Raw genomic sequence first — 132301 nt, forward strand, 5'->3', positions numbered from 1 at the left:
GCCTCCACCCCCCCTATATACCCCATGTCACCATGCCTCCACCCCCCCTATACACCCCGTGTCACCATGCCTCCACCCCCCCATATGCCCCATGTCACCATGCCTTCACCCCCCATACACCCCCTGTCACCATGCCTCCACCCCCTCCCCCATACACCCCGTGACACCATGCCTCGACCCCCACATATACCCCATGTCACCATGGCTCCACCTCCCCTTTATACCCCATGTCACCATGCCTCTCCCCCCCCCCACATCACCATGCCTCCACCCCCCACATACCCCCTCCCCTCATATACCCTTAGTCATCATGCCTGCACGGTATACACCCCATGTCGCCTAACCTGTATTGTGCACCCCCCATATCAACTTGCCTGTACTCCCCTTCATCCCCTCTAACCCCTCCCACCACCATTCTTACACACCCCACTCCATTTCATCCCGCTTCTGAAGCTCCCATATCTAATTCCTCCTCCTCTCCTATAGTGCCCCAGGTTACACAGTATGTAAGTGTCCACTCTCTTCCCGAAGTATCCCGTGCACTCCTGTAGAAGTGTCCTATCCTCCATTGGAAATGTCCCTTCTACCCTGGTGGTCCTCACCTCCAGTGGAAGGTCCTCTCGTCTCTTGGAAATGTCCTCTTCTTTGATGGAAGGGTGCCCTCTCCTCTGTTGGAAGGGTTGTCTCCTCTGGTGGAAATGTCCTCTTTCCTCTGGTGGGAGGGTCCCCTCTTTCAGTGGAAGTACCTTCTTCCCCTTTACCCCCCCCCCCCATATGCAGCCCTTGGGGCACTATACCTCCCACACACACATCAATGATGATGGGGCTTGGTCCTTCCACCGACACCAATAATGGAGCCCAATTTCTTCCTCTAAAACCATTATGGGGCACTATTCCACTGGCACAGCGATGGGGAACTAGTCCCTCCACTGATACCAATGGTAGGGCACTATTTCTCTTCCTATTGACATCAGGCACTATATAATTTGTTTTACTTCTATTGACCACCAAGCCTGAGACATTGTCTACTCCTATTGACACTGGGGCATTTTCTACTCCAACTGGCCCTCCTGAAAACTGAACCTTTGTTTAGAACGTTTGGAGACCCCTGCTTTAAAACATAAATGCACTTTAAAACAAAGTGCACTTACCCTTGTTTGCCCTTTTACTGGACCTAGCCTAAGCCACCCTCCCTCTTCATATATACATGTCTACTTCAATGAAATGGCATAAAGTGGACAGGAATTAATACAGCTGTTTTATTGCTGTCTGTGTGCACTGGTTCTGGTGACCATTATCTTCAAAAGGGAAATACGCCCCCCCACCACCACCACCAATGCACCTTGCTAATGACATAACTGACATAAAGCTGTCAATAAACAAAACAAAACCAGGTTTACCTGCAAAAGAACAAGGTAACATTAGGGGACAAAGCATAGTATTCTGACACTGGATTATACTACCACCTTCCGGAGAACTGGACAAAGCTGTAAGAAAAGCCCAGTATAAGCCCATCTACTGCCAGAATGCCTGCATGCTTTGCCAGTGCCCTTAGGAGAACACACATCTCTCCGCTCTGAGGGAAGCAAAACCTTTTCAGTTTTTTCAAGGCAGGTTTCTTTTATTTCTGGCAAGATTCTTCAGTTACTACAGAGCCACTAGGTCTCCTTTTTGCAGCTTCCGGATCAGTTACTCATTCGCTTTGGCAGAAAGAAGGCGTGAGGCCAGCTTATAATGTTGCCCTCCTGGCACTAGATCCTTCTTTTGGTGCACACGTAGTTAGGTGGTGTTACGCTTGATGGAACCGAGTCCCTATTGACTTTTTAGGGCCCACTGGGTGGGCAAGAACTACTGAAAGAGCCTTTCAATGGAAGCTCAGGTGTGCTGTTGTGGCCCCCTGGGGGACACCAGAGTAATTGTTCCTCCTCCTAATATTGGGGGCATTCATTTCTTTACTTCCACTGAGCAATAAGGCCAGGCATTTTTCTCCTACTGACACAGGGCAGTTTTTCACACTGATGGACAAAGCCAGGCACTTTACTCCCACTGATCACCATTAGTGGGTCAATGTGTTTTTCTCCTACTGAGCAATGACGCTGAGAATTTTTTCTACGACAATGGAATTGCAATGTTTGCCATGGGGGCACCCAAACAGGCTTCCTCCCAAGCTGCTGCTCTGTGGTTCTATTCACACACAGAGCCACGGCTTGTCCCCACCCCTCTCTCTTCTCAATGGCTCACTGGCTGTGATTGACAGCAGCAGGAGCCAAAGAGGAGGGAGAGTCTCTGCAAAGTTGAGCCTCTCATTCACATCACTGGATCGCGATGGGGGCCAGGTGAGTATTGGGGGGGGGGGGGGGGGGCTGCTGCACAAAGAAAGTTTTTTACCTTCATGCATAGAATGTATAAAGGTAAAAAACCTTGAGCCTTTACAACAACTTTAATAAAGCCCCCTCCTCCCTTCTCAAAGCAGCATAAAAGGGAAAAGAAAAAATTGGTGGAGAGCAAAATGATTAGATAACATACTCACCATTGCCCAACATCCATGGTGCAGGGGCTTACATCACCCTCCTTCCAGCCAGAACTTGGAGAATGTTCAGTAGTCTAAGGCCCCTTTCACACATACGGTCCGTTTGTCTGTTTTTCATCCATCTGTTGACGGATGAAAAACGGACATCAATGCATCTCTATGTAAAAATGGATGACAACGGATAATCATCAGTTAACATTCGTTTTCATCCACTTTCGTCAATGTCCGTTTTTTGGAACGGATGAATACCCTATTTTTCATCCATCAAAAAAACGGATCGGACGAAAAACGTATGTAAACGGACAAACGGTCCGTTTTTCATCCGTTTTTGCATTGGTAGTGGATGTAAAAAAAACGGATGAAAAACGGTTGAAAAACGAATACATTTTGACGTGACTGAACTGATGAACTGAACGGACTGTATGTGTGACAGGGGCCTTAATCTTGTGAGAAGGTGCTGCAGCCATAGGCATGTGCATAGGGTGTGCCTGGGAAATACCCCTGGTATTTCATCAAAACCCCCTAATGGGGGCTCTTAAAAAATAAAAAATACTGACACTGTTCAGAACTGCCCTACTGACACCAATCTCTGCTCTTCTGACACCATCCATTGCTCTGCTGATACCGTCAGTATACTGTATATACACATGCACACACATGCATATATGTTTGAGCTTTGGGGTGCACACCCTAATGCAATAGGCTGTGCACACCTATGGCTGCAGCACAAGTGAGGGACTGCCCTCTTGTGAGATATGGGCTACTCAACTATCTCCAAGATCTGGCCAGAAGATTGGATGAGGTCACCCTCAACTAGGTGCCACGGGAGGAAGCCAGCAAAAAATTCCCAAGGCTAAACGTTAGCCAACCAGGCAACAGGGGCTCAAGCAAAACAACTGGAGCCCACTTGAAAAAAACAATAAACCCTCAAAGAGGATCAGGTCCTCCTAAACAGCAGCCTGCAAAACTTTGCAGCCAAATCTCTGCTCTTCTGACACCATCCATTGCTCTGCTGATACCGTCAGTATACTGTATATACACATGCACACACACGCATATATGTTTGAGCTTTGGGGTGCACACCCTAATGCAATAGGCTGTGCACACCTATGGCTGCAGCACAAGTGAGGGATTGCCCTCTTGTGAGATATGGGCTACTCAACTATCTCCAAGATCTGGCCAGAAGATTGGATGAGGTCACCCTCAACTAGGTGCCACGGGAGGAAGCCAGGTAAAGATATGCAAGGTATCCAACTTCCTCTTCCCATTTCTTCCACTTTCATCCCACTGTCTATTTTTGGGGACATCTTGAATAGTTGTCACTGAGATCCATTTCAGTAATAAATTAGAGACATGTCATACAATATATATTTTTTAAATTTCAACCTTGAGTATTCCCTTAGAAATGTAAGTAAATTACATTAGAAATTGCAGCACCATTCACTGTTGTTTTCTACCGTAACAGAGAACAGAGCTAAACATAGATATTTGAGGTTTTTAAAAGCTTACTATAAATACAGCACATACTGTACCTGCTGGGAGGAAAGACTTGCACAAATGTGATTTTTTTACAAAATGCTCATGCATTCCTAAGATTGTCCTGAATGGTGAAACACTGCCCCCCTCTGTCTGATACTGGAAATGCAGTTTATGGTAAAATTGGTTAGAGAATTGCTATGTAATCAATTAATATTTGTCACCATGGACTCTGGAACAGGACACATTGTTCAACATTTTGAAAATGTTTTTTCACATTTCAATAATTTTTTTTTATTTTTTTTTACATTTCAATATATATTTTTATTTTTATTGCACTTTAAATAATTTAAAATATTGTTGTTCCTATTATTAGTTATAGTGTTACCACTTGAGGTCTATAAATCTCTGCGCATTAACCACTTAAGCCCCGGAAGATTTTACCCCCTTCCCGACCAGGGGGTATTTTGCGATTCGGCACTGCGTGACTTTAACAGACAATTGCGCGGTCGTGCGACGCTGTACCTAAACTAATTTGACGTCCTTTTTTTCCCACAAACAGAGCTTTCTTTTGGTGGCATTTGATCACCTGTGCGATTTTTTGATCATGCGCTATAAACAAAAAAAGAGCGTCAATTTTGCAAAAATAGCAATATTTTTCACATTTTTTTTATATGAAATTCCCCCCAAAAAAATGTAAAAATCAAAATTTAACATTTTCAGCCAATTTGTTTTATGCTACATATGTTTGGTAAAAAAAATCGCAAAAAGCGTATTTTGATTGGTTTGCGCAAAAGATATCGTGTTTACTAACAAAGGGAAAGATTTTTGTTGTTTTTTTTTAACGCGTAATGGCGGCGATCTGCGATTTTTTTGCGGGACTGCGACATTTGGGCGGACAGATCGGACCCTTGACTGACATTTTTGAAACTTTTGGAGTTACCCGTGACATTTCTACAGTAATCAGTGCTATACATATGCACTGTTACTGTAAAATTACACTGGCAGTGAAGGGGTTAACTTTTTTTGAGAGTGAGGGGCTGTGTGTGTCCCTAGGGGCGTGATTCTAACTGTGATTGGCTGTGGCTTGGGCTGTAGGAACAATGATCAACGGTCCTACATAGTAGAACCGTGTGATCATTGTTTCTACACAGGGGAGAATGACAGGTGGCTTGTTTACACTAGCCGCCTGACTTTCTCCCTCTGCAGCGGCGATCGCAGAGTGACCGGCGGACATCGGGTCCGCCGGTCACACGCACGGGGGGGTCCGTGACCACGCGGGAGCGCGCCTCCGGGGGCGCGCGCTCGCTCCCTAGACCCTCACAGGCTAGCGACGTAGATCTACGTCACTTTGCCTGTGAGGGGCTGACTGCCGAAGTAAATCGTCGTTAGGCAGTCGGCAAGTGGTTAAAAATAATTGTTTATTTTATTTTTTAAAATACTACTAAGCTATCATTGCTGTGTTTCTTATAGTTCACTTAAAAATAAATATTATTAAAAAATTGCATTTTTGACTTACCGTAAAATCAATTTCTCTGATGTTCATTGACGGACACAGCTCCTGTCATTCTTGACCATTGGGTTATACTTCTGACTACACCCATGGGCAGTCCTAGGTGGTATTCTCCCTCTCCCTGCTATAGTCACTCAGTTTTGTTACAAGCAGTGTCAGGACAATTATAACTCCACAGAGGGGTGAATTCTGTGTCTGTCAGTGAACATCAGAGACATGGATTTTATGGTAAGTCAAAAATCCCATTTTCTCTTTCATTCATTGACGGACACAGCTCCTGTCATTCTTGACTATTGGGACGTCCCAAAGCAGTATTAAACATGAGAGGTGGGCAACAGCAAAAAATTCCCAAGGCTAAACGTTAGCCAACCAGGCAACAGGGGCTCAAGCAAAACAACTGGAGCCCACTTGAAAAAAACAATAAACCCTCAAAGAGGATCAGGTCCTCCTAAACAGCAGCCTGCAAAACCTTGCAGCCAAAGAAAGCAGCATCTGCAGATGCCAACACATACACTTTATAAAACTTTGTAACAGTGTGTACCGACGACCAGGTGGCTGCCTTGCAAACCTGTCACTGACGCTTGATGACGGAAGGCCCAGGAGGCACTAAGCGCCCTAGTAGAGTGCGCCTTGACAGGGAAAGGAGGAACTTGACCCCTGATGGAATAGGCCTAAACATCCATCTGTCTGATCCATCTGGAAATAGTCCCAGAGGAAGCTGAGATCCCTTTGCAAGGTCTATCCGTGAGCACAAATGGAGAGTCTGACTTCCTGAAAGACTCCGTAGCTGCCAGGTACACCCTACTTGCCCAGACTACATCCAAGCCATGCAAGGAAATTTGCTTCGGATTTTTAGGCCTGGGACACAAGGAAGGCAACACAATGTCTTCATTCAAATGAAAGTCAGAAACCACCTTTGGAAGGAATGACGGAAAGGGGCGAAGCACCACCTTATCTCTGTGAACCAACAGGTAAGGTGAATGACAGGATAACGCCACGAGTTCCAACATCCTGCAGGCAGAGGTGATAGCCACCAAAAAAGGCCACCTTCTGGGACACCGTAAACAGGGAAATCTCCGAAATATTTTCAAAAGGAGGCTTCTGTAGAGCTGAAAGCACCAAATTAAGATCCCAAGATGGCATTGGAGCCCCCACTGGAGGAACCAAATATCAGACACCCTGAATAAAAGTATGGACCAGGTAGTGTGTGGCCAAAGGTCGTTGGAAAAAAAACCACCAAGGCCGATATCTGGCCCTTGATGGTACTCAAGGCCAATTTCTGTTCAAACCCCGTCGAAGGAAGGTTAAGACCTAAGGCACCGAGAAGGAGCGAGGATGAACCCCAAGCGACTCACACCACGCAGTGTACATCTTCTATGTTTGATGGTAGATCTTCCTAGAAGTAGATTTCCTAACTTTCAACAGTGTAGGAATCACCAATTCAGATACACCTCTATCCTTCAGCACCTGGCTTCAACAGCCAAGCTGTCAAAACCAGCGGCTGTAAACAGGATGGACGATAGGTTCTTGGGACAGCAGATCCTTCCTGAGAGGAAGCCTCCAAGGAACGTCCGCGACCAGCCGCACCAGATTGGTGTACCAAGCCTGGCAAGACCAGTCCGGGCCACTAAGATGACCAGAATCCCTTCTGCCTTGATCCTGTGTAGCAGTCTGGGCAGAAACGTGAGAGGAGGGAAGGCGTAGATCAGATGATACTGACCCCACGCGGCCACCAGCACGTCTGTGGCGTCTGCCAGTAGATCCCTTGACCGAGCCACAAACCTCTGTACCTTTCTCTTGAGCCGAGATGCCAACAGATCCACCTCTGGGATGCCCCACCGGAGACACAGGCGATGAAACACCTCCAGATGAAGGGTCCACTTACCGAGGTCCAACGCATGCCGACTGAGGTAATCGCCTGCCAGTTTTCCAGCCCGAGAATGTGTACGGCGGAGAAGGCTGGAACGAACGGTTCTGCCCAACCTAGAGTGCTGGCTATCTCCAGAGCCGCCAGGGCTCTTTTTGTGCCCCCTTGGTGATTGACATAAGCCACGGCTGTGGCATTGTGCGATTTAATGCGCACTGGGCATCCCTGAAGAGGATCCGTCCAATGATCCAGACACAGTCTGATTGCTCAGAGTTCCAGAACATTGATCGGTAGTCTGGACTCTTCCAGCATCCAGATCCCCTGAGCAGAATGCTTGCAGAGGGAACCTCTCTAGCTGGACAGGCTGGCATTCGTGGTGACCACTGTCCAATACAGGGGGAGGAAGGATTTTTCCCAGCTGAAGCGCCGGAGAGTGAAGCCACCATATCAGGGAGTCCTTTGTTCCCCGACTCAGCTGGATCTGACTGTCCAGAGACTGCAGAGTCATCTCCCTTTGCAGGGACCTTGTATGGATCTGTGCAAATGGAACCGCCTCAAAGGTAGATATCATCAGGCCCAGCACCCGCATGCAAATCTGCAGTGATGACCATTTGTTGGACAGCAGGAGGCAAATTGCAGTCTGCAATTTCTGGAGTTTGTCCAGAGGAAGGAGCACTCTGGCTACGGCCGAGTCCAGAGTCAGCCCCAAATAGTCCAGCTTTGTGGCCGGAACTTTCATAATCAAGCCAAACTCCCACAGAGTTCGTATTGTGATCTCCAGGTTCTCCACCAGAGCAGAGGGAGATCATCCAAGTAGCCCAGTACCACGATCCCCCGTTGGCATAGCAAGGCTAGCACCGGAGCCAACACTTTTGTGAACACCTGAGGAGCGGAGGCGAGACCAATGGGTAATGCCGCAAACTGATAATGGTCCTCTCCCACAGCAAAGCGGAGAAAATGCTGGTGACTGGCACATATTGGAATGTGAAGATGGGCACCCTTGATATCTATAAAGGTGAGGAAATCCCCCTGACGCAGGGATGCCACCACTGTTCGAATTGACTCCATTCCGAACTTCTGTACCCGCACAAAGTAGGTTAGTGCCTTGAGGTCCAGGATTAAACGCACTTTGCCTTCCTTCCTGGGGACTGTGAACAGGTTTGAGTATAAACCCTGAAAAAGCCCCAAACAGACGCTGTAACTGGTCTGGGGACAGGCGCAGGTTGAAAGGAAAAAAGTTGAAGGGGGACAAGAGGAAAACTCGATCTTGTAGCTGAACCAAATTACTTTGTGGACCCACTTGTCTTGTACCAGGGAAATCCACGGGTCCGGAAACCTGCGAAAACGTTCCCTCCACCCCCGATATAGGTGAGGGCGCACCTTAATGCAGAAGGAGCCTTGTCTGCGCGTCTGGAGAAGCCCGCTCTCGGCTTGCCAGACCAGGTTCATTTGGAACCACCAGAGGAGGCCCTGAAAGACTTTGAGTCTTTGTCAGTCGACCCTGAGGGACGAAAAAAAATGTATGACCTGAGAAGGAAGGTCCACATCAACAACGAGGTTCCTTACCCTTAGTATCCTGTGGAAGAAATGTACTCTCCCCCCCTGTGAGACCTTTAAGGATGTCATCCAGGGTAGCTCCAAACAGGTGATCTCCTTATAAGGGAACATCAGTCAAGGCCTTTTTTGAAGTCTGGTCCGCAGACCACCATTCGAGCCAAAAGACATGTTGAAGGATCACCGCCAAAACAGAGAGGCGAGCCATCAGAGGAGCCACAACCAAAGAGGCATCATAGATAAACTGCAGCCCCTGGATCAGCTGGTCCTCCAGCTCATCAAAGGCAGGGGGGAGCTGTTCCCTCTCCAGGTCACAGTGTAGGAGCTTTGCCCACTCAGTCAGTTTGCGACACCAGGGCAATGGTAAATACCGGCCTCATTGCCGAACCAGCTAAGGTGTACATAGTGCAGGCCACAGCCTCCGCCTTCTGGTCAGCTGGGTCCTTCAAGCCCAGGGACTCTTCAACCAGAATCATGGTTGCCTTGTTTAATCTGGAAATCGGAGGGTCCACCACTGGTGGAACAACCCACTTTTTAAGAAGGGACTCCTCCTCAATTCTGTCAAAATAAGCAGGGAAAGGAAACACCTTTGCCGCTCTGGATAGCTTGTGAGTACCAAAGGGTACCTGCTCCTCTGTCACAGCTTCAGCTGTGTCCTCCATCTTCAGGGTCTCACACACAGATACAAATCAGTGCATCCACCAGCGCCCTTTCATGCACGGTCACAGACGTGGAGGAATCATCCTCACAATCAGAGGATTCCAGGCATGTGGTCGCACATCCAGGCGGCCGATTTAGCTTCAGGATCTGATGAGGCAGGGGAAGGCGGGGGGGGGGGGGCGCTTTTTGCTAGCCCGTCGCCCACAAGCTGCCTCCACCTGGGGCACAAGGGACTCCAGGACTGGATCAGTGCATGGATGGTTGGTTGGAACCCGGAGAGCCCCGCAGCCTCAGAGAGGGGATCAGGTGGGGAAATGTGCTCCAAAGACTCCATAAGTCACAAGGGGAACCCCACAAAAATAGTGTAACACACTGCTAAGGGAAAACCCCCACCGCGCTGGCAGCACAACCCGGTCGCCAAGCACAGGGCACAGAGCAATCCTCAGCAGAGAGGGAGAAGACCCCACCAGACTCACCACCTGCCGACACAGGCACCTGCAACCACCAGGAGAATCCACACTACACGTGGGGCGATCAGGAAGCTAAATGATCCAGGAGTCAACATCAGGGGATAAGGAGGGGCTCCAATCGCCGAGATCGCTGCTCACAGGGCTCCACTGTCATGGCCATCGCTATTTGCAATGGCTAACCACAAGAAAATGGCCACCAGACTACACAAACATGGCTGCCGTTTATAGGAATACACAGGCTACAACAAAATGGCAGCTCCGCGCGGCACCACAAGGTACACAGAGACCCAGAATTGGGAGACCAGGCCTCATAGACAGACGCAGGCAGGACAGGAACCCCCACCAGATAACCCCCCCCCCCGCGCGCGCGCACTTTCGATTGTCTGGTTGCCGGTGGAGCATCTCCTCGGCCCCCATCGCCAGTTAGTACCCAGCCCCCTTCCCAGGCCAGTGAGCAGACCACCTAAACAGCCGCAGTGAATGTGGAGGAGGGGCAGGCTGAAGGACTCGGCAAAAACAGGGGGGTGCCTGCGGGAAGGAGGGGAACCGGGGGGGGGGGATTCCACCCCATAACAAAACTCTCCAGGGGCAGAAGGGGGACAGGTACTCACTATACCAGGAACCAGGTGGGCACCGCTCTAGACAGAGCCTCCTCTCCACCAAAATGGGAGGGCTGTCGGCCAGGAGAATTGCTACGACTCAGGCCGAGGTCAGATCGTATGCGACCTCCCGAGACGTTTAACTCAAAGGGCCAACCGCCGTCCATTGGGGCTTTGTTACGGTCAACTTAGCGCGGAGCTGAGGCCTGCGCACGCTCGCTGGCCAGACTGGGGTGACCACTGCATCTAGATTATCCAGCCCATCACCCAGTCAGACAGTTAATAGTAGATCTCACAGAAGAAATCCAGGAGGAAAAAATGTTCTATCTAAAAAATGTTGCCAGGACCAAAGATCCCAGCAATGAACTAGGTCCTTACTCCTGACTAGGCAGAAAAAAACTGGGTGATTATAGCAGAGAGAGTATGCCCATGGGTGTAGTCAGAAGTTTTTTCTGCCTAGTGTCCTACTCCTGTAGGGGCCAGTATAACCCAATGGTCAAGAATGACAGGAGCTGTATCCCTCAATGAACGACAGAGAAAAAAACGTTTAGCGAAAACAAGGGGGTATACCCAGAAAGATTGTCCGAAAAATATGGATGTTAGTGCAAATAAAAAAAGTATAATGGACAGTACTCAATTGTTTTTGTTGCAAGTGCCCTAATATGGCTACAATCACCTAAGGCAAGGGTATTCAACTTTTTGAAGAGCGAGGGCCACTTAAGTGATTTGGTAACTGGTCGCGGGCCACAATGAAAGGAAATGGTTCAGAATTTTAAAATTTTTATTTTGAATAGCATAATGAGGATTTTCATTTAGGATCATAATTTTCCCTATTGGATGTTTACCCACTATTACATCTTGTGGATGTAGCTAACCCGCAGGTAAACTGCGATGCACCCGCTGATTATTGTGAAAGTAGCCTTATAGTTGTTAACCCTTTTATAGATGTAAATACAGTGCATGCGGAAAGTATTCACAGCGCTTCACTTTTTACACATTTTATGTTACAGCCTTATTCCAAAATTGATTAAAGCGGAGTTCCACCCTGGATTTTTTTTTTTTTTTTTTTTTTAATACCCCCGGGACAGTCAGGGCTAGTGCATTCCACAATGGCTAGCCTCTGATCTGTCCCGGGTTGCACTTACCTGTTAGGACAAATACTTACCTTGCAAACGTCTTGTCCAGCGCTGCCATCTCAGATGTGGGCAGCTTGAAGCCAGCGCGTCCTCTTCGGCGTCTTCTTCCGCCTTCTTTGGTCCCACGATGCTCTGCGCCGGCCCCGACGTCACTTCCGGGTCGCGCGCGTCATCCCTCCACAGCTTCTGGGCATGCCCAGAAGCTGTTTAGAAGGGGATGACGCGCGCGACCCGGAACTGACGTCGGGGCCGGTGCAGGCGCAATGATTCCTGGGAGCTATGACGTCCAGCTCCCAGGAATCATTGCAGAGCCAGGAAGTGATGACAGGCCGCGGCCGAGGAAGGAGGAAGAAGGAAGTAAGGTAAGTATATTTTCTTCGCTACGAGGTAAGTAAAAAAAAAAAAAATATGCGATTATCCATTTCTTTTTCAGGTGACCCGGAGCGAGAAGATGGAGGTAAGTATAAAAATAGGGTGGAACTCTACTTTAAATTCAATATTTTCCTCAAAATTCTACAAACAATACCCGATAAAGACAACGTGAAAGAAGTTTGAAATCTTTGCAAATTAATTCGAAATAAAAAGTGAAAAAAAAAAAACAAAACATATACACAAGTATTCACAGGCTTTACTCAATACTTTGTTGAAGCACCTTTGGCACCAATTACAGCCTCAAGTTTTCATTTTTCAATGTCCATTTAGTGGTATATATATTTCTCAGTGGAAATATATATATCACTGAATCGGTGGAAAGAGAAGTGAGACACCCTTATTTTTCATTTTAATCCTTATCTATATACTCCAAGAGCCATCTCAGTTTCATCCATCCCGCCACCAACCCAGTCTATGATCTTTTTCTATTTTATCATTAAGGTGTGTATACTATGCTGTACAGGTCATTGTACCTGTCAACAATGTATTGGAATCTTCTATTATCAAGTATTATAATACATTGCATTATATTCAGCATTCATAGGGGTTCCCTGGATTTGCTCCCATGCTCGCCCAGGGACAGTAACCTTAGTGCTCCCTTTGGTCCTTTGAGTGGGTTGACTAGCCTTCTGAGGTAAATGCCCTGCTGTTTTTACTTTACAACAACTGTAGAAACAATGGTTTACTGTTATCAATGAAAAATACATCATATACATATGTTTCCTATTGTCATTTATAGTATGTGGTCCCCCTTTTTCATTGCCTTACTCTCCTGAAGAAGCAGACAACCGGGAAACATGTCGGGAGTTTGCACGTCTACACCTACAATCTTCTCTGAGGTTGTTCTTGGTTAGCACCCTCCTGGAAAGGTGTAAGGGACTACATAGAGGGACCCTTTTATATACTCTGAATGTGCTTCTGTGATTTTAAATTGGAAGTTTGTTTTTGTATATGTTCAATAAAATTATTTTTGGTTTTTTGTCTAAACTGTGTAATGGCTGACGACAGTACTGCAAAAATCCCTTTTGCTCCAACCGTCCAAACATTTTTTTGGGAGAAAAATTACCCGTTTTTTTTTTTTAATTTTATAACAAACTATGAAAAAAAGTCAATCTTTCAATCTTTATTCATTAATTTAGCAAAAAATAAAAAATCCAGCAGTGATCAAATATGATAAAAAATAATAACAATTTTGTTTGGGTACAGAGTTTCATGACGGCGCAATTGTCATTCAAATGTGTGACAGCGCTGGAAGCTGACGATTGGTCTGGTCAGGAAGGGTGTGAATGTGCCCAGTGGCCAATTGGTTAAAACCCATTCAATTAAATTCCAGCTTGGGCCTAAAAAAAAAAAAAGTAATGGATTCCAGGCAATGGCATTTTAAATTGAATGTCACCCAATGTCCTTCAACCCACTTTTTGTGTGCCTAGGGGTTCAAGCCTCCAGCCCCCGCTCTGGACTCACAGGAGACATTATCACATTTAAACACTCTCTGCAGAATTTAGGATCTACCTACTACCAGGAAGAAGTGGGCAAGGAGGACCTGTTACATCATCAGACCCGGCCAAAGACACCCACAAAAAATGAAATCACAACCTAGGCACACAGCAATAAAAACACGAGAAGTGTTCTAATCCACCTCTACTTCCCTAATACCCCTAATAACCTAATGACCAGGCCATTTTTTGCAATACGACACTGCCTTATTTTAACTGACAATTGCGCGGTCGTGCGACGCTATACCTAAATAAAATTGATGTCCTTTTTCCCACAAATAGAGCTTTCTTTTGGTGGTATTTGATCACCTGTGCGATTTTTATTATTTTGTACTTTAAACAAAAAAAGTGACAATTTTGAAAAAACTATATTTTTTCTTTCTGCTATAAAACACATCCAATAAAAAATGTAAAACATCAAATTTCTTCATCAATTTAGGCCAATATGTATTCTGCTACATATTTTTGGTAAAAAAAAAAAAAAATCCTAATAAGCATATATTGATTGGTTTGCGCAAAAGTTATAGCGTCTACAAACTATGGGATATTTTTATGTAATTTTTTTTTCACTAGTAGCGACGGCGATTAGCGAATTATAGCGAGACTGTGGCATTACAAACAGACACCTAACACTTTTTGGGGGACCAGTGACACCAACACAGTGATCAGTGCTAAAAAAAATGTGCAGTTACTGTACTAATGACACTGGTAGTTAAGGGGCTAACATCAGGGACGATTAAAGGGTTAAATGTGTCCCTAGGGGGTGCTTGCTAACTGTGGGGAGTTGCTCTGACTGGGGGAAGACAGAGATCCGTGTTCCTGCTTAGCAGAAACACAAGATCTCCATCTTCTCCCCTGTCAGAACAGCAATCTGCCTTGTTTACATAGGCAGACCGTAACAAGGCAGATTGCTGTTCTGACAGGGGAGAACTGGATTTTTGTCTTACTGTAAAACCTGAATTTTAACAGAGTAAGAGTTACCGAATCCGACAACCCTCTGTCTTTCAGTACCTGGCTTTCAATAGCCAAGCCGTTAAAGCCAGCGACCGTAAAGCAGGATGGAAAATCGGTCCTTGAGACAAAAGATCCTCCCTGAGAAGGAGTCGCCAAGGAGCATGGGCTACCAGCCTTACCAGGCCTGCGTACCAGGACCGTCGAGGCCAGTCTGGGGCCACCAGAATGAATGGAATCCCTTCTGCCCCTATTCTGCACAGAAGTTTCGGCAGAAGCTGAAGCAGGGGAAAGGCATATATTAGACGATACTGGCCCCCATGAGCCACCAGAGCGACCGCGGCATCTGCCAGAGGATCCCGAGACCTTGCAGCCAACCTCGGAACCTTCTGGTTGAGACAAAAGGCTACCAGGTCCACATCGGGGGTCCCCCACCGGAGACACAGCTGTTGAAACACCGCCGATTGAAGGGACCATTCGCCTGGACTCAGAGCCTGCCGGCGGAGGTAGTCCGCCTGCCAATTTTCCACCCCTGGAATATGCACAGCAAAGGGGGCTGGAACAAAGCATTCTGCTCACCTTAGAATGCTGGCCACTTTTTTGGCCGCTAGGGCACTCTTGGTGCCCCCTTGCTGATTGACATATGCCACAGCCATGGCATTGTCCGATTGAATACTTACCAGATACCCTGCAGATGATCCATCCCCTGGGACAGGCAAAGCCTGATTGCCCGAATTTCCAGGATATTTATCGGCAGGCTGGACTCCTCCTGAGACCAAACTCCCTGGGCTGATTCCGTGCCCAAGACATCTGCCAACCCGGACAGGCTGACGTCCATGGAAACCACTGTCCAGTACAGGGGAAGAAAAGATTTTCCCTGCCGGAGCGCCAGGGAATAGAACCACCATATCAGGGACCCCTTTTGTACCCCGGCTCACTGAGGATTCTTGTGCCATTTGGCCAAAACCTCCTTCTGCAGAGGTCTGGTATGGAACTGAGCAAACGGAACAGTCTCGAAAGTGGAGACCATGAGACCCAGCACTTGCATGCAAGTCATGAGAGATGACCGGCGATCAGACAACAGGAGCCGAATCGCATGCTGCAACTTCAACAATTTTGTTTCCGGAAGAAACACCCAAGCCGAGGCCAAATCCAGGGTCAGGCCAGCTAGTCCAATTTGTTGGATGGAGTCAGAGCTGATTTTTGAAAATTCAGCATACAGTCGAACTCTTGCAGAGTTCCCCCAATGATGTCCAAATCATTCCATAGGACAGATGGAGACTCTGCTCGCAGAAGGAGATCTTCCAGTTACCCCAGTACTTTAATCCCCCTCTGCCTGAACAAGGCTAACACCGGAGCCAACACTTTTGTGAACAGGAGCTGAGGCGCGACCAAAGGGTAATGCCACGAACTGATAATGCTCCTCACCCATGGCAAATCGAACAAAATGCTGATGCCTGACATATAATGACATATATTGGGATATGAAGGTAAGCTTCCTTGATATCGATAGATGCCAGAAAATCCCCTTGATGAACAGATGCCACTACCGTGCGAATGGACTCCATTCTGAATTTCTGAACCCGCACAAAGCAGTTCAGGGCCCTGAGGTCTGAGATAGGAAGAAAGGCAAGGTCCGTTAAGGGAACATTAAATAGGTTTGAATAAAACCCCTGAAAACATTCCGACTCTGGAACTGGTACAATGACTCTTTGTGAGAGCAAATTCTGAACCTCCCCGAGAAGGCCCTGTAGCCGATCCGGAGACAGGTGCAGGTTGGAAGGAAAGAACCTTGCGGGGGGGTAAGGACCAAAACTCGATCTTGTAACGGACCGAATCAACTCGTGGATCCATTTGTCTTGAACGAAAGAGGTCCACGGGTCCAGAAAGAAGCAAAGACGTCCCCCCATCCCATGTACTGGTGAGGGCGCCCTTTCAGGCAGAGGAGGGCTCGTCTGCGGGCCCAGCGGAGCCTGCTTTAGACTTACCAACCCATGGTCTCTTGGAACCTCCCGAGAAGGTATGGGATGAATTAGAAACCTTGACCTGCGACCCTGCGGGATGAAAGGTCCGCCTGTGGGCTGAGAAGACAGGACCACGTTTGCGGGGAGGCTCTCTGTTTTTAGTAACCTGCGGAAGCAGGGTGCTCTTACCTCCCGTGAGACCTTTAATGCTCTCCTCCATAGAAGCTCCGAACAATCGGTCCCCCATGAAGGGGGGATCCTTCAGCACCTTTCTGGAGGCATGGTCCGCAGACCAGCATTTCAACCAAATCATGCAGTGCAGAGTCACCGCTGTCACAGACACCCTGCAGACCAAAGGGGCCGCATCCAGAAAGGCACAGATATACTGTAACCCATGTATTAACTGATCCGCCAACTCTACCAGTTCAGGGGGGATGCTGACCCCCTTTCCAAATCCTGGCGCAGAAGCTTTGCCCATTCCGTTAAGGCCTGGGAGACCAAGGTTATGGCAAACACCGGCCTCAAAAGTGAAGCTGCTACGGTGAAAAGGTAGCGGACCAGAGACTCAGCCTTCCTGTTTACAAGGTCTTTAAAGGACGGGGGTCCTCAACAGGTAGCAATGTGACTTTATTCAACCTGGAGATCTGAAAATCCAACACCAGTGGAACTGTCAGTTTCTTTAAGAGGGACTCTTCTAAAGGATACCTCCTTAGGTATCCCAACCATGCGTTTCGGGGAACCCCACTGACTAGCGACAATCTCGTCGAAATAGGCAAGAAAGGGGAACTCCTTAGTCACTTTGGATGGTCTGCGGGTGCTAAATTGCACTGGCGCAGCTGACGCAGCATTTGCTGTGTCCTCCATTTTTAAAGTTTCCGGCACTGATACAATCAGTTCCTCCACAAGCACTTTTTCTTGTGCAGATGTGGTGGAAGAGGAATCATCCTCACTATCAGAGCACTTGAAGTGCGTGAACGTAGACCCCGTGGGGGTGACTCGCGTCCGCTGCAGCCAATTCAGCCTCAGAATCTGAGGAAGCAGGTGAAGATGGAGGGCGCTTTTTACTGGATCTCTTTTGAAAAGCTAAATTCACTTTTGACACCAGAGACTGCAGGACTACTGTCATGGCAGCCAGAGCGGACTGAGACCCAGAGGGTCCCGCAGCTTCTGAGAGTGGGTCCGGTGGTAACATGTGCTCTATGGGCTTCATGATATCCTGGGGACCGGCAGCAAGTTATGTACAAAAAAGACTGTAAAAATGCTGAAAACCCCCCCCCCGCTGCACCGATGACACCACAGGTCCCAGCGCCCAAGCAGCGCTGCTATAGCAGAAAGAGGGAGATATACTGTATACAGCCCCAGGAACTCACCACCGCCGATTTTAGGAGGGACAGAGAGTGCCAAGTTGCCAACGTATGTACCTGTCAGGATGGCAGGTGGAGCCTGACTAATAGAGAGAACTCTCACCTGATGAGAAGGCTGTGGTAGCAGAGCTGGATGCCGTATGGACACCAAGGTAAGTCCTCTGATAAGGACACAGGTTCACCTGAGGTGCGGAGTCTAAGTGTTAGCTGGTTTTCACCATGGCCCCTAATGGTGGGGTTGGACTACGCTGCAAGCTAGCACCAGGTCGCGGTCCCCAGGATCACCCAGCCAGGCAGAGCGCAGGTTCTGGTCCAGAAGCAGAGAAGCAGACAAGGGTTAACCAAGAGAGTAGTCAGACGAGCCAAAGGTCAGGGCGGGCAGCAAGTAGCAAAGACAAGAGGAAGCCGGGTCAAATAATCAGGAACAACAGGTACACAGGAACACGGATCACAAGGAAGAGCTGAAGATAACACAGCAACTTCCTGTAGTGACAGCTGTGTTTAAATAGGCCAATTTGGTAGCCTCGAACCACACTGAGGTAGCCTCGAACCACACTGAGGTAGCCTCTAGCTATACTGAGGTAGCCTCTAGCTATACAAGGCGCCTCTTCGTACACGAATGCGTATAGGCGTTTGCCGGTTTGCGGCACCAGTGCGCCTGTGTATAGCAGTGGATCCCTGACAGTACCGCCACTAGAGGCCTCCCACCAAACACAGCTCCTTTCGGCTACAGGAAAATGTTTGCCGCATTAACTGCATGTGAAACCACCAAAAACATGGCCGCCGAGTTTCCATACAGCAGACTATGGGAAACCGGCGGCGCCACTCCCGAGACCCACAGGGACCCATCAGGTACTAAAGTCCGGCAAGGGGGGCCTAAACAGAGCCCCCCCCAGGTCACTTACCACACACATTGTGCAAATGGAGCCGCCGCAGCACGCTGCCTTCCCCCCTCCAGTCACAGCTCACCTCACCCCACACCGAGTAATGGCACCGCCACCCGAGAAGGGGGAGGGGGGTTAGCACAGGGGGAACCATGCTAGTGGGGGGTTGCCATTAAGGTAGGAAGGACACATGGGGGCCTACCAACCTGAGGAGGGGCTCGCATCCACCCCAAAATTTCCCAGAGGAGAGGGGGGGATACTACTCACCACACCTTTGAAACCAGGCGGGCACCACTCCGGGCAGATCACCTCCCCATCTTGAAATGGGGGTTGCTGCGGGCCAGAGGTTTGCTGTGACTCAGGCCATGACCTGGTCGCATGCGTCCTTGTGAGGTATTTCACTCGCCGGCCAGCCCCCGTCCATTGGAGCTATGTCGCGGATACTTTAACTGGTGATTGCAACACTGTACACATATAAACTTTATATCATTTTTTCACACAAATAGAGCTTTCTTTTGGTGGTATTTGATCACTATTTGGATTTTGATTTTTTGCTATGTAAAACAGAAATGACCCCGAAAAAAAAAAGTTATTTTCTACTTTTTTATAAAACATATCCAATGAAATCAAATTTCTTCATAAATTTAGGCCACAATGTATTCTGCTGCATGTCTTTGGTAAAAAAAATCCCAATGAGTGTAAATCAATTTGTTTTTGTAAAAGTTATAGCATCTACAAACTATAGTATATATACTTGAGAAAGGACATCAGTACATCAGGATTGATCAATTTTCATTTCTTGAGGCCCTTAAAATGCCAGAACAGTACAAATACCTGCTAAATTACCCCATTTTGGAAAGTAGACAGTCTGAGGTATTTAGTAAGAGGCCTGGCAAGTTTTTGAAGTTGTACATTTTTGGAAAATGAAGAAATTAGGAACAAAAATGTTCAAAATTTTTGTTTTTCATACTGTCACCAGTGCAGTACAGCGTCAACATAGGAGTGGTGTGGTGGTGATTAGATATGCAGAGAAAGGCACTTCTAAGTGCAGTATTTCAACAATTTTATTAAAAGGCAAAGGTAAAAACACTTACAGTGGATACGGAAAGTATTCAGACCCCCTTAAATTTTTCACTCTTTGTTATATTGCAGCCATTTGCTAAAATCATTTAAGTTCATTCTTCTTCCTCATGAATGTACACATAGCACCCCATACTGACAGAAAAACACAGAATTGTTGACATTGTTGCAGATTTATTAAAAAAGAATAACTGAAATATCACATGGTCCTAAGTATTCAGACCCTTTGCTCAGTATTTAGTAGAAGCCCCCTTTTGATCTAATACAGCCAGGAGTCTTTTTGGGAAAGATGCAACAAGTCTTTCACACCTGGATTTGGGGATCCTCTGCCATTCCTCCTTGCAGATCCTCTCCAGTTCTGTCAGGTTGGATGGTAAACGTTGGTGGACAGCCATTTTTAGGTCTCTCCAGAGATGCTCAATTGGGTTTAAGTCAGGGCTCTGGCTGGGCCATTCAAGAACAGTCACGGAGTTGTTGTGAAGCCACTCCTTCGTTATTTTAGCTGTGTGCTTAGGGTCATTGTCTTGTGGAAGGTAAACCTTCGGCCCAGTCTGAGGTCCAGAGCACTCTGGAGAAGGTTTTTGTCCAGGATATCCCTGTACTTGGCCGCATTCATCTTTCCCTCGATTGCAACCAGTCGTCCTGTCCCTGCAGCTGAAAAACACCCCCACAGCATGATGCTGCCACCACTATGCTTCACTGTTGGGACTGTATTGGACAGGTGATGAGCAGTGCCTGGTTTTCTCCACACATACCGCTTAGAATTAAGGCCAAAAAGTTCTATTTTGGTCTCATCAGACCAGAGAATCTTATTTCTCACCATCTTGGAGTCCTTCAGGTAGTTTTTTAGCAAACTCCATGCGGGTTTTCATGTGTCTTACACTGAGGAGAGGCTTCTGTCGGGCCACTCTGCCATAAAGCCCCGACTGGTGGAGGGCTGCAGTGATGGTTGACTTTCTACAACTTTCTCCCATCTCCTGACTGCATTTCTGGAGCTAAGCCACAGTGATCTTTGGGTTCTTCTTTACCTCTCTCACCAAGGCTCTTCTCCCCCGATAGCTCAGTTTGGCCGGACGGCCAGCTCTAGGAAGGGTTCTGGTCGTCCCAAACGTCTTCCATTTGAGGATTATGGAGGCCACTGTGCTCTTAGGAACCTTAAGTGCAGCAGAAATCTTTTTGTAACCTTGGCCAGATCTGTGCCTTGCCACAATTCTGTCTCTGAGCTCTTCAGGCAGTTCCTTTGACCTCATGATTCTCATTTGCTCTGACATGCATTGTGATCTGGAAGGTCTTATATAGACAGGTGTGTGGCTTTCCTAATCAAGTCCAATCAGTATAATCAAACACAGCTGGACTCAAATGAAGGTGTAGAACCATCTCAAGGATGATCAGAAGAAATGGAAGGCACCTGAGTTAAATATATGAGTGTCACAGCAAAGGGTCTGAATACTTAGGACCATGTGATATTTCAGTTTTTCTTTTTTAATAAATCTACAACAATGTCAACAATTCTGTGTTTTTCTGTCAGTATGGGGTGCTATGTGTACATTCATGAGGAAGAAGAATGAACTTAAATGATTTTAGCAAATGGCTGCAATATAACAGAGTGAAAAATTTAAGGGGGTCTGAATACTTTCCGTACCCACTGTACATGGTTACACAGTAAACAGGCTCATCAATGTATGAAGTCCTCCTGAGATTGTCTTCCTCGTCACTGTACCAGCCAGCAGCTGCATGAACCGAGGGTCTGGAGGAGGAAGATGGCTGCCGCCATTCCTGAAACCACAGTGGAACACAGGTGGCGGAAGTGATGTCAGCAAGGGGAGGTGACTAGTTTCCGAGCATGCTGAAAGGCTCCTTCTTAAAAACCTAAATTCCAGAGTGGTGAACCAGCTATTAAAGGGAAAAAGGGTGGGAAAAAGATCACAACTGGCCAATGAGCTTCCAAGCTGGGCAGCCCTTCTAGCAGAAGCGCTCCTACTTACCATTCTCTGTGCCGGTGATCAGGGACACTGACTGCTGATAGTATGTTAAAAAATAAACAAATCATTTTTATAAATTTTCCTTTAACATTCTTTCAATACAGTAGTTTAGTGTCACCATAGTAACACTGTACTACTCAGGGGGAGGAGGGTGATAAGGGATTTATTTTTTTACACATTAATTGCTGTTACAATGATGATCACTGTAACAGTTTTGGTTTGAACTGTCATGAATGGGTTACATTCATAAGAGCTGTAATTGGTCCACAGCTATCACATGGTACAGGGTGCTGTGATTGGCCTAGGTACCATGTGATAGCTGTGGGCTAGTCAAAGCATCACTATAGGAATCACAGCTGTTGAAATGAAATGAATTCATAACAGCTTTGTTAACATTGTGATCATGTCATCGAATAGTGATGACTTACAGAAGCAAATCTTCTGTGTCTGGTGGACAAAGCGTTCACAGTGTACCCCTCAGCTGGATGATGTACATTTACATGATCCAACCTGCCCGTGACAGAGTAAATGTACTGCAGCCGGGTGGCAACTGATTAAAGTGGTAGTAAAGGCAGGGTTTTTTTTTTTTTTAATATATAAATTTTATTAATTTTCAATCCAAAATATAAAAACAATCGAAAATATTTAAACTATTTTCAAGTGTACAAAATTTCCATCCCTCCCCCCTCCAATGCCCAGCCCATAACCCACCCTCCCCCTTCCTTTTACCACTTATTCCTATTGTTGTGCTTTACTTCGCCTTCCTCTTCATTAGCGTATTCTGCACCTTATTTCACCCATTCTTCTAAATATTTGTTAGTCTTTCCTCCATTTATTTGTAAAGTTCTCAACCTGCTCTTCCTCTCTGCTGCTCAAATATTCCATATTATGTATATATTCAATTCTGTTAAACCAATCTCTAATAGAGGGGCATTCCACTTCTAACCACTTTTTTGTTTATATGGTTTTTCTATTTTTTGGAATAAAAACGTCCATGGATCATCTAGGATAATCTCTCCCGTGATTTCCTTAAAGTTGAGTTCCGGCCAATTTTGCAACTTTAGTGATTCCTGGAGTGCTCGCTATGCTGATCAACAATTGGGCATTTTGAATTTTTTTCGGGGGTCCCTTACTTTATTTTCAGGGCATTTTGATTGTACTTCCTCCTTCTCCCCCCTCTGTGGCCACAGCCACCGACATCACTTCCACCTTTGCATTGCATCCTGGGAGCTGTTTGTCATCACTCCCAGGAGGCTGGAATCAGGAAGAACTCACAGAACACTCCCTGGAATCAGGAAGGACACAGCAGATTACACTGCAGCTTCAGATGCCCACATCCAAGATGGCCGCACCCAGACAACCTTTTTAAAAGTAAGATTTTGACTAAAATCCAATACTGTACACCTTGTAAGTATGAGAATAGCAGTTTTGTAAAGGATTAGTATATGGATTAGTATTAAAGGGGTATTTTTAGTTAAAAAAGTAATTTGAGGCCGGAACTCCGCTTTAATATGTTTTTTAACCTTCTGCCAATAAATGCAAATCTTAGGGCATTCCCATCATATATGATACATTGTACCTCGTGTTTTACAGCCTCTCCAACATAATTCCGATTTCTCTGGGTAATATTTATGAGCTTTTCCTGGGCGTTATGTAACATCCTTATATACTTTTATAAGTCATTTCAATGGTATTCACATCTGTCGCATAACAGTACACGGCTCTCAGAACAACACTTACTTCGTGCTCATTTAACCACTTCCCGACCGCCCCATGCAGATTTACTGCAGCAGGGTGGCTCGGCTACGCATAATCACGTAGATTTATGTGATTATGTGCACGCAATTTCGGCGTGATTAGACACAGCGGGAGGCAGACCGCGGGAGGGGTGGGCTCGATCGCCGCCGGGCCTCCCGCGATCTTCGGCAATACTGACAGGAGAGCTGTCTGGAATGTAAACAATATAAGACTGCTCTCCTGTCAGAGATTCAGGGAAAGATTGTGTGATTCAGCTAAGCTGCATCACAGATCTTTCTCTGCCTCTGTTATATTCATCGCCCCCACAGTTAGTAAGCACAAATAGGTAACACATTTAACCCCTTGATCACCCCCAGTGTTAACCCCTTCCCTGCCAGTGTCATTTATACAGTAACAGTGCATATTATTTAGCACTGATTACTGTATCAATGTCACTGGTCCCCAAAAAGTGTCACTTAGTGTCAGATTTGTCCGCCGCAATGTCTCAGTCCCGATAAAAATCGCTGATCGCCGCCATTATCAATAAAAAATAAATAAATAAATAAAACGTCCATAAATCTATCCCGTAGTTTGTAAACGCTATAACTTTTGTGCAAACCAATTATTATACGCTTTTTGGGATTTTTTTTACCAAAAATATGTAGCAGAATACAAATTAGCCTAAACTGATAAAAAAATTTGATTTTTTAAATTTTTTTATAGCAAAAAGTAGAAAATATTGTGTTTTTTCAAAATTGTCGCTCTATTTTGGTTTAGAGCGCAAAAACAAAAAATCGCACAATTTCAATACAGAAATTGTATTTGGGTACATCATTGCACCACCGCGCAATTGTCAGTTAAAGCAACGCAGTGCCGAATCGAAAAAAATGGCCTGGTCATTAAGGGGGTAAAACCTTCCGGAGCTGAAATGGTTAAAGTCGATCTTATCTCTTTTTCCTAGGATCCTATGAATGGAGGTCTCCCCTAGATCTGTCACCTCTGTTATCTTGATTCTAGGGCAATATCCCCCCTGGACAACATCCCCCCAGACAATATCCCCCTAGACAATATCCCCCCTCTAACCCTATGTCCAGGGGGGATTATGTCCCGGGGGATAATGTCCGGGTGGATATGGTCCCCCTGGACATTATTGTCCTGATATGGGATATGGTCCTTATATGGTTATGTTATATATCTGAGATATTCCATGCTTTATTCTTATTAGTGGATTACATAATTTTTCCACCAAATACAAATTTTCCACAGATCGAATAGGTTGTGGCAGCGATAACACTGCCACGATCGTTAATTCATGTGTTTCTGTGTGTGTGTCCCTATACTTTGGGGTATCCATATATTCCTACTCAATTATGTTCAGTTTAGTGTATTTTCAATCTTAACCCATTTTTTGTCCTGTGTTTTTTATTGTCCACTCCAACATACGTGCAATTATAACTGCAGAGAAATATCTCTTAACCACGTTAGCCCCGGAGAATTTGGCTGCTCTATGACCAGGCCCTATTATGCGATTCGGCACTGCGTGACTTTAACGGACAATTGCGCAGTTGTGCGACGCTGTACCCAAATTAAATTGACGTCTTTTTTTTCCCACAAAAAGAGCTTTCTTTTGGTGGTATTTGATCACCTGTATGATTTTTATTGTTTGCGCTATAAACAAAAAAAGAGCGACAATTTTGAAAAGGTAACAATATTTTTCACATTCTGCTATAGGACATTCCCAAAAAAAAAAATTTAAAAATCTAAATATTTTAACATTTTAGGCAAATTTGTTTTCTGCTACATATGTTTGGTAAAAAAAATAACAATAAGCGTATTTTGATTGGGTTGCGCAAAAGTTATCGCGTCTACTAACTACGGGAAAGATTTATGTAATTTTTATTGTTTTTTTTTACTAGTAATGGCGGCGATCTGCGATTTTTAGAGGAACTGCGACATTGCGGATCGGAACCCTAACTTACATTTTTGGGGGTACCAGTGAGATTACTACAGTAATCAGTGCTAAAACTATGCACTGTTACTGCAATAATGCCATTGGCAGGGAAGGGGCTAACCCTGTGGATGATCAAAGGGGTTAATGCCTATGTGCTTACTAACCGCGTGTGGGGGTGGGTTCTGTGACAGGCACAGGCCTAGCTGAAACTGCTGATCCGTCCCTGCCCGCCTGCTTTGTTTCTATAAGCAGGCGGGTCTTCTCTCCGTTTCCCGGACGATCGCGGGAGGAAGGCGGCAATCGCCGCCTCTCCTCCCGATGTGTCTAAACACAGCGGGAGCGCGGCTCCAGCGGCAATCACATGCACTCCAGTCACGTACTACGTGACTGGACGCAGGGGAGCCGCACTGCCGCAGTAATATTACTGTGGGCGGTTGGCAAGCGGTTAAAATTCTTCATCACATAAGGGAGGGTTAATCTGGGATTATTAATGTAAAACAAAACGTCATCCGCATGTGCTGCTACTTTATGTTCCTCTTGTCCAAGTTTTACTCCTCCTATATCTACATTATTCCTTATTGTTGCCAACAATGGCTCCAAAGACATGACGAACAACAGTGGCGAAGGAGGACATCCCTGTCTTGTCTCATTGCTCATCTCAAGCTGGGGAGATAAACTGCCATTCACCTTTAGTAACACTGTTGGGTTCCTATATAATGCCCCAATCCACTGTATCATTCTCAGACCAATGCCCAAATCTTCTATTGTTTCCAGCATGAACTCCAAGTCTGCCCTGTCAAATGCTTTCTCAGCATCTATTGACAGCAGGAGGGGTGGGACATCCCACATTCTAGCGTTGTATAATAGCAATAATGTTCTTATCCCATTGTCTTTCCCCGCTCTGCCTGGTACAAATCCTGTCTGGTCTGGGTGTATCCAGTCTACCATTAGATCTTTTAACCGAGTAGCTAAAATTTGTGCATATAATTTAGTGTCGATATTTAGCAATGCTATTGGTGTATAATTAGAACAGAGGGTAAAAGCTTTTCCCTCTTTAGGTATTATTGTTATATAAGCCTGTAATGATTCTAATCTAATTTCTTCTCCCCCTCCTATCCTATTCATGTAATTGCATAATTTTGGTACTAATATTTCCTTAACCACTTAAGCCCCGGAAGATTTTACCCCCTTCCTGACCAGTGTCTATTTTGTGATTCGGCACTCCGTGAATCTAACGGATAATTGCGCGGTCGTGCGACGCTGTACCTAAACTAATTTGGCGTCCTTTTTTCCCCACAAACAGAGCTTTCTTTTGGTGGTATTTGATCACCTGTGCGATTTTTTGATCATGCGCTATAAACAAAAAAATTGCGTCAATTTTGCAAAAATAACAATATTTTTCACATTTTTTTTATATGAAATTCCCCCCCAAAAATGTAAAAATCAAAAATTTTTAACATTTTAGGCCAATTTTTTTTTTTTACCATATGTTTGGTAAAAAAAAAAAAAAAAAAAAAAAAAAATCGCAAAAAGCGTATTTTGATTGGTTTGCGCAAAAGTTATTGCGTTAACTAACAAAGGGAAAGATTTTTGTCATTTTTGTTGTTTTTTTTTTAACGCGTAATGGTGGCGATCTGCGATTTTTTTTGCGGGACTGCGACATTGGGGCGGACAGATCGGATCCTTGACTGACATTTTTGGGGTTACCAGTGACATTACTACAGTAATCAGTGCTATATATATGCACTGTTACTGTAAAAATGACACTGGCAGTGAAGGAGTTAACTGTATTGGAGAGGGAGGGGTTAAGTGTGTCCTAGAGGCGTGCTTCTAACTGCGATTGGCTGTGGCTGTGTGTGTAAGAACAGTGATTAACGGTCCTACATAGTAGAACCGTTTGATCATCATTCTTACACAGGGAGAACTGACAGGCGGCTTTGTTTAGACTAGCCGCCTGCCTTTCTCCCGCTGTCACGGACGATCGCGAGTGCCCGCCGGGCACACGCGCGTGGGGGGTCCGTAACCGCGCGAGAGAGGGAGCGCGCCTCCTTCGGCGCTCACTCGCTCCCCACACCCTTACAAGCTAGCGACGTAGCCCTACGTCGCTCTGCCTGTGAGGGGCTGACTGCCGATGTAAATAGTCGTGCGGCAGTTGGCAAGTGGTTAAATCTTCTATATCGGATAGTGGATCCATCTGGACCTGGGCTTTTCCCAATTGGTGTATTTTTTATTGCCTCAATTATGTCCAACTGTGTGATTGGTGTCTCTAGCGCCATTAATTTATCCACTGATAGTTTTGTTAATTTTGACTCTTATATATTTTTGTATCCTTTGTTTTCAATTTTGTTCTACTTATCTAGGTTCTTTCTGCCACATATTATATAAAGCATCATAGTAACTTTGAAAAGCGTTTGCCATATCTGCTGTCAAATGTACCATATTTCCCTTATGATCTTTTATTTTTTCTTTATAATTTTTTCACTTTTTATTTTTCAGCATTCTTGCTAGATGTTTCCCTGGTTTATTACCCTATTTGTATCTTTCCCTTGGCATTCTGTTAGAGTTGCGTCTCGTCTCTTCTTCTAATAATTCTTTTAGTTTATATCTTTTCAACATCAAAATTTGTAGTTGCCCAACCTCTAACCTCTTCTTATGTTTCTGTTCCAATTCATGGATCTCTGCTATTAATCTTCTTATATTGGAGGTTCTTTACTTTTTTCCCTAGAGCTTATTAAAATAAGTACTCCTTTAATAAAGGCTTTATGGGCCTCCCATACAGTGGCTACAGCTACATCTGGAGTTTCAATATCTGAAAAATATTACATAGTTACATAGTAGGTGAGGTTGAATAAAGACAATAGTCCATACAGTTAAACCTGTGTAGGTGTGTGTGGCTGTAATCACCTCCCATACCCCTGAATGTTTTGATCCTTGAGGTGTACATCCAAGTCTTTTAAAAGTAGCCATACTTCCCGCAGTAACTACCATTTGTGGTAGAGAGTTCCACAGTCTAATAGCCCTTACTGTAAAGAACCCACTGCGTAGTCTGAGGTTAAAATGCTTCTCCTTTAATTGCATTGTATGGCATCGTGTCCTCGTGCATTCCTTGCGACTAAATCGTTTTTATTTTATGTTGATATCACCATTGAGATATTTATAAATTGCTATCATGTCCCCTCTCAGGGAGAATAAATCAAGCGCTCGTAAGAGCTCTTCATAATTAAGGTCCTCCAATCCCCTAATTAGTTTAGTTGCCCTTCTCTGGACTCTTTCCAGCTCCAACACATCCATTCTGAGGACTGGCGACCAGAACTGGACAGAATACTCCAGATGCGGTCGGACCAGGGTTTTATAAAGTGGTAGGATTATAATTTTATCTCTGGAAAAAATCCCCTTCTTTATGCATGCTAATATTCTGCCGGCTTTGGCAGCTGCAGCTTGACATTGCATGCTATAACTAAGTCTATCTTCTACTAAGACTCCCAGATCTTTCTCCATTTTTGATTCCCCCAGAGGTTTCCCCCCTAAAGTGTATTGTGTTTTTAGGTTTTTTGCCCCCAAATGCAATATCTTATACTTCTCCACATTAAACCTCATTTGCCATGTAGTTGCCCACTCTGCGATTTTGTTCAAGTCATTCTGTAAGATTCCTGCCTCACAATGTGAAGGTTTTGCCCTGCTTAATTTTGTGTCATCTGCAAAAACTGAAATCGAGCTACTGATCCCACCCTCAATGCGATTTATGAATAAATTGAACAAGATTGGTCCCAGGACTGAGCCCTGGGGGACCCCACTTTCCACCCCAGACCAGTCTGAGTATGCGTTATTTATTGCCACCCTTTGGACACGCCCCTTTAACCAGTTCTGTATCCAAGACCAGACCTTGTGGTTGATGCCTGCAGACCTTATTTTATAAATTAAGCATTTGTGGGGAACTGTATCAAATGCCTTAGCAAAATCTAGGTACACCATATCCACTGGTCTCCCCCTATCTAGCTCACAGCTCACCTCCTCGTAGAATGTTAACAGATTGGTCTGACAAGAACGCGCTTTAGTAAACCCGTGCTGATTACGATGTGCTCTTTAGCAAACTCTTGGATATAGTCCCTTATCATCCCTTCCAGAAGTTTACATACTATTGACGTCAGGCTTACAGGCCTATTTCCCACGAAATGCCTCTGCCCTTTTTTGAATATCTGTATCACGTTAGCTTTCCTAAAATCAAAAAGGTACAGTTCCTGTCAAAATACTATCAGCAAAGATCAGGAACAGTGGTCTAGATATAACCTTACTGAGTTCTTTAAGTACTCTCGGATGTACGCCATCCAGCCCTGGTGATTTACTTATGTTAATTTTATCCAGCCTTTCCCTGATTTCACCCTCTGTTAGCCATAGCGGCATGTCCAGTGAAGTACTGCTAACAATATATTCATGGTCATTGTACCCCTCCTTTTCCTGTGTAAAGACTGAGGAGAAGAAAGCATTTAGCATGGTTGCCTTCTCTGTGTCCTCTGTAACCATCCTCCCCTCATCGTTAATTATGTGTGCAATATGCTCGTCTGCGTTCTTTTGCTGTTATATTTAAAGAATTTCTTAAGGTTCTTTTTACTATCCTCTGCTATTTGTCTCTCAAAGTTGATTTTAGCCATTCTGATTCTGTATTTACATTTCTTATTTGATTCCTTGTAATGCTGGAAAGCCGATATTGTACCCTCCGATTTATATTTCTTGAATCTTGAGCGATATATGTCTCCTGTAGAAATACAATGTTAGCAAAATTCTGTTTAAGCTCCTAATACCTTGTGTCTTTTAGATGGCGTAATCATTGCTCTGACATTATATGTCAATTTTAAAGAGTCCATGTCGTCTATCCCTCCCTTCTCACCCCGAGACATTATATCCTCTCGTTCTCCCACCCAGGCAAAGCCCGGTTGGAGAACAGAGGCCTCTATCCACAGCTTTATCCTAAACTACCATCACATAATTAGCACATTGTTTACTCTTAATTTCCCCTTTCCCCCCCACCCAATCTCATCTCCTCCTCCCTACCCTCCCATGTCCATTCAGATGTTATTCTGGTCAACTAATGATCTTATAGTAAGAAATTTGGGAAGAGCCACCCAAAGGCTCTTCCCACTCACTACTTTCCTCAGGGTAATGCTCAACTAGCCTATTCATGAGAGAATCCCATCCTTTATATATATATATATATATATATATATATATATATATATATATATGAGAAGGACTCTAAGCCTATCTGGGCAGCCAGACCAAGTCCAAATCCAGTCTCATCACATTTCACCAGCAGGGGTTTTTTTTTTTTTTTTTTTTTTTTTTAACCTTAATAAATTATCTGCATTAAAGTAGAACTTTAGGCAAAACCTTTTTTTTCCCCCATTTTAGACAGAGCAAGGGAGGGTTAGAACCTGTCAGATTTACCCCCCCCCCCCCTCATGTGTCCCATTTTGGAGGTTACCCTTCATTTCCTGTCCCATAGCCAAAAAGAGAAGTGAGAGGAAATGCCTGCATAGCATATTAAGGCAATCCCTTGGGGCCCCCCAGGTCACCAAAACTAGTGTCCGCATTGGAAAATGTCCCCCCTTACTTTTCTGGGAACAACCCAAAATTTGGGAATGTCCCTTCCTTTCAATGATAAACAGTAAACAGGACAAACAGAGAGGGTAAATCTCCTTAACAGGGACACAAATAAAAACTGACAGGGGTTCTAATGCCTCTCCACTCTACAAAACTAAAAAGAAAAAACTGCCTTAATTATAGTAAACCTTTTTTTTCTAATTTTATTTCTTTTATTCTGTGACAGTTTGTCTCTATGTCATTCTGTACTTGTAAATTTAAAAAAAAAAAACAAAAAAAAACAAAAAAAAAACAAAAAAAAAAACAAAAAAAAAAACTGGATTTTTGACTTACCGTAAAATCCTTTTCTCTTAAGTTCATTGACGGACGCAGTTCTCTCCGATTCATATCATTAGGGTAATACTGCCCCCTACAGGAGTAGGACAATAGGCAGAAAAAAGTTCTGGCTACGCCTATGGGCAGACCCGGAGGGTACACCCTCTCTCTCTTCCTACATAAGATGTCAGTTTTGCATCAAAGCAGTGTCAGAAAAGTAACACCAACCCAACTGAAAATAGAGGGGCATCCTCAATGAACTTGAGAAAAGGATTGTATGGTAAGTCAAAAATCCAGTTCTCTACCGTTCTTTGATGGACGCAATTCTGTCTGATTCATATCAGTAGAGACGTCCCAAAGCAGTGCCATAAAATGAGGGGTGGGAACAGCAGACAAGAACAAGTCCCCAAGGCCAAACATAGCCGACCAGAAAACATAGGACTCATCAGAACAAAAGATGAGGCCCACCTGAAACAAACAGTAAACACCCTCAAGGAAGGTCAAAAGCCCTCCAAACAGCAGGCAGCAAAAAACCTTGCAGCCGAAAAGAGGCATCTGCAGATGCCAGCACATCCACCTTATGTGGTAAAGGTGTGAACAGACTACCAGGTAGTCGTCCTGCAACCTGGAGCACAGATGCCTACAAGGCACAAAGCCCAGGAAGCACTAGGCGCCCGGGTCGAACATGCCAAAACAGGGAAAGGTAGGATCTGACCCTTAACTGAATAAACCTGCACCACCGTCTGTCCGATCTATCCGGGAATAGACGCAGCAGACGTAGGCAGTCCCGTTCACGGGCCATCCGTAAGTACAGAGAGCGAGACTGACTCACGAAAAGACTCAGTCACCAAGTACAGCTTGAGTGCCTGCGCTCTAAACAGAATAGGCAATGCACATTCCTTAGGATGTGAGGACTCTGTATTCCCATCTTGTGTCCAATGTCCCAGGGCAAGAGAAAACCAGAAACCACCTTCGGAGGGAAGGACGGATCCGGACGAAGTACCACTTGGCCCCATGATCAACATATAGGGAGGACGACAGGACAATGTCGCCAGTGCCGACCGCAACCAAGACAGTGACAGCAACCAAGAAGGCCAGGCCACCTTCTGTAATAAGGTAGGCAGGGGATACCCTTGAATACTCGCAAACAGAGGGTCTAAAAGAACCGACTGCACCAAATCAAGGTCCCCAGTGGGTGTACCAAGTGTCGCACCCCCTGGAAGAAGTCACGCACCAGGGCACAGGCGGCCAATGGCCTTTGGAAGAAATTTGCCATTCCGAAACCTGACCCTGGACAGTACTCAAGGCCAACTTGTGATCAACTCCCCCCCCTGACTAGGCAGATTAAAACTGACATCCTATGCAGGAAGAGGGTGTACCCTCTGGGACTGCCTGTAGGCGTAGCCAGAACTTTTTTCTGCCTAGTGTCCTACTCCTGTAGGGGGTAGTATTACCCTACTGATATGAATCAAGAGAGAACTGTGTCCGTCAATGAACGAGAGAAAAATCTTTAAATAAAATTTGATTTAAAAAAAAAAAGAATCTTCCACATTCAGCTTCTTTCTCCCAGCCCCCCTAAATACTTACCCAAGCCCAACCTTGAGCCAGTGCTGTGCCTGAACAGAACATGGAGGCAGCAGCGGGAGCAGTCAGAGACAGTTCTCGGTCCAGACTAACGATTGGTAGCCGACGTGACCAGCTTCTAATCATGTGATTTGATCACACGATTGCCGATCTTTCCTGACCCCCTCAGTCTTCAGAGTTTTTTAAAGGGACTTCAGGGAGGACAGAAAGGGGTCAAGTCTATCTTTTTATTCAGAAGTAAATAAATGAAAATACATGTTAGAAACCAGGCAAGGCAAGAAAAATAGAAGCACGCTAAAATTTAATTACTTGGAAGTTAACAAAAAAAAAATGCAATCTGTAATAGTACAGAAAGTAACATTTATAAATTTTTTTTTGCTTTTATTTTTTTTATTTAGAAGTAAACAAAAAAAAAAAAAAGTTACAGCTGTTATTTGAAATTGCCCTTTAAAACAGACAATAAAACATTTTCTTAAAAAAAAAAAAAAAAAAAAACGCTCCCCTAAATTATGGAAAGTATGATCACACACTTTAGTGCCCACAGATCATGTTGCCCAGAATATCCACTTTCTGATTTACAATATATTTAGTTTGAAGGATCTGCATATTCACCGAGAATTGCCGATACAGTAAACAAGTCTTTACCTCGAATCTTTTTCAGGAGATCTACGGACAAGTTACCTGCCCCTGCATCTAGAGGGCCACGTTCATCAGAATGGCGCTTCCTCCTCTTGCTTTCTGTTGGTATGCGATCGCCGTCCAGTCTAGTGCGCTTGCTGTAAGGCAGGTCACGCTCCCTTTCTGCCCATGCAGGATCACCAAATGACCTTGAACGCTGCCCACTATGGTTGGATCTGGTGTCCTGTGATCTGTATTCTCGTCTTAAGTCACGATCAAAACTGTTATCTCGAAACCTCTCACTTTCTTGTCTTTGTCTACTAGGGGACAGAGAGACCTTAGTATAAGGGGCTTGCTCAGCTGTAAAGTCATTGTACTGACCCATATTTCCAAAATTTCCTTCCATTGGTTCACCAAAGCCAAAACCTTCTCTGCCTTGGGGTATGTTGGCATATCCTGGCTGCTGTTCCATATACGGCTGCTGATAAGCACTCTTGCCCATTGGCATCATTGAACCGCCATCCATAGGAAAATATTCTTGGTTTTCAGGCAAAAATGATTTTGCATTCATCTTTCTGTTTTGAAGTAATGCTGCCAATTGCTCTAGTGAATTCTGATTTGCTGGTGCATTTTGTACCATGGAGGCCATCTCCATCATTTCATTTTGACTGAACTGACCTGCATTCGCAGTATGCTGATTCATAAATACGTTTTCGGTACGTGCCCAATCCTGCATCATAGAGGCACCTTGAAGTGGTAACTGGTTTGCCGGTGCATTCTGTAAACTTGTTCTCTTATCTGACAACAAGGTTTTTAACATCATTAATTTTGAATGCATCTGTTTATCATCTGGCATCTGTGTGGAATTTTGTGGCATGGCAGAAAGCAATGACTTCAATTTCTTAAAGAACCTGCTTTCCTCAGGAACCTGCTCAGCCTGTGGTCCTGAATTAAACTTTGCACCTGGAGGGTTTTCCATACCTTGTGACCTTTGTGGAAAACCAGGGTTGGGAGGCCAGTACTGGTTGTCATTTGTGGGTTGAAGAGGACCCCCTGCCATAGACCTATTCTGATTTGAATTGAAGTTTTCTGGTGGTCTTTTATTAAACTGTGGAGGTCCTTTACGCATTGGGTTTTTCTGGCCTTGATTCTGCGGTGCATTCCGCTGTCTAGGAGCCTTCTGCGTTATTGACATGGCTATATCCTTTGCCTTGGCCACTTTTCCCGGAAAAAGTGCCTCTTCTTTTAACTTGTCTGAATGATACTTCAGTTCAGCAATCAGCTTATCTGTGAGTCTAGTGACTGTAGAAGCTTCGTTGTCATTGTCAAGTTCAAACGATTCCAGATATTCTAGAGCCTTCTTCATCCTCTTTTGTCTATCTCCTTCATATCCCCACTTTGAATTTTGCTTGGATTGTTCGGTCTCTGACTTCATTGGTGCCTGGAATGTAGATCAGAAGTATTAGATTGTTGTGAAATCCACAACCAATAATACAGATCTGCTGCAAGCAAACTAATAAAAGGGGCAATGTGTAAATAAGTCACCTGCATAAACAATCAATGGAAGTCTGTGCTCGCATGGGGGGGGGGGGGGTCTTCTTACAACAGACAACCCAGGATTTGTTGTGCCTTGAACCGGGATATATTCCAGACACCTCAGGGGGGGATTTACTAAAACAGGACAGTGCAAAATCTGGTGCTGCTCTGCATAGAAACCAATCAGCTTCCAAGTTTTTTTTTTGCCAAAGCTTAATTGGACAAGCTGAAGTTAGAAGCGGATTGGCTACCATGCACAGCTGTACTAGATTTTGTACTCTCCAGTTTTTCGTAAATCAACCCCCTTGGCACCAGAACTTTAAGCTCAGGTCTCGGCTGACCTCGAGGCACAATTTAACAGACCTCTGCTAACGGAAAGGTTTGCTCCTGTGCAAGACCTGGAAGAACCTGAGGCTGTAGGGTCTTGATAGAGGGAAACCAGAACTGCTGGAACATATAGTTCTGCACCTGTGTATGATGTGTTTGGGACTTTTTATCCTTGTTAGCATATCTGGACACCAAAACTCTGCTTTTTCCCTCTCTGTGGACCATTTTCTACCTGCGACGACCCAAGGCCTAGAATGTAGCAGGGCTGCATAGGACTTCCCCTTCACTCCAAGACCCAGGAAATGCATCAACTGCTCCACTGGCCTTCCCGGCAAGGACCCCGCCAACAGAGCTAGCTCACTCTGGACCAACAGAAGCACCCCACGTGAGCGGAGCAGGGTCAAGGACTGCTTTTCATGCAGCAGATTGCGTTTTGCTTGTAATTTACTTCAATCAACCTGCACCAAGAATGCAAGTGTTGACTTTTTCGTGTGTTTTTAAATGCATTTTGCATTTTTGTTTCTCTCTCTAACAAAAAAAGTATAGCTGGTTGTTGAGGAGTGAGCCGGTGTAACGTTAAAAAACCATACCCCGTGAAGAAACCATACCCTCGTCACTTCCTGTGAGAAACAGCTGAGCAGCAAAGGAGTGCGCATGCTCAGAGAGCCGGAAACATCATGGAAGAGCAGAGAAGATGACAAGTGCGCATGCTCAGAAGGTATGAAATAATTACGGTAGTGAAAGTAATGTTAAACTTGCGGCGGTTACATAAAACAGCGCGGCTGCACTATGAGACATCTCCGCTCCTATCCTTGTAACTTTCCTGATGTGGGCTAATAAATATGAAAGCGGCGGCGGGTGTATGAGATGTAAATGTCGGCTCCGTGATCCGCTTTTATATTTATTACCCCAGATCAGGGAAGTGACAGGGAGAGGAGCGGAGATCACTCATAGTGCAGAGGAGCTGTTTTAATGTAACGGCGGCAAGTATAACGTTAAACACACTGCCGTGAGAAATCCATACCCTCCGGAAGTGACGAGGGTATGGTTTTCTCACGGGTATGGTTTTTTCACGGAACACCGGGAAGCCAGCCGCGTCCTTAACAGATGACTCATCAGCTGTCAGCAGGCCAATGACAGCTGATCACAAGATGTAAACATAAGCTGGTTATCGGCTTTTCTCTCCTCGCGCTGACAGGGATAGCCGGCTTCTGTTACAGGGACATTGGTCCCACCAGTGCCGCCTCATCAGTGAAGGAGAAAAACTACCCGTTTGTAAAATTTTATAACTAAAATGTTTTGTTCCATTTTTTTTTTTTTCAAAATTCTTGGTCTTTTTTGGTTTGTTTAGCAAAAAATAAACCCAGTGATTATTAAATACCACCAAAATAAAGCTTTATTTGTGGGATAAAAAATTGTGGGTACAGTGTTGCATGACCATGCAATTTTCATTCAAAGTGTCACAGCGCTGAAAGCTAAAAATTGGCCTGGGCAGGAAGGGGGTAAAAGTGCTCAGTAGGCAAGTGGTTAAAACTCCTTTAACCTTACCCTTTACCCACAGCAGTATAGTTTCTCTGCGAGCTGAACCAAAGTAAACCCCCATCCCAAAAAAAAGAAAATGGCCCCCATATCCCCAGAGGTTTTAGCCATATTGTGCTTGTATGCAAAGCATACACATTATGGCTAAACGCTCCCATCACATTATGACAGACCTACAGACTAAGGCGATTCACTCCAGCACTGCAATGTATTGCCAGCACCACCATCTTCTCCCAGCCTTCCTTCTGGGTTTGGAGTCCTCAGCCACTTTACTGGCTGAGATTAGAAGATGTAACTCTTGTGCCTACAACCTCATTGTGCTCCCCACATACCACATGCTGCAGCCCTTCTTCCCTACCTACTTTATGTCTCCCCCATGCCCGTCCACTCGCTGATGCCCGCACCAACCAACCCACATACCCTCTTTCTTCATCATGCCTACATGACCCCCCCTCAAAATCCCTTCTTGCCCCTATTCCTACACTCCATTATAGAATGGACAAACAGTCCCTGCTATTTGAAAATCAGGCTTCATCTTTGAGAGGCCATACAACAAACTGCAGGCGTATTTCTACGCCCTGCAGACACCACTGTGCAGTAATGACCAGCTGTATGCAGGCAGAAGGCATACTACAGTAAACACACACATGGGCATAAACAAATGAGACCATTCAAGATTAAACCAGACCTCCCCCTTAACCACTTAAGCCCCGGAAGATTTTACCCCCTTCCTGACCAGGGGGTATTTTGCGATTCGGCACTGCGTGACTAACGGACAATTGCGCGGTCGTGCGACACTGTACCTAAACTAATTTGGCGTCCTTTTTTCCCCACAAACAGCTTTCTTTTGGTGGTATTTGATCACCTGTGCGATTTTTTGATCATGTGCTATAAACAAAATAAGAGCGTCAATTTTGCAAAAATAACAATATTTTTCACATTTTTTTATATGAAATTCCCCCCCCAAAAAAAATGTAAAAATCAAAATTTAACATTTTCGGCCAATTTGTTTTATGCTACATATGTTTGGTAAGAAAAAAAAAAAAAAAAGCGTATTTTGATTGGTTTGCCCAAAAGTTATCGCGTTTACTAACAAAGGGAAAGATTTTTGTCCTTTGTTTTTTTTAACGCGTAATGGCGGCGATCTGCGATTTTTTTGCGGGACTGCGACATTGCAGCGGACAGATCGGACCCTTGACTGACATTTTTGACACTTTTAGTTTTAGGGTTACCAGTGACATTACTACAGTAATCAGTGCTAGACATATGCACTGTTACTGTAAAAATACACTGGTAGTGAAGGGATTAACTTTATTTGAGAGGGAGGGGCTGTGTGTGTCCCTAGGGGCGTGATTCTAACTAATAAACAAGCAAAAAATTGGGGGAGCAAACCCTGAACATGTATATCTAAAGCCAGTGCAGCTATGGACCAAGCAACATGTATATTAAAAAAGAATAGCGCACACATGCAAAAGAAATGACTATCAAATATGGAGACAATCCATAAATAAAAATGGGGATTTAGTCCCACCATATGGCCATATCGTGCTCAAGCCCACCACTGCGTCAAAGTACCCCATTATCAGTGGGTCCTACACTATCCATAAAAAAGGGGGTGAATCCAGCCTCTTACCCTTGGAGACAACACTCCTTGCTGGGAAGGTGTGCTAATGCACTACAGGGGACTCTAACTGTGATTGGCTGTGGCTTGTGCTGTAGGAACAATGATCAATAGTCCTACATAGTAGAACCGTATGATCAGTGTTTTTACACAGGGGAGAATGACAGGCGGCTTGTTTACACTAGCCGCCTGACTTTGTCCCTCTGCAGCGGCGATCGCAGAGTGACCGGCGGACATCGGGTCCACCGGTCACACGCGCGGGGGGGGGGGGGGTCCGTATCTCGCTCCCCAGAGCCTCACAGGCTAGTGACGTTTATTTACGTCACTTTGCCTGTGAGGGGCTGACCGCCGCAGTATATCTACTTGTGGCGGTCGGCAAGTGGTTAAGGACTGCCCCACGTACATTTACTGTGGCAGGGCAGCCCCTTAAGTGCAAAAATCACATACCTGCACGTGGTTCTCGTCAGCTATGGGGCATGCATGCGCCACCAGAGCAACGCTCACGCTGTGACTGGACACAGCAGGAGCCGATCAGTGGGTTCGGCAGTTGCCGGGACCGCCGATCGTTTGTAGGAGAGACAGAAAGGCGGTCTGCCTAATCTAAACAAGGCAGACTGATGTTCTGTCACAGAGGGAGAAAGACAGACAGATGTCTCCCTTCCTCCAGTCAGTCCATCCCCCACAAAAAGAAAGCACACCCAAGAACAGTTAACCCCCTTCCCAGCCAGTGTCATTTATACAGTGATAGTGCATTTTTTAGCATTGATTACTGTATTGGTAGCACTGGTCTCCAAAAAGTTTTACTTAATGCCAGATTTGTCCGCCGCAATGTCGCAGTCATTACTAGTAAAGACAAACAAAAAAAAAAAGTCCATAAATCTATCCCATAGTTTGTAGAGGTTATAACAAACGCAAACCAATCAATATGCTTTTTGGCAAGGGGCGTGCTCCTCTCGGCAGCTCTGGCATCTACTCTGCATAATCCTTAACAATCCTGCTCACCTGATCCCCTGCTTCGGCTGATTTTTCTGCAGGCCCCTTGGAGTGGGACAGGTCATTCTCGGTGTGTGGTTGTGAATGGGAAGGCAAGAGAAACAGCCTCCGGCCAAGATGAGTATCACCACGCGCACTCCTGCCAAGATGGCCCCCGCTCCACTGTGCCTCAGTCTTCTCTGGCATCCACTGCAGATCTGTTTGGGGAGACGCCCGAATCATCTCCACTACCATCCCCGGGGGCATCAGTGCCACCAGAGCTACTTTCCCAAACCTCTCTGGGCTGGAGGATGACCCAGGGCCAGAACCTACGCTGCTTCATCTCCTCAGAACCATCAAGGTAAACCACTCAGATCTCATGGGTAAAGTGGAGGAACTTAAACTGGACATTACTATAATGCACCAGGACATAAAATTAGGGACCATGTTTCTGATACTGAGCGGCACATCAGTGATCTAGAGGACACGGTCCTCCCTATCCTCCCAGAAATAAAAACCTGTGGCACCAAAATTAAAACATTGGAGGACAAATTGGATGACTGAGAACCGCCTGAGAAAATCTCAGGATTGGTGGGTCTGCCTGAACGGGTTGAGGGATCTGATCTGGTGTCCTTAGTGAGCAGGCTAACGCAACAATATGGCCGGGACTGCCTGTCTGCATGCTTTGTGATATTATAGCAGAAAGCAAAAAATATTGTTTTTCTTCAAACATTTTTTTGGTTAATAGCGCAAAAAATAAAAACCGCAGAGGCGATTAAATACCATCAAAAGAAAGCTCCATTTGTGGGGGGAAAAAAGGACATCAATATTTTTTGGTACAGCGTTGCACGATCGCGCAATTGTCAGTTAAAGCAATGCAGTGCCGTATCGTAAAAAATGGCCTGGTCAGGAAGGGGGTAAAGTGATTGTAAATTAAATTAAGATAAAAAAAAAACAGGGTTATACTTATCTGCTCTGTGCAGTTGGTTTTGTACAGAACAGCCCTGATCCTCCTCCTCCTCCACTCTGGTCCCTCGCTAGTGCTCCTAGCTCCACCTCCCCAGCAAGTGCCCCCATAGGAAGCCTATGTTCTATAGGCAGACAGCAAAACTTGGCTCTTTGTCACTGGCTTTGACTGGCAGCAGCCAACGGCTCCCTCTACCTCAGCAAAACCAGCGAGGCCAGGAAGTGAAGAGCTGCAGAAGTGCACATTGCTGGATCGAATGAGGTCTCAGGTAAGAGGGGAGCGAGGGGGGATACGGACGCCTAAACATTTTTTTCCTTCATGCAGGAAGGTAAAGAACGCTTAGGCTTTAGAACCACTTTAAGCAAGACGTTCTCTCTGCGCCTTTTCCAGACGTGCTGTAGCCCTCTGGTTCATGAGAGCCATGTGGCATATCTGCACGTGCCAGTTTCCCCAGCACTATGCACGCGCACAGGGTTTCCCTCCCACGCACGAGGACTGATCGAAAGTCTTAACTTTTTTGCTGCTGGGGCCGCTTTTTCCTTTTCTGCACACATTTAAAAAATAACTTTAGGCCTTGATTAGATAAAACCCCCAAACATTATATATTTTCTGAAAGCAGACACCCTAGAGAATAAAATAGTGCAAATGCTCCGATACTAGAATAGATACCTTTTTTTGCAATTCCATTGACTTGCCTTGAGTTCTGTTAACCACTTACCGACCGCCTAACGACTATATACGTCGGCCATCTAAAGCCAAATACCGGGGTTATGGCAGCCCGGGTATTTTTTTTTTAAACGGCGGGCGGCTTTCAGATAAGGCTGGTCCCAGCTGCAAATTTTCCACTAAATCACCCTTACGATGCAGAAAAGGTGCCCCCCATCCTGCCGCGTCCCGGCCGTTTTCCCTGCTCAGCGGGGAAAACGATCCGGTGTTCCGTGAAAAAACCATACCCTCGTCACTTCCGGTGCACCTACGGAGGGTATGGATTTATCACAGTAGTGTGTGTAATGTTATACTTGCCGCCGTTACATTAAAACGGCTCCTCTGCAACATCTGTCATCTCCGTTGCTATCCCTGTCACTTCCCTCAGCTCGGCTAATAAATATAAAAGCGGATCACGGAGCAGAGATCGCCGTCACTTACATTTCATACACCCGCCGCCGCTTTTATATTTATTAGCCGAGATCCGGGAAGTGTCAGGGATAGGAGAGGAGATGCCCCATGTTGCCGCCGAACTGTTTTAATGAAACCGCCGCAAGTATAATATTACACACACTCCGTAATAATTTCATTCCCTCCGAGCATGCGTACTTGTGAACTTCTCTGCTGTGCAATGACGTATCGGGGCTCTGAGCATGCGCACTGCTGCGCCGCTCAGCTGTTTCACACCGGAAGTGACGAGGGTATGGAATTCTAACGAGGTATGGTTTTTTTAACGTTACACTGGTCCCAGATCCTCTGAGACAGGAAGTCGACTGAGGGCAAGCTGTTCACTCGATTCTATGGTCTTGGAGGACCTTTTTTAGTGTACTTGTGAGGTCTGAGGTCTTTTTGATCCTAGATCTCGCAATAAACAGGTCCTGTCATGCCTATTTCTATTTCAAGAAGTGTTTACATTCCTTGTAATAGGAATAAAAATGATAATTTTTTTTTTTTAACTGTAAAAATAAAAAATAATAAAATAGGAAAAAAAAAATTAAAGCGCCCTGTCCCCGTTAGCAAACGCATACGGAAGCCCCGCCCACATATGTAAACGGTGTTCAAACCACACATGTGAGGTATCGCCACGATCGTTAGATCGAGAGCAATATTTTACGCTCTATACCTCCTCTAACTCTAAGCTGGTAACCTGCAGAAATTTTTAAAAAGTTTAGCCTATGGGGATTTTTAAGTACCAAAGTTTGTCGCCGTTCCGCGAGCGTGCAAAATTTTGAAGCATGACATGTTGGGTATCTATTTACTCGGCGTAACATTATCTTTCACATTATGGGAAAAAATGTGGCTACCTTTGCTGTTTTCTTATTTTTTAATTAAAATTTTTTTTTTTGTTTTTTAAATTGCGTTTGGAAGACCGATGCGCAAATACGTTGTGATAAAAAATAGAACGATCTTTATTATATATATATATATATATATATATATATATATATATATATATATATATATATATATATATATATATATATACACATATATACATATATACATATATACATATATACATATATACACACACACACACACACACACACACACACACACACAATTTGGGGGTTTTGAGTAGTTTTGTAGCAAAAAAAAAAAAAAAACTGCAAAGAAATCAGAGTTCCAAATCCCACTGATCTCCAGCTTTGAAATCACGCTGAAGTAGCGCAATTTCAAAGCCACAAAAGAACGGTTATTCATAATTATAAAAAGGTAATAATTTTATTAGTCTAAAAAAAAAAAAAAAAAAAAAAGAAGAAAACTGTCACGACATAAAAAATAGGTATCAGTAATTGATATCGGGGAGTACTTGAGAAAAGGTATCAGTACTTGTACTTCCTCTTCTGGGGTGCCCTGTCGGTGCCTTTTGCTCCTCCTGCCTAAAGTGGGGTACACACTAGGAAAATCGAACGATCGTTCGTTCGCCCGATTTTTCTTATAGTTGTTTCACAGCAGATCGGAACCAATGAATGAAAATTCTCGTACATGGCTTTTTTTTTTTTTGTTTATTTTTTCTGATCACGCGCAGTCTTTCTGATTTTTCCTTGTACAAAAATCGTACGCAAACGGTACACATTAAACGAAAGTTGTTATTTTTTTTTCACATACGAGAAACATTTTGGAGTTTGCCCTTTGAGAGTTTTCGTACGAAAATTCTGAATCGGCTGTAGAAAGTTGTGTACACACTATACGAAAAACGTACGAAAATTCTTTAGACTAAAACGTTCGCCCGGTTTTCTTATAGTGTGTACGAGCCTTAAGAGTGCCCCTATAGCAAGCCATGAAGTAGAATATTGAGTTCCCCTATAGCAAGGAAAAAAAAAAAAAAAAATCTGTCTTTATAATCACTTTAAATCACTTCCTTCTCCTTGCCAGGACTACATGTCCCATGTGGCATTGTGCCTCACACATTCACAAGCTTACCGACATGTATGGAGGGTGTACTGAGCTGTATGTGTGCTGCACCGTGTATACTGAGCTGTATGTGTGCTGCACCGTGTATACTGAGCTGTATGTGTGCTGCACCGTGTATACTGACATGAATGGAGGGTGTGCTGAGCTGTATGTGTGCTGCACCGTGTATATTAACGTGTATGGAGGGTGTACTGAGTTGTATGTGTGCTGCACCATGTATACTGACATGTATAGTGGGTGTGCTGAGCTGTATGTGTGCTGCACCGTGTATACTGACATGTATAGTGGGTGTGCTGAGCTGTATGTGTGCTGCACCGTGTATAATGACATGTATAGTGGGTGTGCTGAGCTGTATGTGTGCTGCACCGTGTATACTGACATGTATAGTGGGTGTGCTGAGCTGTATGTGTGCTGCACCGTGTATACTGACATGTATAGTGGGTGTGCTGAGCTGTATGTGTGCTGCACCCTGTATACTGACATGTATGGTGGGGAGGAATGGGCTTGAGCGTGTTCAGGATCCCGCAACACTAAGATAGGCAGTGGGACAGACCCTGATCTGCCACTGCACAGATTGAGAAATGTCTGTGTCTGATTAGCCATGTGCAGTATCGGCTTCCTGGCGGGATAGTGCACGTGGAATCCCGAACACGCCCGAACCCATCACTGATTGAGGGTGTACTGAGCTGTATGTGTGCTGCACTGTGTATACTGACATATATGGAGGGTGTACTGAGCTGTAGGTGTGCTGCACTGTGTATACTGACATATATGGAAGGTGTACTGAGCTGTATGTGTGCTGCATTGTATTTCCTGATATATTAACAAATAACGCATTCTGTATGCAGGCCAACTAATTGATTATGAAAATAGTTTTCAACTATATTCATAATCAACTAGTTGTCGATCGATTGTTTCAGCCCTAAAGTTTAGGACAAACAAAAGCAGTACAACTACCCAACTTTTTTGGTAAAATAAAAAGACGAGGTTTCACCGAGTAAATAGATACCCAACATATCAAACCTTAAAAAGATAGTAATCCGCAGGTGAAAGAAAAAAAAAAAAAAAAATGCCAGACCTTCAGAACACATGTGACATCATCGGCTGGATGCACTCTGAATATCTCCTAAACAGTGCAAGTTTAGGAGATATTGACAGTACCTACAGGTAAGCCTTACTATAACTGGTGTAACAGTTTACTACAACTAAAATTTGTATGCACCTGTAAAATAGTGACAAAGTTCAGTACTATATATTTTCTATAGGTGACACTTCAAAAGACCCCCATTAATTTATCAGTTTAGTGTTACGGAGGGGATCTGGGGCTAGAATTATTGCTCATTCTGGCGTGTGCAGCGGCATGTAAGGTCTATTGCAATCTGTGTTTTCACGCATGAGCGCCCCTGATGCGTGCGTTTACATTTGTATGTGGGGGGGGGGGGGGGGGATTTTGTGTGTTTGGATATAACTATTGCAAACTATATATATATATATATATATATATATATATATATATATATATATATATATATATATATATATATATATATATATATATATATATTTTTTTTGATCACCTAGGAGACAAAGTTTCATATGTGATGATTTTTAGGAGACAGGTTTTCTTTGAGGTTCCTCTGAATGCAATACAGTGCAAATCGCATTGCAACACAGCCCTTACCAGCTAAGCTAGGCAGGGAAAGTGACCGGGTGACATACACGTCGCTTTCCCAGTCACAGCAAGATAGGGGGGGGGGGAGAGTGTCTGCTCTTCTCCCTCCTCTTCACCCACCGTGCTGGTCCTGGGCCCGCAGACGGGCTAGCAGAGCCCGGAATACATGGTGAGGGATGGGATGCCGGTAACCGGAGGGGTGTGGAAGCAATTGCAGACGCCTGAATGCTATTTTCACCTGACAGGCAGGAGTCCTGATGGGAGCGGAGCCTGGAATTCCTTGGGTGGGGGGGGGGGTTGCTGGTATCAGGGGAGAAGCAATAGCAGCTGCCCACTGTCTCCACCTGACAGGCAGGAGGCTGCAGCCACCTGATTGTGTTTGACCCCCCCACTGTCAGGTCCATAAGGACCTGGCAGCAAAAGGAGTAAGACTTTCCCTGGATGTGTGTGCACACAGAAAATCACCTGTGTGTATGCAATTTTGCCTACAGGCTCTGCCAGGACCTGAAAGCCGTGGGCACATCTATAAATGCACAATATTGGTGCCTGAGAGGGCAGATGCACCTGGTAAGAGAATTGATGTATCACTTGAATTTTAGACTGCATAGTAATGAATGGGAAAACGCCATACTTGCATAAATCCCTGGACACACGCACAAGGAATTTACATAAGTACGGCATATACCTGCATACAACCAGACATTACTATACAGCTGTGTCTCCAAGGCACAGAATTCATGGCTGTATGCGGGTAAATGTTCCACTTACGCAAATCCCTGGAAGGAATTTACACAAGTATAGCGTATACCCGCACACAGCCATTCGTTATTACACTGCCATGTCTCCTGGATGTGGAGTGTTTGTACAATCTCATATGCCTAGTAAAGAACCAGGGACTGGGAGGGTCCTGAACCATCCCTGATCTCTGTGTTCTGCTCACATTACCGTTCTGATGGTGGGGTCGCTCTTGTACATCTTGGTCCCCTCTTCTTGCTCGATCTCCATGGCCATCCTCCTGATGAATTGTGCCCGGTCCTCCTTGACCCTGGACGGGGCCTTTAGAACGTAGGGGAAGGCCTTCATCAGGTACAGCTTGCGGTGTCTATGGCAGTTGAGGTGTTCCATCATGGTGATCAGGTCGCTGTCCATCTCGCAGAGATTACAGAAGTATCTGATTTCGATACTCCCAGGCCGGACCTCCAGCTTGTATTCCAGGACGTACTCCAGTCCAATGACGGGCTCCCGGTCCGAGCGGTGGATGTAATCCTTCAGGAAGAAGACAGATCTGCGGATGTGCTCGGGGATGGTTTCGGGGATTTTGTTCGGCATGGGATCGAAGTCCCTCTGGTTGGCTCTGGCATTCTGCGACCTCCCGTCATCCAGCGGTTTATGGTTGGTCTGCTGGAAGTGGATTCTAAGGTTCTGCATAGAGGAACATGTGAAGTCACAGCTGGGGCAGGTTAGCGGGGCTTTTCCGGCGTTGGGGCTCTGGTTTTGCTTCATTGGTGCATTTTGAAACGTGCCTCCGCCACCACGACCAGCGCCACCTCCACGACCAGCGCCACCTCCACGACCAGCACCTCCGCGACCACCGCCACCTCCACGACCAGCACCTCCGCGACCACCGCCACGACTAACACCTCCGCGACCACCGCCACCTCCACGACCACCACCACCTCTCTTCGCTCCACCTTGCTGAAAACCACCCTGACTGCTCATTATTCCGTCAGGCGACTCTCTGGCACCTTTAGAGATCTCCTCACAGATAGAAAATGGCTTCCCTGACCCCCTCCCTCCCTTACTGACGCCTCGCTCTGGATACGGAGCTAAAACGTGATGACAGATGAATACAAAGAAGAGATAATGGGGCTCTCCATACAAAAAGAGTCGATATTTACGACGAAATAGCAGGCCCCAGATAGGTGCTGCGCAGATTCCGTAAGAATGGCGCCTACAGCGGACTGCAGGAAATAAAAATGGCCGCCAGTTCGCACGTGCGCAGAAGGCGCATTCACTGGTGACCTCCGGTTTCCGCGTCAGGCCCCGCCCTCATTCTCAGCATCTTGAGCTGCCCGCGAAAGAGAAGGCGGGGCTATTTGCATGCTTTGGGGGCTATTATAGGCTGGTCTGATGGGTTTGGGCGGGGCAAAGTTTTAGCGGTAAAGAGCTGAGCTGGGCGAACAAGTAGATGATTCCGCCCATGTGCCCGCCCCTCCAGCCCTCTCCCCCGCCTTCATTTCCTCCCACTGATCCACTCCTATATTCCTTCATATAATTGTCACTGCGATATAACTCCCAGCTCTGGCAGCCCCTGCCATCCCCTCTTTTAATTCACGCAGGGCCCCTTTATTAGGCAAGTGACAAAGTGTAGTGTAAACCAACAAGTATTTAACAGACAATCCACCAATCGGTGCAAACAATTGTGGTCAAGCCCCGCCCCTGGCAGCAAAGTGACATCATAGGGTCACCAAGTCTCCCCCATGCTAGCACTCCCTCTCCCCAAGTCACCACTTTACCTTCCACCTTCCCAAAATCATCACTATGCCCTCTCAAGTCACCACCATGTCCCTCCCCTTCCCCAAATCAGCACCAAGCCTGCACCCCCCTTCCCCAAATCACCACCATGCCTGCACCCCCCCCCCCCCTCTTCCCCAAATCAGCACCATGCCTCCTCTTCCCCAAATCAACACCATGCCTCCAACCCCCTCCCCCCAAGTCACCCCACCATGCCTCCACCCTTCCCTAAGTCAGGCTTTAACCCCCCCCCCCTTTTCCAACACCCCAAGTCACCATGCCTGCACCCACACCCCCCCCCCCTTGTCACCATTCTTGCAACCCTCTCCTCTGGTGGTGTAAGTGTCTCCTCTCCTGCAGAAGTGTCCCCTCTTCTCTTGCAGAAGTGTCCCCTCTCCTCCTGTAGAAGTGTCCCCTCTCCTCCTTTAGAGGTATCCCCTCTCCTCCAGTGGTAGAAGTGTCATCTCTCCTCTTGTAGAAGTGTCCTCTCTCCTCTTGTAGAAGTGTCCCCTCTCCTCCGGTGGTGGAAGTGTCCCCTCTCCTCCTGTAGAAGTATCCCTCTCCAGTGGTGGAAGTGTCCCCTCTCCCCCAGTGGTGGAAATGTTCCCTCTCTTCCAGTGGTGGAAGTGTCCTCTCTCTTCCAGTGGTGGAAGTGTCCTCTCTCTTCCTCTATTCTGGTGGTGGAAATGTTCTCCTGTAGAAGTGACCCCTCTACTCCAGGAGTGGAAGTGTCCCCACTCCTCTGGTGGTGGAAGTGTCCCCTCTCCTCCAGGGGTGGAAGTGTCCCCTCTCCTCCAGTGGTGGAAGTGTCCCCTCTCCCCCGGTGGTGGAAGTGTCCCCTCTCCTCCTGTGGTGGAAGTGTCCCCTCTCCTCCGGTGGTGGAAGTGTCCCCTCTCCTCTGGTGGTGGAAGTGTCCCCTCTCTTCCAGGGTGGAAATTTCCACACTCTTCTGGTGGTGGAAATGTCCGCTCTCTTCTGGTTGTGGAAATGTCCCCTCTCCTCTGTGGTGGAAGTGTCCCCTCTCCTCCTGTAGTGGAAGTGTCCCCTCTCCTGCTGTGATCGAAGTGTCCCCTCTCCATCTATAGAAGTGTCCCCTCTCCCCCGGTGGTGGATGTGTCCCCTCTCTTCCTGTGGAATTGTCCCCTCTCCTCCGATGCTGAAATTGTCCCCTCTCCTCCGATAGAGGTGTCCCCTCCCTGCCATTGGAGGAAGTGTCCTCTCTCCTCCGGTAGAAGTGTCTTCTCTCCTCCAGTAGTTGGAAATTCCCCCTCTCTTCCGGTGGTGGAAGTGTCCCCTCTCCTCCGGTGGTGGAAGTGTCCCCTCTCTTCAGGTGGTGGAAATGTCCCCTCTCTTCTGGTAGTGGAAATGTTCCCTCTCCTCTGGTGGTGGAAATGTTCCCTCGCCTCTGGTGGGGGAAGTGTCCCCTCTCCTGCTGTGGTGGAAGTGTCTCCTCTCCTCCAGTGGTGGAAGTGTCCCCTCTCCTCCAGTGGTGGAAGTGTCCCCTCTCCTCCTGTGGTGTAAGTCTCCACTCTCCTTCTGTGGTGGAAGTTTCCCCTCTCCTTCTGTGGTGGAAGTGTCTGGCTGTGGAAGTGTACTCTCTCCTCCGGTGGTGGAAGTGTCCTCTCTCCTTTGGTGGTGGAAGTGTCCCTTCCCCTTCTGTAGAAGTGTCCCCTCTTCTTCTATACAGGTTTCCCTTCTCCGATGGTGGAAGTGTCCCTTCTCCTCCTGTAGAAGTGTCCCCTTTCCTCCAGTGGTGGAAGTGTCTCCTCTCCTCCAGGAGTGAAAATGTCCTCTCTCTTCCGGTGGTGGATATGTACCCTCTCTTCCGGTGTTGGAAATTTCCCCTCTTCCTTGGTGGTGAAAGTATCCCCTCTCCTCCTGTGGTGGAAGTGTTCCCTCTCCTCCATTGGTGAAAATGTCTCCTCCCCTCCGATGGTGGAAGTGTCCCCTCTTCTCCTGTAGAAGTGTCCCCTCTCCTCCAGGGGTGGAAATGTCCCCTCTCCTCCTGTGGTGGAAGTGTCCCCTCTCCTCCTGTGGTGGAAGTGTCCTCTCTCCTTCTGTGGTGGAAGTGTCCCCTCTCCCCCTGTAGAAGTGTCCCCTCTTCTTCTATAGAGGTTTCAATTCTCCTCCGATGGTGGAAATGTCCCCTCTCCTCCTGTAGAAGTGTCCCCTCTCCACCAGTGATGGAAGTGTCCCCTCTCCTCCTGTAGAAGTTTCCCCTCCCCTCGGGTGGTGCAAGTGTCCCCTGTCTTCCGGTGGTGGAAGTATCCCCTCTCTTCCAGTGGTGGAAGTGTCCCCTCTCTTCCAGTGGTGGAAGTGTCCCCTCTCTTCCAGTGGTGGAAATGTCCCCTCTATTCTGGTGGTGGAAATGTTCCCTCTCTTCCGGCGGTGGAAGTGTCCCCTCTCCTCCAGTGGTGGAAATGTCCCCTCTCCTCCTGTGGTGGAAGTGTTGTAATGGTTATGGAACCTCAATCAGGTTCAAAATAGATTTCTTGCTGCTGGATCTGATTAAATAGGTAATTAGAGTGCATGCACGAGGATATCATAGACTGACGCATTGTTCAGGTAAATGATACTACTTTTATTTCGAATGGACAGTATATTATATAGTTAGTAGGCGGTGTCATATGTTAGTACGTCACAAGCATAATATTAGCATAATACTGATTATTTGCAGCTTTCTGATTAGTCAGGTCAGTTATAAGGTGGTCCCTTTCGAGTTCAGGAATGTTATCTTCTTTTGAAGGCACTGTGCCAAGGCTCCATCTTTCTTTTCACGTTCCATCTCGGTGGTGGGGGGTGGGAGGTATCTAGTAACGGCCATTTTGAGTAAGGACGACAGAGGAAAAATATATATATACATGTAGAGAAGAATACACATAGAAAAATAGACATTTTGCTTAATTCACAAGTGTTCATCACATTCCTTCACAAGCCCCCCTAAAATGGCTATTTTTCTTCTTTCCCTCATACTAAAGTGCCTACTCACCTGGCCCAAACTCCTCCGGAACTTTTTTAGGGCTGTACATAGAGAAGAGCAGTAACTAGTTCACTACCCCCCTCGATACAGCCTGGAGAGGGCAGTCAGGTGCTATCTATCCCAATAACCCTATAGAACTGTGAAATGATGAACAGGGAGTGACTGTAGAGGGGTAAAGGGTTTGTCCTCTTCCATCATAAGGCAGTCCTCTTCTTCTTGGTGGAGAAATGTAGGTGTGCTATTGTCTACAGCTTTGCTCATTAGCTCCTTTACAAATGGTAGCATACAGTATACAATCAGGGTTAAAAGAACTAGGATTATTAGTACTGTTACTCCTATCTGGGCGAGCGCCTTCTGCCATCCACTCATCCAGCTAAAATATTGATCCCAAGGGTGTGTAATACCTGAGTTCTTCTTCAACTCAAATGACAGATCTTCCAATTTCTTTATAGCTAGAGTAACCTTACCATTTGGACCAGTGTTGTCAGGAAGGTTATTATGGGGAGCAAAGACTCAAAATCAGCTTTTACCTGATCCCTAGCTTGGAATTCATCTGGGACCCCCCTTGGGACCCCTATGGCATCTATGTACACATGAGGATCAAAGCTTCCAGAGGGAGCTGCTCGCTTCCTCCTGTGGTTGGGTGCTGAGTCAGTGTATTTATCAGGGATATTATACTACAAAGATCAAAAATAAATAAACGTAACCACTTATGTGCTGGATGAATTGTACCAAAATGTAGCGACACCATTTGTCTTAGTGATGGCCGCCTGTTTGAGTACCTGTTTTGGTGATGATCACCTGCTGAGCTTTTATCAAACTTATAAGGAAAAAAAAGGATATACAGCACAATCATTGTGCTGCCAGCAGGATCTTGTCTTCAGGAGATTGGGCTTTCTTGCAGTGAAAGGCGTGTATCCAGGTGCTTCGTATCGGGGATCAAGTGAATTTTTCCTTGTGTATTTCTTCACTAACACCCAATCTCCTGACTGAAGACTGTGGGTTCCCGAGTTTGTTTCTGGATCTGGAATGGAGGAAAATACTCGAGAATGGATATTAGTTAAAGCGGAGTTCCGGGCACAAAAACGATTTTTTTTTTTTGTGCCCCTCCGCTAGGTAGACCTGACCTGAAAAGGAATTGGATAGTTATTTTTATTTTTTTTGTTTACTCACCTTTTTATTGAAGATCGTAAATACTCACCTCTGACTGCTTCCTCCCTCGGAGCCACGGCTCACCCCGTCACTTCCTGCGCTGCGATGATTCCTGGGAGCTAAACGTCATCGCTCCCAGGAATCAATGCGCCGCACCGGCCCCGCTCGTCACTTCCGGGCGACGCCGCATTCCCCTGCTAAACAGCTTCTGGGCATGCCCAGAAGCTGTTTAGGAATGCGGCGCCGCGCCGGAAGTGACGAGAGGGGACGGTGCGGCGCATTCTGGGAGAAGAAGACGCGGAAGAAGACGCAGAAGAGGACTGCGCCGGCTTCAGCTGCCCACAAGAGAGATGGAAACGCTGTGGAAGAAATTTTCTAAGTTAGTATTTCTTCTAAAAGGTAAGTGCGAATCGGGACAGATCAGAGGCTAGCCATTGTGGAATGTGCTAGCCCTGACTGTCCCGGGGGTATGTTCATCAAAAAATGACATCTGTGCCCGGAACTCCGCTTTAAGGCTTTAGACAAATATGTAACATAACAAGTTAATATATCAGATTGTAACTGTGACTGCTGTGGGGAGTAACAGCCAAGTCTGGGGACTGAACCAAACAAAATTTCATAGGGATACAGGGCATGTTTCCCCCCCCCGGGGGTGTGTCTGACACTGAACAGGGCAATAGGCAAACTGTCTGGTCAACTCATGTTAGTCTCTTGGGCCATCTTTAACATCCTGTTCTTTAGAATCCCATTTATCCTTTCTACCTTCCCACTACTTTGAGGGTGGTATGGGGTGCGTAAAGCCAACTGAACTCCCAGTGCTGCCCAAATCTCTTTTGTTAGGGTGGCTGTGAAAGCTGGGCCCTGATCGCTCTCTATCACCTCTGGGACCCCAAATCTACGTACTATCTCACTAAGTAGTTTTTTCTTTTTAGCCGTGGTTTTAGTTGTCATGTTTGTGACTGCGTAAGGGTTTTTCCAAATCTTTCTGCGGTGTCTTTTCTGTCCTCCTTGTCTTTCGTATTCTTCTCCTTTGTCGATCCATTCCAGCTTTTCATCTGTGTGAGACGCCCTTGCATAGAGGCTAGGTATAGTTTGTCAGATGGCACATGCACTGCCAAAGGCATCTGCACTGGGGATTCACTCTGCTCTTTAGCCGCTTCGGCCGTTTTTCGTTGGTTTGGCCGCTTTATCCGCCAAGTGGTTTACCCTGGCTTCTTGAGAATTCAGCTTGCCATGTGTTTTAACCTTCAAGACAGCCACTTGTTCCGGTAGAAGTAGTGCATCCATTAAATCTTTGATGGCAGGACCATGTTTCACCGGTGTTCCGGCCGCAGTCAGGAACCCTCTAGCTCTCTAGATGATACCAAAATCATGAGCTACTCCAAGGGCGTATCTTGAGTCTGTGTAAATGTTGGCTCTATTGCCTTCTGCTATCTTGCACGCTGCAGTGAGGGCTTGAAGCTCTGCTACTTGGGCAATTACAGTTGGTGATAATGCTTCTGCTTGTAGGATTTCAAATTCAGAAGTCACAGCATAACCTGTGTGGTACTTGCCTCCTTCATCTGCATATCTAGAGCCACCCACAAAGCATGTAGTCAGGGTTTTCCAGAGGAATTTCACTCACTGTAGGGAGATATGAGGTTTCCAAGCGCATAATTTCAAGGCAGTCATGTGGAGTGTCATAGGGGCCTCCTTCTTCACCTTCTCCTTCTCCCCCCTCGAAAAACGGCAGAAGGGTGGCCGGGTTGAGAGTGAGACAGCTTTGGAGGGTTAAGTTGTCCGAAGTAGGAGGGAGATTTGCAGCCGTAGATGTCTGGCCGTGGACAGGTGTCGGAGTTGCACCTGATTTAAGATGGCAGAAATGTCATGTGGTGCCAGAAGAAGCAGGGGGTGTGCTAACACAAGGTCTGAAGTTTTGTCTAAGAGTGCTTGGGCAGCAAAGACAGCCCTTAGACAGGAAGGACCACCTCTAGCCACGGGGTCTAGACGGCAAGAGTAGTAACCAATGGGTCTAGTCCGTCCTCCATGTTCCTGAGCCAGGACCCCTGTGGCGTGGCCATTCTTCTCCGACACAAACAGTTTGAAGAGTTTCTCATAATCTGGAAGGCCCAAAGCATGAGCTGTGTCCAGGGCCTCGTTTGACAGGGTAAATGGCACGGACTTGAGAGCATCATAGAGTGGTTGCATGAGAATGGATGCATCAGGGATCCATGCCCTGCAGTAAGATATAAGTCCAAGAAAGGCATGCAGTTGTTTAGCTGCTTTTGGTTTAAGAATATCCTGGATTGCAGCTACTCGTTCTAATGTAATATGTCTTGTGCCTTTAGAAATGCAGTGTCCTAAAAAGGTGACAGTCTTGGAACACCACTGTATTTTCTCTTTGGAGGCCTTACAGCCTTGTTCTGCAAGGTAGCATAGAAGACTTCTGAATTTTCTTCAGCAGCAGGGTAGTCATCTGCATAGAGGAGAAGAGTCACTGTAGGTTGTTCCTGTTGCCAGGTATCAGGAACAGAGGTTATGGCTTTGGCAAATTGGCTTGGAAATCTTGGACCATTCTGTATTTCTCTGGTTCACCTTTTGGGATCCGTTTCTTCACTGAGAACAAAGGTGTGTTTCATTCAGAAGTACAGGGTATCAAAGCACCATTAGACACAAAGGTGTCAACCTGTTTTGAGATAGCTTCGGATTGAGCTAGCTTCTACGGGCCAGTCTCTCTGGAGGCGTGGTTTTCTAGGTAGGAGTGCCCCAGGTTTTAGTTGCACCATGACTGGCGGTACTTTAAAGTGATCGATGTCTTCCGGTTCAGTGGACCATAGGCATGCAGGGATCCTGCCAAGTACTTCAGTGGTACTGAACTTGGAGTTGTCGCTTCACGGAGTGTCTTCATGAGAGGCAGAGAACACAAGGCAGATGAGTCTTCTAAGGATAGGGGAGTATGTAGCTTCACTCCTCCTTCGGGCATAAAAAATAATTGAGGCCTGTAGTCCGGACAGCGAATCAGCTCCTAGCAGATGCAAGGGGCATGTAGAAGACACCACAAATCTGGCAAGCAAATCAGGAAATGTCCCCACTTGGATTGGCTCAGTAAGAGGACTTGGTACATTTCTTATAGCTGTACTATCCTGTGGTATAGGGGCATTGGCTGTGTTTCTGGGTCAGGCAGACTTGTCATTAAGTTCGCTGTTTGTGATGGGGTTAGATCATCGGGTGCGCTTGTCACCTGCGGTTGGTCGTCCCAGTCGGATGTGTCTTCATCACTAGTATATTGGACCTGTAATCCAGGGAGGATGGGAGTGTTAGAACAGGGAGAATTGGATATAGACCTTTGTTAGGCCTTCCGGGTATACCAAGATGGCCGTCTGCAGGAATTGTACTGGGCGGGGCAGGAAGTGAAGACTTGACTGCACCAAGATGGCTGTTTGCAGGAACTGTACTGGGCGGGGCAGGAAGTGAAGACTTGACTGCACCAAGATGGCTGTTTGCAGGAACTGTACTGGGCGGGGCAGGAAGTGAAGACTTGGCTGCACCAAGATGGCCGTTTGCAGGAACTGTACTGGGCGGGGCAGGAAGTGAAGACTTGGCTGCACCAAGATGGCCGTTTGCAGGAACTGTCCCTGTGGGTTGCGTTTGAGTAGGAGTGGTGTGAAGATAATGGGCGGCAGGCGGAGAGTAAGGACCCTCCCCTTTATTTCTCCAGACGCCATTATAGGGCTGGGGCTTATTGTCTTTACGATCTACTTTATGATATACATACATCATAGAGTTTCCAACCTTGATTGTCTCTTCAAGCCATCCTTCAGAATGCAAAGCTTTTGCGGTTTTATACCAGGCTGTTGCCACGGTCAACAAGCCCTTATCACACAAAATTCCTTTTTAATCCCTGATTAGTACACGCCAGAATTCTGGTTGAAGCCTTTCCACGGGATCTTCTAATTTGCAGTCTTTTGCAATCTTGGATAACGTTTAGAGGTTTCACTTCTCCTCCGATGGTGGAAATGTCCCCTCTCCTCCTGTAGAAGTGTCTCCTCTCCTCCTGTAGAAGTTTCCCCTCCCCTCCGGTGGTGGAAGTGTCCCCTCTCCTCCTGTGATGGAAGTATCCCCTCTCTTCCAGTGGTGGAAGTATCCCCTCTCTTCCAGTGGTGGAAGTGTCCCCTCTCTTCCAGTGGTGGAAATGTCCCCTCTCTTCTGGTGGTGAAAATGTTCCCTCTCTTCCAGCGGTGGAAATGTCCCCTCTCCTTCTGTGGTGGAAGTGTCCCCACTCCTCCAGTGGTGCAAGTGTTCCCACTCCTCCGGTGGTGGAAGTGTTCCCTCTCCTCCGTGGGTGGAAGTGTCCCCTCCCATCCGGTGGTGGAAGGGTCCCCTCTCCTCCTGTAGAAAAGTCCCCTCTTCTCCTATAGAGGTGTCCTCTCTTTGCCATTGGTGGAAGTGTCCCCTCTCTCCTCCAGTGGTGGAAGTGTCCCTTCTCTTTCGGTGTGTCGGAAGTGTCTTCTCTCTTCCAAGGGTGGAAATGTCCTCTCTCTTCCAGTGGTGAAAGTGTCCTCCCTCCTTTGGTGGTGGAAATGTCCCCTCTCCTCCTGTGGTGGAAGTGTCCCCACTCCTCCAGTAGTGGAAGTGTTCCCTCTCCTCTATTGGTGTAAGTGTCCCCTCTCCTCATATAGAAGAGTCCCCTCTCCTCCAGTGGTGGAAGTGTACCCTCTCCTCCTGTAGAAGTGTTTCCTCTCCTCCGGTGGTGTAAGTGTCCCCTTTCCTCCGGTGGTGGAAGTGTACCCTCTCCTCCTGTAGAAGTGTTTCCTCTCCTCCGGTGGTGTAAGTGTCCCCTTTCCTCCGGTGGTGGAAGTGTCCCCTCTCTTCCGGTGGTGGAAAGTGTCCCCTGTCTTCTGGTGGGGGAAAGTGTCCCCTGTCTTCCTGTGGTGGAAATGTCCCATCTCTTCCGGAGGTGGAAATGTCCCCTCTCCTCCTGTGGTGGAAGTGTCCCCTCTCCTCGTGTAGAAGTGTCCCCTCTCCTCCAGTGGTGGAAGTGTCCCATCTCCTCCAATGGTGGAAGTGTCCCCTCTCCTCCAGTGGTGGAAGTGCCCCCTCTCCTCATGTAGAAGTGTCCCCTCTTCTCCTGTAGAAGTGTTTCCTCTCCTCCGGTGGTGGAAGTGTAGAACTGTCCCCTCTCATCTTGTAAAAGTGTCCCCTCTCCTCCTGTGGTGGAAGTGTCCCCCCTCCTCCAGTGGTGGAAGTGTCCCCTCTCCTCCTGTGGTGGAAGTCTCCCCTCTCCTCCTGTGGTGGAAGTCTCCCCTCTCCTTCTGTGGTGGAAGTTTCCCCTCTCCTTCTGTGGTGCAAATGTCTGGCTGTAGAAGTGTACTCTCTCCTCTGGTGGTGGAAGTGCCCCCTCTCCTCTGGTGGTGGAAGTGTTCCTTCTGTAGAAGTGTCCCCTCTTCTTCTATACAGGTTTCCCTTCTCCGATGGTGGAAGTGTCCCCTCTCCTCCTGTAGAAGTGTCCCCTTTTCTCCTGTAGAAGTGTCCCCTTTCCTCCAGTGGTGGAAGTGTCCCCTCTCCTTCTGTAGAAGTGTCCCCTCTCCTCCAGTGGTGGAATTGTCCCCTCTCCTCCTATGGCGGAAGTCTCTCCTCTCCTTCTGTGGTGGAAGTTTCCTTTCTCCTCCTGTGGTGGAAGTGTCCCCTCTCCTCCTGTGGTGGAAGTGTCCCCTCTCCTCCTGTGGTGGAAGTCTCCCCTCTCCTTCTGTGGTGGAAGTGTCTGGCTGTGAAAGTGTACTCTCTCCTCCAGTGGTGGAAGTGTCCCCTCTCCTCTGGTGGTGGAAGTGTTCCTTCTCTAGGAGTGTCCCCTCTTCTTCTATACAGGTTTCCCTTCTCCGATGGTGGAAGTGTCCCCTCTCCTCCTGTAGAAGTGTCCCCTTTCCTCCAGTGGTGGAAGTGTCCCCTCTCCTTCTGTAGAAGTGTCCCCTCTCCTCCAGTGGTGGAATTGTCCCCTCTCCTCCTATGGCGGAAGTCTCCCCTCTCCTACTGTGGTGGAAGTTTCCTTTCTCCTCCTGTGGTGGAAGTGTCCCCTCTCCTCCTGTGGTGGAAGTCTCCCCTCTCCTTCTGTGGTGGAAGTTTCCCCTCTCCTTCTGTGGTGCAAATGTCTGGCTGTAGAAGTGTACTCTCTCCTCTGGTGGTGGAAGTGCCCCCTCTCCTCTGGTGGTGGAAGTGTTCCTTCTGTAGAAGTGTCCCCTCTTCTTCTATACAGGTTTTCCTTCTTCGATGGTGAAAGTGTCCCCTCTCCTCCTGTAGAAGTGTCCCCTTTCCTCCAGTAGTGGAGGTGTCCCCTCTCCTTCTGTAGAAGTGTCCCCTCTCCTCCAGTGGTGGAAGTGTCTCCTCTCCTCCGGTGGTGGAAATGTCCTCACTCTTCCGGTGGTGGAAATGTCCCCTCTCCTTTGCTGGTGGAAGTGTCCCCTTTCCTCCTGTGGTAAAAATGTTCCCTCTCCACCGTGGTGGAAGTGTTCCCTCTCCTCCATTGGTGAAAATGTCCCCTCCCCTCCTATGGTGGAAGTGTCCCCTTTCCTCCTGTAAAAGTGTCCCCTCTCCAGTTGTGAAAGTCTCCCCTCTCCTCAGGTGGTGGAAGTGCCCCCTCTCCTCCGGTGGTGGAAATGTCCCTCTCTTCCGGTGGTGGAAGTGTCCCCTCTGTTCCAGGGGTGGAAATGTCCCTTCTCTTCCAGGGGTGGAAATGTCCCCTCTCTTCCAGGGGTGGAAATGTTTCCTCTCTTATGGTGGTGGAAATGTCCCCTCTCCTCTGATGGTGGAAGTGTCCCCTCTCCTTCTGTGGTGGAAGTGTCCCCTCTCCCCCTGTAGAAGTGTCCCCTCTTCTTCTATGGAGCTTTCACTTCTCCTCCGATGGTGGAAATGTCCCCTCTCCTCCTGTAGAAGTGTCCCCTCTACTTCTGTAGAAGTTTCCCCTCTCCTCCGGTGGTGGAAGTGTCCTCTCTCCCCCGGTGGTGGAAGTGTCCCCTCTCCTCCTGTGGTGGAAGTGTCCCCTCTCCTCTGGTGGTGGAAGTGTCCCCTCTCTTCCAGGGTGGAAATTTCCACACTCTTCTGGTGGTGGAAATGTCCGCTCTCTTCTGGTTGTGGAAATGTCCCCTCTCCTCTGTGGTGGAAGTGTCCCGTCTCCTCCTGTAGTGGAAGTGTCCCCTCTCCTGCTGTGGTGGAAGTGTCCCGTCTCCTCCGATGGTGGAAATGTCCCCTCTCCTCCTGTAGAAGTGTCCCCTCTACTTCTGTAGAAGTTTCCCCTCTCCTCCGGTGGTGGAAGTGTCCTCTCTCTTCCAGTGGTGGAAGTGTCCCCTCTCTTCCAGTGGTGGAAGTTTCCCTTCTCTTCCAGTGGTGGAAATGTCCCCTCTCTTCTGGTGGTGGAAATGTACCCTTTCCTCTGATGGTGGAAATGTCCCCTCTCCTCCTGTGGTGTAAGTGTCCCCTCTCCTCCGGTGGTGTAAGTGTCCCCTCTTCCCTTGTGGTGTAGGTGTCTCCTCTCCCCCTGTTGGGTAAGTGTCCCCTCTCCTCCTATAGAAATGTCACCTCTGCTCCGTTGGTGGAAGTTTTCACTCCCCTCCGTTGGTGGAAGTGTCCCCTCTCCTCCGGTGGTGGAAGTGTCCCCCTCCCTAAAGGGGAACTCTGGTAAAAAGTGGTCTCTGACCACCACAAAAGTGGTCTCAGACCACCTTCCTATGAGGGGGAACCTTTATATCAGTGCCCCCCCCCTGCTACGGCCAGGGAAGCAGCTGATCAAACTTAATATGTGTTTGATAAACTGCCTTGGAAGGCAGGGGAGACATCAGGGTAAAATAGACCCCTGATGTCTCCATAGAGAGGACCCGTCACTGCTCAAAGCTATCTTCTAGATTGTAAGCTCTAACTAGCAGGGCCCTCTGATTGCTCCTGTATTGAATTGTATTGTAACTGTACTGTCTGTCCTCATGTTGTTGTAAAGTGCTGTGCAAACTGTTGGCGCAATAAAAATCCTGTATTATAATAATAATCACAAGGGGGCTTTTTAAACTTCTTTTGATAATGTAGCACTGCCCCTTGGGAGCTGCTGAGATTGGATTCCCCTGGGTTACCCATAGCAACAGTCTGTAAAATGTATCACTTTAAGGGTGTTTTCACACTTGGTGCGACTGCCTGGTCCGAACTTGATTTCGATTGCTCCCCCCTCCCCTGCCCCCGATGGACTGTTTTCACATTTTATTTTTGTATCCGAACCACGGTACACTTGTGTCATCAAGCTTCAGCCGGCGCGTACTCATGTTGCTTGGCAACCGCTGTAAACAAGAAGGTGCCAAAATGGATAGAATTGCTCGCTTTGGTACGATTGCGTTCTCATCATCAGCGAACCGTACTGGAGATCACATGAACCGTACCCCAGACCACCCTTTTTAAGTGGACTCGGGTACGGTTCGCGGGTGCGCACCTGAGTTCAAAGACAGTGTTCACATCATCAAAAAGAACCGAATTCTGACGTCAATCGAACCCGGGTGCGCACCAAAAGTGCTAGTGTGAAAACACCCTAATGCCTCGTACACACGGTCAGATAATCGTACGAAAAAACTCGCTTTCGACCTGGTTGCACGATAATCTGATCGTTAGTACACAGCTTTCGACAGCCGATCACAACAGTTCGTCCAACAAAATCCGAAGGGACAAACAGGAAAACTTCTGTCGTACGATAGCCCCGCGAACGACAATCGTGTAATTAGTACACTATGCGTCCGCTAAAAATCGTTCGACAAACACCGCGCATGATCGGAAATAGCGAAATAACTATAAGCTTCCAAGACGTGGCTACGCATTCTGGTTGCTTTCACACAATCGTACGGCAGAAATCATATGGTTAGTACACATGGTTGCATTCGACATTTTGTAGCATGCTACTTTACTCGAACGATATGTCGTACGATTATCTGACCGTGTGTACGAGGCATTAGACTTGGCTCAGACAATGAACAGTCCAGGGGATTTGGTTTTTTGTGTTTTATTTTGGAACTTGGATAGGAGAAGGGATGAGTGGGATACTCCAACTTGAACTATGCACAATATTGAGGACAACTAGCTGTAGTGTATGCAGCAAGGCCGCTGCTTTACCTTACCACAGAAGTGAAGATGTGTGAATATGTTTCCTTTAACCACTTAAGCCCCAGAAAATTTTACCCCCTTCCTAACCAGGGCCTATTTTGCGATTCGGCACTGCGTGACTTTAACGGACAATTGCGCGGTCGTGCGATGCTGTACCTAAACGAATTTGACATCCTTTTTTTCCCACAAACAGAGCTTTATTTTGGTGGTATTTGATCACCTGTGCGATTTTTTGATCATGCGCTATAAACAAAAAAAGAGCGTCAATTTTGCAAAAATAACAATATTTTTCACATTTTTTTATATGAAATTCCCCCCCCCAAAAAAAATGTAAAAATCAAAATTTTTTAACATTTTCGGCCAATTTGTTTTATGCTACATATGTTTGGTAAAAAAGAAATCGCAAAAAGCGTATTTTGATTGGTTTGCGCAAAAGTTATTGCGTTTACTAACAAAGGGAAAGATTTTTGTTGGTTTTTTTTTTAACCCGTGATGGCGGCGATCTGCGATTTTTTTTGCGGTACTGCGACATTGCGGCGGACAGATCGGACCCTTGACTGACATTTTTGGGGTTACCAGTGACATTTCTACAGTAATCAGTGCTATACATATGCACTGTTACTGTAAAATGACACTGGCAGTGAAGGGGTTAACTTTTTTTGAGAGGGAGGGGTTATGTGTGTCCCTAGGGGCGTGATTCTTACTGTGATTGACTGTGGTTTTAGGTGTAGGAACAGTGATCAACGGTCCTACATAGTAGAACCGTATGATCACCATTCCTACACAGGGGAGAATGACAATGACAGGGGAGATAAACAAGCCGCCTGCCTTTCTCCCTCTGCACCGACGATCGCCGAGTGACTGGCGGACATCGGGTCCGCCGGTCACACGCGCGCGCGGAGGGGGGGGGTCCGTGACCACGGGGGAGCAGGAGCGTGCCTCCGGGGGCACGTGCTCGCTCCCTAGACCCTCACAGGCTAGCGACGTATTACTACGTCGCTTTGCCTGTGAGGGGCTGACCGCGGCAGTAAATAGTCGCGTGGAGGTTGGCAAGTTAAAGTTGCTCTTCAGGGTCTCAACTTTGCACCCCCTTTCTCACTGTGTGTGCTAGCCCCTGTCCACTGACTCTCACTGGAGTGGTCCCCTTCCTGGGCAGACCCTTGGCAAGCTTCTCTGTACTCACGGACACTGTTTTTCCCAAGGTTGCTCTGCCTCCAACTCCACTGTCAGTATCCTGGACCTCCTGGCTCAGCACCACACTCTGGCTCACCAGGCCCGACTGCCTGTGACCACCTTTCTTGCTGACTGGAGGAGAGACAGCCACACCCTCCTCCTGGGACCTGGCTTCCCGCCCATAGACCCCCTGCCACATGTGCCCTTGGCTTTTATAGCCTATCCCAGGACGCACCACTGTTTGTGCCAACCCACTGGGACAGCTACAAAAGCCTGTGTGTCACTGGCTGGATTTCCTCCACTGTCCAACAGGCCTCCCTATTGGACACAGTGGGGACACTCGCTCAGACCAAATGAATCACACATGGACACATGCAACAGATATAACTAATAATCAGGCTCCACCGATAAGCACACAGAGGGTGCTACAATAACAGTAAGAGTCGGTTCACACTAGCGCGACTTGTCAGCCTGACAAGTCGCGCTCCCTCACGGTCCATTGACCGCTACAGGACCCGTTCTAATAGGAGCGACACAAGTCGCTCTGACTTAGAAAAAGGGTCCTGTACTACTTCGGGGCGACCTCGGAGCAACTTGCATAGACTTCCATTATGTGAAGTCCCTGCAAGTCGCTCCGAAGTCGTGGTGCATGGTAATACACAAGTCGCCCCCGAAGTAGTAAGGAGTCGTGTCGCCTCAGTGTGAACCGGCTCTAAATGAATAAAACAAACAAAAAAAGAAAAATTAATATAAATGATATAACAAAATACCAATAGCCACCATTTGATTCTCCAAGACCTCTGCTTTCAGAAGATATTTAATGTTTAGGAATTCTAAGTAATCGTCTGGCAAAACAAAGCTGATTTATCATGTGAAAAAAAAATGCCCTATACAATATGTGGTTAAATATTTTTTTTCTTAGTCATACATGTTGCATTATAAACCCGCACAGCCCTGCTACTGAAACAAACATGGAAGTCACAGCTGCCACATTCAACATGGCGCCCTCGTCCTGACATGATGTCATCATGGAGCGCCGCCGGAGCTGTCCAGCAGGGGTCGCTGGTGTGAACAAAGTTTCATAAGCAGCAGAGCAGGCAGAGAGGAGCAGGGAAGGTGAGTGGTGTGTGTGTTGTGGTCGTTGTTGGTGTGCTGGAAGTGTGTTGGTGTCACCTGTATAGAGCACACAGGACTGGTGACATGTTATAGAGACTCCCTGCTGGCCCTATGGCAGGCAGCTGCTGCTGTGTTACCTTCTAGTGGAGGGGCAGCTGTAGGCGAACAGTAAGTCCCAGCATGCCCCTGGATGTGCAGTAGTATGATGCTTTTACTTGCTGCATTCTGAGCAGAAATTTAAGGTCATTTATTAAAAGTTAAAGGGGACCTTCACCCAAAAAACAAGTAACATGGACTGTAATTCCTCTTTAAATCTGAACTCCAGTAAGATATTATAGACACCTATTAACCACTTCTGGACCGGATGATTTACCCCCTTAATGACCAGGCCATTTTTTGTGATTCAGCACTGCATTACTTTAACTGACAATTGCGCGGTTGTGCGACTCTGTACCCGAATAAAATTGATGTCCTTTCCCCCCCACAAATAGAGCTTTCTTTTGGTGGTATTTGATCCCTCTGTGCGATTTTTTTTATTTTTTTTTTTTTTTGCGCTACAAACAAAAAGCGATAATTATGGAAAAAAAAAATTCACTTTCTGCTATATAACATTCCCAATAAAATTAAAAATCTAAAATTTTCATCATTCTAGGCCAATTTGTATTCTGCTACATATTTTTGTTAAAAAAAATTCTTATAAGCGTATTTTGATTGGTGTGCGCAAAAGTTATAGCATCTACAAACTAGGGGAAAGATGTCATTTTTATTCTTTTTTTTTTTTTTTTAAAGTAATGGCGGTGACCAGCGATTTTTAGCGGGACTGCGACATTGCGGCGGACAGATCGGACCCCTAACTGTCATTTTTGACACTTTTGGGGGGACCAGTGACATTGCTACAGTAATCAGTGCTAAAAAATATGCACTGTTACTGTAATAATGACACTGGCAGGGAAGGGGTTAACACCAGGGGCGATCAGAGGGTTAAATGTGAGCCTAGGGGGTGTTTTCTAACTGTGAGAGGGATGGGCTTATGGAATCAACACAGGGACCTGTGATCCTAAATAGGAGGTACACAGGGGCTCTGTATTGATTCCTGAGAGAACAACGGTCTGCTGTGTTTACGGGGAGAGATTGCGGGTGCCCGGCAGCAATCGTGGCCGCCAGCCCGTGAATCAGCTTCCCCATTGGCGAATGGAGGCGGGCGCCACCAGGATCGCTCCCGTGAACCGCTGTACAGGTACGGCAGTTCGCAGGAACCGTCCAACCTGCAACCGTATATCGATGATGGCTGGTCGGCAAGTGATAATACAGCTGTATAATCATAAATCATTAAATAAATGTTTTAAACGCATCAACAGGGATGTATGACCAGCATCATTCATCCCACTTCCTCTGAGCCCTGGTCAACCTGGACCAGCCTCCAGCCTGTGACTGGGCAGAGAAAGAGTGTCAGGGACAGTCAAGCTGGGGAGGAGAGGTCTAGAAGATGCTGGATGTCCTCCAGCCAGGAAATGGGTCAACTGCATGTGACTTGCAAGAGATTTTAATGCACACTGTGAAAAGCTCACAATGTGCAGTGAAACCAGGGTAAGCAGTTTCAGTACAGGAGAGGAGCCTGTGCAGCTGTGCAAGCGAAGGCCAGAGCTCAGCTTTAACAGTGTGAGCAAACCCTCACCCTGCCAATCAAGGAACCCATTCCAGCTTTTACCACAGTTGTGTCTCAGATAGAATGACCTGAAACGGCTATAAGCAATGTGGAATAAATAGTTCTGTAATACCAGGCTGTATCTATAAACCAGCAGTTCTGGGTGCACAGATAGCCCAGGTGCATATAGCAACGATCTGAATGGGTCTACTTGCTGTATTAAAATGAGAGATAGCAGGCACGGCTCAGTGGTTAGTACTTCTGCCTTGCAGCACTGGGGTTCATGGTTTGAATCCTGGCCACAAGCCCTATCTGCATGGAGTTTGCATATTCTGCCTGTATTTACAGTATCTCACAAAAGTGAGTACACCTTTTACATCAGTCCATCCACCTATGATGTGTGTGTGTGTGTTTGCTGCTAACCGTACATTGTATACCCCTGTATGTTGTGGTCTTTAAGGCGCCCATCTAATAGTTTTTTAAAACTATCGATGCTCCCTGCTGATACCACTGCTTGTGGAAGAGAATTCCACATCCTTACTGCTCTTACAGTGAAGAACCCCTTGCGTATTTTAAGGTTAAACCGCCTTTCCTCTAGTTTTAGTGAGTGGCCCCGTGTCTTATTGTATTCCCTTTCTCTGAATAGTTTGTTCCTTATGCTAGGGTCACCAGTACAGTATTTGTACATTGATATCATATCCCCCCTCAATCGTCTCTTCTCCAGAGAGAATAGGTTCAGTGCTTGTAGTCTTTCCTCATAGCTGATGTCCTCCATTCCCCTAATTATTTTTGTTGCCCTTCTCTGGACTTTCTCCAGTTCCAGCACATCCTTCCTGAGGACCGGTGCCCAGAACTGTACAGCATACTCCAGATGTGGCCGGACCAGAGTCTTGTAGAGCGGGAGAATAATCTCTTTATTTCTGGAGTGAATCCCCTTTTTTGTACATCTCAGTATTCTGTTGGCTTTGCTTGCAGCGGCTTGGCATCTCATAAAATTAGAATATCATCAAAAAATGTATTTATTTCAGTAATTCAATTCAAAAAGTGAAACTCGACACGGTCGCCCAGACACCGCTGACATCTTCCCTCGGCCTCTCTTCCAAGTTCGGTGGCTCTGGCGCTGTGAGTAGCCGGAGCCGCGATGACGTCCCTCCCCACGCATGCGTGCGGGAGTTCACTTTCCGGCAAGGAGCTCTGAAGGTCTGCTGGACCATCAGAGCGCATGCGCCGCTGGTGTCAGCAGCTGCGTGCAAGGCGAATATCTCATAAACCATGCAGGTTTAGGAGATATTAATTTTACCTACAGGTAAGACTTATTATAGGCTTACCTGTAGGTAAAAGTTAAAAAGCGGAGTATACTACGGCTTTAATTTTGATGATTATGGCTTACAGCTAGTGAAAACCCAAAATTCAGTATCTCAGAAAATTTTAATATTATATAAAACCAATAAAGAAAAATACAGAAATGTTGTCTTACTGAATAGTATGTCAATGTACAGTATAGTATGCACTCAATACTTGGTCGGGGCTCCTTTGGCATGAATAATTGTATCAATGCGGCGTGGCATGGAGGTGATCAGCCTGTGGCACTGCTGAGGTGTTATGGAAGCCCAGGTTGCTTTGATAGCTGCCTTCAGCTCATCTGCATTGTTGGGTCTGGTGTCTCATCTTCCTCTTCACAATACCCCACAGATTCTCTATGGGGTTTAGGTCAGGCGAGTTTGCTGTCCAATCAAGCACAGTGATACCATGCATCATTAAACCAGGTAGTGGTACGTTTGGCAGTGTGGGCAGGTGCCAAGTCCTGCTGGAAAATGAAATCCACATCTCCATAAAGCTGATCAGCAGATGGAAGCATGAAGTGCTCTAGAGTTTCCTGGTAGAGGACTGCACTGACTTTGGACTTGATAAAACACAGTGGACCAACCCCAGCAGATGGCATGGCTCCCCAAATCATCACGGGCTGTAGAGTATTGTCAAGAGGAATATGAGAGACACCAGACCCATCAATGCAGATGAGTTGAAGGCTGCGATCAAAACAACCTGGGCTTCCATAACACCTCAGCAGTGCCACTGGCTGATCGCCTCCATGCCACGCCACATTAATGCAGTAATTCATTCAAAAGGAGCCCCGACCAAGTACTGAGTGCATACTATACTGTACATGGACATACTTTTCAGTAAGCCAACATTTCTGTATTAAAAAAATCCTTTTTTTTATTGGTCTAATGTAATATTCAAATTTTCTGAGATATCGAATTTTAGGTTTTCACTAGCTGTAAGTCATAATCATCAAAAATAAAAGAAAGAAATGCTTGAAATATCACTGTGTATAACGCTTCTATATAAAATATAAGTTTGCCTTTTTTAATTAAATTACTGAAATTAACTTTTTGACGATAGTCTAATTTTTTGAGATTCACCTGTATATGGGTCTAAAAATCCAAAGTGCAGCCTCCTAGTGGCAGACCCTGGTAACACTGTTGAGCGGCTAGTGAAAATCTGGTGCACATTTTAGAAAATAAAGCATTTTTTACCCTAAAAAAAAAAAAAGGATCCTGTTCCCTTAAAGCGGTAGTATCCCGCTTTTTGACACTTTTACCTACAGGTAAGCCTATAATAAGGCTTACCTGTAGGTACAAATAATATCTCCTAAACCGGCATGGTTTAGGAGATATTTACAGTGCATGCAGCCACTCGCGCGAGCGGTGCATGCGCTCTGAAGGTCCGGGGAGACCTTCAATTTATTTGCCGGGAGTTTGCCGGAAAATCACTCCCGCGCGCATGCGCGGGAGTGACGTCATCGCGGCTCTGGCCAATCACCGCGCCGGAGCCGTCTCTTCCGGCCAATCACCGCGCCGGAGCCACCGAACCCAGAAGAGACAGCGAGGGATCATGGCAGCGCCCGCAGCGATGTCCTGGGGTCCGTGTCGGGGCTTCGTTCTAAGGTTACACATAATGGGCTAGTATGCGATGCATACTAGCTCATTATGCCTTTGTCTTGCAGGTTTTTTTATTTTAGGGTTTACAACCGCTTTAAAGCATAAATAACAGCTCAGTGCTTGTGCTGTGTCATTTGTTCCCATGTATACCCTAAAAAACCTGGCTGATCCTGCCTGGTTCTGCCCTCCCCCCTGTAAACTGACCACAGTATATCATGGCTGCTGAGCCCTGACACCGCGGTCAGTTTAGGTGCCTCCGTATTCTGCAGCTCTCCTTTATGCTCTCAGACCTTCCTTGCCTGTCAGCTCTGTCCACTCCCCAGCCCTCTCCTCCTGCTGCTATCATAACTATAGTATAAGCATGCCATCTCCTCTGTTAAAAAACATTGTGTCCCAGTGTCTGTGCTACATAAAAAAAGATGCCGATTTCTACCTTGTATCAGAGCATCTCCTGGCGCTCACGTGACCGCTCGGCTCTCTCGCCTCCCTGACTGACATCAGCGGGAGTTCTCGGCCCCTCCCGCTTAAGCTGTCAGCCTGGGAGAGGAGAGAGCTGAGGAGGCACGTGAGCGCCGGGAGACGCTCTGATATAAGGTAGAAATCGGCATCTTTTTTTATACAGCACAGACACTGGGACACATAATGTATATTTTACAGAGGGGATTGTATGTGTATACTATAGTGGCTTAACAACCACTTTAAGCCATAAAAAAGTAAAGTTCCATGTGCACCAGAGATCACAATCCCATTGTTGGGATTCAATATGGAAATGAGACATTTATTTATTACAGGTACTTGTATAGCGCCGTCAACTTAGGCAAAGATTTACATATATATATTTTGTATATTTACTTCAGTCCCTGCCCTCAAAGAGCTTACAATCTAAGGTTCCTAACTCACATTCATGCATACACATATTAGGGCCATTTTAGACAGGAGCCAATTAACCTACCAGCATGTCTTAGGAGTATGGGAGGAAACCGGAGTACCCAGAAGAAACTCACACAAAAAGAACATGCAAACTCCAGGCAGGTAGTGTCATGGTTGGGATTCAAACGGCCAACCCCAGTGTTGCTAGGCAGAAGTGCTAACCACTTAGCCACTTCCCTGCCCCACGAAGCTGTCTTCTGTTATAAGGTGGCTCCTTGAGCTTCATCATAGACAAACTGGCCAATCTTTATGCTTCCTCTCGGGATGTCCTGCTTGCAACCTCTTATGATCAGCTGTTTTAAGGAAGCGGCTCTGATGATCGCAGTGTTTCAAGCTGTTTGACTTGTTTTTCAAGGAGCTTTCAGGGCTGGACTTCACCAGCCCACACAGGAAACCAATGGTTATTATCAGGGGAGGTGTAATGTCCGAAGAAACCATGGAGGTTTGCAGAGCACTCAAGACCTAGGAGATGCTCAATGAATGGCTGATCTATAAAGGTTGCAAGCTGGGCATATCTGCTGACCAGCAGTTAGCAGGGAGTTGAGGGGGTTCGTAGCACACAAGCCTAGTGGTCAGCATTTCTACCTTGCAGAACTGGGGTCCCCAGAACGGTGTGCTGGTCAGAACATTATCTGCGTGGAGTTTGCATGTTTTCTCTGTGCCTGGGTGGGTTTCCTCCGGATACTCTAGTTTCCTCCCACACACCAAAGACATGCTGGTAGGGTAAAGGATATGTAAACCCAACAATCCATATTCCTGATAGGTGCTAAATGTATTTGTATGAAAACGTATGCTGTTCTCTTTGTATTGCTTCCTTTGTGTGAAATTCCTGGTGTTCCTGCCAGTCCCTCTGCTTTCCTATTAAAAAAACTGACCACACTAAGCAGGAGAACACAGCATGGTCAGTTATCTAGTTCTAGCTGCTCTCCTCCAGTGGTCAGTCTTGTCCTGACACAACCTATCACTGGGAAGCATGCGCGCGGGAGCCGCCGTTCACGGCATAGGGCTCTGAAGGAACGGCACGGGTGGCCGTTCCTTCAGAGCGCATGCGCCGAGGACGTCATCGGCTGCATGCACTGTAAATATCTCCTAAACGGTGCAAGTTTAGGAGATATTTAAAGTCACCTATAGGTAAGCCTTAATATAGGCTTACCTATAGGTAAAAGACTTTAACCACTTTACCACCGGAGGAATTTGCTGTCTTACATCCAGGCCACTTTTTGCGATTCGGCACTGTGCGACTTTAACTGACAAATGCACGGTCATACAACGCCATACCCAAACGAAATTTACGTCCTTTTTTTTCCCACAAACAGAGCTTTCTTTTGGTGGTATTTGATCACCTCTGCGCTTTTCATTTTTTGCGATATTAATAAAAAAATGTGATAATTTTGAAAGAAATAACAATATTTTTCTACTTTGACAGTTAAAAAATATCCAATATATTACATTTTTGTCATATATTTAGGCCAAAATGTATTTAGCTAAATGTCTTTGACAAAAAAAATCTCAATGAGCGTATTTTTAACCGCTTTAAGACCGGAAGATTTTGCCCCCTTCCTAACCAGGCCATATTTTGCGATTCGGCACTGCGTTATTTTAACGGACAATTGCGCGGTCGTGCGACGCTGTACCCAAATTCAATTCATGTTCTTTTTTTCCCCACAAATAGAGCTTTCTTTTGGTGGTATTTGATCACCTGTGTGATTTTTACTTTTTGCGCTATATACAAAAAAAGAGCGACAATTTTGAAAAAATAACAACATTTTTCACATTTTTTATATGAAGTTCCCCAAAAAAAATGTAAAAATCAAAATTTTTTAACTTTTTTTGCCAATTTGTTTTCTGCTACATATTTTTGGTAAAAAAAAAATCGCAATAAGCGTATTTTGATTGGTTTGCGCAAAATCACAGCTTTTATTGGTTTATTGTTTTTTTTTTAACGAGTAATGGCGGCGATCTGCGATTTTTTTTTCTTTTTTGCGGGACTGCGACATTGCGGCGGACAGATCGGACCCTTGACTGACATTTTTGACACTTTTGGGGGTACCAGTGACATTACTACAGTAATCAGTGCTATAAATATTCACTGTTACTGTAAAGATGACACTGGCAGGGAAGGGGTTAATTTTTATTGGAGAGGAAGGGGTTAATGTATGCCTGGTGCTTACTGACGTGTGTGGGGGGAGGTGACTGAGTGACACAGGGACAGATCGCAGGTTCAGCTATGCTGAACCCTGCAATCTGACCTTGCCTGTCACTTAGGAGATCCGCCCGCTTTGTTTACACAAGCGGGCGGATCTCCACACTCGATCCCCGACGATCGGGGAAGAGCGGCGATGATCACCGCCGCTCCTCCCCTGGCCCGACTCCCGCTGTGACTGAATACAGCGGGAGCGAGCCTCCGGCGGCGCGCGCGCCGCCCACAAGGGGAGGAGTCCAGTGACGTAGGTCTACGTCGCTGGACGATAACGAGCCACATTGCCGCCGTAGCAGCAATGTGAGCAGAGGTAAAGTGGTTAAAGTGGGTTTACAACCACTTTAAAAAAAAAAAAAAAGTTTTTTTTCATGCATAAACAAAGCCTTTCATTTCCATTTTAAACTGAATGGGTTTTTTTACATGGTGACCATTTACAGTCACTGGAACAAGTGAAAATAAGGTGCTGGATTGACACCATTAGTAGATCAGATTGCAATAAGACACATTGCCCAGCCTATGGAGCGTCGCCTATAGAGATTTTTATGTACCGTCGTTTGTCGCCATTCCGTGTGTGTGCGCAATTTTAAACCATGGCATGTTAGGTATCTATTTACTCGGCGTGATGTCATCTTTCACATTATACAAAAAAAAATGGGCTAACTTTACTGTTTAGTTTTTTTTAAAATGCAGGGAAATGTATTTTTTTTCCCAAAAAAATGGCGTTTGAAAGACCGCTGAGCAAATACTGCGTGACAAAAAATATTGCAACGACCGCCATTTTATTTTCCAGAGTCTTTGCTAAAAAACATATATAATGTTAAGGTTTTCTAAGTAATTTTCTAGCTATAAATACAGATTTTAACTTGTAAACAACATGTGTCAGAAATGGGCTCGGTCCAGAAGTGGTTAAGGAAGCCCTCAACAAAAGCCAGGTATCCCAGCTGGGTATTGCTCAGACAGAACAGCCAACATTTTTCGGGGGGCACAAAGATCTCCCCCTTCATCAGGGCTACAAAACAGACATAAAAACATAGATTCATTTTTTTTTGTACTAGGTTACATTACATTTTTTAAATTTTACATAAATGCAACCCAGTACAAAAAAAAATAAAAACAAATTTGAGTCCTCGGGGAGAAAAGTGCTATAGAAATATAAATAATAAAATATAGAAGTTTTAGACTTTCCCGATGAAAGTGGAATGGTACAGTATAAAGAGCTGGTTATGTGCAAAGTTCCTAATAAATGATCTGGATTGTCTACAAACAATTCCCGAGTGAGTCTGGCAGTGCCGGGACCTTTGTACCCGCTCTAAAGTCACAGGACGGTATTGGGTGCACTGAAGGCCGACCTTCTGAGTTCAAGAATCAAAGGTGGTGGAAAGGAATGTGAATTTTGGAAGTTGTTTTTTATAGTGTGACAGGAAGTCAGGTAAATCTGGGAATGTAGTCACTGAGAGGAGACACATTCCCACCTGCTTTGAAAGTTCACTGATACTATAGGGTGTTGGCTGCAGAGAGAGCCAGCAGGAAGTTGAAAACCATTCAGCTGTTCAGAATGAGGAGATCAAGGACTCTATAATTTGTCCAGAGAAAATCTATTGAGTGCTGCCTCCTGTCGCTGTGTGAGCTGGGAAGAGGAGGACAGACATACGTGTACCTCCCGACGCCGTGTGGGCATGGGAGAAGGACTGCTGCCGCCTGTCGCCGTGTGGGCTGGGAGAGGGGGACAGTCGGATGTGTGCCTCCCGACAAGCTGGTGAGCATGGGAGAAGACCCCCTAAAGCGATGTGAAGCTAAGGAGGGTAACCACGAGTGAAGACGTCTCAAAGGTGAGAAGACAAAGTGTTCCATGTGAAGAGTGTGAAGAGTAAAGGGACCTGTTAAATGAACTGTGTTCAATATGAAGAATCTGAAGAGTAAAGGATCCTGTTATAAATGAACATGTGCTGTGTGAAAGAAAACAAAGGGACATGTTCAATGGACAATGTTTGTGCTGTGTGAAAAGCAAACAAATGGACATTTGAGTGTCTGCTGTAGGATCAGCAGTGTCGGCCCAACAGTAGGTTGGAAAGACTTCTTAGGTAGGTTCCAGCGTGAGAAGGTAGCCGCCCACAGAGGCAAGGATTTATTTTGTCTTTTATTTTATTTTGGCTGTTTTGATGCTTGCAATTGTGTTAAGTAAATTGCATGAATAAATCAGTCTTGTTTTCAACCTCTAATCGGCTATCTCTCTGTGAAAACGCACCCCCAAAGGGGTCATCCACGCCTACCACCGAGCTAATCTCTCACATATGGTGGAGGTATGCAGTGGGCATAAGCAGAGATCCCTGCAAGGAAGTGCAAATGTTTGATGAACTTTATCTGGTGCATGAGATTGCACAATCTATGTGTGCAGGAGAGAAGATCCTGACAGAAAAAAAAAAAAAAAAGTGTTTTAAAGAGACAGCGGTCTCAAAATTATTTGATGAACTTTGTGGTGTCTGGTGCAAGTGACTGCACAAACTGTGTGTGCAGGAAAAGAGATCTTGCAAGAGAGAGAGAAAAACTACATGTGTTAAAGAGACAGTGGTCTGAAAAATTTTTGCTGGACTGTGAAAAATTTGTTTGTGGAGTTATTGAAGATGGGGCGTTCAAAACGCCTGAAGAATGCAAAGATAGATGAAATGAGAGACCGGATTCTATGGATGGAGGGGATGTTGCCGTCTGAACCAGCCCCATCCATGCCTAAAGAGAGTCTACTAAAGAGGAAGGTTGTTGTCCCTAGCAACACTGATGAAACCGCTATGGAGACGCAGTGTGCTCAGATGAAAAGTAAACTCAAAATGGAGGAGATGTTGAAACATCTGATTATATCAAATGCAGCTCAACAGCAAGCAAATGCAGCTCAACAGCAGGCAAATGCGGATTTTCAGCAGAGCTTTGCAGCTCAACAAAAGGCTCATCAAGAGAGCATGGCAGGCTGGAAACAGAGACGCCAGCAGCCAATGGAGGCCATCGGTTTGGAGGAAACCGAGTATGTGTGCAGGGCTGAGTTGGATGCCTTGCAACGGAAAATGGAAGAAAAGGAACAAGCCTTGGAATTGCTTAAAATGGAGCATAGAAACTTGCAGGAAATGAATGAACTACTCAAGTCTCATGTGTTACAGTGGGAAGAATCCACTGCTCTTCTTTTGGTCGAGTTGCAAAAACGCAGAGAGACTATAATGGAGAAAGATACCATCCTCATGGAAAAGGAAAGTGAAATTCAGACTTTGCAGAAGCAAAGTATGGCTGATATGTTGGAGTTGCGTAATCAGCTGGAAAAAAGTCTTCAGTCTTTGGGAGCTACAAAAATAGACCTGCAGGAGTCGCAGGAACAGAATGTCGCTCTGAAAACGACATTGTCTCTCAGCGACAACGAGAAAAGTGAAAGAGAGGCTAAATTACTGAGTACTGTGTATGAGCTCACTACTTTGAGCAATGTGGTAAATGAATGGCGTGCGGACTGTGAAAGTTGGAAAGGGGAAGCCCAACGTGTCCAGCAGCAGTTAAAGGAGAAAGAAGCCTGTGTGGCAGAATTACATTCTTATTCCCAGATGCTAGCCAATGAGGTGAAGGCTCTTATGCAGGGAAAAGAAGATTGTGAACATAAGAGGGAAAAAGTAGAGGCACAGCTTCTGGAATCGCAAGTCAAGGTGTCAGAAGGTGACCGATTGTGTGCTAAGCTGTCAGAGAAGGCAAACCGACTGCAGGTTGAGTTGGACAATGTTACAAATCAGCTTTCTCAAGCAGACAGCAAATCTAGAGAAATTGCGGAAGATTTTTCTATCTTGGAATCGCAGCTGCAAGACACGCAGGAACTCTTACAGGAAGAGAGGTGTCAAAGGCTGAGTTTTAGCACAAAGCTCAAACAAATGGAAGATGAGAAAAATGGCTTCCTGGAACAATTAAAAGAGGAGGCGGAAGCAAAGAAAAACCTATCAGAGCAAGTCGCAACATTGCAAGCTCAGATAGCGGATATGAAAAAACGCATGGAAGAAAGCGTTGGTTCATTACAGTGTGTTGAAGATGTGAAAAAGAAGTTTGATCAGATGCTTGGTGAAGAGAAGACGGTGTCTGCAAAATATGCAGAAGAACGCGCCCGTGCAGAAACGGAGGTGCGTGATAACGAGAGCAAAGCCCTGTTCTCGGCTCGCTCTTTGGAGGAAGCTCTAGAGTGTAAGGCTGAACTAGAAAGTGTTAACAAACAGCTGCGTACAGAAATGGAAGAATTGGTCAGCTCCAAGGATGATGTTGTGAAAAGAGTTCAGGAGCTAGAAAAGTCTAAGCGAGCCTTAGAACAGCAAGTAGAAGAGATGAAGATTCCGTTGCAGGAACTGGAAGAGGAATTCCAGGCAACAGAGGATCTGTCCCAAAGAGGGGATAGTGTGCCTGATGCAGTTTTTAAAAGGATCAGTGTTTTGGGGTCTGTCCTGAGTGAGCCTCAGAAATGTGACGACATGTGGCTTGAATCACCCCTTTGGAATAAACCGTTCCTTCAAAAACTTCAAGCATTGGAAAATGTATCATTAGAGCTTCAGCAAACAAAGGAGCTGAGTAAGAAATGTGATGATTTCTCAGTTCAGGCTGAAAACCTAGTGGGGAAAACTAAGGCTGTTGGTGAAAACGTGAAGCAAATGAATAAGTGCCTTTCAGGGAGTGTTTCCAAAATGGAACTGGTGAAAGACGGGTGGCAGAAGTTTGATCGTGATCTTGAGATGCATTCCATGTGGAATTCAGATAGAGAAAAAGAACTAGGTGACCTTGAGCGGTCAAATAGTTCAGCAGAAAGTGCATTGAAGAAACCTGTAAAAGAATGTGTTGCAGTTCCATGCTTCTTCACTGATGCAGAGAGGAGGTCTATAATGGATACCACCCAGATCGCTGGGTTCAACTGTGTTGTTGCCTTTAACCCCTATGTTGGTGTAAGGAAAGTTGATGATGTTCTGGTTGACTACTTCTGTGAAGAGTTTGGCAAGAAATATAAACTGAATATCAAATCAAATAGTAGGCCTTTACTGCGACTCGCTCAGGAGGGCGAAAAGTTTAAGAAGTTGATGAGTGCAAATGCTTCCGATCTGCCTATGAATATGAAATGTTTGGTGAATGATATTGATATCTCTGGGAAAAGGAACAGGGGTCACTTTGAAGAAATGTGTGACAGCCTGTTGTCTCAATTGGAAAATCCTCTGCACAGCATCTTAGAGCAAGCAAAGCTCAAGAAGGAAGATCATTCCCTTTTACAACAAAAAGTCAATGATTGTGTACAGATGTATGGAGAGGCAACTCAAGTCACAGAGGGATGTCAAGAGTCCCTACTTGGAACAAAGCTTAGTGAAGCAAAGGTTCTCAAAGTTTTGTGGAAAACATTTATGGATTGCAGAGAGAGGCGTCTTAAGAATGTTGAAGACATTAAGACTAGCCCAATTGAGTTGCCTATGGATCACGGTCCTCCATGGTGGATTGGACAGACGGTTATGAGGGACAAGCTGTCTGACATTTATGAGAAAGCTGTCAATGAAGATGACAGAAACGAGAAGGAGCAAAATGATGCCAAAAATGCAGTTGAAGAATGTGTATATGAGATGAGAGACAAACTGTGTGGCAGTTATGAGAAATCTGTCAATGAAGATGACAAAACAGTTTCATCCGGAAGCTTGAGGATAATAGGAGGCTTATCAGTGAGTCAGCAGTGCCTGACACATGCGTGCCTGGAAATATGTGTCCCAACCCTAGGGTTGAAACAAGAGGGGGGGGTATGTGACAGGAAGTCAGGTAAATCTGGGAATGTAGTCACTGAGAGGAGACACATTCCCACCTGCTTTGAAAGTTCACTGATACTATAGGGTGTTGGCTGCAGAGAGAGCCAGCAGGAAGTTGAAAACCATTCAGCTGTTCAGAATGAGGAGATCAAGGACTCTATAATTTGTCCAGAGAAAATCTATTGAGTGCTGCCTCCTGTCGCTGTGTGAGCTGGGAAGAGGAGGACAGACATACGTGTACCTCCCGACGCCGTGTGGGCATGGGAGAAGGACTGCTGCCGCCTGTCGCCGTGTGGGCTGGGAGAGGGGGACAGTCGGATGTGTGCCTCCCGACAAGCTGGTGAGCATGGGAGAAGACCCCCTAAAGCGATGTGAAGCTAAGGAGGGTAACCACGAGTGAAGACGTCTCAAAGGTGAGAAGACAAAGTGTTCCATGTGAAGAGTGTGAAGAGTAAAGGGACCTGTTAAATGAACTGTGTTCAATATGAAGAATCTGAAGAGTAAAGGATCCTGTTATAAATGAACATGTGCTGTGTGAAAGAAAACAAAGGGACATGTTCAATGGACAATGTTTGTGCTGTGTGAAAAGCAAACAAATGGACATTTGAGTGTCTGCTGTAGGATCAGCAGTGTCGGCCCAACAGTAGGTTGGAAAGACTTCTTAGGTAGGTTCCAGCGTGAGAAGGTAGCCGCCCACAGAGGCAAGGATTTATTTTGTCTTTTATTTTATTTTGGCTGTTTTGATGCTTGCAATTGTGTTAAGTAAATTGCATGAATAAATCAGTCTTGTTTTCAACCTCTAATCGGCTATCTCTCTGTGAAAACGCACCCCCAAAGGGGTCATCCACGCCTACCACCGAGCTAATCTCTCACAATAGTTAAAAAAAAAAGGTTACCGGTTAACCCCATCATCTCTCCAGAAACTCCATCCAAAACTGTCAACTGGCTGGAGATGGAGCCCACTAAGAATGACCGAAATCCATAAAGCTGATCATCCTAATTTGACAAGCTGGTTTGGCTGTACTTCTCTTATGGATGACAGGAGTGCAGTTCATTCTGCACTCCTGTAACCTGTTTTCAGCAGACAGCGGGATGAAGCCTGCTGTCGGCTGACGTCACAGAGCTAGTCCAGGCTCAGGCAAGATTGCGACAATGAAGTCGGGATCCACCCACATGCCTTGACTGGCACCTGGCTCGCCTGAGTCAGCCGCTCCTGCCTGCTCCACTGCCCAGCACTCCATTGAGCTTGGGGTGGGGGGGCAGAGCAGAGAGTCGGTGACTGACAGGGAGCCCTGAGAAGTCCAGAATTTATACAAATTGTCTGAGCTGTCAGAAAAGGGGGCAGATAGCTGAAGTTGCACTCTGCAGAGCTCAGTGCGGAAAGCTAATTGGCGGGAAGGGACACACCCCCTTCACACAGGAACAAAGCTGAGGTTTTCAATTACAGGCTGTGAGCAGGAGCCATCGCCCCTGTCACCTTTTTTTCTCTTGGTGTCAGGAAAACTTGCCAGAAGTGATTCACGCAGATAGCAGAGGAAGGAAGCAGCAGACAGAAATGACACTTGTGCTCCTAATTGAGACAAGTATACACTATAGAGGGACATGCTTTGTACATATTTCATGTCTGAGGTTTACAACTGTTTTAAATAAAATTGGACCTTCACCCTTTTCTTTAGTGTTCCATTCTCCATCCTGCTCCCCCCACTCTATAACAAAGTTCAGGTCCTAGGTAGGAATGACGTACCCAGACCCCGAGCCTTTGCAGAAATGCTGTGGGTCATGCTAAGATCCGTTGCTGCATTTCTGCGCATGCGATTGGTCCTGCAAACTGGGATTTCTATTTCAATCATCTCACAAAGCTGCTTGCGAGATCTTGTGCATGTGCAGAATTGGTGCAAGGATCTCTGCCAGGGCCAGCGGCTTGTTTGCGCATGTGCCAGGGTTCTGACACTTACACAGGCACGCTGCTGGGATCTTCCAGGTCCCATAGATCTGACAAAGATCCTGGGGGGAGGGAGGGGTGTGCCTGCACATGCGCCTCCGGATATGAATTCAAGGTGATGGCGTAAGAGAAGAGCAGTGTAGGGAGGAGTTTCCCTTCAAGCAAAACAACACTGGACTCCATAGACTGGTAAATATGCTTTTCTTCCTTTTATACAGGGATGAGTCTTAGGATTTAAAAAACATTTTTTTTGGGGATTGTAAGGGTAGAGTTCTTCTTTAAAGAAAGTTTGAAATCCTTGTCAGCATTAAAAGCAATCTGAAATTATAAAAGCAATGGCTGATCACATCTGAAAAATAAATGCAGGATTGATGCCTCTGGTCGTTGTTACGTTGGATGTTGTAGTGTATTAGAAGACATGAATCCCGGTGGACTGTGTACTTTGTATAACAAGTACACAGCGTGTGTTGTGTACTATGTGTGTAGAACATGTGACATAAACCCGTCACCATACACAGACAAGTCTCCACCAGTCACCTGTCATTCCCACATCTCCAGCTGTTCCTTCAGTGTGCCTTTTAATATCACTCTGATCTCATTGGCTGGAGCAGGGGGTGAGGCTCTCTACAATCATCTGATTGGTGGAATCTCCAGTTACTCCCTTTAAAGTGACCTGAACTGTATTCTCTCTGAAACTTTCTTTGCACAGAAAATAGCTTGTAGTTCGAACGATGACAACTGAAATAGAATTTCACTGCTGTGGTTACATATTAAATAATACAAAGCTTCCCCAGCACTCAATGCAGTGCCGATTGTTTTTTTTTTTTTTTAACCACTTCTGGACCAGAAGATTTTCCCCCTAAGTCCTCGTTCACACTAAGGCGACCTGGTTTCTTTTGGTGGTATTTGATCACCTGTGCAATTTTTATTTTTTGCGAAATATAAACATAAAAAGAGCGACAATTCTGAAAAAAAAATTATATATATATATATATTTGTGTGTATGTATTTTTTTTTCACTTTCTGCTATATAACATTCCCACAAAAAAAAATGTAAAATTTATATTTTTTTATCCTTTTAGGCCAATTTGTATTCTGCTACATATTTTTGGTACAAAAACAATAAAAATCACAAAAAGGATATTTTGATTGGTTTGCGCAAAAGTTATCACGTCTACAAACTAGGTAAAAGATTTATGTAATTTTTATTTATTTATTCTGTACTAGTAATGGCGGTGATCTGCGATTTTTAGCGGGACTGTGACATTACGGTGGACAGATCGGACCCCTAACTGACATTTTTGACACTTTTGGGGGGACCAGTGACATTACTACAGTAATCAGTGATAAAAATATGCACTGTTACTGCAATAATGACATTAGCAGGGAAGGGGCTAACACAGTGGTGATCAAAGGGTTTAGTGTTAGCCTAGGGGAGTGTTTTCTAACTGTATGGGGGATGGGCTTGTGAAATAACCATAGAGACATGTGATCCTATATAGAAGGATCACAGGCGCTCTGTGATCATTTCAGAGAGGTGAAGGGTCGGCTGTGTTTACAACAGCTGACCGTCATTCTCTCTCAGAGGGGAACGCGGCCACCGGTGCCATGGATTGGCATCCCCGCTTCCTAGTGGGGGCGTAGCGCTCGCCCCCCAGCACCACGCACATAGGGCTACGTTGTTTCGCGCAGCTGAGACAGCCTGGCGGGCGGTCGGAAAGTGGTTAAATAATACTTTTTTTTTTTTAAAGTAGAAAAGTAGAACTATAGGCAAAACTTTTTTTTTCACTTTAGATAGAACAAGAGAGGGTTATAACCCCTGTCAGATTTTTTTTCACCATCTGTATCACACTGTGGAGATTTCCCTTCACTTCCTGTCCCATTGCCAAACAGAAAGTGAGGGAAAATCCCTGCAAATTAAGGGAATTCCTTGGGGACTCCCAGATTACCAGAACTAGTGTCTCCATTGGAAGATTTCCCCCCATTACATTTCTGGGGACAACCCAAAACTTGGGATTGTCTTTTACTTTCACTTTAAATGATAATGGTAAACGGGACAAATGAAGAGGGTGAATCTCCACAGACAGAAATAAAAATGTACAGGTGTTCTAATCCCTCTCTCCTCTATCCAACACTAAAAATAAAAATGTTTTGCCTTTAGTTATACTTTAATGCTTCTAGTATTTGTAGATTAACCCTTTTGCTGTGAGAGCCATTTTTTGCTCCATTTTTTTGCACACAGGACCGAAGATTAGTCAAAACCCCCACACATTATACATTTTCTACAAGCAGAGACCCTGGAGAATAAAATGGTGGTAGTTCCATTTTATGCCACGGTATTTTTTTTACATTAAGGGCTCTTTCACACAGGTGGTCCGATCAGATCCGCCTGTCAGTTTTTTAGGCGGATCCGATCGGATGCCCCATTCAGCCCTATGGAGCAGCGGATGTCAGCGGTGACATGTCCGCTGACACCCGCTGCCATCCACATCCGATCCTGTCCGTGAAATCCGGATGGATGGAAACCCTATTTTCCATCCGTCCTGGGGATTGGATCGGATGAGAGCGGACAGGTGGTCCGCTCTCATCCGATTCCCCCATAGAGAGCAGCGGGGGCTTTGACACCTCCCTCTCCGCACTGCAAGCGGAGACGGAGCTTTCATCCGCCGACTCAGCGGGGATCGCGGATCGATCCCCGCTGAGCAGCACGGATCCGCCTACGGAGGCGGACTGTGTGAAAGAGCCCTAATACAGTTGGGGCTGATAGTGTTTTGCCTTGCTGAGCATCTTCTTTCACTGAAAGTCTACCAGTCAGGATCTGAGTGAGATGGGGAAATGTAGGATTATAGTGGTGACCACCTGAAGCACCTTTTTGCTGCCAGCCAATATGATCTGCATAAAAGGATACACATCGGGGTCTGTTGATTTATTTACTGCACTTTCTTTCTTTCTTTTTTATCAGATACCATAATGTCACTAACTGGAAGTTCATTGCGCCTGTTAAGAAGTGTGAGACATGGCATCCAGGTGTGTGCGGTAAGGACGCAGGGCACTGCCGCCCAGCAGAAAGGTGAGGTTTGTCTTATTAGGGTACATCCATAGTAGAGCTGCACGATTCTGGCAAAAATGAGAATCAGGATTTTTTGACTTAGAATGAAGATCATGATTCTCTCATGATTCTCAAAATCCGCTGCTGGGACCACACTTATGTTAAAGTGGACAGCCCACCATTTAAAAAAATACCGGGGTTATGGCAGCTATCTACTGCCATAACCCCGATATTTAACGTCACAGTACCGACGTAAATACACGGTGGGCGGACCGTAACTGGCCTAATGCAATGGCACCCAGACCACAGTTATTTTCTGTGTGCCCAGGCCTGTACCCACCATAACATTGTGATGAGGTAGGTTGTGGTGCTTTGTGTAAAAAAAAAAAAAAAAAATAGATATGCTGCATTTAATGCAACACAGTGACCGCACACTTCACTGCATGTCATTGTACATTAACTTCATAGAAGCATCATGTGACACTTCAAAAAAAAAAAAGTGGGAGAAACTTGTGTTTGCGTGTATATGTGTTTGTATATATATATATATATATATATATATATAAATTAATTTAATAATAATTAATGAAATTATTATTTTCATTATATTATTTATTATATTAATTCAGCAGATCGCGGGTGCCATGCGGGACTCTGGCAGACTTGCAGTGTCAGCGGTCTGCTCGTACAAAGAGGAAGTTACACACTAACAGGAAGAATCAGGCTAGGTTCACACTGATACAAATTGGATGCAGGTTTGCCCTGATTGACTGCCTGCTCCACAGCCAGTTGTACCCACCCTCTCCCCAGCCCGTCACTCCAGTGAGTGCTGGAGCAGCAGAGCCGAGAGTGCTGACTCAGTCACTGCTCTCTGCTCTGAGCTGACCAAGGAATGAATGATCAGCAGTCACGTAATCGCTCAGTTCTCATGCTGAAGCCCTGGTTCACACCGGTGTGATTTGTCATGAGATTTGACCATTCAAAATTGCATGACAAGTTGCACCCCATTGCCGGCAATGGAACTATTCAAATTGTTGCATCTCAAGTCACAGCGACTTTGAAAAAAGTTCCTGCACTACTTTTTTGGAATTTTATTGCGACCTGCATGGGCTTCTTTTAAATGAATTTGCAAGCCTTAATGAAATCGGAGAAGTCGCAAGCCGCGACATGAAATTGGAGGTGCAAATAATAGCACTAATCTTTTTTTTTTTTTGTGTGGCTTTAGGTTAGCTTTAGGTTAGCCAAAAGCATGAATTTGATTGGCACAGTTCCCAGTATTACCACAAGGTGGCGGAAGAGTGCTTTATGCAGACTTTACACTCCAGTCTGGTGCAATAAGAAATAAAAGCAGACTTTTTGTGCCAGAATCTGCTCAATCCCTTATGTCTCCCAAAACAATACAATGTGAATCCTTAGCCCTAAAATCCAGATTAAAACTTTTCTCACATGTGATAGATATCAAGTCAGTGTTCTTTAGATGCCAAATTCTTGGCTTTTCCCCCCATACAGTCTTACTGGAGATGTCACTGTGGGCTCCCTAAAATCCAGAGACATCTTTGGGGCAGTGACATGTCCTGTTCACTTGGCAGGGGAGATTTCAGTTATCTATTTACTCATTGCAACCTCATCTTTTATATGTTAATTTTTTTTTTGCCGCATTGCGCTAATAATGCATGTCAAAAAAAAGAATTGGAACTATCAGTTTTTTTTCTCCAGGGTGTTTGCTTTTAGAAAATAAATAATGTTTTGGGGGTTTTAACTAATCTTCAGGACCAAAATGATTTCAAATGTGTAAAAAACACCTCTGTCAGCAAAAGTGTCATACAATCCTAAAATAAAAGTCTACTGCAGTTAAGGCAAGTTAACCACTTAAGCCCCGGAAGATTTTACCCCCTTCCTGACCAGGGGGTATTTTGCGATTCGGCACTGCGTGATTTTAACGGACAATTGCGCGGTCGTGCGACGCTGTACCTAAACAAATTTGACGTCCTTTTTTTCCCATAAACAGAGCTTTCTTTTGGTGGTATTTGATCACCTGTGCGATTTTTTGATCATGCGCTATAAACAAAAAAAGAGCGTAAATTTTGAAAAAATAACAATATTTTTCAAATTTTTTTTATATGAAATTCCCCCCCAAAAAAATGTAAAAATCAAAATTTTTTAACATTTTCGACCAATTTGTTTTATGCTACCTATGTTTTTGTAAAAAAAAATCGCAAAAAGCCTATTTTGATTGGTTTGCGCAAAAGTTATCGCGTTTACTAACAAAGGGAAAGATTTTTGTCATTTTTGTTGTTGTTTTTTTAACGAGTAATGGCGGCGATCTGCGATTTTTTATTTTTTTTATTTTTTTTTGCGGGACTGCGACATTGCGGCGGACAGATCGGACCCTTGACTGACATTTTTGACACTTTTGGGGTTACCAGTGACATTACTGCAGTAATCAGTGCTATACATATGCACTGTTACTGTAAAAATGACACTGGCAGGGAAGGGGTTAACTGTATTGGAGAGGGAGGGGTTAAGTGTGTCCTAGGGGCGTGTTTCTAACTGTGATGGGACATGGCTACTAGTGTAAAAACAGAGATCAGCGGTCCTAATTGGTAGAACCGTCTGATCTCCATTTTTACACAGGTGAGAATGACAGGCGGCTTTGTTTACATTAGCCGCCTGCCTTTCTCCCTTCCCAGCGAACGATCGCGAGTGACTGGCGGACATCGGGTCCGCCGGTCACACGCACTGACTTGTTAGGGAAAGAGCCGGGGCGGGCGCGCTCCTCAGCGGGCGCGCACTCGCCCGCTATTGGCTCACAAGCGAGTGACAGGCTAGTGACGTACCGGTACGTCACTTTGCCTGGCTGGGGCTGACCGCCACAGTATATGTACTTGCGGCGGTCGGCAAGTGGTTAAGTAGCTGCTTAAACCTGCTAATATAAACATTTCTACATTTGAATCCTTTGAGTCTGGCCAGCATTGTCTCAGTCAGCACATTTAGCCCTGATGAAGAAAGCTCTTCAGTACACCTGAAACGCGTTGGCTTGTCTTTTCGGCTTTATGTTATGAAATAAACACAGATTCTCAGCCAATGGTGTGGGTGCTCCTTTTCTGCTAGGAATTCTCTGTAACTAAATTACAGCATCTGTTGCTAAAAAATATTATTTATGTATTCAATCCTCCAGATGCCAGCCTACAGAATGAAAAGAAAAACGCAAAACGTGAGTCTCCTTATTTTCTAAACCTGTACTGTTTAAGTTTATGTGTTTGGATCAGAAGTGTAACTGCTCACAACCTAAACCCTTGAAGCAGGCAGCGACGTACGGGTATGTCACTTTACCTGTGCCACCCCCCACCCATCCGTAGTACATTGCAGATAGGTGGTATGACATTGGTTCAGCTTGGACCAGTGTAACTATGTACTGTATATACCATACCTGTCTGATACCCCCTGTAAACTGGAAATCAGTAAAGTAGACACCACTACTCCAGTGATTTCCAATTGCTTGCTTGGTCCAATGCCAAGTGGCTGCCCTGCTGCTTACAGAAAACAGGAGAATGACTGACATGGTCACCATTCAGAGAATGCTTTGCATTTTTTCAATGATTGCAAAGCCTTCTCTGATTGGATGAGGTGGAGAACCAGGGTGGTTGCATCAAGCTTTCCACAAATGCTCCATTTCTAGCATTTTCCAGCAAGTTCAGAGGCACATTGCAAGTGAACAAAAGTAATATAGGGAAAGGAAAACTCTACAAGTATGAATTTAACCATTTCCTTACCACTAGACGGTCATATAACATTCTTGGCTTTAAGTGGGGATATCTGAATGATGGGTGCAGCTGCAGGCATCATTCACATATTTTTTTTTAGCTGGTGATTCCCTGCACTGTAAGAAGAATCATAGCGACTGTTCAACCTCCCGCTGCCCTTCAGTGCTTCTGCCGGCTCGCCGGTGTGCCGGAGAAGGAATCCGCCGGCAACAGAAGTACACCATAGAGACTGCTGAGGACCAGATGGTCCCAGGCAGTCTCTATGACTTTCGGAGACCCGGGCGCGATGTTATGTTATCATGCACGGTCTCGCAGTTGTCATTACTGCCGTGATCTTTTTTTTATTTTTTTTATTTCAGACTTTCCAGCCTGTAGGAGAGATCTGAGGTCTTATTGACCCCAGATCTCTCTATAAAGAGGACCTGTCATTGACTATTCCTATTACAAGGCAGGGCCGGACTGGGAATAAAAACCAGCCCTGGAAATAATTTCATACCAGCCCCATAGCATTATTATACCGGCCCAACAGCATAACGCCATTATTTTCCTGTTCATAAAAGGGAAAACCATGCATTTTAAAGCACATGTTAAGCGTGTATTATATGTAGATAAGACAGATATGAAATCACATAGGGTTATATATATATATATATATATGTATATAGATAGATACATAAATACTGTATATAAGAGCAAATTCCAGTTAAAAGTGGAGCAATTATCAAGAACAGTCCACTTATTGTGATGGTGATATATTACCAGAATAAAAAACAATCAAAGTCTGGCAGCGGTGGTGGTGAGGGGGGTGGCTGCGGTGGTGGTGGTGGTGAGGGGGGTGGGATCGGTGGTGGTGAGGGGGGTAGGATCGGTGGCTGCGGTGGTGGTGATGAGGGGGGGTGAGATCGGTGGTGGTGAGGGGGGTGGCTGCGGTGGTGGTGAGGGGGGTGGGATCGGTGGTGGTGAGGGGGGTGGTTGCGGTGGTGGTGGTGGTGAGGGGGGTGGGATCGGTGGTGGTGAGGGGGGTAGGATCGGTGGCTGCGTTGGTGGTGATGAGGGGGGGTGAGATCGGTGGTGGTGAGGGGGTGGCTGCGGTGGTGGTGAGGGGGGTGGCTGCGGTGGTGGTGGTGGTGAGGGGGGTGGGATCGGTGGTGGTGAGGGGGGTGGGATCAGTGGTGGTGGTGGTGAGGGGGGTGGGATCGGTGATGGTGAGGGGGGTGGGATCGGTGGTGGTGAGGGGGGTGGCTGCGGTGGTGGTGGTGGTGAGGGGGGTGGGATCGGTGGTGGTGAGGGGGGTAGGATCGGTGGCTGCGGTGGTGGTGATGAGGGGGGGTGAGATCGGTGGTGGTGAGGGGGGTGGCTGCGGTGGTGGTGAGGGGGGTGGGATCGGTGGTGGTGAGGGGGGTGGCTGCGGTGGTGAGGGGGGTGGGATCGGTGGTGGTGAGGGGGGTGGTTGCGGTGGTGGTGGTGGTGAGGGGGGTGGGATCGGTGGTGGTGAGGGGGGGTGGCTGCGGTGGTGGTGGTGGTGAGGGGGGTGGGATCGGTGGTGGTGAGGGGGGTGGGATCAGTGGTGGTGGTGGTGAGGGGGGTGGGATCGGTGGTGGTGGTGGTGAGGGGGGTGGGATCGGTGGTGGTGAGGGGGGTGGGATCGGTGGTGGTGAGGGGGGTGGCTGCGGTGGTGGTGGTGAGGGGGGTGGCTGCGGTGGTGGTGGTGGTGAGGGGGGTGGGATCAGTGGTGGTGGTGGTGAGGGGGGTGGGATCGGTGGTGGTGAGGGGGGTGGCTGCGGTGGTGGTGGTGGTGAGGGGGGTGGGATCGGTGGTGGTGAGGGGGGTGGGATCAGTGGTGGTGGTGGTGAGGGGGGTGGGATCGGTGGTGGTGAGGGGGGTGGGATCGGTGGTGGTGAGGGGGGTGGCTGCGGTGGTGGTGGTGAGGGGGGTGGCTGCGGTGGTGGTGGTGGTGGTGAGGGGGGTGGGATCGGTGGTGGTGAGGGGGGTGGGATCGGTGGTGGTGAGGGGGGTGGCTGCGGTGGTGGTGGTGAGGGGGGTGACTGCGGTGGTGGTGGTGGTGGTGAGGGGGGTGGGATCGGTGGTGGTGAGGGGGGTGGGATCAGTGGTGGTGGTGGTGAGGGGGGTGGGATCGGTGGTGGTGAGGGGGGTGGGATCGGTGGTGGTGAGGGGGGTGGCTGCGGTGGTGGTGGTGGTGGTGAGGGGGGTGGGATCGGTGGTGGTGAGGGGGGTGGGATCAGTGGTGGTGGTGGTGAGGGGGGTGGGATCGGTGGTGGTGAGGGGGGTGGCTGCGGTGGTGGTGGTGAGGGGGGTGGCTGGGAGGGGGGCAGTATAGAGCAGTATAGGGGGACAGTATGGGGGAGCAGCATGATGGGAGGGGGACAATGGAGGACAGTATAGGGGGAGGGGGGCAGTATGGGGCGGTGGGAGCAGAGTGACAGTCAGTTGGACACCTGGAACGCTATACTTGCAGGCAGTGTATTTCCTGACACTCTGCTGTGGCAGAGATTGTGTTTGTACTGTGCTCTACTTGAGCGTCCTCGGGGCAGGGAGCATTTCTCCTACCTGACCCAGTGGCAGCTGGCAGGAACAGCTGTGAGACAACAAGAAGCGGGAGTTGAAGCCGGCCGGAGTCGGGGGGCGGAGCTGGGAGGCGGTCCTAGGAACAGATGACTAATTGTGAATACAGCTAGCGCCAGGCTGGATAGGAGGTCCGGTGGGGAGGCATATGGTAGAAATGATCCCGCCCCTGCAGCCACTGAAAGCCCTGCAGGAGCCAGGAGGAGATCGGTTCTCCTATATGTCGCCCCTCCTGCCCGCCTATACCCCCTCGTGCTAGCTGTATCCACAGTGTGAAGAAGTGACAAGCAGGTGTGCGTACCTAGGACCGCCCACTAGCTCCGCCCACAACTCCGGCTAAGGCAAGCTATCTATGCACAAACTTGACAGAGGACCTGTGCGGGCTCCCTGCAGGCTGCTATAATTACGCCTCTGTCATACACAAGGAGGGGAGGAGGGAGAAGAGGACTTTGACGCTCCTCCCCTCTGTCTCAGATCACGGAGCACCGTCCCGCTCTTCTGTGCACCCGGCCACCCCCCGCCGCCCGGGATTGGTCCTGGGCACCGCAGCAGCTGGCCACAGTCCAAAGCGGCCCCAGGGCAGGCAGCCTACCGGGAAATTTCCCGCTATCCCGGTACGCCAGTCCGGCCCTGTTACAAGGGATTATATTCCAAAGTCTCAGAATTTCAGTAAGGGTACCTATGTCCTAGTCTGTATACAGAAAAAAGATAGAAGGCATAATGGACTTTGATGGTACCATAAACACTGGACATACACTGAGGATACCAGTATTTTATACTGGTATCCTCAGTGTATGTCCAGTGTTTATGGTACCATCAAAGTCCATTATGCCTTCTATCTTTTTTCTGTTACAAGGGATGTTTACATTCCTTGTAATAGGAATGAAAGTGATCAAAAAAGGGAAAGTGTAAAAATAAAAAAATAAACAATAAAAAATTTAAAGTGCCCCCCATCCCCGGGTGCTCGCATTCAGAAGTAAACATATTCGCACATCACGGCCACATATGTAAACAGCATTCAATTCATACATGTGAGGTATCATCGCGAACGTTAGAGTGAGAGCAAGAATTCTAGCCCAAGACCTCCTCAGGAACTCTAAACTGGTAACCTGTAAACTTTTTTAAATCATTGCCTATGGAGATTTTTAAGTACCGAAGTTTGCCGTCATTCAACGAGTGTGCGAGTGTATTTATTTTATGTATTTATTAGCGCAACATCATCTTTCACATTATACAAACAAAATTGGGCTAACTTTAGTGGTTTTTTTTTTTTTTTAATTCATAAAACTGTTCCCCCCCAAAAAAAAGAGTTTGAAACATTTCTGCGCAAATGCCGTGTGAGATAAAAAGTTGCATTGACCGCCATTTTATTGCCTGGGGTCTCTGCTAAAAATAAATATAATGTTTGGGCGTTCTGAGTTATTTTCAAGCAAAAAAATGATGATTTGGCCCGGTATGGAAGTGGTTAAAATAATTGATTTTTATGTGCCATTTTTTAAGTTGGTGACAGGGTCACTTTAAAGCTAAACTCCCGTAATTTACTCTATAGCAGTAAGTAGTGTAGGGCAGCACCAGGAGCCAATCAGGGCTGTTATTCATTCACTGTCAGAAGGAATCCACAGTGCGAGGATGATATCTTCAGTGCTTTGTTGTTCCTTCATTGTTTAGTTAAAGGGATGGGGATGCGTTCTTATGTTTTTTGTTCTTAGTATGTAATCATACCTTTTATGCTATATACATAATTTGGGATGGTGTTTTTAACATAACTGTTGCTGGAATGGAGGTCTGGCTGGTCTGCTGACAGGCGAGGGGGGTATCTAGATCAAAAGACTGGCTGAACAGAATTATAATTCTTCTGGAAGCTACAACAGTTGATATGCAGAGGTCATACATGGTCACATGCGTTCCTTTTCTTCTCAGGCATATAATTTGTTATATTCATGTGTCACATATGTATTGTGATTCCTTTCAGCCCGGGCGCAGTTTGACTGGCGAGACGCTCTCTCCCTCGATTCCCAGCTGACAGAGGATGAGATCATGATTAGAGACAGCTTCCGAGCCTACTGCCAGGAGAAGCTGATGCCCAGAATCCTCATGGCTAACCGACTGGAAGGTGCGTTTCCTCATCTGCTCCTCGATGGGCTGCTGTCTACAGTCTACCTTGTTATTCCATTATTCTGGACCTACGCTGCACCATCTTTTATTTTGTATCTCATCGGTGCTCCTGTTATAGTGCTGGATTTACTTTAAAGGCATATTCCATTTTTGCAGAAAATTTATAATTACCCACTTCAGCCCCAGAAGGTATAACCCTCTTAATGACCAGGCCATTTTTTGCGATTCGGCACTGCATTATTTTAACGCAAAATTGCGCGGTCGTGCCACGCTGTACCCAAATACAATTGATGTCCCCACAAATAGAGCTTTCTTTTGGTGGTATTTGATCACCTCTGCAATTTTTAAAATTTACGCTATAAACAAAAAAAGCGAAAATTTTGAAAAAACGCCATATGTTTTACTTTCTGCTATAATACATTCCCAATAAAAAAAAACTTTAAAAATGTAATTTTTTTTTATCAGTTTAGGCCAATTTGTATTCTGCTACATATTTTTGGTAAAAACAAATCCCAAAAAAACATATTTTAATTGGTTTGCGCAAAAGTTATAGCGTTTACAAACTACGGGATAGATTTTTGGACTTTTTATTTATTTTTATTAGTAATGGCGGCGATCTGCGATTTTTAGCGGGACTGCGAAATTGCAGCAGACAGATCGGACCCCTAACTGACATTTTTGACACTTTTTGGGGACCAGTGACACTAATACAGCAATCAGTGCTAAATAATATGCACTGTTACTGTATAGATGACACTGGCAGGGAAGGGGTTAATACTGGGAGTGATCAAAGGGGTTAATGTATACCTAATATGCTTACTGACTGTTTTTGGGGGGGGGGGGGGGGTTCTGTGACAGGCACAGAGAGATCGCGGTTTCAGCTTAGCTGAAACTGCTGATCTGTCCCTGCTTGTCTGAGAGAAGATCCGCCTGGTTTGTTTACATAAGCAGACGGGTCTTTTCTTGGTTTCTCGGATGATCATGGGAGAGCAGCGGCAATCGCTGCCGTTCCTCCCGCGGCCCGCCTCCCGCTGTGTCTAAACACAGCAGGAGCACGGCTCTGGCGGCGTGCGCGTGACGCCGAAACCACATGCACTCCAGTCATGTAGTACTACGTGACTGGACGCAGCCGAGCTGCCCTGCCGCAATAATATTACGGTGGGCGGTCAGCAAGTGGTTAAACCAACATTGTGCATTTATGAATGTATTTAATATAAACCTGTAAAGCATTGCAGCTGTGATAAGTGGATGGCGAGTTTAATGTTCAGACTATTCCTCCAGCTCAGGTCTGTACTGAGGTATGGACCATTGGTTACAGGACTGGAGGAACTATGATAGGACTACAGGTCCAGTGATGTCACCGCACTTGTGCACCATTTAGAACTGTGGGTCTGCAGTGGAAATTGGGACTTGTAGTTTCTCCATTCAAAACTCTCAGTGAATGGATGATGTAGCTGTGTGTGTGGAACTACACCTAATTAAAGTGGTTGTAAACCCCCCCTATATACCCAATGAAGTGACTATCCTCAGGTGATACACAGAGGTAAAACAAATCGCCCTAAGTTTTATCTGTATATCTGTAGCCTTCTCTTCTCTGCATCTATTCAAAGTGCAGAATTTATAAAGCTTGTCTGAGCTGTCAGGAAAAAAAGGGGGTGGAGAGCTGAAATAACACATTGCAGAGCTCAGTGAGACCCGATTGGAGAGAAAGGACTAGGGATCGACCGATTATCGGCAACACCGATATGTCAGGTTACCGATATTGCCGATATTTCGGGAAAGTGCTTGTACCGGAGTAATGCCTGCAGCTAGAGGCATCACCCCGGTACCGGCGTCCATAGCCGACGGTTGGCTGACTTGTAATGACAACCGATGCGGCTGAGAAGCCGCTCGGCTGTTATTACAAGGAGCGAGGGGGGACGTCCCGCCGCCTTCCGCGGCTCGCCCGGGTCTCCCGTCCCACCGGGAGACCCAGGCATCCTACCTCCACCGCCACCGAAGAGAAGACCAGATCAAAGCCGCATTCGGCTCTCCATGTAAAAAACCCGGAAGTGATGTCATGACATCACTTCCGGGTACTTGGCGCCGAATTAAAAAAACTGACAGCATTCAAAACAGCCAAACTTGCTGTTTTGAATACTTTTCAGTGCCGAGCATGGGTTTGGGGTCTTTTAGACCCCCAGATCCCTCCACAAAGAGTACCTTTGTAAAAAAAAAAAAAAAAATTTTGGCCGATATCTGATGATCAAAATATCGTTATCGGCATTAAAAAACGATATCGGTCGATCACTAGAAAGGACACACCCCTTTCACACAGCACTCAGGATGAGAGCTGAGGCTGTCAATCAGCTGGAGATCCCTCCCCCATCTCCATGTTTCTCTTGGCATGAGGAAAATTTGTCAGAAGTGATAGCAGAGGAATGAGGCCGCAGACAGAAATGACAGTTGGTGCTTTTAGTTGAATTAGGTACAGACTAAAGAGGGATATGCTTTGCTCATATTTCATGTCTGAGGTTTATAACCACTTAAAATAAAATTACAGGAGCCTGCGGGAGAAGAAGAACCCTGTTTTTCAGTAAGGGGAATGGGTGACATGTAGTTTTGATGCAGATTCTGAACATGTTTCATGTTACAACCTAAATCTGGATGCAATATAAAACATAATCAAAAAGGAGGATTTCAATTGTAACCAGAACCAGCCATTTATCATAATCCCAAGTAATCAAGAGGATGCAATCTATTTGTATAATCCTGCGGTGCTCCATAAATCTTGCTTTGTTGCCTTGTAGCTCTGGCCCCGCTCCTTTCCATCACCTGGACTTACCTAGGGGCCATCATTGTCCCTCTTCAGATTGCTGGCCTATAGAAAGGCACAGGTGTTGGAAAGGGACAGAGCTTTTCCTGTCTCTGGACACTTTTGAGTAAATTAAGGAACTGAAAGAAAGAGGGGATTACAGACACTGAGGAGTCACAAGACTCTCCATAATCCCAGTAACCCGCAGCCATTTCCTGTTGACTCGTTTGATGGACTGTGGTTGTTATAATTAAAAAGTAGAAAGCTTACTGATTCCAGTGGTGTATCCTGGTTTTATTTTTCATAATACTGAAAATGTGATGGGTCTGGGATGGTGTGAATGCTTTATACAGCCCTATCATTCATTCAGGAAACCTGAAAATATTCACTCTAATCTGCTTTTTCTTCTTCCATCCAGCATTTGACCGGGAGATTATATCCGAGCTGGGAGAGCTAGGCGTCCTGGGATCTACTATTAAAGGTAATTATATTTCTAATGAATTCAAACACATAAAGGAAAGATAGAATCATACTGGATCCATTTTACCTTTTTTTTTGTTTAATTGTTCCGTTTCACTCTATGGAGTTGATTACCTAAAACTGTAGAAGGCAAAATCTGGTGCAGCTCTGCATTAAAACCAATCAGCTTCCAGGTTTTATTTAAAACCTGTTCCCCCTTATGATACGCTGTGATGTGAAACGCGTTGGTAGGGGCTTGCATTTGTGACGTCATTACGCCTGCCGAGGAGGCATCTGAGTTTTTTTGCATGCAATTTGCTTTTAACATGCAAGTACCTGTTCATTTTAAATAAGTGTTTGCCTAGCACTTTTTTACACGCTATGCAGCCTCTGTTCTTTCCCTCTAATGTGATTGATGCACACAGCCTGCCTGAGTTTGATATCTGGGAGTGGGTCAGCCTGACCATTGGAGGAGGACCCTTACAGGGCTTTTGGAGGCTCCTGCCTGGTTACATGCCATATTGATCTCTATCAACTAAGATCCATAATATTTGGTAACAGGCTCAGTTGTGGGGGAGGGTCACGTGATTGCTTGCAGTGTCTTTCACACCATCAAATATGCTGATGTGGATGAATTCAGGAATTTGCACCACGTTTCTTTGGTGGATGGACTTTTGAATTTTTAATTGCATTCTCTCACTATTAAATTATGTTGGACTGTTCACTTATTATATTAGCACTCACCTATTGATTTTTATTTTTTATTATTTCTTTCTTTTTTTTTTTTATATTTTATTTATTTTTATGATTTTATTGATTGAGTTGATAATGCACTTTCAGAATATTTTTTTTAGATTGCATTTAATCTTCTTTTCATCATATTATCTGGTAGCACACTTGTTCACTGTTTATATATTCCAGGTTTTAGTCCCGGTTCACACTATAGCGATGGCAGACATCGCATGTGATTCGCAGCACACTGCTCTGAAAATCACATGCAATGTGAATTCAGCCATACAGATTGTATGGCTGAATTTGCATGCGATTCGGACTGAGCACACACAGGACCCTTTTTTTGGTCCGCAGCAGAATCCGATCGCATGGTGGTTCACACCTATACGATCCAATTAATGTCCGAACTGTCAGTTCGCACTGCGATATGCAAACTGATTTGGGGGTGTCGTTAACTCTGTTTTGATACCCCCCAGCGATTCGCATATGGCAGTGTGAACTGCCTGCAATTTGAATGCGATGCGGGGACCCGCAGTGGATTCGCAGGGTTCCCGCATCGCATATATGTGAAACGGCACTTAGGCCCCTTTCACACAAGCGGACCGTTCAGATCCGCCTGTCTGTTTTTTTGGCAGATCTGAACGGTCCCCACATGCATTACTATGGGGCATCGGATGTCAGCGAAGACATGTCCGCTGACACCCGATCCGATCCGTCAAATCTGGACGGATGGAAACCCTATTTTCCATCCGTCCAGCGGATCGGAACGGATGAGAACGGACCGACGGTCCATTCCCATCCGATTTCCCCCATAGAGATGCATGGGGAACTGACAGCTGTGTCTCCGCACACAGCGCGGAGACACAGCTGTCATCCTCCTGCTCAGCGGGCGATCGGCGGCTCGATCCCCCGCTGAGAAAAACGGAATCCGTCCGATGGACGGATAGTGTGAAAGGAGCCTTATTGGCAAAGCTTAATTGAACAATCTGAAGTTAGAAACTGAATTGTTTCTATGCACAGCTGCACCAGATTTTGCACTCTCCAGGTTTAGTAAATTCACCTCTATATGTTTTTAAGTGATTTTTATGGCAGTTATTTTTACCATACAGTCTATGTTTTTACATATAAACAGTATATGATAGAAGTATGAGGCCTGATTCACACTAGTGCGATTTCAGACAAATCATGACAACGCAAATCGCATTGTTTTCAATGGTGCCTGTGCACATCAATCAGACGCAGCACAGAGCGGTTTTGGAAAGGGTTCCTGTGCTTCCTTATAGGATGTCTCCAATTTTTTTTTTAACTTGTAAACAAACGTTTATTGATTCATGTGCAGTACAGAGAACAGAAGCAATACATAAAGACAAATTGAAAAGTAATGTTCCAAATACATGAGAGAAAAATGAGGTGTATAAGGATCATAGGACAAGCAGGTAAATAGATGAACAGATATCAGCATCCCGTGCATATACGACACACGTAGGAGAAATCCACAAGGTCAAAACCATCAGTACTACAGAACAGCTAGGACGTGCATGTAACCGAGGCTTGAAGCCATCCATCCCAGATTTTGTTAAATCTCTGTGGACAACCCTTAATAATATAGATTACCTTTTTGTAAGGTAGAGTGTTATTAATGGCTGCCATCCAGGCAGCAAGGGTGGGAGGGGACGACTGGATCCATGTACGGGCTATTCATTTCCTAATGCTGAACAATGATTCATGTAGAAAACTAGCTGTGTATTTATCCATGTCCCCATTTAGGAATATCCCTAAGAGGCATATCTTAGGATCCAGTGACACCGGGGAACCCATCTGGTCATGGAGGAACTCAACCACCTGTGCCCAAAAGCCCCGGATATGGGGGCAATGCCATATAAGGTGTCCGAAAGTGCCAACGGATAGCAGACACTTGGGGCAAGTGGGATTATGGGAGGTATCAAACCTGGCCATTCTATCAGGGAAAAGGTATGCTCTGAGTGATGTACACCTGAGAATTTTGACGATACCAATGTGCATGTCTCCAGAGCATCACTCCATTCAGCATCTTCCAGCTCTCCAGCATCCCTCACCCAAGAGGCCCTAACAGGATGTCTCCAATTTACAAGCTGATCTCAATGCACTGTTTCGTTTGTCAACTATGTGGCAAATGAGGTTTAATGTTGATAAATGTAAAGTTATGCACTTGGGGGCTAAGAATATGCATGCATCATACATACTAGGGGAAGTGGAACTGGGGGAATCCATAGCAGAGAAGGATCTGGGTGTTCTGGTAGATCCTAAGCTTAATAATAGCATGCAATGCCAAGCTGCGGTTTCCAAATCAAGCAAAGTCCTTTCTTGTATTAACAGAGGCATGGACTCCAGAGAGAGAGATATAATTTTGCCCCTGTACAAATCATTAGTAAGACCTCATCTGGAATATGCAGTTCAGTTTTGGGTACCAGTTCTTAAAAACGATATCAGGGAACTGGAGAAAGTGCAGAGAAGGGCAACCAAACCTATAAGAGGCATGGAGGAGCTCAGCTATGAGAGAAGATTAGAGGAACTGAATTTATTCTCTCTTGAGAAGAGGAGATTAAGGGAGGATATGATCACCATGTATAAATACATAAGGGGTCCATATAGTGAACTTGGTGTTGAGTTATTCACTTTAAGGTCAACACAGAGGACAAGAGGGCACTCTTTATGTCTAGACGAAAAACAGATTTAGTCTCCAAATATGGAAAGGTTTCTTCACCGTAAGAGCGGTGAAAATGTGCAATAGACTCCCTCCAGAGGTGGTTCTGGCTCGCTCACTACATTGCTTTTAAAAGGGAATGGATTCTTTCCTGGGTGGACTTAATATGAATGGGTACTAATATCTATAGGTAAAGTTGATCCAGGGAATATCCGATTGCCTCTTGGGGGATCAGGAAGGAATTTTTTCCCCTGCTGTAGCAAATCGGATCATTTTTTCAAGGCAACTTTTTTCAGGCAAATTTTTCGCCTTCTTCTGGATCAACTGCAGGTATAGGATTGTGTATATGGGATTGTATGGTTGGGTTTTCTTTACTGTTTTTTGTTTTTTATTGGTTGAGCCAGATGAACTTGTGTCTTTTTTTCAACCTGACAAACTATGTAACTATGTGGTGGCTGCATTAGGTTTCTTTTTTAGGCTTTCTTCTTTTATTTTCACCTGGTGACTTTTGCCAGTAAGACTTTTGTTTTTCAACAGAACAAGCTGTCCTGCAGATGTAGCAGCTAGAGGTTTGAGGCAAACGATTTACTACTGACAGCGGTGCTTACAACGATCAGCTTTTAATTATCTATGTAAAACCTTTAGAGCCGGTTCACACTGGGGCGACTTGTCAGGCAACCTGGTCGCCTGACAAGTCGCCGTGGGTCGCCTGCCATAGATTAGCACAGGACCCGTTCTAATAGGAGCGACACAAGTCTCTCCGACTTAGAAAAAGGGTCCTGAGCTACTTTGGGGCGACCTGGAGCGACCTGCATTGACTTCAATGATATGAAGTCCATGCATGCCGCTCCGAGGTCGCGGTGCGAGCTGCGCACCGCGACTTCACAGGTCGCCCCGGCAAGTCGGGTCGCCTGTATGTGAACCGGCTCTTATTCCAAAATAAAAAACAATAAAAAAGTATTGGCTGGAGTTTGGGCTTCAATGTGTTAGTGCATCTAAATCTGCTAATACATTTAACATACCCCCCTCCTCCCTCCAGACTGATAATGCGCTGTCAATAGGTTCCCCCTGTACTCTTTCATCCAGAGTGGGGGCGCTCTAATACAGGAGGTATGCTACCGGCCAGATCACCAGGATTAATTTTCCTTATTAAATTGCAGTTTATGCTACAAAGCCTGTAGAAAACAAGGAATTTTATTACAGATAAGCAATCTGTCAAAGATGTAAAAGGCTGAAAGTGCAACCTGCTGGTAAGAAAATACAAAATTTTTATATTCAATGTTTCATATTTACTTAAAAGAAAAAGGAAATAGGTGACCATGAGAAGTTTCTTTTTATGATAAGGGTTCCTGCTGGTACCCAAATGTGTTTTCTGCTTTTAGGCTGCATTGTTCACAACATGAGACTGTATTAAACCAATAGCAAATCAATGTATAGTCACCTATGAAGAAGTGACAGATTCATCACGGTTCTTGTATTTCACCCCCTGCTCTCTCCAGGTTACGGTTGTGCCGGGACTTCCTATGTGGCATATGGGCTCTTGGCGAGAGAGGTGGAGAGGGTGGACAGCAGCTATCGCTCAGTGATGAGTGTTCAGTCTTCGTTGGTCATGCATCCGATCGCCGCCTATGGATCAGAGGAACAGAAACAGAAATATCTGCCCAGATTGGGTAAGGGCTCACAGATCATGGCTTTCAGTATACACATTTCAGTGTTGTAACATCCTCGCAGCATAGATGTCAGGATGTAATGGCCTCTGTGCTATGTTATGGCTCAACTCAATTAAGCCACCATACATGGATCGAAGTTCAGTTGGTTCAGCACGGACCAGCTGAATTTCGATCCATATATGGCCAGGCTGGTTGTACACAAGTCAATCAATATAGATCGGCTCATGTTAGGGTGACCAGACGTCCCCGGTTTCCAGGGACAGTCCCCGGACTGAGGACACTTTCCCCGGATCAAGTCTGTTCCCGGTTTTGTCCCCGGATTCAGGGCCAGAATAACGTTGACAGGGCACTCCATGCTGGCTGAGGAACAGCCTGGTGGCTCGGATGCCGATGTCTCTGTATATCATGCAGTCCTGTGCCCATCGCTCTGTGTATTATTCAGTCCTGTGCCCATCGCTCGGTGTATTATTCAGTCCTGTGCCCATCGCTCTGTGTATTATGCAGTCCTGTGCCCAGCGCTCTGTGTATTATGCAGTCCTGTGCCCAGCGCTCTGTGTATTATGCAGTCCTGTGCCCAGCGCTCTGTGTATTATGCAGTCCTGTGTCCAGCGCTCTGTGTATTATGCAGTCCTGTGCACAGCGATCGGTGTATTATGCAGTCCTGTGCCCATCGCTCTGTGTATTATGCAAGCCTGTGCCCAGCACTCTGTGCATTATGCAAGCCTGTGCCCAGCACTCTGTGCATTATGTAAGCCTGTGCCCAGCACTCTGTGCATTATGCAAGCCTGTGCTCAGCACTCTGTGCATTATGTAAGCCTGTGCCCAGCACTCTGTGCATTATGCAAGCCTGTGCACAGCACGCTGTGCAATATGCAAGCCTGTACCCAGCACTCTGTGTATTATGCAGTCCTGTGCCCAGCGCTCTGTGTATTATGTGAACCTGTGCTCCGCACTCTGTGCATTATGCAAGCCTGTGCCCAGCACTCTGTGCATTATGTAAGCCTGTGCCCAGCACTCTGTGCATTATGCAAGCCTGTGCACAGCACGCTGTGCAATATGCAAGCCTGTACCCAGCACTCTGTGTATTATGCAGTCCTGTGCCCAGCGCTGTGTATTATGCAGTCCTGTGCCCAGCGCTGTGTATTATGCAGTCCTCCTGTGCCCAGCGCTCTGTGTATTGCGCAAGCCTGTGCCCAGCACTCTGTGCATTATGCGGGCCTGTGCCCAGCACGCTGTGCAATATGCAAGCCTGTACCCAGCACGCTGTGTATTATGCAGTCCTGTGCCCAGCGATGTGTATTATGCAGTCCTATGCTCAGTGCTCTGTGCATTATGCAGTCCTGTGCCCAGCGCTCTGTGTATTAAGCAGTCCTGTGCCCAGCGCTCTGTGTTTTTAGCAGTCCTGGTCAAAAAAAAAAATCTGGTCACCTTAGCTTATGTACAACCAGCCGGACTGGTTTTACTGGAATGATCAGTGCCGCCGGCTATAGCCAGCAACACTCATCATTGTATGCCTTTCCCGCCAGCAGAATACATACAGCGGGAAGGATTCCCACATCCACATCAAATGCTATTCACGTAGAATGTGTGGATGGGGGAATTGGCTCATTTTTTTTGGTTCAACCTGCAGGTTGAAGGAAAAAAAAATAATCATGTATGGCCTCCCTTACCTCCACTGTTGCCTCTCCTTGCCTTACAGTAGTGAGCGTTCCCCTGTGTATTGGTTTCCTTTTAGTTCTTCAGCTTCATCGCAGATCCCAGTAAACATACGGATAGATTATAGCCCAGTGGAAGTTTCACTCTTTATTATCTCTTCATAGTTCAGTCCTCCCACATGTTATCATTTGCAACTAATCTAACTTGGAAATGGTTTAGAGTTAGAATATCTTTTTTCTTAAAGAGAATGTAAAGGCAGAAGGTTTTTTATCTAAATATGTTCTATGCATTAAGATCTGTGTTTAGCCGCCCCCCTAATACTTACCTGAGCCCATCTCTATCCAGCAATGTCTGGGACTCTCCCTCCTGATTTGGCTGAGACACAGCTGTGGCGCCATTGGCTCCTGCTACTATCAATCAAACTCAACCAATCATCAAGTGAGAGGGGGCGGGCCGAACCACGGCTCTGTGTCTGAATGGATATACAGAGCTGCAGCACAGGTGCCCCTATAGCAAGCTGCTTGCTGTGGGGGGCACTCAACAGCAGGGAGGGGATAGGAGCAGCGGGAGTGACCCGGTAAAGGAGGATCTATGGTGCTGTGTGCAAAACCACCGCACAGGGGAGGTAAGTATAACATGTTTGTTATTTAATAGAAAAAAAGTGACTTTACAATCACTTTAAGCTGTCCATACATTATACAAATTTCTTATTCAATTTCCTTTAGATTTACCTTCAGCTATGTAGTGCAAGGGCCTGCCAGATTGCATACACATTGGAAGTGTTTAGGTTTGTCCTCATATTATATGGTTTTGGTAAATCTAAAGGAAAGTTGTACAAGAACATTGTATAATGTTTGGCAAGCCTAACAGCCTCACCCATCAGCTAGTGTCCTTATACAGACTTTTATTGCAAAGAAGGAGATGTGTCTGACACCAGGTCTGGTACCGAGTGCTGAGAGTTCTGGGACATGGCCATCCAGCACTCAGGGAAAAATGCCAAACTGTGCCCCCCTCCCCCTTCCCTTAGGATTAGGGTCAGGGTGCCCACATCCCTGCAATAAACCATTGCGCCCAGGGCAGCCGCCCCCTCCTGCTTACCCCTTGTTCCGTCCCTGATTTCTGAGTGCACTAGGTCTGACTCAAATGCCTATTGGACTGCACAGTAATTTTTACACAAAAGCAGCTCTTATAACAGAAACATGAAGGAAAGACCATGAAATTAGAGACTGATAGCACAATGTTAATCTCACACCATATATTTATTTCTGTGATTTTTAGGCTCCATTCACACCTGGGAGGTTTGGAATTGCTGCCATTGTGCCCCCAATCTCAAAATGCACTACACTCGCAAAACGCAGGTTCGGGTGCCATTATTTTCAATGGCACTTAGGACGCGGTGCTGTTTTGCTGCGATTGTCCTGCAGCAAATCACATCGCGTGAAGCTTGTCGCCCAAAAGAAGCTCCTGCTCATTTTTTGGGCAGCAAGCTTCGAGGGATGCGATTTGCTGTGCGATAAATCGCACAACAGTCACAGAAAAAAATCGCACCGGTGCCTTTGAAAATAATGGCATCGGAACCTGCGTTTTGTTATCACAGGCAAAATCACAGTAATTCTGCTGCGATTCCAAAATGCCCAGGTATGAATGGAGCCTTATGCCTCATACACATGATCAGATAATCGTACAAAAAAAATCGCTTTCGAATTGAACGTACAATAATCTGATTGTTAGTACACAGCTTTCGACAGCCAATCACGACATTTCGTCCAACAAAATCTGAAGGGACAAACATGCAAACTTTTGTCGTACGATAGCCTAGCGAACGACAATCGTTTAATCAGTACAGTATGCGTCCGCTAAAAATCAATAGACAAAGACCGCGTATGATCAGAAACCGGAAAATAACCCGGACAAAGCCTGGCTGCCATTGTTTTTGTTTTGCACGTTCTGATACATAGCTACGCAACCAGGAAGCTTTTCCAGAATCGTACAAAAATATACGTTTATATGCATTGTTGCATTCGATGCATACTAGCTCATTATGTGTTTGTCTTTCAGGGTGAACAAAAAAAAAAAAAAGGGTTTACAACCTCTTTAAGAGCTTAACGCACAGCATTTATTTGCAGCTTTACATTGCAAAAGCAATCCAAGTGATCAACCCAGAGCCATCCCTGCCTCATAGATAGATATAAATATATAAAAAAAAATCATCATGATCTTTTTAATAGTATGGGCTTAGGGTTTACATAGGTGTTCCCCCTTCTTAGGCCCCTTTCACATGAGCGATCCGATCCGCTTGTCAGTTTTTTAGGCGGACCTGATCGGATACTCCATGCATCCCTATGGGGAGCGGGTGTCAGCGGTGACATCTCCGCTGGCACCCGCTGCTCTCCGATCCGAAATCTGAACGGAGGGAAACCCTATTTTCCATCCGTCTGGAGGATCAGATGAGATCGGATGAGAACAGACAGGCAGTTTGTTCTCATCCGTTCTCATCCGATCTCCCATAGAGGAGAGCGGGGCTCTGACAGCTCCGTCTCTGCACACAGAGCGGAGACAGAGCTGTCATCCGCCTGCTCAGCGGAGATCGGTGGATCGATCCCAGCTGAGCAGAACGGACTCCGTCGGGTGGTGCGCCCATGTGAAAGAGGCCTAAGGCCCATGTTTTGCCTGCACAGGATGCAAAGGCAGTCCCATTGATGTCACGTTTGACATCCACATGTAGCAGGCCCCTGAATGCAGACAGTGTGCTTTTGGAGAGACCAACCCACACAGACGTCGAACACCTGAGCATCCCATGCAGGAAAAACATGGCCCACACACAGATGTACGCTTAAAGTGATATTAAAGTCTTGCTTTTTATCTTATTTAAAAACAACAAACATGTTATACTTACCTGCTCAATGGTGTTGGTTTTGCACAGAGTAGCCTGGATCCTCCTCTTCTCGGGTCCCCTTGTTGGCACTCCTGGCCCCTCCCTCCTGCTGAGTACCCACACAGCAAGCCACTTGCTATTGGGGCAGCCAAACCACTGCTCTGTGTGTCCATTCAGACACGAAGCTCCGGCTCGGCCCCGCCCTCTTTCTCTCCCTCCCCATTGGCTCAACTGACTTTGACAGCAGCATGGCGCCCGCTGCTGTGTCTCAGACAATTAGGCGGGAGAGTCCCAGGAAACCGAGGTTCTTGTGCAACATCACTGGATTGAGATGGGGCTCAAGTAAGTATTAGGGGGGCTGATGTACACAGAATGATTTATCTTAATTCATAGAATACATTAGGATAAAATAAAAACCTTCTGCCTTTAGAATCACTTTAGGTGTGCCTGTATGAACGAGGCCTAACTGCAGGTGGCTTCTTCTGACAAAAATCTTCCTGCAGTGTCTTCTTTAACAACTGGCGGATACCTACCTGAGCGGCTGTTTTCTGGTGCTGTGATGGTTAACAGAAATTGCACCACCCTCCCCCTCCTTTATTCATAGAACTTGTCTTACTACTATCACACAGTGTATTGAGTTCTGTGAATGGAGGAGCAGTTAAATGTCAGCATCTCCTCCACGCATTCTGGGCTTGCTCACACAGCTGTCAGTTTATGCATGCAGTGACAGGGAACGGTGCGATGTGCGTTTTAGCCTACCACGCTGTTTAGTTTTTTTTTTTTTTTACTTTATTTGAATTGCACAAAGTGACAATTTATTTCTTGCACAGCAGCGCAGTGCGTTGTGCTGCTGCACAGTGACATACGGTGCGTTTCTGCGCACCTCCTGGATGCATTTCTGTGTGTACTGGGCACATAGAAAACAATTGTTCCCTATGTGCCCCAGTGATGACTAATGCCTACCCAGTGCAAAAAAATGTGGAAAAGGAGCCCTCACAGAACTCGGTGCATTGTGTGACGAATCAAGGAGAGGGTGGGTGGGGGCGTGTGGGTGAGTAGCAGCAGCTTCTGTTAACCTTTACAGTGTTGGGAGACAGGCACTCAGGGCAGTATCTGGTAGCTGTGACGGAGACAATGCAGGGAGATTTTTATCAGGAGTAGGTAATGGGATGCACACTGAGACACAAAACTAATGTGGTGCTGTATCCCCCTTTAAAAAAATAACCAATCTTCAGTTTTAAAGTGGTTGTAAACCATTACATATACCCAGTAAAGTAAATGGCCTCAGGTTATACACAGAGATTAAACTAATCCTCCTACATAAGTTGTATATGTTTATCTACAGTCTTCTCTTCTTTACATCTGTTCAACGTCCAGAATGTAAAAAGCTTGTCTGAGCTTTCAGAAAATGGGGCAGGGAGCTGAAGTTACTCTGCAGAGCTCAGTGAGGAGAGCTCTGAAAGCTGATTGGAGGGAAGGGGCACACCCCTCTGCACACAGGAAAAGAGCTGAGGCTGTCAGTCACAAGCTGTGTGCTGGAGATCCCTCCCCTGTCACTATTTTTCTCTTGGTGTCAGGAAAACTTTTCAGAAGTGACTCCTGCTAATAGCAGAGGAATGAAACAGCAGGCAGAAATGACACTTATGGCACTTTTCCACTGCTGGTACCGCATGGTATGGTGTTGGAACGGTTCGGTACGGTACGGTATGGTTTGCTTTTCCACTAAAGTAGTACTAAAGTTAAGTGGGTGGGATAACAACGGGGTGGGTGGGATTCTCTGACCAATCAGTGGCTAGTAGTGACTGCATGCAAAGGATTGTGGGATATGGTACCGGGTATGGTACCTCTTGGAACCACAATCGAGTAGGTACTGTTTTTGAGAGCCGTACTGTTCGGTTCCATGCAGTGGAAAAACACCGCCGTACCGTACCGTACCGAACCGTCCCTACACTATATCCATGCGGTACCAGCAGTGGAAAAGCACAAAAGCGAGCCAAACAGTGGAAAAGCTCCATTAGTGCTCTGGATTGAGACAAGTACACACTATAGAAGTATTTGCATTGTTCATATTTCATGTCTGAGGTTTACAACCACTTTAAATATACATTTTTCCAATGCAATCAGAACAAATATTAAAAGGAAAAATTTAATTTTTTGAATGGAGTATTGTTTAAAACAAGCCTGTGTGTCATGATATGGTTAGTAGGTGTAAGAATTGGAGTCAGTGTTGCCTTGCTAACGATCTTTCTGTTTTCATGCAGCAAGAGGAGAGTTGTTGGGCTGTTTTGGCCTCACAGAACCAAATCATGGCAGTGACCCGGCTGGAATGGATACCAGATCACGATACAACCCGACTAGCAAAACCTACACACTTAACGGATCCAAAACCTGGTACAGTCCTCCCCCCCCCCCCCCCCCAGTTATACCTGCTAACCTACACTACATTGCAGGGAATTTCCCTCAGCTGCACCAATCTGATTTAACACCCCCTTTTCCTATGAAGGATAGAGAATCATACACAGATGAATTTGATTTGGAGACTAACACAGATGTCCTTGAGCCCCTGTTCACATCGGTGCAATTTGACATGCTGTTTGACAAGTCAAATCGCAGCCTATTGCCGTCAATGGCACCGTCCCAATCGATGCGACGCCACACCAATATCCAAAAGTATTTCCTGCACTACTTTTGGTGACCTCAGGGGTGACGTCAATGGACATCTGTGCATGAACCGGCACAGATGTCTTTCAAGTTGCCCCTGAAGTCGGACTAAAATCCGTCTTTGAAATTGAGTTTAGATGAAGTCACACAATTTCATAACCTCGTTCAATGTGAACAAGGGCTTAAAGTCAGGGCAAAAAAAAAAATCCAGTTCACCTCTGAAACCAGTATCCAGATTTTAAAAATGTTGCAAGTACACAAGATTACCGGTTAATCTGCGAGAAATCCAGTGATCTCCTAACTTTTAAATTCATTTTCATTTAATTCATAATTAATTTTTTTATACTTGGGGACTCAAACTACTTAATCTACTGTTGGTACAGATGGTTCTGCATTCTATGCATGAAGATGAAAACCTGTGTGCTGTAGCCCCCTCAGTCCTCACTTATACTTACCTGAGGTCCATCTAGATCCAGCAATGTTGTAGGAGTGTCTCGGCTGCCTGGGACTCCCCTCTTCATTGGCTGAGACAGCAGCATGACGGCATTGGCTTCTTATGCTGTTAATCAAAGTCTGTCAGCCAATGAGGAGATAAAGGGGGTAGGGGTGGGTCGCGGCTCTGTGTCTGAATGCACACAGGGAGCTGTGGCTCAGCTCGAGTGCCCCCATAGCAAGCTGCTTGCTGTGGGGGCACTCGGCAGGAGGGAGGGGCCAGGAGCACCGAAGAGGGACTGGAGAAAATGAGGATCTGCACAGAGCAGGCAGGTATTTTTTTTTTTTTGTTTGTTCTTTTTAACTAAAAAAAAAAAAAAAGAGACTTTAGTATTATTTTAATCAATAGATTAACTCCCGTACCACCAGACTGCCCATAGATGGTTTGAAATTTGTCCAGTTCCTGGTGAACCCACCAAATTTGGATCCGTCTATGTTCAGGCTTTAGTTGTGGGTAGGTCTAAAGGTGATTGTACAATCAGATTGCAATGTGTATAATCAGCTATACGTCACTTAGTTCTCTAAGCTGTGTTTAGATTTATTATAATGCTTCTTGTTTTGTAGGATCACTAATTCCCCCATTGCAGACCTGTGTGTGGTGTGGGCAGTGTGTGAAGATGGCAGAGTTCGCGGCTTCTTAATAGAAAGGGGAACAAAGGGTCTGTCCACCCCCAAAATTGAGGGGAAGTTTTCTCTGAGAGCTTCTGCCACTGGTATGATTCTGATGGATGATGTGGAAATACCAGAGGAAAACCTTCTTCCCAATGTGTCTGGGATGGGGGTAAGAATATTCATATACATATATATTATTCCTAATATTTGTTTTGAAGTGCACAGAAGGGTCATGCAACTGGTTCACTTTAGAGCGGGCGCTCATAGTTACACATACCCAATTTTGAAGTAATATACCTGATATGGGGAAGTATGAGACTCGCTACTTCTCCTCCCAGGTGACGTCACTGAAGGCCCACTTTAGAGCGGGCACTCATAGCTACACATACCCAATTTCGAAGTAATATACATGATATGGGGAAGCATGAGACTCGCTACTTCTCCTCCCAGGTGACGTCACTGAAGGCCCACTTTAGAGCGGGCGCTCATAGCTGCACATACCCAATTTCCTTTCTCCTGCTATCCAATTTGCTCACTCGAGTAAGGAAAGGAAGCCCAGTGTAAGCTGCAAGTCAATCCTAGTCGGAGCTGCCATGGGACTAAAGATTTGCTCCCCACCATGTGACAGCGCTTTGGCCTCAGCTGTCACATGGTGGGGAAAAAATCTGTAGTCCCATGTCAGCTCTGACTAGGATTGACTTGCAGCTTACACTGGGCTTCCTTTCCTTACTCGAGTGAGCAAATTGGATAGCAGGAGAAAGGAAATTGGGTACGTGCAGCTATGAGCGCCCGCTCTAAAGTGGGCCTTCAGTGACGTCACCTGGGAGGAAAAGCAGCCAGTTTCATGCTTCCCCATATCATGTAATTACTTTGTTTCCCAAAGCGACAGAAGAGCAAAGGGAAGCTAAATTTAACCAACTGTCGGTGGTGGCTTCAAAGTGTTAAGGTCACAGTGCATAAGCTTCCACGTGTTTGCAAATATTCCAAATAACCCTTCCAGTAACTCTGATTTTATATAATATATACATTGTATAACTGTGTTTTTGTTGCAGGGGCCATTTGGGTGTCTAAATAACGCCCGGTATGGAATAGCTTGGGGTGCTCTGGGTGCTGCGGAGTTCTGTTTCCATACAGCCAGACAGTACACGCTGGACAGGTGTGTATTGTGGGTACCCTATGCCATCTCCCCATGTCAGGTATCTCCAAGATGCAAGGGGCAAGCTGTTCAGTGATGTGGGTGAAGGCTTTTCTTTTTTCCTGCTAGAAAACAGAGCCATTTGGGGCTTAGTCACACTATGGGTAGAGACCTATGTTAATCTACACATATCAACCAGGCTAACCGCTAGCTTTATTAATCCCATTTTCTCTTACGTCCTCCGACAGTCGCCGCCTCTTCATATTCGTCACATATGGGGTATTAGACTTTGCTCCGAAGGAGTAGCTAGGCAACAGAATATGTTAACAATAAAGCTTTTAACATATCCCACCCTCAAGGGGTGGTCCCCTCAGTCAATACCCTCCTACTTCCTGCAACCATATCTCAGTTTTAATGTCTAGCTTGTCAGGAGTGGCTGGCTCTCTCTGTGCTGGGACTTTCTGTCCCAGACTCTTTCTTCTTTTTAAAATTTTGTTTGAGTTTTTTCTCTCTACCTTTACTTAGCTGTTATTTTGTCAGCGTTAGTTAGTTCTTCGGATGAAGAGGATCATGCGGACTGGGTCTCGGGCTGATCCCCCTGGTCGCAGGTCGTGGGTCAGTGGCTTCCCAGTCTGCCATCGAGCGTTCAGCCAGGTAACGCTCCTGGCACAGTGAACGACCCATCCCTGTTCGGTGCAGGGATGATTGGTGAGGTGGCTACCTCACTGGACGCTGTGCGGTTTCTTAACCCCCCTTGTGTGCGTCTTGAATGCGACTCTCCCTGCCTCATGTGCAGCGGCTTGTTCGCCTGTGCGGGTCCCCCACGCCATGTGAGGTAAGTGTATCTATGTGGGGACCTGTCTGTCTGGGGGGGTGTCAGTCTGGGACTGTGTAACCTGCCTCTATTCACACTGCTTGTCTCCCTATCTCTCGGCTGCATGCTGTGGGCTGCAAGGGGGGGGGGAGCTGTATGACACTGTGTGTGTCAGTCTGGTCAGTGTGAGAAGCTGTGTGCTGTGGGGCATGTTTTTTTGGCATGTTTGGGCATATACAGCGATCGCTGCGGCGATCTGACATGTATTCTGATATTGGAATGTAATGTGTGTTTTAATGCACTGTGGAGCGGCGATTTCGGCGCCAAACGACGCCATTTTGCCTACACTCGCTCCGGCCGCATGGTTTACATGCATGGCGGCCATTTTCTTGTAGCCTCCATAGGCTTACATAGAGCGCCCTGGCAGCATCACTTCCTCTTTCCAGGAACACCGATCGAGGCAGCAGCAGCGGCGAGGGTCTCCTCAGGTTTTATCCTTCTGTTCTTGCTATCCATTGCCTGTGTTCAGTTTGCATATTCCCTGTGGGGGTCTCATTGTGCTTGAGTGTGGTGCGGTGGGCTGCGCTTGCCGCGCTTGCTTAAAAGGGGCAGTTAACCCTTGGTTGTCTGGCATTACAGGGGCAATGGATTCTCAGGAGGGCAAATTTCCTACAGTATTGGTGGAAAGCCAGGGGACCGCTGTTTCCCCCCCCAGGGGGGGATTTAGCCACTATTGTGGCTGGCCTTGCTGCTCAGGTGCAAATGCTGGTGGCTGCTCAATCTACTAAAAGGCCCAGAGTTGCTCTTTCCTCTGATTCTGAGGGTGAAGGTGATGGGGCTGTTATGGCGGGGGCCTCCTTATCGGGGTCCCGCTCCTCTCTTGATCTAGTGGGGTCTGAGGTGGAGGCTGAAGTTGAGGGGGTTGATAATTCTCCCCCTGGCTCGCCTGAAGAGCTTGCAATCATGGATGAGTTGATTGCTTCCATTAAGCAAACGCTGCGTTTGCAGGACGAAGTGTGTCCCCCCGCTGCCTTGGCGGCTTATGGGACGCAGAGGAAACGCAGGACGCCGCAGGTTTTTCCCTGCAATGCTGATTTTCAGCGCGCTGTTAAGGATCAATGGCGCAATCTGCGCAAACCTTTTGCGGTACCAAGTAAATTCAAGCTGCGTTATCCTTTTTCGCCTGCCACTGATGAAAGGTGGTGTGTGCCTCCACCAGTGGATCATGCAATTGCGGTTTTGAACAAAGCCACTGCGATTCCTGCAGAGGGTTCCCCTGTTTTCCGTGATGCCACGGATAGGAGACTGGAGTCTCTTGCCCGTCATACTTATTCTGTTACGGGTTCTATGCTTAAGGCTCTGTTTGCTTCTCTCATGGCGGCCCAGGCGATCGCAAGTTGGACGCAGATGCTTAGGCGCGTCCTGGTGGCCGATTCGGCCTCGCCGGCGACCCTGGATATGGTGGATCAGATCCACCAGGGTGTCATGTATCTGTGTGATGCGGACCTGGACCTGATTCCGTTGGCTGCACGTGTGCACAGCGTGGCGGTGTTGTCTCGTCGCCTGGTTTGGTTAAAATGTTGGTCGGTGGACCAATCTTCACGTAAGACCTTAGCCAATCTGCCTTATGATGGGTCTCGCCTTTTTGGGGAGTCCCTGGATGTGTTGATTAAGGGGATCACCGGGGGTAAGAGCACTCTCTTGCTCCATTTCCCCAAGGCTAAGGGGGCTTCTGGGAAGAAGCATGCTAATTTTCGGCCCCCTCAGGGGTCGTTTCGTGCCTTTCGGCCGCACTACAAGGGCAAACCGTTCAAAGGTCAAGGCTCTCAGAAGAAGCCCTGGTCTGGTAAACAGAAGTCCGGCCAATCCGGACCTGCAGCCCATAACAGTTCGGCCTGAAGGGGCGCCCTCACCCAGTTTTGGGGTGGGGGGACGCTTGCTCGGTTTTCTTCAGCCCTGGTTGGCCCGTGTGCGGGACAGATGGGTTCTGGAAATCGTTCGATCTGGTTACAAGATCGAGTTTCTCTCTCGGCCGGAGAGCAGATTTTTTCCCTCAAATCTTCAGCTGTCTCCAGAGCGCTTGCGGGACCTGCACCTGGCGGTGCGGGACCTGAGGGCTCAGGGAGTGGTGGTTCCGGTGCCTCATCGGGACAGGTTTCGGGGGTTTTATTCCAATCTGTTCACCGTGCCCAGAAAGGAGGGCAAGGTTCGTCCGATTCTGGACTTGAAGGCTCTGAACCGCTCTGTGCGGGTTCGCAAGTTCCGCATGGAATCCCTGCGGTCGGTGGTGGCTGCCCTGGTTCCGGGGGAATTCATGGCCTCCATCGATTTGAAGGATGCGTACCTTCACATCCCCATATTCGAGGGTCATCAGAGGTACCTTCGATTTGCCATTGCGGGGGATCACTACCAGTTCGTGGCGTTGCCTTTTGGTCTCGCCTCGGCTCCGCGGGTCTTCACCAAGGTGCTTGCACCGGTTCTGGCATTATTGAGGGCCCAGGGCGTCTCTGTCCTGGGGTATCTGGACGACATTCTGGTTCGGTCTGCGACCAGCCAGGGTCTGGAGGAGGACCTGTCTGTCACGATGCAAACTCTGCAGGAGTTTGGTTGGACGATAAATTTTCCAAAGTCGACACTGAGTCCGTCGGTTCGTCTCCCCTATCTGGGAATGATACTGGACTCGGTGCAGGCGAAGGTCTTCCTGCCAGAAGACAAACTCAGGACTCTCCGGGAGGAAGTCAGGTCCCTCAGGGACGTTCCGAACTCGTCTCTGCGGACGTGTATGAGATGTCTGGGATTGATGGTCTCGGCCTTCGAGGCGATTCCTTTCGCCCAGTTTCACACGCGGGGTCTCCAAGCGGAGATCCTGTCCAGGTGGGACGGGCGACCTCAATCTCTGGATCTTCAAATCTCGTTGAGTCTTCGCACCAGGGAAAACCTTCTGTGGTGGCTCCAGTCCCCGTTGGTGTCCGGGGGCAAGTCGTTTCGTCCGATCTCGTGGACGGTGATCACCACGGATGCCAGCCTGTCGGGCTGGGGTGGTGTTCTGGGCGTTCTGTCCGCTCAGGGGACTTGGTCGGAGGGGGAGTCTTCCCTTCCGATCAACATTCTGGAATTGCGTGCGATAAGTCTCTGTCTTCATCGCTGGACGGACCGGCTGCAGGGTTGCCCGGTTCGGGTGCAGACGGACAATGCCACGGCGGTGGCCTACATCAACCACCAAGGGGGCACCAGGAGTGCCCGAGCGGCTCGAGAAGTGGCCGACATTCTGTCTTGGGCCGAGACTCATGTCCCGGCGATAACGGCGGTTCACATTCCGGGTGTGGAGAACTGGCAGGCGGACTATCTGAGTCGCCAGACCCTGGATCAGGGGGAATGGTCTCTCCATCCGGCTGTCTTCCAGATGTTGTGCGCGAAGTGGGGTCTTCCAGATGTGGACCTGTTCGCGTCTCGTCTCAACAACAAGGTGATGAGGTTCGTGGCAAGGACGCGCGACCCTCGGGCAGACGCGTCGGACGCGTTAGTGGCCCCAGTACAGGCTGATGTACGCGTTTCCACCGATTCAGTTGCTGTCCAGGTTCCTTCGCAGGTTACATTCGGAACGCAACACGGTGATTCTTGTGGCACCGGACTGGCCTCGCCGGTCCTGGTACGCAGACCTCGTGAATCTGGCGGTCGCCACGGGGCGTCTGCCTCTTCGAGACGATCTACTGTCTCAAGGACCGATATACCATCCTGCTTTACAGTCGCTGGCTTTGACGGCCTGGCTGTTGAGACCGAGGTCCTGAAGGAGAGGGGTCTCTCTCCGGAGGTCGTTCATACTTTAATCGACGCGAGGAAGTCTTCCTCGGGGAAGGTTTATTACCGTACTTGGAAGGCCTATTTTGCCTGGTGTGAGTCCAGGGGGTTTTCACCCCGCACGTACTCGGTGTCCCGTGTGCTGTCTTTCCTTCAAACGGGTGTTGATCAGCGTTTGGCGCTGGCTACGATAAAGGGTCAGGTGTCTGCTCTGGCCGTTCTGTTTCAACGTCCCGTGGCTTCCAACCCATTGGTTGGCACCTTTGTTCAGGGTGTGCGGCATCTGGTTCCCCCGAGGCGGCATCCTCTGCCCCCTTGGGACTTGAATCTCGTTCTATCTGTGTTACAACGTGCTCCTTTTGAACAGATCAGGGAGATCTCGTTGTCTATGTTGTCCAAAAAGGTCGCCTTTTTGGTGGCGATCACTTCGGCTCGCAGAGTGTCGGAGCTGGCGGCTTTGTCCTGCAAGTCTCCGTACCTGGTTATTCATTTGGATAAGGTGGTCTTGCGACCTAATCCTTCTTTTCTTCCGAAACGAGTTTCGGAATTCCATCTTAATGAGGATATTGTCTTGCCTTCGTTGTGCACGAAGCCTAAACATCCAAAGGAGGTGAGATTGCACTCTCTGGATGTTGTTCGGGCGATTAGGGTTAACCTTAAATCGACTGAGTCTTTTCGAAAGACGGACTCCTTGTTTGTTCTTCCAGAGGGTCCTCGGAAGGGCATGGCGGCTTCGGCCTCTACCATCGCCAAATGGATCAGGCAGACCATTGAACAGGCCTATGCTTTGCAGGGGAAGGTTCCCCCTGTGCCTGTGAAGGCGCACTCTACTAGATCTCTGAGTACGTCTTGGGCCTGTCGTCATGGGGCTTCTGTAGCCCAGGTGTGTAAGGCGGCGACTTGGTCGACCGTGCACACTTTCACAAAATTCTACAAAGTAGATGTTCAGGCATCGGGGGATGCTTCCTTTGGCCGCAAGGTTCTTAGTGCGGCTGTTCCCTAGGGTCCCTTGTTGGGGACTCCTGGCTGTTGGGATAAGTTTTGTATCCCCTGGTTTTTTGTCTTTTCCTGGGTTGTTGCTCCTGTTGAGCACTTGTTTTTTTGCTGTTGCCCAGCTGGTTTCCTACCTTTGGTAAGGTTCCTTCTTTGATGCGGAGACTGCGTTGCCTTTCGGCGCGGATGCGTTTCCCACCCCTCATGTTTGCACTGCTTTGGGACGTCCCCATATGTGACGAATATGAAGAGGCGGCGACTGTCGGAGGACGTAAGAGAAAACGGAATTTTTGTAAAATCTTACCTGTAAAATTCCTTTCTCTGAGTCCTCCGACAGTCGCCGCCCCCGCCCCTCTTTTGGGGTTTGATTGTATACTCTACTGCTATTCCACTAAAACTGAGATATGGTTGCAGGAAGTAGGAGGGTATTGACTGAGGGGACCACCCCTTGAGGGTGGGATATGTTAAAAGCTTTATTGTTAACATATTCTGTTGCCTAGCTACTCCTTCGGAGCAAAGTCTAATACCCCATATGTGACGAATATGAAGAGGCGGCGACTGTCGGAGGACTCAGAGAAAGGAATTTTACAGGTAAGATTTTACAAAAATTCCGTTTTTCTTTGCACCCTGTTCACCCCTCAATGCCGCCTTGAGGTAGGTTGAAGTGTATTGAACTTGCCAGCTGTGAAATATGTGAAACCGTTTACATGGTATGTAGTGGAAATTTGGTTCCACCCATATTGGCAAATTTAAATTCGAAGCTTTTCCCGAACCTGAATTGCATTGAAGGAAATAAAAGACTTGTACAAGTTCATGGCAAACTGTTGTTACCCACATGGCATAAGAAGCCCCCACAGACCCCCACTGAGTGTTCTATTATGTGTTCTATTATTTGTATTGGGTTTAGTTTGTAGTCAGAAACAGTCCCTTACTGAAAAACTTGATCCATTTTGATCTGTAGACATTTGTGTCAAATGTGAGTTTCACCCAAATTCAGTCTCACATCTTATATTCCATACTGCAAGTGGAATTGAAATAAAAGCACTGATAGGTGGGGTTTTTATGACAGAAGAAACCTCATTGGTCTCTTCTGATAGAAATGCTGCTCCCTGCATGTTGGCGGTAATGTGCATTGAGCCGTGCATGCGCAGCTCAGCGTACATTTATGGCAACCCTCTGTGCCGTGATGATGGGACTCCCATGTGTAGGAGTGACGTTATCGTGGCCTGCCCATCCAAGTGGCAGAACAGACAGAACCCAGTAAGAAGACCAGGAGAAGATGGAAGTGCCCATGGATAGCAAGAGCCCTGACAGCCCAGTGCTGGAAGGCATTGTTCATGAGGTACGCCTGCCATAACTGTGCATACTGCCACATTATGGCTTAAAGAGGTTGTAAACCCCCAAAAAAATGTTTTTCTCTTTTTGCAACCTGCAAGAGAAACACATAATGAGCTAGTATGCATCGCATACTAGCTCATTATGAAACACTTACCTTAGAACGAGCCCCCCGCCGTGCCGTCCGCTTACCTCTATGACGGGCGACATGTCCAGTCGCCCGTCTTCCCGGGATCGCGGCATCCGGCCATCTGATTGGACGGAGCCGCGGTGACGTCACTCTCGCGCACGCGCACGGGAGCCGACGGTCACAGCACGGAGCTCTGAAGGAACGGCACGAGCGGCCGTTCCTTTAGAGTGCATGCGCCAGTGACGTCACTGGCTGCATGTAAGGTAAATATCTCCTAAACGGTGCATGTTTAGGAGAGATTTACAGTACCTATAGGTAAGCCTTATCATAGGCTTACCTATAGGTAAAAATGTCGGAGGAGGGTTTACTTCCTTTTTAAAGCTCCTGGGGTCCCATATAAAAAAAGAAACGGCAGTATAATCATGCTTTATTGCTGACCTGTTCATCTCAAGGAACCTCTATCCTGAGCTGCTTAGCCAGCTCAGGTTTCTGGGTCAGTTTGTCATATAATGCTCAGTGATCTTTCGCCAACCCAGCCCTGGCTAATCTTGTCTGTCAGAGGCTAAAGGGAATCCTGAATTTTTTTTCCCCTGTGCAAATCAAGGCTATTCAACTATGGCAGCTTTTATAGACCTGAGGCATGGCCCAGGCATTGACACGAGCAAGGCTGATATGAACTGTAAATATACATTATATTGTCAAAAGTATTGAGACGCCTGCCGTTACACGCACATGAACTTTTATGGCATCCCAGTCTTAGTCTGTAGGGTTGAATATTGGTTGGCCCACCCTTATACCAGCTTCAACTATTCTGGGAAAGCTGTCCACAAGGTTTAGGAGTGTGTCTATGGGAGTGCCTGGCTTGCAATCTCTCTAATTCAGCCCAAGGGTGTTCTATCGGGTTGAGGTCAGGACTGTGCAGGCCAGTCAAGTTCCTCCACCCCAAACTCACTCCTTTATGTCTTTATGGACCTTTTGATAATCTAGTGTATTTAGCTAAAATTGGATATCATCTATGTGACCATAATGGGAGGTCTGCATGAACCCTATTTATAAGCCATTCATTAAGTAGGTGATCTAGTTTTGAGATCCAAGGCTAATTCTTTGTTCTTCATACAGAATTCAGTTTGGTGTACCGCTTGCCAGGAACCAGCTCATTCAGAAGAAGCTGGCAGATATGCTGACAGAGATCACCATCGGTCTGCAGGCCTGCCTACAGCTGGGGAGACTGAAAGACGAGGACAAGTATGCTACAGTCACCACTGGATTAGCTCCCTAGTAAAATGTCTCTGAAGGTTCTTATTTATCCAGGTCATGGTATACTTAGTAGTAATTAGTCACATTCTGCTGGATTCAGCAGAATGTTGAAGACATTTTGTAGCTTCTCCAAGCCATTTCTTTAATTCTAAGTCTTTCAGTTCCTTAGTGAAATTTTATTCTTCATGACATCAACTGCAAGGCTCATGTCAGAGTAGTGGTCTTGCCACAGAATCATTTACCTGCTTCTATGGGCCAAAGTAAATAGGAAGAGCCAGGCTCTTACTGTGCTGCTCCATTGTTGAGCCACCACTGATTCTAAGAACGAATAGGCATGCTGCGTTTTTTTTTTTTTTTGTTTTTTTTAGTGGTGAAGGTTATCCTCTGTTTTTTTTTTTGTTTTTTTTGGTGATAGCAAGACTAAGTAATGTGAAATCCTAAAATTTTGAGTTGTGAGAGGAAATCTTTCAACTTAGAAATGCATTCTGTTGACAAACGTTTAACCAATTGACCTCCATATTTACCCCCCTTCATGACCAGGCCATTATTTGCGATACAGCACTTTGTTACTTTAATAACCACTTTACCACCGGAGGATTTTGCTGTCTTACGTCTGGGCCACTTTTTGCGATTCGGCACTGTGCGAATTTAACTAACAATTGCGCGGTCGTGCGACACCGTACCCAAACGAAATTTACGTCCTTTTTTTCCCACAAACAGAGCTTTCTTTTGGTGGTATTTGATCACCTGTGCGATTTTTACTTTTTGCGCTATAAACAAAAAAAGAGCATAAATTTTGAAAAAATAACAATATTTTTCACATTTTTTTATATGAAATTCCCCCCCCAAAAAATGTAAAAATCAAAATTTTTTTAAATTTTAGGCCAATTTGTTTTCTGCTTCCTATGTTTGGTAAAAAAATCGCAATAAGCATATTTTGATTGGTTTGTGCGAAAGTTATTGCGTTTACTAACTAAGGGAAAGATTTTTGTCATTTTTGGTGTTTTTTTTTTAACGAGTAATGGCGGCGATCTGCGATTTTTTTTTTTTTTGCGGGACTGCGACATTGCGGCTGACAGATCGGACCCTTGACTGACATTTTTGACACTTTTGGGGGGTACCAGAGACATTACTACAGTAATCAGTGCTATAAATATGCACTGTTACTGTAAAAATTACACTGGCAGGGAAGGGGTTAACTTTTATTGGTGATCAAGGGGTTAATGTATGCCTGGTGCTTACTAACGTGTGTGGGGGGAGGTGACTGAGTGACACAGGGACAGATCGCAGGTTGAGCTATGCTGAACCCTGCAATCTGACCCTGCCTGTCACTTAGGAGATCCGCCCGCTTGTGTTTACACAAGCGGGCGGATCTCCACACTTGATTCCCCGACGATCGGGGAAGAGCAGCGGCGATCGCCGCCACTCCTCCCCTGGCCCAACTCCCGCTGTGACTGAATACAGCGGGAGCGAGCCTCCAGCAGCGCGCGCGTGCCGCCGAGAGAGGGGAATGTCTGGTGACGTAGGTCTACGTCGCCAGACGTTATCGAGCCACTTTGCTGCAGTAGAGCTCTAGTGAGCAGTGCGGAAGTGGTTAACTGACAATTGCGAAGCTGTACTCCTAAAAATGTATGTCCTTTTTTCCCCACAAATTGAGCTTTCATTTGGTGGTATTTGATCACCTCTACGTTTTTTATTTTTTGCACTATAAACAGAAAAAGACCGGCAATATTGAAAAAAAAAAAAAACAATAACTTTTAATTTCTGCGATAAAACGCATTCAATAAAAACATTTAAAAAAAAAATGTTTTTCATAAATTTAGGCCAGTATGTATTCTGGTACATATTTTTGGTAAAAAAATCCTAATAAGCGTATAGTGATTGGATTGCACAAAAGTTACAGTGTCTACAATCTGAGGGATATTTGTATTTATTTATTTTACTAGTAATGGTGGCAATCAGCGACTTATAACAGGAATGCAATATTGCACCAGACAAATCGTACACTAACTGGCACTTTTTGGGGACCAGTGACATGAATACAGTGATCAGTGCTAAAAATATTCACTGTCATTGTACTAATGACACTGACTAGGAAGGGGTTAACATCAGGGGCGATCAAAAGGTTAACTGTGTGCCTAGCTGGTGTTTTACTACTGTGGCAAAGGTGCTTGTACTACGGGAAGGCATGGATTGGTGCCCCTGCTTTGCAGAGACACAGAAACCATGCCTTCTGTACTGACAGAACGGCAATCTGCCTTGTTTACATAGGCAGACCCCAGTTTTGCCTCTGTATCAAAGAATCAGTGGGTGCCGGCGGACATCAAGTCCACTATACCCGCTGATCAGCTCCTGCTGTGTATAATCACAGCGGGAGCGAGCCACCTGCGACGCACACCCCAGACTTGGAAGTTCAGGTACTAGGTACGTGATCCTGCGCAGCAGAGCTGCCTTGCCGTCGTATATGTAAGTTATACGATCAGCAAGCAGTTAAAGACACGGCTTCCCAGAGTCCCCCCCCCCCCCTCCTATTTTGGGAAGGTTTTTTTCTCAGTTTCTGTTGTTTCCAGGGCAGGAAGTGAAGGCACCCAACAGGACACAGACAGAAAACAAAAAAACTATAAGGCCCCTTTTACACTGGTCAGTTTTTCTTCCATTTTCTTCCCTGAGGAAGGGAGCGTGCCTCCCGAAACACATCAGAGGTCCTTATATAGGGATATCTCCATTCTACATCGAGGTGGACTCATACCCCTTGAAATTGTCACTGCGGCCAAACACAGTGCACCATTGTGAGTCCACTACAAAGGCTACTCACACCTTTGCATGTCAGCAACAAAATTGTGGCTTTCCTGACACACACACAGAAACACGCTGTCTGTTCGTAGATGAGCGACAGTGCCATTAATTGTTAATGGCACGCCACTCATCTGCTAACACATGCATTTTCACATGCACCAAAGCGCATAGTGTCTCAAAAGTGAATCGTCTGGGGTCTATTTGGAGTCCTGATATTTCATCAAAGCCCCCCAACAGGGCAGTTAAAAAAATATATATATATATATATATATGAAGACTCAGACTCCAAATAAATATATATATATATATATATATTTGGAGTCTGAGTCTTCAACTAGAAATGCGATATCCGTAACTACCCCAACCTGAGGTGTGCCAAAGTCGTGCTGGTCAGTATACCTAAAAGAGGGCATACTCTAACTATACAGGAGTCTCAAAATAGAAAAAGAAAACGGTGTGCCTACCAGAGGATTAGGAGGAATATATACCCCCCAGACTCTTCCTACAAATACAAGCTGGCCAAAGGCCCGCTTTCATACATATAATGTAAAAAATTGTAAAAAATAAATAATTAATGGCTTGTTCACACGTGTTTTGGTCTCTGAAAAGCAACCAACATTCAGATTGCTCTTCAGAGAGCATTTGACAGGAGGTAAGGAGCCGTTGTATCGCCTCCTTACTGCCTGCAACAAACCTTACACCATTATTAGCCCTATCTAAAGGTGGTGGTGGGGGCACAGCCTGCCATGTTCGCCCTGGGCACCGGATGACCTTGTCCTGGCACTGCAGGGCCCTCTGATTCCTCCTGTACTGAATTGCATTGTAACTGTACTGTCTCATTCCACTTTATAAAGCACTCCATCCACCTGTTGGCGCTATATAAATCCCGTAATGATAAGAGACACTCTGTCATAGGGTGGAATAATAATAAATGCCTGTTTTTAACCCCTACCTGTGCAGAGCCGCTCCGGAAATGATCTCTCTTCTGAAGAGGAACTCGTGTGGAAAGGCCTTGGATATCGCTCGTCAGGCTCGGGATATGCTTGGCGGTAATGGGATTTGTGACGAGTACCACATAATCAGACATGTTATGAACCTGGAGGCTGTGAATACGTATGAAGGTAAAGTGCAAACCAGAATGGCTGCCCCTATTCAACACTGCTGAGCCTCGAAAATGCTAGTTTCCTGTTGATATTATTTGGATAAATGTTCCTAATATGAACATTATGTCTCCTTCTAGGTACACATGACGTCCACGCCTTGATCCTGGGACGAGCTATAACAGGATTACAGGCTTTTACTGTTAACAAATAATGAATCCTAAACTATCAGTCTGATGTTTTTAGACAATTACTGGATGTATTACTATAAGCTGCCAACCAGAACTCTCGTCAATAGTCAATAAAGCTACAGACATTCAAAGTACAGCAGGATTTCCAATGGACTTTGCCACACTACATAATTGATAATGCGGTTTATATCCCAAAACTTCTTTACTGATACGCAGACACAATTGATATTACTTGCTTTTTGTTGATTTCGGTTGTCACTGAACTAGAAATTAAAACTCTGTAAAAACTATCAAAATGTTATATCTTTATGTTCAAGATGTATCATCAAAATAAAACAAAAGCTTTGTAAAACAGCATTGCAAAAGTTTTTTACCTCCCTGATCATTTGATGCAGCTTAGTGTGTATATTGTGTGCAGTATTTTAACCACTTGCCTACTGGGCACTTTTACCCCCTTCCTGCCCAGGCCAATTTTCAGCTTTCAGCGCTCTCACGCTTTGAATGACAATTGCACGGTCATGCTACACTGTACCCATATGAAATTTTTAGCATTTTTTTCACACAAATAGAGCTTTCTTTTGGTGGTATTTAATCACCTCTGGGTTTTTTATTTCTTACAAAAAAAAAGAAAAAATACAGAATATTTTGAAAAAAAAAAACGTTTTTCTTATTTTCTGCGAGTAAATTTTGAAAATAAATAAATTTTTCTCCTTCTTCACTGATGTGCGCTGATGAGGCGGCACTGATGGGCACTGATAGGCTGCACTGATGAGGTGGCACTTATGGGCACTGATGAGGTGGCACTGATGATGAGGTACTAATATGCCGCACTGATAGGTGGCACTGATGAGCACTGATAGGCAGCACTGATAGGTGGCACTGCTGGGCACTGAGAGGTGGCACTGCTGGGCACTGAGAGGCAGCACTGATGGGCACTGAGAGGCGGCACTGATGGACACTGACGGGTGGCACTGATGGGCAGCACCTGTACGGGGCTGACCGCCGCAGTAAATGTACTTGCGGCGGTCGGCAAGCGGTTAAAGGGATTGTAAAGGCAAAAGTTTTTTTTATCTTAATGCAATCTATGCATTAAGATAAAAAAATATTCTGTTTGCAGCAGCAGCCCCCCTAATACTTACCTGAGCCCATCTCGATCCAGCAATGTAGCAGGAGTATCTCAGCTGCCTGGGACTCCCCTCCTCATTGGCTGAGACAGCAGCGTGGAGCAATTGGGTCCCGCTGCTGTCAATCAGGAGAGAAAGGGTGTGAGGCCAGGTCGTGGCTTCGTGTCCGAATGGACACAGGGAGCTGTGACTCAGCTTGGGTGACCCCACAGAGAGCTGTTTGCTGTGGGGGCACTCAACAGGAGGTAGGGGGACAGAAGAGGGATCCGGGCCACTCTGTTCCAACTGCACAGGGCAGGTAAGTATAACATGTTTGTTTTTAACAAAAAAACTTTGCAATCACTTTAAGGGCTCTTTCACACGGGCGGTCCGATCAGATCCGCCTGTCAGTTTTTTAGGCGGATCTGATCGGATCCTCCATGCAGCTCTATAGGGCAGCGGGTGTCAGCGGAGGTCACCTCCGCTGACACCCGCTGCCATCCGCATCTGATCCTGTGCTGAAATCTGGACGGATGGAAACCCTATTTTTCCATCCGTTCAGTAATCGGAGCGGAGCGGATCTGATGAGAGCGGACAAGCGGTCCGCTCTCCTCCGATCCCCCATAGAGGGCAGCGGGTGCTGAGACACCTCCCTCTCCGCTCTGCAAGCGGAGACGGAGCTGTCATCCGCCCGGCTCAGCGGGTATCGCGGATCGATCCCCGCTGAGCAACACGGATCCGCCTGCGGAGGCGGACCGTGTGAAAGAAGCCTTAGGTTGCTTTCACACTGAGGCGCTTGAAAATTGCCCATAAAACGACAGGCACTTTTGCGGCGTTAGCAGTGCGCTTTTTTTGAAGGCCACATGACTCAAAAGAACCATATTGAGGCCCTTTTGAAGCGCTGTAGAGGCGCTTCCCATTCATTTAAATAGAAAGGGGTGCTTTTAAGGCGCTTTTTTTAGCACTTCAAAGATGCTGCTTGCAGGAGTTTTTTTTTAATGGAAATTGGTTTTCAGGCTCTTTTTTTTAGAACGAAAGTGCCTCAGTGTCAAAGGGATCTAATTTGCATTGGTTGGAACAGGTCCGTTTTTTAAGTGCAACTCCAGCCAAAAAATTTTTTTTACGTTTTTGGATAACATAGGAAAAGGTTAACACCCCTGTAATGTTTGTTTTGCTGTCTGTGCCCGTTCAGAAGATTTCACCTCATTTTCTGTCCCTGTGAGAATTTGATTTTGAAAATTTTGGGTTGTTGTGGAAACAAGGATTGGTGATAAAGCTTCAGTAGAAACACCTTTTTCCCATGATAAGTCTTTCATGGGTGAATTTCCCTTCATTGGGGTAGATTTCCTTTCACTTCCTGTTGTCTCCCCCCATGAGTCGTATGCAAGTCTGATGTTTGTAACTCGGGGACTGCCAATATTGGTTATTGAAGTGCCAGTGGTGACTTACTTTAAAATAAATAGGATTTTTGTACTCACCTTAAAATCCTGGGTCCACAAAAGCCGGCCATACATGGATCGAAATTCAGCCAGTTCAGCAAGGACCACCTGAATTTCAATCCAATCAATTCAATCAAATACGCTGATCTACTGATCGACTTCTGTAAAACCACCCTGTTAGGTTTTTCCAGAAAGATCAGTGTCGCAAGCTATAGCCGGCAACACTGATCACTGTGTATTCTAAAGACGAGGATGATGTACGTATATAAGAATACAATACCACAGTGGGAAAGATTCTTGAATATGTGGCTGGGGGGGTGGGGTTGAAAAAAAAAAAAAACAATGTATGGGCTGTTAAAAAAGAATAGCGCACACATGCAAAAGAAATGACTATCAAATATGGAGACAATCCATAAATAAAAATGGGGATTTAGTCCCACCATATGGCCACATCGTGCTCAAGCCCACCACTGCGTCAAAGTACCCCATTATCAGTGGGTCCTACACTATCCATAGAAAAGGGGTGAATCCAGCCTCTCTAACCCTTGGAGACAACACTCCTTGCTGGGATGGATGTGCTAATGCACTACAAGAGACTCCTCCTATATCTACCTGATAGTGGACACTGATAGAGTACAGGTGTGTGTGGGGGGTGGGGTGCTCAACCTCAGAAGTCTGGTCAGACCGAATACATAATAAACAAGCAAAAAATTGGGGGAGCAAACCCTGAACATGTATGGGCTGCCTTAGGGACACAGTTTGTTTTTATGTGAAATAGGATTATACTGCTACCGTCTGGAGAAATAAACACTAGGCACAAGAAACTGAAGGCGGGCCAAATTCGGCCTGCTAGTCCTTGTCATGTGGCCCTCACACCCAGTTTTACAGCCGCAATGTGGCAAAATTCTATTCTGCCGGCTCCCACCCTCCATGCTTTCACTTGCAAAAACAGAAGCCTTCTGTGTTTACAAGGGAAAGCTTTTATTTTTTGGAAAATCTGTTTTTTTGGTTTTTCACACAGTGTACAAAAACACAGAGTGGGGGACCGGTGCCAAAGCAGGGGCCACTGCCCAAAACATAACGAACAAGAAAAAAAACACAAAATAAAATCTAGTACAGTCGTTACTACAAATTAACAAATGAAAATGGTAAAAAGTGCAAGGCTCAAGCATTAATTTGGCCTATACATAGAGGATCCATACCCTATCAGGAACCATAATCACCTAAGGTGTTGAAGCAGGAGTTTTAGGAATCCAGAGGAGTAGCAGTTTAGTTATCCAATCAACACGACCAAACTTTGTTAAATTTCATTGGACAACCGCTATTGCATTACGTGTCCTGATTTAAAGGCAAAGTGGAGTTTACTAGCTTCATCCAAAAATTAACCAAGGGGGGAGAAGTCTTTTTCCAATGAAGGATGATTGTTTTCCAGGCATAAAAAAGGAGGAAGCCTAAAATAATTCTCATTGCTAGCTGAAGGGCTAGATCTTCTACCAAGCCAAGCAGATTCTGGATGACGGGGAGACAGGAATATGCACCACTGAAGCAATGACATCTAGAACCCCCTAGAACGTAGCAATTGCAGGGCACGACCAGAATACATGTATAAAGTTGCCCACTGGGTGTGAGCATTGTCACTGGCCAGCAAGTAAGGGCAATGTTGGAATCCATCCTGTGGAGTCTGTATGGGAACAGCTTTGCTCAGTTTGTCCTGGGGATGAGGGGGGGGGGGGGGGTTGTGTTTGTTTAAAAGGGCGCTCATCCAGAAAGCATAACAGGATTGGTATAGAAAACATTGCACACCAATAGCTCAATGAGTGTATAATGTGAAGAGCGGCCTCAGCTCCTCCCAAGGCCATGCCCTCTGACGTGCTTCACACCACCACCAGGGCTTGGTCATAGACCTCTATGCCTTGGGAGTAGCTGAGGCCGCTCTTCACATTATACACACATTGAGCTGTTTTTTGCGATCAGTAGGGATAACAATATTTGTCAATGTTGCTTAGTTGGTTTTATTGTTTTAGAATAAATTACATACCATACCAACTCCAAAGAGGCAATTTTGGTGCTCGTGTAATATTTAGTGTGGCATTTATTTTTGAAAGTATTTCACCTGGTCACGGACGGATGCTTCAGTTTCCCCGTGCTTTATCATTCTTTAACAAGATGCATATTAGGGGTTGTACACACTATAAGAAAATCGGGTGAACCTTTTTTGTACGAGGAAGGATCGTACGATTTTCTGATAGTGTGTACACAACTTTGGACAGCCGATTCCAAACTTCTGAACGAAAAATTCCAAGAGACAAACTCCAAAATCTTTCTTGTATGGAAATAGAACGAACAATTTTCGTTGAATGTGTTCCGTTTTCATACGAGAAAAAAAAAAACTGAAACAATAAACAACAAAAAAAAGCCCTTGTACGAGAATTTTCGTACATTATTTCCTTCCTTGGTTCCAACTTGCTGTAAAATGAGGAGGAAAATCGGACGATCATTTGGCTGATTTTCTTATAGTGTGTACCCCACTTTAGGCTTCATGAAAGGGAAACATACAGTATCTCACAAAAGTGAGTACACCCCTCACATTTTTGTAAATATTTTATTTTATATTTTCATGTGACAACACTGAAGAAATGACACTTTGCTACAATGTAAAATAGTGAGTGTACAGCTTGTATAACAGTGTAAGTTCGCTGTCCCTCAAAATACCTCAACACACAGCCATTAATGTCTAAACCCCTGGCAACAAAAGTGAGTACACCCCTAAGTGAAAATGTCCTAATTGGGCCCAAAGTGTCAATATTTTGTGTGGCCACCATTATTTTCCAGAACTGCCTTAATCCTCTTGGGCATGGAGTTCACCAGAGCTTTACGGGTTGCCACTGGAGTCCTCTTAAATTCCTCCATGACAAAATCACGGAGCTGGTGGATGTTAGAGACCTTGCGCTCCTCCACCTTGCGTTTGAGGATGCCCCACAGATGCTCAATAGTGTTTAGGTCTGGAGACATGCTTGGCCAGTCCATCACCTTTACCCTCAGCTTCTTTAGCAAGGCAGCGGTAGTCTTTGAGGTGTGTTTGGGGTCGTTATCATGTTGGAATACTGCCCTGGGGCACTCCTCACCTGGTTGCCGCCGCACACGCTTGACAAAATCTGAACCAAAAAGTTTATCTTGGTCTCATCAGACCACAGAACATGGTTCCAGTAATCCATGTCTCGTTTTCAGCAAACTGTGGGCTTTCTTGTGCATCATGTTTGGAAGAGGCTTCCTTCTGGGACGAAAGCTATGCGGACCAATTTGATGCAGTGTGCGGCGTATGGTCTGAGCACTGACAGGCTGACCCCCCACCCCTTCAACCTCTGCAGCAATGCTGGCAGCACTCATACGTCTATTTCCCAAAGACAACCTATGGATATGACGCTGAGCACATGCACTCAACTTCTTTGGTAGACCATGGTGAGGCCTCTTCTGAGTGGAACCTGTCCTGTTAAACCGCTGTATGGTCTTGGCCACCGTGCTGCAGCTCGATTTCAGGGTCTTAGCAATCTTCTTATAGCCTAGGCCATCTTTATATAGAGCAAAAATTATTTTTTTTAGATCCTCCGAGAGTTCTTTGCCATGAGGTCCCATGTTGAACTTCCAGTGACCAGTATGAGAGAGTGAGAGCGATAATACCAAATTTAACACACCTACTCCCCATTCACAACTGAGACCTTGTAACACTAACGAGTAACATGACACCGGGGGAGGGAAAATGGCTAATTGGGCCCAATTTGGACATTTTCACTTAGGAGTGTACTCACTCTTGTTGCCAGCGGTTTAGACATTAATGGCTGTGTGTTGAGTTATTTTGAGGGGACAGCAAATTTAAACTGTTATACAAGCTGTACACTCACTACTTTACATTGTAGCAAAGTGTCATTTCTTCAGTGTTGTCACATGAAAAGATATAATAAAATATTTACAAAAATGTGAAGGGTGTACTCACTTTTGTGAGATACTGTATATAGAATCTTTAGTCAGCTGCTGAGCTAGAACATTTTCAGAGAATGTTTCACAACCATTTTAAGGAGTCACTATATATAAAGGAAAAACACAGACTACCAGAGTAACTGGTGAACACATTTTTATTATATTTACTTTTCTTGTGTAGAAAACAGCTTGTTTAGTATCCAGGCCAAGCAGTCCACAGACTCATTTGCAAGCTACCCTACCATACCTTCCTACTTTTCTAGTCTAGTAAGGCCCCTTTCACACTTGTGTGACTTGTATGCGATTTGGGACTGTAAAATCGCATGACAAGTCGTTCTCCATTATTTCCAATGATTCCCATTCATATCTGTGGGACTTGAAGTCGCACCGACTTCAAAGTAGTCCCTGCACTACTTTTGGCATGATTTTGATGCATTTTGAGGAAAAGACATTATAAGCCTAGTCAAACTCGCATCAAAATTGCGGCAAAAAGTCACGTCAAAATCGTGTGACTTTTAAGTCGCACAAGTGTGAAAGGGGCCTTAAGCTCCTGATGATGCGAAACGGCTGTAGAGCTACCAGTATACGCCTAAGGTCCAGCCATCACTCCGATTTTGAAGTGGTGGCTTTTGATGCGAGTCTTTTTTACCATTGAATTTTTTACTTACACTGTACTGACCTGTCAGTGTTTTATATGACTGACTTTTTAGCTGTTTTATGGCGCTTTTCCACTGCATAGAACCGTACCGGCTCTGCACGCTTTTGTGCTTTTCCACTGCGGTACCGCATGGTATAAGGTCGGAACGGTTCGGTACGGTACGGTATAGGTTTGCTTTTCCATTGCATGGAACCGAACAGTACGGTACGGTACGGTTCTGAAAAAACAGTACCTACTCGATTGTGGTTCCAACAGGTACCAAACTGGTACCATATCCCACAATCCTTTGCATGCAGTCACTACTAGCCACTGATTGGTCAGAGAATCACACCCACCCCATTGTTATCCCACCCACTTAACTTTAGTACTACTTTAGTGGAAAAGCAAACCTATACCTTACCGTACCGAACCGTTCCGACACTATACCGTGCGGTACCGCAGTGGAAAAGCAAACCGGGCCAAGCAGGGCCGAGTAGAGCCGAGCCGGTACTTGCAGTGGAAAAGTGCCATTATTGTACTAATTATCTCAACAATGGGATGCAACATAGAAGTTTAATGTTTTTATTGAGCGCTGCAACATTTGTATTTTTAACTATTTTGGTGTATGTATATTTTCCCCTTTTTTTTGCTAGCAGATGTTTGTGGTTTCTATATTTAAAGCACTGACTCACCTTTCTTTTACCTACATCTTGAAGATTCTCCTTTTAAAGCTAAAACAGAATTTAATGAGTCAAAACAGCGCTGGGGACACATACAGCAGTAAAATAGAAAGTCTGTATCACTTTCTTTAAGTTTATTGAGGGACACAAGAAATCTTAAACCTTCAGGATATATTGCTGGTTGAACGAAAAAAAATAAATAAAAAAACTAAGAGTGTATGCAGCTTTATGAAAGAGCAATTCCTTCATTGCTTTGTGCTTGTGGTGGATAATGGAATGCCTACAGAATGTTTCCACTATCTGCTGAGATGAGTGTCCTGAAACCATGCCTTTCCTCCGTATGCTGGCATGCCGATTCACTTAAATAATAGTTTCTGTTTTGATAGAAATGCTTTAATGTACTGCTGGAATATCTCTGAAATGATCAATATATGTATCAATGTAAAACCTTTTAAACATGTTTAAGATTTCAATTAAAAAGCTTTCTATCTTTGAATAAAATCGTTTGCCTTTATTTAACTGTTGTGCTAATAATACCCAAAGCATTGTGTTTTATGTTACCTAGGTAGAACATATTTAAGTATAACACAATAAAACATTACAGAAAGGATGATGAATTGCTTACACCAGTGGTGGTCAACTAGTGAATATAGTGAGCCTCAAGTGTGACCCATGATATGTCCAGAGGGTCACGCAATAGTTTGGTCTTCATAAATTTGTGTTGCATTAACGTGTGGTAAACATGTCTTGCTGTGCATTACCGCAAAGCATGGTGACCACTGCACCGCCGTGCAGGCGCTCTGTGGTGCCATTCTTGCATGACACCCCAACTCACTGTTAGAATAGCGGACAACGCACTTTCGCTGCAGCACACCACAATGTGCATACTGTGTGTTGCGGAGTGGTACATAAAAAAAAGTCATGTCTGATTTTTATCATGTTAAAGTGTGCTAAAATTCATTAAAATTTGGAATTAAATTGCACTTATGCAGTAAATGCGAAAAGTCACTTATAACAGCCGATCTATTTGGAGTGACCCGAGGATGAATGAGAATTAATAAATGCATTCATATTTTTCACATTTTTTTTCATGGGGATGCTTGATCTGGATCCAGTTCCCCGTGCAGTGAGTAACAGTAATCGGCTAAAAAGTGATGCTGGACGGAGCTGCTATAGCACTGTCCAAGCCTCCATTCTAACAGAAAGTGTCGTGATGTAATTGTGAGTGATAGGCAAACCCCTGTTGAGAACGTGTTATAACACAAGACGCGTCCAGGACTGGACCTACACACTGGCGTTTGTCCGCCGTATCCGTACCGTGGATCGGCGGACCTTCTGATATGAGTTTTGCTTTTGCATTTACTATTTATGAACATGTACATGTTTTCATTATCTATTTGAATAAAGTATACTACACTATGAAAACTTTTCTGGCTCCATGTGGTGAGCATTCTATTTAGTGCATCCATTCTGAAGACAAGAAGGTCTCCATTTATCCACAGGAATTTGATTCAAGGCTTGGCTCCTTGGGAAATTTGGTGAGCATATAGATGTACCTGGTGAAGGATCACTGTGTCATGTAAAGCACCGATTTTGATGGTCTATCACCCTGTGGATTTCTTGTGTGAACTGTATACCGGTTTGGTACACCCAAGGGGCCCCCCATTTTCCATTTTCATTTTCCTATACTGTGTTATATGGACATTTATAGAATTGAACTTTTTACCCATTTATGGACTATAGAGGATTGGATTTCCACTATTGATTAGTTACTAACAAGCGCTGCACTTATTTCTTTTCATGCAATTGTAATAGTTTTGTAACAGGAGGAGAGGCCCATGTGCTAATTGATTCAACTACTAGGTTAAGGCCCCTTTCACACAGGCGGACCGTTCAGATCCGCCTGTCCATTTTTTTGGCGGATCTGAACGGTCCCCCCATGCATTCCTATGGGGCATCGGATGGCAGCGGAGACATGTCCGCTGACATCCGACCCGATCCGATCCGTCAAATCTGGACGGATGGAAACCCTATTTTCCATACGTCCAGCGGATCGGATCGGATGAGAACGGACCGACGGTCCGTTCTCATCCGATTTCCCCCATAGAGATGCATGGGGAACTGACAGCTGTGTCTCCGCACACAGCGCGGAGACACAGCTGTCCTCCTGCTGCTCAGCGGGGGATCGGCGGCTCGATCCCCCGCTGAGAAAAACGGAATCCGTCCGACGGACAGATGGTGTGAAAGGAGCCTAAGTCTTAGTTCACACTATTGCGGTGCAGGAAACTGCATGTGATTCGAACAGGAATTGCACTGCATTCCTGTTCAAATCACATGCTGTTCTTTGCTGTGCAATTTGATTCAGTCAATCGCACTGCGTTTTGCAAACTGTTTTTGGGGTGTCATTAACTGAACATAGACACCTGCAGCAGTTTGCATGAACGGAGTGCGATTGTGATGTGGCGTGAGTAACGCAGAGGAATCGCTGTCAATCCCACACTGCATCAGGGTACTGTACATATTGGCTTTTCTAAAGGGTGCTGGTCCAGGTCGAACCAGCCATTCCTCAACTCTGTAAGGCTCGGTTCACATACATGCGGTGCGGGAAATGCAGAGAATCCAGTGTGCTTCCTGCATGGCATTGAAATCGCACTGTGTTCACGCAAACCACAGGGGTGTCATTGTTAACGACACACCCCAAAATGGTTTGCAAAATGCAGTGTGATTGACAGATTCGGATCGCATAGGTGTGAACACCTTTGCGATCTGATTCCAGTGTGAAAAAAAAAAATTCCTGCAGATTTGGTGCGATTTGAGCCATAGAAACAAATGGTTTAATTGCACAAAATACCCACTAACCACATGCAGTGTGCTGCACCGCATATATGTGAACCCAGCCTTACGAAGAGGTTAGCCTTCTTAAGTTAGTACATTTCAGCTGTAAAATCACACACAGTGTAGCCCCTAGGGCTGATGTATACAGAATATCAGCCTTCTATATTCAAAAAAATGTAAAAAATGAAACCGAAAACACCAGTGTGTTCATGTACACAGATATCTGCACTCTCTGTAGCAGAGTGGTGAAAGGTACATAGGGCTCAATTTACTAAGCTATAACAATCACTATTAAACATAACAATTGTTATTTTAAGCATTGAGAGCTAAAAATAACAAATCTCTTTGCTAAAAAAAGAATGTCATGACAAACCCCAACTAAGCTATAGCTTTGTGAACTAAATTGCAGTATAAGACAAAGAACATTGGAGTGGCAGATGTTTCCTGGGTACTAGAGCCTCAATCTGGCAGACTAGAAAGCCCCCGCCAGCCCTACGTTTGAATCTGAATTGAGATTCAGCCAGTTCGGCAGTTTAATTTATTTGGTAGCTGAGAGGCAATACGGATGGTTGTTATGTAAGAGACTTTGATAAATGAAAACTATTGTCCTCAGCAGGGTGAAATGAGCTGAGCAGGTGCTGCTCGCAGGGTTTATTAAATGATGTCTGCCAGTGCATAGGGATGCCGGGAGCTGCTGCAAAACACATAGAGTAGATAGTAGATGTATTTCAGGGCCTACTGCAAGATCTGTTTTACCATCAGGAGCTGCAGATTTCCTTTATTCTAATCGTTGGGAACAGAAAAAGCATAGATGAGACTTGGGCGCACAGAACAGTACCCGTGGACCATTGGTCCTATGGATATACCATACATGGCTGATGCCCCTGGAAATCACTGAAGTAGACAACGCTACTCCAATGATCTCCACTTGCTTCCCGGTCATG

The 132301-nt window shown here is 46.1% G+C and overlaps 2 protein-coding genes across 3 annotated transcripts; one reads left to right on the plus strand and one right to left on the minus strand.

Annotated features, from left to right (window-relative positions):
- Window positions 1-46422: 46422 nt before the first annotated feature.
- On the minus strand, window positions 46423-47042 carry LOC309555319 (uncharacterized protein). Its single transcript, XM_082257275.1, has one exon. The coding sequence runs from the start codon at window positions 47019-47021 to the stop codon at window positions 46455-46457; it is 567 nt and encodes a 188-aa protein (XP_082113401.1). The 5' UTR covers window positions 47022-47042; the 3' UTR covers window positions 46423-46454.
- Window positions 47043-63490: 16448 nt separating this feature from the next.
- On the plus strand, window positions 63491-121041 carry GCDH (glutaryl-CoA dehydrogenase). 2 transcript variants are annotated; one of them, XM_082255608.1, is made up of 12 exons: window positions 63491-63555; window positions 81957-82064; window positions 85222-85257; window positions 90363-90503; window positions 93718-93780; window positions 98673-98843; window positions 105636-105765; window positions 107092-107308; window positions 108192-108295; window positions 116464-116589; window positions 120358-120518; window positions 120638-121041. In XM_082255608.1, exons 2-12 carry the CDS (start codon window positions 81965-81967, stop codon window positions 120709-120711), a joined length of 1323 nt encoding a protein of 440 aa, XP_082111734.1. In that variant the 5' UTR covers window positions 63491-63555; window positions 81957-81964; the 3' UTR covers window positions 120712-121041. The 2 variants fall into 2 exon arrangements, with proteins under 2 accessions (XP_082111734.1, XP_082111735.1); XM_082255609.1 differs by lacking the exon at window positions 85222-85257.
- Window positions 121042-132301: the final 11260 nt, after the last annotated feature.

This window comes from Pelophylax lessonae, assembly GCF_965119305.1.
Source record: "Pelophylax lessonae genome assembly, chromosome: 4".
Classification (NCBI taxonomy): domain Eukaryota; kingdom Metazoa; phylum Chordata; class Amphibia; order Anura; family Ranidae; genus Pelophylax; species Pelophylax lessonae.

What these genes read in the sequence shown, in the direction of transcription:
- GCDH (XM_082255608.1), top strand. Translation starts at nt 81,965, where the DNA reads ATGTCACTAACTGGAAGTTCATTGCGCCTGTTAAGAAGTGTGAGACAT. An exon ending in AGACTGAAAGACGAGGACAA is followed by an intron (nt 116,590 to 120,357) that starts GTATGCTACAGT and finishes CTACCTGTGCAG; the next exon opens with AGCCGCTCCGGAAATGATCT. An exon ending in GGCTGTGAATACGTATGAAG is followed by an intron (nt 120,519 to 120,637) that starts GTAAAGTGCAAA and finishes GTCTCCTTCTAG; the next exon opens with GTACACATGACGTCCACGCC.
- LOC309555319 (XM_082257275.1), bottom strand. Translation starts at nt 47,021, where the DNA reads ATGAAGCAAAACCAGAGCCCCAACGCCGGAAAAGCCCCGCTAACCTGC.